Source organism: Amphibalanus amphitrite, unplaced genomic scaffold, assembly GCF_019059575.1.
Source record: "Amphibalanus amphitrite isolate SeventyFive unplaced genomic scaffold, NRLGWU_Aamphi_draft 000036F_arrow, whole genome shotgun sequence".
In the NCBI taxonomy this organism is placed as follows: domain Eukaryota; kingdom Metazoa; phylum Arthropoda; class Thecostraca; order Balanomorpha; family Balanidae; genus Amphibalanus; species Amphibalanus amphitrite.
The window spans coordinates 577,203-720,225 of NW_024881532.1; the positions used below are offsets into that span (position 1 = coordinate 577,203).

At 49.8% G+C, this 143,023-nt stretch overlaps 5 protein-coding genes and 1 long non-coding RNA gene across 8 annotated transcripts; 4 read left to right on the top strand and 2 right to left on the bottom strand.

Moving 5' to 3' along the window:
- The first annotated feature begins 1,164 nt into the window (after positions 1-1,164).
- On the top strand, positions 1,165-29,995 carry LOC122371764. Its single transcript, XM_043348426.1, has 7 exons — positions 1,165-1,358; positions 6,092-6,149; positions 9,722-9,771; positions 21,683-21,707; positions 26,743-26,837; positions 27,430-27,501; positions 28,047-29,995. Exons 2-7 carry the CDS (start codon positions 6,116-6,118, stop codon positions 29,394-29,396), a joined length of 1,626 nt encoding a protein of 541 aa, XP_043204361.1. The 5' UTR covers positions 1,165-1,358; positions 6,092-6,115; the 3' UTR covers positions 29,397-29,995.
- Positions 29,996-30,139: 144 nt separating this feature from the next.
- On the bottom strand, positions 30,140-34,300 carry LOC122371779 (V-type proton ATPase subunit F-like). 2 transcript variants are annotated; one of them, XM_043348462.1, is made up of 6 exons: positions 34,207-34,300; positions 33,088-33,163; positions 31,641-31,722; positions 31,326-31,408; positions 30,913-31,035; positions 30,140-30,559 (listed from the first exon to the last, which is right to left on the bottom strand). In XM_043348462.1, the coding sequence occupies exons 2-6, from the start codon at positions 33,136-33,138 to the stop codon at positions 30,530-30,532; spliced, it is 369 nt and encodes a 122-aa protein (XP_043204397.1). In that variant the 5' UTR covers positions 33,139-33,163; positions 34,207-34,300; the 3' UTR covers positions 30,140-30,529. The 2 variants fall into 2 exon arrangements, with proteins under 2 accessions (XP_043204397.1, XP_043204408.1); XM_043348473.1 differs by having other exon boundaries at positions 34,099-34,260.
- Positions 34,301-34,413: 113 nt separating this feature from the next.
- Positions 34,414-91,036, top strand: LOC122371768 (synapse-associated protein of 47 kDa-like). Of its 2 annotated transcripts, none has more exons than XM_043348449.1 (8): positions 34,414-35,174; positions 39,335-39,405; positions 59,001-59,149; positions 61,937-62,071; positions 74,557-74,696; positions 83,535-83,683; positions 88,800-88,934; positions 90,023-91,036. In XM_043348449.1, the coding sequence occupies exons 1-8, from the start codon at positions 34,972-34,974 to the stop codon at positions 90,037-90,039; spliced, it is 999 nt and encodes a 332-aa protein (XP_043204384.1). In that variant the 5' UTR covers positions 34,414-34,971; the 3' UTR covers positions 90,040-91,036. The 2 variants fall into 2 exon arrangements, with proteins under 2 accessions (XP_043204384.1, XP_043204376.1); XM_043348441.1 differs by having other exon boundaries at positions 34,596-35,174; positions 90,264-91,036.
- Positions 91,037-91,114: 78 nt separating this feature from the next.
- Positions 91,115-95,134, bottom strand: LOC122371787 (mitochondrial pyruvate carrier 2-like). The gene is made up of 6 exons (XM_043348483.1): positions 95,026-95,134; positions 93,462-93,572; positions 93,000-93,040; positions 92,577-92,677; positions 91,670-91,765; positions 91,115-91,535 (listed from the first exon to the last, which is right to left on the bottom strand). Exons 2-6 carry the CDS (start codon positions 93,550-93,552, stop codon positions 91,496-91,498), a joined length of 369 nt encoding a protein of 122 aa, XP_043204418.1. The 5' UTR covers positions 93,553-93,572; positions 95,026-95,134; the 3' UTR covers positions 91,115-91,495.
- A 34,884-nt stretch (positions 95,135-130,018) lies between these two features.
- On the top strand, positions 130,019-133,829 carry LOC122371797. The gene is made up of 2 exons (XR_006254783.1): positions 130,019-130,314; positions 131,848-133,829. It is a non-coding gene; the product is annotated as an uncharacterized LOC122371797 (long non-coding RNA).
- A 2,148-nt stretch (positions 133,830-135,977) lies between these two features.
- LOC122371807 lies at positions 135,978-139,697 on the top strand. The gene is made up of 2 exons (XM_043348515.1): positions 135,978-138,131; positions 138,270-139,697. The coding sequence occupies exons 1-2, from the start codon at positions 136,151-136,153 to the stop codon at positions 138,374-138,376; spliced, it is 2,088 nt and encodes a 695-aa protein (XP_043204450.1). The 5' UTR covers positions 135,978-136,150; the 3' UTR covers positions 138,377-139,697.
- The last annotated feature ends 3,326 nt before the right edge of the window (positions 139,698-143,023 follow it).

Genomic DNA, 143,023 nt, shown 5'->3' on the forward strand with positions numbered 1-143,023 from the left:
TGATTTCCTTCAAACTTTCAGGATGTGCTAAGTTTACCGAGTTGTATAACATATAATTCGGGTTTTTCGAGGTCACTGACCTGAGGTCAGTTAGAGGTCATTACGTCGTAATGTTAAGCCTATGGGAAAATACTAAATTCGGAAAATACTGGAGATATCCGCTTCGTTCTATCACTTTTGTGCTTTGAAACCATAGTTCTTAACAGCAGGTCACATGGTGCTTCTTTGTTTGGTGTACTTATCCATGGGTCAGGTCAAATGAGGTCATCTGAGGTCAAATGACGTTTTTGTCAATAACTTGGCACATAATGACGCTAGAGCTTAAAAAATGGTATCATTGTGTTCCTGGTGATGAGTCGAATCGAATTATATGCGATATAATGCAATTTGGTTAACTTGAACTTAATTTATTAATTTAAGTTTACTTAAAATTTAAGAAAAACTAAGTACTTTAAGCAAGCTAAAAAGTATATCATTCGACGCGCCTTGACGTGCTGAGTTCACTGGTGCTTTTCTTTTTGCTCTATCTTAATTAGATCAAAAGTTATAAGCGAAAAACTTTTGACCTGTTTTTAGCGAAATTTTTACATTTATACCCCCCAAAACCATCCTAAATATTGACCTAGAGCAACCAAATTTGCACAGGGGCGAGAACTCCTGGGGGCCCACCTACCTACCAAATTTGGTGTTTCTAGGTGCCATAGGAGCCAATCGCGAGGGGGGGGTCGCATCGACCCCACCCTGCCAGGCCGTGTTATGAAAAATGCCCTGCCAGGGCGAGGGTTAAGACTTCTGGCCGGCGGACTCATGCAAGCGGTTTCATGAAAGTGTCTGCATGTCCTCACGATTACTTTGAACATTTTGAAGTATGCATCATCTCACCATTATTCACTGATCGGCCATGTAATCACTCTTGCCATGCATTTTTAGATTTCCCGTCATTTCCAGTTACTTTTTTAACCGTATGTCGTTCCCTCGTTATCCCCAGAGAATAATTAGCCCCACCCTTACCTCACGCCCTCCAGATTCTGGGACATCCCCATCCTCCCACCCCGCCGCCCCCGCCACCTCCGCCCCCGCCCCCGCCCGGCCCGTGCCCCGGAGGAGGAGGGGAGCCGGGAAGGTCGTCCAGCGAAATGGCATGTACCGGCGGAGCATCTCTGCCTCCAGCCACACCGTCCCGCCGCGCGCAGCCGGTGACACGCGAGCGGCAGCGCGCTGTGGTAGTGTGACTCCTGCAGGGGTGAGCACCGCTGGCACCGCGATAGGACGTGAGAGGACGGAAGCTGACGGGAGGAGAGAGGAAGAGAGGAGGTCTTCGAGAAGGCGGGGAGGATTCATAAGCTGACACATCAGAGGTAAGTGGCGGTAGTTTTGTGATGGTTGTTGAAATGTTTTTGCGGTTAGCAGTTTTATAAAGGCTTAGATACAATAACGATATATTTTTATAGTTGAAAGTATAAGTAGGGATTTAAGAAGAAACAAGTTTTTTTTTCTAAGTTACCAATATTTACTTATTTAGTGTCTGTTCATGTTTCAAAATGAAAGATTTTTAAAGGAAATAATATATGACTCTGTAGCTGCCCAAGTCTGTATTTTTTCTTGTCTTACAAATTTATTCAGGATTTCTCATCGACCGCCACATAGCAAAAAAAAAAAAAACATATCTTGGAACTTTTCCATCCAATAAGTTCGCTGGAAAGATAACACCGATTTTCATAATTTCAAGGGCAAATGTGTGTGTTAAAAAACTAATGCAATAAATATTCAAATTTTTAACACTTTTGCTCATGACCAGCACAAAATGAACCAGGCTAAGGTAAAGAAGTTGACGTATCGAAGTCAAATGAAGAATAGATTATCCAAAACAGTGAATCGGTGAAATTAATATTTATATATAGCCTATAGGTGCAGATGTAAATTAATAGATACAAATTGATGTGTAAGCTTTTGGAGAGCATAAATAAACATTTTTTTTAAATAAATTTAGTCCAAACCTTTTGATAGGAAGGATTCACAACGACAGTCACCGCTAAGCGAAGCTTGTTGCGGTGACCCTGCCCTCTACCCTCCGATCGCGCAATTCCAGTTCTATGGCAGAATTTAGAGTCCAAAGTTTAACGTGCGCACATAGCCGCGCACGGCCGGTCCCCTCACTGACTTCGCCTGGCTACGGCCTGCCACTATCCGCAACCATACCTGTCAGGAGGCCCATGAATGTCGAGCGCCCATTGCGCTTCGACAATGAAAGAGTGCATTGACGGTAAAGTGATAAGACAAAAATACCTATATTCTTTTCCAACCTAAAAATTAATACCCGAAAAAAACCATTTGATTGTTTAGGACCTACATAGATAACTAGTTGTCCAATCACCGATGTCATGCGAACGCTTTGGATAAAGTTTGGATAACGAAATCCTGTTTGAAATTCGTTAGGAATGATGTGTTATAAGGTAAGAAATAAACTCAATAAAAAATGAAACGTTAGATTTAGAAATAAGAATATTTACCTAATCTTCCACTGCTGAAGCTTCCTTCAACGTGTCGTGATAGTTGCAAACGAAATGACATTTTTTTCTTCATCTTATGATCAAAGATGATAAGATACCTCATCATAACATACCCATAACATACCCCATAATAATCACAATCATACTATCGTATCATAATCATAATCAACCATAGGTAATCATAACATACCCTGGCTGCTAGGCTGTCGGTATTCGATCATTATTGGCTCTTAATTTTTTTGTTCTGTTGGTAATTATGTCTCTTACACTATCCGTTAATGTTGTTTGGAAAGTTATATTTTCTTTGTATCACAAAAAAACACATGCCACACATGCTAACAGCTGTGTACCTATACAACTTTTCAGGATGGGTGTCCACATTCACATTGCCCAAATCTGTAAATTATGTATGTGTGTTGTAAGCTGAAGGAATTCCGAACAAATCGGTTCAGCCACGCATGCCCTTACTTTAGGGTTACAGAGGGTGACACCCTGAGCCGGCCACGAATTTCAACAGCCACTCGGTCAAAACAGGCTTATAACCGCAGACGCCGGAATAAGTCGCCTGTCAATCCGACAAATGTTCAGTGTCTCGCAACAGCCTAACAGATGCATGTTTACGGGCGAATTACAAGCGCATCCAAGTTTGTAAGAATAAGAACTATTCATCAATCTTCTCAGATGCCGGCAGCATTTGGCGAATCGTCCAAAGCATGTCTATCATCTCAGTGAAAAATAGTCACGAGTGCATGTATGCTTAGTGCGCTTAAAAAGCTCATCCAATGGCGAAGGAGGCATCTTTAGGCTACAGCCGCATGCGGCGAAGGCTGCATTTTCAGGACTGGGTATTTTAGTCATCCTTATTTTGTGGTGAGGGGTACGGTGGAATCTAGGTAGCACTTCATGAAATTATACCCAGCTTTTGAAAATTTGGGAATAAATGTTTCCCTGTTCTGTTTCCTTTTCTGTAGGGCAACTATTGCTTATCTACTTTTACATGTGCTCCATGTTTGTAAAAAGTATTTCAGGAAACTTTATGCTGTTTACATGGATGACGGCTGTTCCGGTTACGTATGTTGTGCTTTTACATCTCAAAGCCCTACTTCAGTGGTGACTGGTGCAAAGCATTGTTGTTTTCCGAGAATCCTTGCAGCGGACAGACATGTGTCAGTTGTCCAATGTCCATATCGCATCTCAATCATCATGGCATGAACTGAAAGATCATCGGTCAATGCACTGCAGAATTGGGGCAGGTTGGAGAGGAAGGAAGTAGAGACGGAGATGGGATGGAGGTGCCGATACCCACCTGTCATGAGGTCAAGGCCACGATCACAGAACATCCGCGGTCAGAGGCGTGACGTGACAAGGCATGACATGACGCGACGTTACACCGCGTTTCCGTTAACGACGTGTCACCAGCACTGTGAGAGACGGATCAGAGAGGTCCCAGCACAGGCCGACACCCTTGTAAACAAGGAACAGCACGGTCCGCTGGCCGGACTGGCGCGGTGAGGTGCCGAGGGGCCATGGAGTGGGTCCGGCCGACCGACAACACGAGGTCGACAGAGCCAGACGAGCAGTGAGTCGTCACTCCACCGTGAACGGCAACCGAGGGATAACCTCTGACCGCGTTATGATAGTTAACGGATAGATCGTTAACTGGCAGATTACAAAATTTTGATCATTCGTAGTTTAACAGCACAATTGACTAATTATGTGACGAAGCTGTCATGAATGCAACTTCCATGGTGTAGATGAATGATCGTTTAAAGATGATGTTTTTTTTGCGGGACATTTAGTGTCGTGGCAAAAAGAAATAGAGATGAAGAGCTTCCTTCTTGGTGGGTGAATACGTTCCTTGGCCATCACAAAGTATACGTGTCCACAGCGTTTATGTTAGAAGTTAGGACATATACCTAGATAACATGATTCATGTTATCTATTTAGATAATAATCCTTACAGATAGCACAATGATATTTGTGAACAAAAGAAAACCAGGAAGGTGGACCACATCTTCCGGTGTCATTGAACGTTGGGTCAAGTTTCACTGCTAAATTCTTAAATAAGCATGTATTGCCGGAGAAATACCGGAACCAGATTCAACACGTTACAAACCTGATGTAGAATTTGTCACACCATGCGATTATAACTTCACCTGCGGCCGTAGGACTTGTTAGAAAGCCATTTAAAAACTGTTTATGTGGGGATCGTATTAAGACGTAGTTCAGCCGAAGGAAAAGTGTGAAAAGCCACGCTTTGTCGCACAATCACATTAAAACGGGAAGTCACAGATGAAAGTAGCTTATGTTGTATCAGTTGTCACGTGTCTTTCATGCAACCCAAATTCCAATTTAGGTAAATCTGCGAATAAGTGATGTTTTTCGATACCGATAGGTACCCCGATAATCGCACCAACATGCGAGGACGAGTCAGATCCACCATTCACCCCTCAGCACCTGATAAACGAGCTCACCCTCTCCGTTCCACGAACACGCTCTGATCCAGTCCCAGCTCCGTCTCCGCCCGGGGCAGTGACCGGACGGGCCGGTCGGTTTGACCTCTGACCCGCACTCCCCCTCCCCCTCCCCGCCCGTGCCGGCACGGTGGCAGTTTCTCAACAGCGCGAGTATACAGACGGCGCGGCGGTCGGCCGCCGGCGGCTCCAAGCCGTGGCTTGCATAACCCACACCCGAGAGGAGCCCACGCAAAACGGACGGCCGCTGCGTGCCGACGCACTTAGCCCGCTTTTTATTCGCGTTCATGGCTGGGCCGTGACGAGAAGGTATGCCGGTGTTGGAGGTCTTACACACTCTGGACGGACGGTGCTGTGGGCTGTAGAAGCGCTGTGCTGGCACTGGCGGATGCTAAAGGCGTTCTCGGACGCTGCGGGGAGCATACCCCCAAAAAGTTTCTCCCATCTCCAAATACGCCTCGGATTTCGATTCTTTACGGCACTGCTGAAGCGTTCAAATGAAACGTTTCCTGATAAAAGTTGTTTTGTTTTCTTTTTGTTCCCGAAGAACCGCAAATTTTTGTCGATTTTGGGCGCCAAGGGGGGGGGGAGCACGTGCCCCAAATGCCTTTGCTCTGGATATGCTAACTATTGTGTGCTGGTATTTATAGATACGATGCAGCCTCATTCATATGTAGCCATTGCATTCAAGGTATACTAAAACCTTTTCTATTGACATATTTTGCAAAATATTGAAATACAAATAGCAGAATACATACAGTAAACGCACATGGTATAAGGAACATTCACCGAAATTGTGAATTGACGCAGTTAAACAATTATCTTCAATGTCCTACCAACAGCAATATGCTGCATCCTCTACACAATGACGCGATAAAAGACAGCGACGCACTCCCACGAGCAGTCAGAATGATCTAATCGCATTTTCATGGTCAATCGTCATGCATATTTGAGGGATCAATTATATCATACTTCTTTCAAATTGCCTGAAAAATTGCCGGTTGCGATACCGCGATGATATCACGGTTAATGTCTCTGGGAATGTCGCACAAGTCATCGGCGCCCCAAGAGCCGCTGCTGTAATTAATAGTGGCTCTTCCGTTTCAGGTGCTGGCCAACTTATCGGTGAAGATGAAGCACTATTCAGCTACGGCATGGTCAATCGGTAAGTTATTCTATTCGACCGATTGGAGTTTTCCTTCCTGTTATCAGTTATTTCTGATGCTCGATTGTTTACTGAGTGATGAAGGTTAGGGAGGGCTCCGCCTTTTCCGGTAAGCGTTGCGTGTGTAGTGGCTCATGCTATTACATCGCACCGTTCGCGCCCGTTACGAGGGTGCCTGAGGTCATCAGGAACCGGCTTCCGACACAAAAACAAGCCGTATCAGCTTCGTTAAGCGGAACCCGTCGTACTGACACCTAGACACTAGATTCGCTGAAGCGTGCCGCACTGGCGGTTGTAGTAGGCGTCATGTGGATGTCGACTGTCAATTGACAGAGTTCTGGTTGTTCTATGAGCGGTTCAATTTGGAGAGAGGGGAATGCTGGGCAATGAAGAGTGACCAGTGGTCTCCCTCACCAGACATGACACGGTGATGACCAGTATTGCCTATGGGCCACAGGATACCCTACTCTCACTGAACGTGAGAGGAGGATGAGAAGTGTTACGCGATAGCGCAATTAACCACCCACTCGCTGTCTCCTGGCTCGTAAGCTCGTCGACTATGCCTAAGAGACCCATTAGACGGGTGAGCTCGATAATGACCCATCCAGTAACTGCAGATGGCATTCTCGAATCTTGACCCTCCGCTGGTCTGTCGTGACATGTAATACAGACACCTTTCGTGGGCGGCCTTTCCAGTGACTAGACGAGGCTGTTGATCCACCCCGGGCAATACTTAAAGGGACTATCCCACCTTTAACATGGGGTTTGAGTTGAGATAGCCAAGTTTGCGGCGAGGTTCAGAAACCACTATCTATCTAGGTTGCAACCCCCGCGGCCTCTTGGTGTTGAAGAAATTCGTTCCCTTCATTTGAAAATGGGCCTTGTACAAGGCCCTATCTTCAACATGGAGCGACCGTTAGTGTGACGTCACCTCGTTTAGTCATTCTGATTTAAATGGGTTTGTTCGTTGAAAAATCGCTTAAAACTTGATCTGAACTTTGCTGTGGTGCCTACAGAGTAAAAAGAATCAGCTTTATGACAGTAATGTGGCCTGGGGAAGGAGGTAATTTTGGGCTGTGACGTCACATATTTGAAAGTTTGTGTTTGGAATATGGGAAGCCTAAGATGTTTAATGAAAAATAAATGCCAGAACCGTGTTCCTGGTCATCCAGTCTATAAAGTCGGGCACAATTTGACTGGTTTTAACAACATTTTAGAAGGTGGGATAGTCCCTTTAAGCGGAGGCTACTGATCCGGTGGCGTGTCATCACGTCTCCACTCTCCAGTCTCTGCCCGTAAAGATTGACCCAGTGCTAGGTGCCCTGTGACATGTTGCCTAATCGGGTCTTTAAAAATTGGTCCCCATCATCGATTGGATGGGCTTCTGGAATGTCATTGCTTCACGGAGCAGGGCTGTGAATGATCAGTGAGCTCTATAATCCAATCATCGGAAACCGCTAACCAGCACTATCAGTAAACAATGAGGCCACGGTCCAGAGATAATTGTCATTTGACGCGCTTCCTTTGAGCCTCGAGTCATGAAACGTCACGCACTCTGCAGCTTTGACACGCTTGATCTGGACATTTGGCTCATGATGCGCCACTATTCCAGGCGTGGGCATCTTTCCCACCAACCCACCCCTTATCCTTTTCCAACCAATGAAACACTGGCGTCCGCTATAATTCGACCCAACTGTGCCCAGCCGCCCCCATTTGCACCGCCCAGCCATTGCCCATACATAACCTCCGCCGTGGATCCCGATTCCCGACTATCCGATCGCGTTCGCCGCCCCGCCCCAACACTCGCCATTAGCCCAGTTTAGGCCGCGATCGTGTGGGGTAACGCGCTCTGAGCCAGGTGGAGGTGTTCATTAGAGATACTATTAGTTAGTCGTGATGAACCGATGGGTAATCGGTCGGCTCTGTGTGCTATGCAGCGCAGTCCGTCATGGTTGCGTCAGGGTCCGCGATAGTTCATGCAGTGCGTTTTGGGATTAACCGCCCGGTGCCTCTCCGAACTGCTGGGGGGAGGAAAGTTGGGATTGTCATAAAGTGGTTCCGCCGAATTATTGGTTTAGCACGTTTCATTTAACCCTCGCCGGGCCTATTGGTTTGGCGTTGCGAAGTTGCGACATCTGAGGACCGTGCAGAGGTTTATTTATGACGTCATAGGGTAGTGACCTGACCTGACCTGAAAATACGAATGGTGTCCTAAGATCCAGCTTGAATCAAAGGCTGGTTATGCTACGTTTCAGCTCTCTATCACCGGTGTGTTCCGAGCTATCGCGAAAAAATTCCTATGGGGGCGGCACACGTCCCCTTCTCGGCTGACGAGGGTTCAATATTTAACCCGCGCCCCGTTGGGCTCTGCCGAGCAACGCGCCCGGTTGGGGGGGGGGGGCATTTTGGCCCCCCTAAGATCTCGAGAACCACGCAACATAGCGACAAGCGGTAAACGGCGTTGGATAGCCCCAACGGGGAACTACCTTGTGACCCAATTTTATTGACCTAGGTCAAACCGATGACGTCACAGGTCAGGTCAAAGGTCCAATTTTCACCGTTTACAGGCATTTCAAGAAATGCGTTGTAAAATCGAGTAAAATGCATTTCATTGAAAATCATCGATGGGGAAATGTTCTTCAAACACATATTTTGCTATTTGAGGTCACTGATACCAGGTCAGGTCACAGAGGTCAGGGCACGGGGGGTCACAATATGAAAGTGTCGTGTGATACATGTTTTATGGTCCATTTTACATGACAAATGCGATTATGTGGGTCAGGCAGCCTTTGGGGCCAGCTAAGGTCACGTTTTGGTCAAGGTCAGGTCAAGGTCAGGTCAAGGTCAGGTCAAGTTAGGTCAAATTTCAAAGTTAATATTTTTGCATAACATGGGTATCAAATCGATGCAGCTCGTCACGGGGAGTTCAATGGTGGTCTTTGTTTTGCCGTACGTGGTCTAGAATCGCTAAAAATTGAGTTCAAAAATTTGACGTCATCATTTTTGAACAGTTTTTTCGCTATAACTTGGCCAAAAAACGAGATATCGATCTGAAATTTGATATGTATATAGAAGAGCGCTGGGACTATCACATATATTCCGGTTTTTTCGAAATTCGGAAAAATTTCGGATTTTTCAAAAGTTTTTCTAAAAAAATCAATTTTTTGATTTTTTTTTGTCAAAAACCAAAAATTTTGAAAATCCGAGATAGCAGTTTTGTAGCGCCGCTTTTTGTCTACTAGACCATATAAAGAACTGTGAAATTGCTTGATAACTGTAGATTTGGTGAGCGTTTCAAGATTGCATGTTTTTTGCTCATTTTTGCTCGAACATGACCTCAGTTTGACCTCAATAACTCCTGACCTAAGTTGACCTAAGACTTGAAATTTGGTGTGAAGGTGTCAAATTGATGGCCGGGAAGGTACTGAAAATTTGGCGGCGCTGCGCGCCGCCGTTTTCTTGCTATTCAGGAAAAACCACAGGGGGGGGGGCCAAAATGGCCCCCCCAACGGGGCGAGGGTTAATACACATTTGCGTTATAAATATTAATACGTTTCGTTTTCTGTTCACAGGGATCCTCCTGGCAGCATCAAGTATAATGCTGGTCATCGGTGAAGAAAAGGTGAGATACTGTGCTAGACTTCTCAATTACCTATTGTCTTTCTTATTTGATGTACGAAACATTTTGACTACGTTATTAATTACTCATAAGATATGCAAAATAGTGTTACTGTTTCGCTACTAACCTATACATTTTATAACAAATGTTCTCGCTATGTTACAAATGTGCATTACAGCTAGTACGCAGTCGCAGTTCTTCGTCATAAAACTTATTATTATCATTTTTTGTGGACGGAGGTATGCCTACTTCAACGTTTCTGAGCCTTCCCCGATTTCGTTAACTTTTTTTTGAATGTGTATGTACATATTGTGTACGTTTTTTAGTATTCATATGCCCAGCAATCAGGCTGATTTCGAGAGTTTTCAGCTTAATTATTTTTTTAATTTCAGTTTAGAGAAAAGCAAGCCTAAGCATTTTGGGAAAAGTAAGATATTTGACATGATTAATTTGAAAATATGCATATTGCTCTGGCTTTCATTATCTGTGGTGCCTCTTGGCGAACCTCCAAGCGACTGACATTTCCCTTGAGCTAAGCCTATGATCGCTGTATTGTATCATTGATAAACAATCGCAACGCTCAATGCCGGATTTACATTCAAGGGACCCTCCCACCTTCAAAAAAGTTAATGAATTGGCATGAAAGTGATGTCGCTCGGTTCAGAAAGAGCAAAAACGAATATCTACCAAATTTCATCGAAAAATATTCACCGGTTTTCAAGATATTAGACATTTACTTTTGTTTACTTTTTGGGATCTCCGCTGTTCCTATGCGACTTTATTTGAAAGTGCGGCATTTGTTGCGCGCAAAGCAGCATATACCACCGCGTGCTACAAAACGTTTTAGTCAAACATTTAACGGACGTTCGAAAGCCTGATGACGTCATCAGATTCCCGTAATGGTTAAGAGATAGGGACCACGCTGGTCCCACCCTGCAAGTAAAGGGAAGAAATTTCTTGAACACCATAAAGCTGCGGGGGTTGCGACCAGGATAAATGGTGGTTTCTGAGCCTGGCCGCAAACTTGGCTATCTCAACTCAAAACTAATGTTAAGGTGGGAGGGTCCCTTTCAGTATATTCAATCCCACACCCATTCAACCTTGACAATGACTGTGTACGATGGATTAGGCGGCAACCTGTATTCAAACTGTTGCCCAGCTTCTTGCGGACTACCTACTCAATATTCATGCCATGCAAAGGTTATAAAGGTACGCTATTGATGCATGTGCAAAGCTTAATATTGACACAGCAATATCTTAGAAATTTGATGTAAATTTCACCTTTAAAGCGATTTTGCCAGTTTTGTCAAATTGTGCAACTGATTTCGTACATTTGTGTGCTAACTACCGTCTTCTGAGCTTTATATTTTGAATGATCATTGAGGAAAGCTAATGCTTCTGCACGGCCAAATTATAGTCAGTCTCTGAGCATGGAATATGGATTATGTTTTGTCGGAAACTCCTTGCCTAATTAGCTGGGCTTGTGCAAAATGCGTCTCCGGTGCTATCGGCAAGCGCACTACGCACGGTGAATGTATATTGATAAGACCATGACCGCTACTCTCAGTCGTATAAAACTGCGGGATTCTCACACTTCGTGACTTCAAATCGAACGGTGCCCGGCTTCCAGTGTCATGTTAACTGTAGTTGTGCCGGCCCGGCCCTGTTCGGAATCGCCCTAACGCTCCTTGGTGTATAGGTACTACTCTGGCCGACATGTGCACAGCTGGAGTTTATTGTGTTTGCGAGGTTAAGTCCGTGTCAGAAATGCCGCTAATGGATTATGAGTCATACCGGTCTTATGTCTTAACCCGGCAGGCGGTGGGCCTCCCGGCCACCTTCCGCGCGGTGGGGGGGGGGGGACATTTTTTTGCCCCCCCCGTATCTCCGAAACTACTGGACGGATCCAGAAAATTCAAACGGCGTTCGATAGCCCTGTCAAAATTATCATGAGAAACCAAATTTCATTGACCTCGGGGTCACCGATGGCGTCACAGATCAGGTCAAAGATAAAATGTTTCACCGTTCACGGGGCTTCTAGGGAAAGCACTATAACACCGAGTAAAACGCATTTTGTCGGAAATCAGCGACAGGGCGTCAGTTATCTAGTACATATGTTGCTATTAGAGGTCACTGGTCATACCAGGTCAGGTCACAGGTCAGGTCACCTATAGGTCACCAAGGGTCACCACATGAACCCAACTTTACTAAGGTTGTGCGATGCATGTTTTATGGCCAGTTTTTCATTTCCAACTCAATAATGTTGGTTATAAGACCATCAGGTACGGTTTAGGTCACTTTCTGGTGGAGGTCAGGTCAAGGTCAGGTCAAAAAAGTTAAAATTTCAAAGTTGACATTTTTGCATAAAATGGGTATCGATTCGATGCAGCTCGTCACGGGGAGTCTAATGGTGGTCTTCGTTTTGCGCCACGAGGTCTGGAATTGCTAAAAATTGAGTTTGAAAATTCGACGTCATCAATTTTGAACAGTTTTTTCGCTATGACTTGGCCAAAAAAAAGAGGTATCGATCTCAAATTTGGTATGTAGATAGAAGGCGGTAGGGACTATCACATATATTCCGTTTTTTTCGAAATTCAATAAAGTTTTTGGATTTTTCGGCTATCATATTCAAAAATTCTATTTTTTATTTTTGAGGGTCAAAATCCAAAAAATTCGAAAAACCGAAATAGCAGTTTTGTAGCCCTTTTAATTCCACACCTTTTATGTCTGAAACATTTTTCTGTATCTCTAAAACTGTAGGCCTGACAGCTCTTCCCGCGAAACCTTTTTTTGGGTCGAAAATGGCAAAAATGACGTCACTCTGACGTCATTAGCGGCCAACCTATCATAGCCTTTGGAAAAAATTTTGGTCACCATGTGCGCTAGCTACTCCCGGGAGGGTACTGAAAGTTTGGTGACGATCGGCGCAGCGGTTCTTGAGATATATCGAAAAAAAACTAAAGGGGGGGGGGCAAAAAAATGCCCCCACCGCCTGGAAGGTTAATCGATATTGATACTTACCCAAGCGTTAAGCTCTATTGAAACGTTATAATGGCACTGGCTGAATGCCTGAAATTACAAACGCGCATGTGCCATGTGCAATGGCTTTAATTTTTTTTTTGTATGTGTAATGCCCATTGCCCATTTCATTTGTACATTTTCAGTTAACCCTCGCCCGCATATGCCATTTTCCCATCCTAGAACGCACATGGGGGTATCGATCTCATGAGTCATACTTGCCACCCCCCCCCCCGCGCCATTTCGTTCCTGTTGGAGATAGAGCTTAGCGGTAAAGACCAAAAAGATTCTTTGGGAAGAGACGAATCCAATGATACCCAGTTTTACCTTCTCAGGTCAGTCATTGACCTTCCAGGTCAGGTCAAACTAAAAAATGTTGCTGTTTTGGGTCACCGTTGGATATCAAGTGCGCTGCTTATCAAATACCGATGACGATGCTGTTTTCTGGTGCCAAGCCAGCTAGAGCCTCTTTGTCACACTACCCGACCAGAATTTTGCTGCTGAGGTCATTTCAGGTCAAGTTAGGTCAAGGTCAATTATATGTGTTTGTATGTCTGTGTGTGTCTGTGTGTATGCTGATGTGTGCACCGATTGTTTTTGGATCCATATTACATGAAATCATGATCTGAGAAGCTTTTACCAAAAATGCAGTCAAAAAACTTCACAAAAAGTAAATTCAGCTTGCCTAAAACGCAATTATCTTAGATGACCTAGGTTGACCTTGACCCTGACCTTGACCCCTGGGGCATTCCACGATAGATCGTACCACTTTTTTCCAATTTGACACCCTCATCTCTCGGAATTTGACGAGAATTGGTCTCAGGGGTAATCAGGGGCTCTGAATCCATCTGTAACAATTTCAGGCTTATCAGATAAGTATTTTTTGAGTTATGGTGTATAATATTTTTTGGATCTTGCTTTGCAGCGCTAAGTTTGGCGGGCTGTAACTCTAAGACGGATTATTCAAATGCCAAATGTTATATAACATTGAACTTGCAATGAAACAGAGATTAATATGTATTTTTGTAATTTCCAAAAATACGCTATTTTTGATATATGACATATTGAGTTTTCTTTCATTTGTATTTTTTGGACTTTGGGACCAAATTTTTTTGAATTTTTATTTCTTTAAAAAAATATTTGGCTCATTGTAAAGAAGTATGCAAAAAATTAGGAAGGTGTTCTTTCTATAAATGTATTTATTTTACGTCACGATAACGGTTTCGAATAGTGATTTCGGGAGGGGAGCTTACAAATGGCGTGGTAACGCTGCCTAGTGACATCACGGGTTACTGAAATTTCAATTGAAGCCTGGGTTATCTGAAAAAAGTGAAAAGAGAGTTCATCCAACCCTCTTTCCTATAAGCGTGAGGGTGAAAAAGGATGTTTGGTTCTGACATTGTTTTGGACTCCAATGACCATAGCTGTCCGAGATGCAAGTTACAGGAGGCATACATGGTGTCCTCCAGAGGTCTCACAACTTGTATTTCAGGGAATTTTTTAAGGTTACATGAGGTCAGGTCGGTCACGTGACATCACTGTTATAAGTCAATGGGGAAATATAAAAACTGTTATTTTGGTGCCGAGAATGATCTAAAACTATCTCATGTACATGGTATCGTGATTTCATGCACTCCTTGCAAAGTCCAATGCTTCACTTTTGCATTGTTAACCTTGCGTGACGTCATTTATGACGTCACTAGGGTCGTACGAGTTTTTCGTCAATAACTCCCGATCAAATGGAGCTAGAGAGTCGGGAAAGCCACCAATGGACTCGGGAAGACCTTCCGAATCGAATGATATGCCATATGATACCCTTTGCCCAGCTTCGTGACCTGAGGGGCTCTGACCTGACCTTGACCTGAGGTCAACTACTTAAGTTGACCTCACCCTAGCAAAAAGCGGTGGGTGAGGATACCATTCGATGCACCTGAGCTAGGCGAAAACAATGATGCCAAAATCGCGGCTCTGCAGCCATTTTTTGCGAAGTTATTTACTAAAAACCGAACCCGTAACTTCAGTCACTTGACCTGACTTCAGACGCTACCGGTTAACCTGAGACCTTAAAATCGGGTACCAGTCGCTGCGACTTGTAACGGCACACACGCTCGTTTTTTCCGCGAGACTCTAGCTCTATCATAAGCGAAACGGCGTGCTGGGGTCGTATCAACCCCTCCGAAACCCATTTTGTTTTCGGGAAAATGAGGAATTTATAGAAAGAACACCTTTCTAATTTTTTGCATGTCGATTTGCAATGACATGAAGTTTCTTTTGAAGAAATAAAAATGTAAAAAAATTTGGTCCCGAAAGTCATTAGAGGCAAATGAAAAAAGATTAAGATTTTTGCTCAACAATGAAAAAATTTCTTTGGAATTTTTAGATAGTAATATTAATTTTTGATTCATCGCAAGCTTAGTGTTGTTTACTGTTTGTTGGTTGTTTAACCCGTTTTTGAGTTATAGGCCATCAAACTCACCGTTACAAACCGAAGTTAAAAAAATGTAATGCAATATAACTCAAAAAGTTTTGATCTGAGAAGTTTGATATTTTGCCAGGCGTCTTTGGGGCCTATGATTACCCCTAGGACCGATTTTCATTAAAATCTGAGAGATGAGGGTGACGGGCCTGGTACGATCTATCGTGGAATGCCCCCCCTGTACATCGTCGAACAACATGTTCCATGATAGGTGGGAGGTAAGACTGGCAAAAAAGGCCGAAATCAGGGTGTCAAAAGCTCACAAGGCCCATGGCAAACGCAAGATGTTGAGAATTGGCCATTTGGGTCATGACATGACCTGAAAAACAAGGTCATATCTCCGAAACCAAAAATCACAGAAACTTGAAATTTTCAGTGGACACCAAGAAAGGATAGAGGAGCAGCTATACGAAAAATCAGCCTTCTAGCTCTAAAAATGTTGAGTGCAGAGCAGAAAGACTACCTGGGGGGGGATGGCAACCCCCCCCCCCCATGTGCGGGCGAGGGTTAATTGTTGATCCTCGACGAAGTATAAGCAGTAAGCACCCTTTCATGTTTCATGGTCCACATATTTTCGTATCATGTTATTTGGATGGATGATCCGTGGGCTGGTCAGTCTTGTTTCTTGCATTCTTCAAAATCCTGACACAGCTCGCGCACAAATTTGTGTTTTCATCACCCCTGTCTTGTCCTGTGACCTCGTGGCTGCTTTAAAAAAGAAATATTGTAACTTGCAACAGCCGAAACAAAATTGCAACTCCTGTCGGACGGGTAGCATCTGTAACCTAACCCCGCGAAGACGCTGGTATGGACTAAGCGGGCTCATCCCCAAATGGCTGGCTGGTGCTACTCCCTCATCCGTCAGTAATGGCCAGCGTTAACAGCTGCAGTGAGCCGCCTGTGTATGTCTGTCACCACAACATCTTTCGCTGCAGGGTGGTCAGGTGGTGGCGAGTTGCGACACATACCCATGTAGCGCTTGATCTACAACCAGTAGCTCGACGGGCTTCAACGCCCCTCCGCGGGAGACGCGACCCCTGGTGACCCGTGGCACTACACACGCGCCGTGCGACCGCGTGCACTGGCCGGCCTCACATGACAAGAAGTGTCGTGAAACGTGATGGCACTTCGGCACGCTCAGCAATGTCTGCACCATGACATGTGGCTACCTGCGGTAGACGTACAAAGCCGAACAACCGAGCTCATGCTGTGAGCTAGTGTTGGGCTTATCTATAGTAAGCAACGTCTGATGACCAAATTCAAAATAGCCGAACAAATGAGCTGTAAATTTGATCCCGACATCAGCGGCATGCGCAAGGCAGTGATTTACTAGCAATGCTCAAGCCTTATTAAAATACATGGTTATGCTTCTACAAAATTCACTGGCCTGCCAACGTCAGGATGTCAGCTTCCAGAGACTCTAATTGACAAGGGCAAGAGCAAACCATTATCTATAAATTTATTCCGGAATAAGGTGGAGGTCTCAAGGGGATTTACTGTGAAGTCGGATAATCGTGTCATTTCTTTCATACCTAGGGTATTTCTTTAATGTAGCACTATGCCGCAGCCCTGGCCCTGTCCTTCAATCGTGTATAAGCTCTCTGTCCATCCGGTAAGTCCCCGCTGAGGACCGCGATCGCTCTGAAGTGATGTCACTATAACACCGCCCGATATTCGCAGTTTTCTCAATGCTCCATTATTGGAGCCGCATACGCACGCATTAGATCCCCGCCGGCGTGCCAAGCGCACTGAATTACGACCGGTCATGTCTGAAACGGTCACGCGCACTCTGCAGTTCCGACATCCATCCGTATCGAACGGTGCAGACGACCGCCGAAACGACCCACCTCTGACCGACGCACCGAGTTTTTCCAAATATTTTTGCACGTGCCTCGAACACGAACCGGTTGCGTTAGGCTCATAATCCGAGCGAAGTGCACGCGTGACTTATGACCATTGCTGGTGGGGCAACATTAATCCGTGCCCCCGCGGCGCCGGGCCATGTGTATTTTGTGTAACATGCTCCCGAATCGGGTGGGGAGCGGTTTAGTGCCGTAAGGATAAGGCGGCAGGTGCTTGAGAAACAGCCAGTGATTTAGTCGACTCCATAGGTAGACTCCATGGGTCGTCGTGTCAGCTGGTTTGTGGTTCTTTTTTTAACCATTGTAATTTTCGCGAACAAAGAGTGTTAACATGAAATGACCGTCATCCATCAGCGTCTGATTGATGGCGTGAGAGCTATGGGAATGTCCTATGTTCATATGAACGAAGTGGTATCTTTTAGACAGTTTGGTCTGATAGTTCGACGACTACAATGTCTCATCGTATTAACATCTGCTGTCTTATCTGATAGAGCCTTTTTAGCTGCCCAATTTTCTCGCAGGAAGCACCCGTCTCCGGTCTCCCCCAAGTTTACAAGTAAGCAAAGGTCACAATGTTTTGCATAGTAAACGTTTGCAGAAAAGCATGCATGAGCCAGTGTCTGGCGACCCAAATCCTTGACCGAGGCAGCGAGCGTGGGTCAGGGGGCGGTGCGGGGCCGTCACTCACACTTGCCACACATGGAAAACGGCTTGGCAGCGCGGCTGAACCTGCCCATTTGCTGTCCCATTGTCCCCAGCGCGCTTCTGGCTCCAGGGAGAGATAAGTACCACGACATATAGTCTGGTGACATTGGTTAGGTACGCAGGTAGTGAGTGCAATGCACATTTCCAAACACCTTTCTAAATATTAAAATCTAAATCTTTTGATAGAGTCGGTGTAACAACCCAAACCACAGGTGTTTGGAGTGCCGTCCCTTAATTGACCATCTCCATAGTCATAACACGCCGAATACCTCTGTTTAATCAGTCGATTAAAATGCACCTCCCTCGGCACCAGCCTGTCAATCTACCCACTCGCGTCCTACCGATCTAACGGTCTAATCCAAGTTCAAGACCAGCGACTTATGTCTTCACCGGCATCCTTGCCCATCCCTCGCCAGTCGCTGCCACCGCCTGTTATTCAACATCTGCAACTGTGTGGGATGATCCCCTCGGAGAGCACGGTGAGCCCGTCACGCCTTACCCGACCGGGCAGGGCCAGGTTTGTCCGTCCCGCTACACCGTCAAGTTGCTGTTCTCGGCGTACGGATTACGAGAGCTGACGGACAGACTCAGACTGAGTTATAAACGGACACCGGGGCAGGCTGACAGCTCAGTCTGACAGCGCACGCGAATAACATCATCAGATAGTCACGATTTGGGAGGAATGGGAGATGCAGACGGATTCTGTCTCGCCACCGGCCACCAGAAGTCTGTGTTTGTCTGATTGTCTGTCTGTCTGTCTGTCTGTCTGTCTGTCTGTCTGCCTGTTTGCCCGTCAGCCAGTCAGTCTGTCTCCGTTTTCCTGGGCGCGGCGGCAGTTTGCCTAATGACCGCTGATTATGACCGTCAGTGGTGACCTGTGCCCTGTCGCACGCGCGCCGCTATTGTCACAATGGCGCATTGTGCGCCCCGCCCGACCGTGGAGCTACCCTGACAGCGGTCCTGAGTTAGCTGTTTGCGAAACTGGTGACGGTGGCTGGTCTTGACCTCCAGCGACCGACGCTGGCACTGAGCTGAGACTTCGCGGCCGCCGACGGCAGGCGAGGGCCCCTCAGAATTCGAGGGACGGATTGAGCACAAATAAACGGTGGACATGATCATGGTTCATATGCTAGGAGTGTTACAGAAATAGCGTGCAGAATGTTCAATCGCTCATTTTGAAAAAAGGCGGTTTTATGTATTTTGCAAGCCCTATCTTGATGCAGCTGAGGCGCGTTTTCCATTGTTTTCCCAAAGCATGATCCATTCTGCATTGCTATTGCAGTTCACACGGCTCCTCTAGATCACTCCGAGCGCAATTCTACAGCACTGACTGAACTTACATCATAAATTATATTATATCCACAGTCTAACCGCTTGACTGCCTGAGCTGGCACACACGATGAGAGGTAAAAACTGAGGTCACAACTTTATGGTCATCGGGCTCGCGCCATGCAGTCGGACACACAGAGACGCGAGTCGAGTGCCTTTAGTGACTGAGGCTCTCACGTGACCGATGTTTTGCCGTCTATCTCCACACAGGGCTTGTTTTGTGCTATTTGGTTGAGGCACGTACGAGTGTGACGACAAAACCATCGTATCGCTTATTGCGATCATTCTTCATAACTGAAGCCCGCGCATGTTGATGGAAGTCAAATTTGACAGGTCGCACATTCCATACATAGCTTGATGTTAGCGCTCCGAGTCTTGTAAAATGATGGATGATGTACATATGTGGTGTTGATTCTACTGGGTTATCCAATGCCGTGGTCATGACGTTCAAGTCTTGAAAATTGGAAAAAGGATTATTGACACTTTATGTAGGCTTATGAAGCATAATGCCAATTTCAATAAATCCATTGATGTAATAATCTAATCTAATGCTTTTATCTAACCATTGCTAAGCACCTTTCCACCCCTGCTGCCTGATGCCACCTAACTCCAGGGGCATGGTGACGATGTGCCAAAGGTTTAACGTCATCCTATCGGGTTAATGGCATCGATAAACCCTCCACGTCATTGACACAAGCCCCTTTGTTAAATCCCAATAGGAATGTTAATGTGATGAATGATCATGATGCATCACAATTTGTTTTCGATTCTTCAAATCAATTAGGATATCAATTGATAGTACTCTCGTTAGTTTTTTTTTTCTATAGCTGACCTTCGCTCATAGTCTCGTGTCCCGACTGCCGCCGCTGTAGTCGCCTCCTGCCCACAGTGACCTGTATCCACAGTCCCCTGTCCACAGACCCATCTCCACAGTCCTTATATCCACAGTTCTCATATCCACAATACCCTGTCCACAGTCCACGTGTCCATTGTCCCGCATCCACAGTTCCGTGTCTACAGTGCCCGTATCCACAGTCTCGTATCCACAGTCCCATGTCCACTGTCTCACGCCCACAGTCCACAATCCTGTGTCCATAGTCCACAGTCCTGTGACCAGTCCTGTGTCCATAGTCCACAGTCCTGTGACCAGTCCTGTGTCCATAGTCCACAGTCCTGTGACCAGTCCTGTGTCCAATAGGCTGGTATCCACAGTCCCATGTCCACAGTCCCGTATCCATCTCCATTCCCCCCTGACCACAATGCCTTTCCATATTTTCCTGTCCACAGCCTCCTGTCCACAGTCGTCAGTCTTCCACCCGGTGCATTGGGTCTCGCTGGCGGCCGCGCGGTCCTTGGCTCTGTTGACCGAGCCACCGCGGCCCGCTGACCGGGGGCCACCGCGGCCCGGCCCGCTGACCCACCGACCGTGATGGGCCGGCGACGTTTGATGAGCTCCCGACCTTGGGGCGGGGGAGGGGGTGGGTCGCCTTTCTACCTCATCCTCCGGTGGTATTAGTCATCATTTACCGGAATGATGTTCCCATGCAGATGAGGTGTCGGACTGTCGGTACATTCATACAATCTTGTCGAATGTTATTGGTCGGACCTTAAAGCATTGGAAAAGGGTTATATAGGTGAGAAACTGGTAAACACAACTTCAGGAGATCTACCAAGGTTGGCAGAAGTTTTATCAACTTAGAAAAAGTGTTTCATCAAAGTGCGGTTCATTGATCATTTTTATAGAAAATTGTAGCGTTATATATCAAAAATAATACCTATCGATAATTCATATTACTAATTCTATTTATACATTGCTATTTCACCAATTCCTAACGATTAAATTCTTCTGTCAATTGATATATGGGAACCTATTCAAGGCGTGAAAACACCTATCTGCATTTAATTGATCACGACATCCATTCTGAATTTCAAGAAACCGTTTTATCACGAGCTACCAAAAATCTGATACGATCTTCGAAGCAGATGCTCCTCAAACGTTAGAACAAGATTACGACCACGCTGTCTGGCGGTCAGAAAACAATACCGCACACATTTCCCACAGGTGGTGGAATTTACGGGACTGAGTAACGGCGAAGGATACATTTTTCTTGGTGCTATTGCTGCCGGTTGTAAAGCATGCGTTTGCAGCGCATTTGTCAGCTATTACGACGGACGTCAGATAAACTTAGCACACCAATCGAATGGTTGTAACATCTGTGTAAATATGTGCGTAAGCGAATGCAAGAATGATAAGCCTTTACAAATGTGTAGGTTTCTCCAAAGACGGAAAAATACATTTTTCAAATACCTTTCTATCCCCATTTATCCAACATCTTCACTCAACAATACCTAGTCGTTGATCTAAGTCATAAAATGACAAACAGGATACATGCGAAGCTTATATTTTATAACAATCTGTATTTCGCACTGCCCCGCTAGCTGCCTGTCCCTCCCCAATGCCGCCGGTTTCTGGTCGGTGATCACACGTCATCTCTGACCTCTGACCTGAGCTCCTCTGTTCCAGGTGAAACGTCAGCTGAGCAGTCAAGGTGAGTGTTGACCCGGTCTGCCAGCCCCTCTGAGTGGCCGGGATGGGTGTGTCTCGGCTCCAATTCGTCCATCCTTGACGACAGTCGCGGGAGGAGATGTGAGAGTGACAGAGGACGCGGGATGACACCGCGGGGCTCCTGGCGACCGACACGGCGGGGAGATGGCTGGATGAGTGGGCGGGGATGTCGTCACCGCCCCCGGCGAGAGGCAGATTCCCATGGCTCCGGGTCTCGGCAGCTCGGGCAGTTATTCGGAACGAGCGCCAGACAGACAGAAGAGTTTTCGTAAGGATCCTCCAGACGCAGGCCCAGTTTTCATTTCGCAATCGGTGTACAAGTGGCGAGTTCCTTTTCGCCAGAGTCAGTCGTGGTCTGCTTAGGGAACGTCTTTTCGATGGAAAGCGGCCAGAAAAAATCTATACGCCGAAACATAAATACAGATAAGTTACAAGAAAACAGAAGTCAAGGCCGAACTACTTCTAAAGAGCGTACTTCAGAATCTCCATACGTCGACGATGTGAATGTAACTCGGCTCGACAGTGGACGTGACAAAATATATTAATGAAAAGGGTTGGTATTTTAGAAAACTCTTTGCTTGGGTGTTTTGTCAGGATTTCATTGAAGCCTGACCGCGATTGTGATATTCGGACTATTTGATTAAAATATGTATTCAACCGTCAATCAATATTGCCAAGTAATAGAAGATTGCACAAGGCCCACGAAGGTATGGATTAAACGCATTGCCAACTCTAAACTGGAGTGGCTTGAATTTATAGCCCTATCAAGTATCAGGAGAAAAGGATGCTACGCCTTTTAGCTCCTAACAGCATAATGTAGGCATATCATTAGGGATTATGCATTTCACAATGGCAATGATTAAGTATGTTTGCTCTTAGTTGCCTCTTTAGTTCCTTCTCTTAGGGATGCTGAAGCCTGAATCCAAATCAGTTATACGTAGGGGTTTGCCAGGCCTGCAATTTTACTAGCTGTTGAAAAAAATTAAAGAGAAATCCCATGAGACGACTACCAAGAGCTGTGGCTAAGTGTGAAATGTGGATGTATAGGGAAAATGAGGTGAACCATCAAGACCCAACGATCGGCGACAGTCCAGTCGTGACAGGAACAGCCAACCTTGACCTGTCCCTCCCGATTACGTAGTCGTTTCTGATCAGTTCATCTTGGTCCAGCTGAGGTGTAAGTGTCGGTCGCTAGAAATGCATTAACATAGACGAAACCATGCTCCCCAGACAGCCTAGAGAAGTTTCGACACTACCGTTTTTCATGCGCCGTGGATTACTTTCGATCGCATAAGCTCCGTGGCCGGTCGCCCTGTAATTCATTATATTATTTAAGTGAGGCTTAGAATGGGTGCAAAATTAGAGACAAATCTAGAATATAAAATTGTACTTCATGTTACCATTGCTTTCCTATATGAAACTCCCATTCCATCAGAGCCGACGAGATGCGTGTATAATTGGAGTAACGTTTGCCTTCTTACATGGTCATGATGTTAAACAACGCTTGTCGCTTAATTGCTACCTTAATTGCTAATGGTAGAAGCCTCTGCCTCAGGCCTGGATGAACTCCATGATTCGTTGAATAAATTCGACTCGTTACTTCGGGTGCGCCTGCATGCAAACATATGATGAATAACCCTTGAAGGTCAGCCTATAGAGCCCTTTTGAAGCCCTCTACTGCACTTTTTGAGACAGACGACTAACTTAATGACTTCCAGTGAGTAATCTTCGGCATAAACACGGCATCAGAATTTGTCTCCGGTAATAATTCCGCCGGCAATATTCCATTCTTCTTTTTCATCGCTTCCCGCCGCAAGCTTGGCCGCAAGTGCTGACAAACATGCAATGACGTAAAGGAATGGCATTACCTACATTTCGAGAGGACGGCTCCTCTAACGGCGCTGCACCTCTGAACATTCTCGTCTTTCTTTCACGTCACAAGTGCCACTTCTCGGTCCTGTCAGTTGTCAAGTAAACACTCGGGTAGAGTGGACAATCAGAGTGATTGGGGGTCGATTTATGCTCATCCATGGTCACGATTGTGGCGTAGGTGTTAAATTGTTCACATACAAACAAAGGCATTTAGCCCGTCGTTCGGCTTCAATATAACTGCTATGGCTGGCATGGTCAAGCTTTGTGGTAATAAGAGACCTTTAAACGGTTACGTTCGGAATAGTATTAGTGTTACGGGCGGCTGTGGCCGCCCGTTGTGGCACGCCTGGCGCCGCCCGTGGCGCCTCCCCGGCTGGCCGCGCCCGGCGCCGCCCCTGCCGCGTGGCCCTGGGGCGGGGTCGGCGGCTGGCCCTGGCTGGGCGGGCGGCGGCCCGGGAGACGGGATCGGAGGGACGTGTGGAGCGGTACGCGCTTGTGCTCCCTAAACTGCAAATAGAGTGACGTTCGGATCCGGTGTTAGTCGCTTCCAGCGCTGACCCACCTCGACCGATGTGTCTTCTCGATCCGGTTTTGCGGCAGAACAGGAGCGTGACCGGTCTATTATGTGACTAGGTCAGGATGTGTGTCAAAGGTTTCAGGCGGGAAATCAAATTTGGTCCCTCCTGATCGAAACCGAAAGTAGTGGAAGACCCTGTTACATCAAGTAGGGTGGGTGGGCAGATATTGACTTGTGCTGCTAAGAAGTGCTCGTGAACCAAAAGGTGATTGTATTTTTAAGTTTCAGATGGACCCTACGCGGCTGGAGCTAGACAGCCTCTGGACGGCTGTTGCCGAGGAAAGGGCCGAGCGCGAGCGACTGGAGGAACAGCTTCAGGGTCTCCTCAGAGGGCTCTCGGGAGGTGGTATGCCTTCCGCGGACGCCGGGCTGCCGCTGATCGTGCAGCAGGACGCGGAGCTGACTGAGGTGGTGACGGAGATGCCGTCCTCCGCACTGTGGTCGTCGCCGGCGCCGTCGGACTCGGACCTGGTGGAGGTGGTGGTGGAGGTCCCACCCGCGGATGGTGGTGCCGCGGGTGAAGCCATGTGGGGGACGCAGCCAGATGGAGAATCGTTCCCGTCTCCTGACAGGAGACGCCCGGGAGACGGCGAGGAGGGCGGCGGACGACCACCCGTATCTCCGACCGCCGCCATCCTGGCGGAGGTTTCAGTCGCGGTCGACGGTGCCGACATATTGGGCGAAATTCTGGGCGAGCCGGTATCTCCGGCCGCCGCCATCCTGGCGGGGGCTTCAGTCGGGGTCGACGGTGCCGACATATTGGGCGAGATTCTGGGCGACCCGATCGACACGGACTTTGGCTTGGGGGACATCGCTGAGGGGTCCGGCGGTTCGCCGGAGGCTGGTCCGCCGGGGTCCGCCGTGCTCTTAATAGGAGATTCTATGCTGAGCGGGGCGGACTTCCGGTGTGACCCCCCTCGGCGCCTGTCCGTGTGCGCGGTCCCCGGGCTGACTCTGAGCCGCTGGCTGCGGTCAAGCGCGACCGAAGTAAGGGCGTGGGTCTGTGGGAAAGGGGAGCTGACGGACCTCCAAGTCATCTTATGGCTGGGCGGTAATGACGTTTACCCAAGGGGGGCCGCCTTCGACCCGGTCACGGTGGTGGCGACGCTGGGGCGGCTGAAGGAGACCATCATCGACACCCGTAGCCTTGGTTGCGCCGTGACCATCCTCGGCGTGACGCCGCGGCCGGCCCGCGACGGTGGCAGAGTGTGGGAGTCCACCCCGGCCTTCTGGCTCGAACGGGCGCTGTGCGAACTGTGCCGCGAGACCGACTCCACTTTCGTCGCGCTCGGCCGACGCCTCTGCCGGCGGGAGGGGAGGAAACGGCGCTTTAAGATGGACGGCAGGTTCTTCTCGGCTGACGGGGTCCACCTCAGCGCCGCCGGCTACCGGCGACTGATGGACTACCTGCCGGGGTGGCTCAGGCGCGGCCGACGCTAGGCGGCATGTGTGAGGGCGCTCGGGACGGTGTGTATGAATGTATGATTCGAAGTTGTCGTTTTTGTTGTTGTTGTGTTTTGTTGAGGCTGTTTTTGGTGTGGTTGTCATGCGGGGGGTCACTCGTGCTCGTGGGATGACTCGTGCTCATGTGGGGGAGGGGTGTTACGGGCGGCTGTGGCCGCCCGTTGTGGCACGCCTGGCGCCGCCCGTGGCGCCTCCCCGGCTGGCCGCGCCCGGCGCCGCCCCTGCCGCGTGGCCCTGGGGCGGGGTCGGCGGCTGGCCCTGGCTGGGCGGGCGGCGGCCCGGGAGACGGGATCGGAGGGACGTGTGGAGCGGTACGCGCTTGTGCTCCCTAAACTGCAAATAGAGTGACGTTCGGATCCGGTGTGTTCAGCTCCCGCAACATTAGTCTCTCAGGCAGACCGCAAGCCATAAACAGCAAACGATCAGTGTTCGAACAAAACACTGCATCGGACCAAAACGATGACAAGACCATTCACCAAGGACTTCCTGATTTGTTTACACAGTGGCGATGTATCTTCAAGTGCGAAGAGGCTGCGCATTCCAGGCCTAATTGGCGTGAGCAGCGATTTTATCGCCGTAATAGCCGTTCATCTCTCGTCATCGGAGGGGCCGGCGCCTGATAAAAACACCTCCCCATTTGGCTGTTTTCCGGTGGGTGGCGGACAGGGCTCGAGCGGGAGGGGGGATGCCTGCGGCACCGTTAGCACGCTCTTTGTGGGTCAGAGGTCGAGGGCACAGGTCATGGGTCAGAGCCTCGACAATGGTGTCCCTCTGCTGCTTACCTCTGCGCAGTCACTTAATTATTAGCGGTTGACAAAACATCGACTTTATTGGGATGACCTCTCGTATTTGCCATCCATTCAATACTCCAACGGCAACAGCACACCATAGACTTGTTTATCTTCCTTTCATTGTTTCTACTTTCTGGCAAAACATTAGTTGTAAAAACAATTCAACTGCAACGACACCAACGGCAACTGACCTCACTTCTTGAGGTCAGTTATTCAGCTAGTCAATTTAGACAGCTGACCTGTTCCTGTGATTGCTGACTCTATAACCACCAGTCACCACTCGCCGGCCTGACCGTCTCCCTCTGTGACCTCAGAGCCGCTGGTGACCTACCAGTCGGTGCCGAAGACGTCATTCTCCTGTGACCTGGTCGGCCCGGGATACTACGCCGATATGGAGACGCAATGTCAGGTGAGTGAGGCGAGCTGTTTGTAGACAAGATCGAGATCAAAGCACGGATATTTCCGCGGGGAATATTATTTGTCATCATAAATCAACAGCAACAGGTCTCGCTCGCTCCCTCTCCGCTTCTCCCTCGCTCTGTTTCTTCTTCCATGCCTCGGTTCTCTTTCTTCCTCCGCTGCTCTCCCCCTCTCTCTCTTTCTCTCTCTGACTGTCTCGGCGGCTGCATCCCAATGACTGTATTGGCAGCCTCTCTCAGCAGGAGTTCGCTAAACAGCCCGGCGACCGTGACACCGACCAAGATATTAGCTGTTAGCTCGGTCGCAGACTCTCTGACCGGCCTTCCAACGGACCTGTACTTGTATGCCCACGGCGCGATTTGAGTGTTATTGGACCGTTAATGCGCGTATAAATGTCGTGTTGTGATTACCCCCTTGCAGTTTCTCCGCTGAACGGCATGCTGAGCAGTGAATGGCACGCTTCAGATGCGATGTCATTGTAAGTAGGAGATTGGTTTTACCCTGAGTTCGGAAGTGACCGATGACGATGAGCAGCGGTTGATCGTTGAAACAGAAGTATAACAAGTGTCGGTGTGTTTCAGATTTTCCACGTCTGCCAGGGCAGCCGGAAGGACTCATTCATCTGTCCTGGCGGAACGGCCTTCAACCAAAGGGTGGGTAAACTTATCATTTTGGGTAGGATCGTTTTTGTTTTTGTTTTTTGTTTTGTTGGGTTAGGCCCTTTCGGTCCAATGAGACCATTTCAGAGCCGGGAGGATGATATGATATAGGGGGAGACATTGGTCTGGGCAGGCACCCTAGTGAGTCGCCGGGGCTGAGCCCGTCCAGAGGACAGGCCACCCAGCCCCAAGGCACTCACTGCACCCGGCTACGGGGTGCGCTCCCTCGGGAGCAGCGGTGCCGCTCCAAGGGAGCAGCCCGCATGAGATAAAGTTGCCTGTCCAGCCCGGAGGGGGGTTGCGGCGTGGAGGATAAGGATTTCAGTATCCTGAGGATAGAAGCACGGAACGGTGGGTAGGATCCCACTCAACTATATTTTAAGAGAAGAATGAAACGAACACTTGTATTATAAACGCTATTAGCTCCAGAAGAGTTGAGTGCCGTGTACAAGTTATGAAGGATCGCCGCAAATCGCCATTCGCACCATTTTGACCACGAATTGGACTGATGTTGTCAAATCCCCGTTGTCTGTGTTCAGGTATTTGTCTGCGACTGGAGCACCAACGTCGACTGTCCGTCCTCTCGGGACTTCTACTCGCTCAACAGTCGGATCGGCAGCGACGAGCCGTTCCACACGGACGTCTTCGTCGGCGGCCGGCTAGGTGGCAGCACCAACCGCCGGCCAGGTGGCAGCACCGACCGCCTGGCCCGTATCAGCTCAATACCGGACGGTCAGCTCGGCAGTCAGTCACAGGCCCGACTGAAGGCCGTCAAGCCTGATGGTGCCAAACAGAAGTTTGATACTACTTCGAATATCCGAGTAGGAAACACGCTCCTCCTGAACACTCTCTTCGTGGAGGTGCCAAGATTTGTTGCGAAGGAGACGGAGCCAAGCGAACGACCGGCGACTGAAGACAGACCTTCGGTGGAGCCTGCCGTAAAACCACCTGCCTTCACCAGCAGTCGTCAGGACGTTCTCTCGAAGAGGAGAGAGGGCGATAAGAGAAAGAACCAAGCATACGGATCCCGGCTTAGAGAGGAAGGCTATTTGCCCGAGTCAAAGCAGCAGTCTAACAAGGATGAGGGGAAAGGACGAAGGGTGTCTCTAGAGGGATCCGGAGAGAATCCTTCAGAGAAGGATGCATATCTTCCCACAGATGCGTCCGATGCTGCTCCTCCTGCCGACAGAGGTAGCTATCTGCCGGAGCCAACGCTGGAGGATAGTCCTCCGTCCTCAGCGAGAAAGAGCTACCTCCCAGAGGAGGAACCGGACAGCTCCAACTATCTCTCCGAGGAGCCACCTCAGTCCACCGCCGACACCTCCTTCCTCCAGCCTCCTCTGTCATCACCAGAGCTCCCAAACAGCATCCTGGGCGCGTTCTCCCTGCCGGAAATAGACGAGTACGGTCCGGAGCCGCCCACCACGGCGCCGCCGCGCCTGCCGCCGATGAACCTGCTGCCCCTCTCTGACGAGCCGCCTCCGCCGACCACCGAGAGCCGCCTGCCCTCCACCACAGAGAGCTACGGCGTGCTGGACGAGGGGGAGGACAGGGAGAGCTCTGCGCCTCCGGCCAATCGCAGGGAGCTCGGCCTGACGCGAAGGCTGAACATCGGAGAGAACATAAATGAGATAGAGGTAGAAAGAAAACCGAACCAAAGGCCATCTGAGGAGCCAACAACATCAGAAACCGACAGATTCCAGTATAACTTCGACAGTGTGCGAAACACACTGCAAGATCGGTTGAAAAACGTCGAGCCATTTGACGTTCCTGCTGATACACTAGCGACATCTGATAGAGCGACAGTGGCTACCCAGAGAGGGTCGTCAGGGGGGAGCGTGGCACTGCTGGCGCCGTGGCTATTTTCACTCGCCGAAGTCCCCATGTAGATACCGGGTAGTGGTGTGAATACTCCGTCGCACACGCTGGGTCAATGTTCAGAGGACGCGACAGAAAGGGGCATGCAGTTACGGGACGTGTAAAAGTATGTGATATCTTGCAGTTGCGACACTACCCATGTAAGTCGCAAGCAGCCAACGCCCGGAGTATTGTAGGCGGAGGGTAGGCCAACTTGCGTGTTTTGTACCCATAAGCATCGCCACGGAACCCCACAATCGCGATCAAATCGCGACCGAGAAACTAGCGAGTGAACTCTATAAAATAGTCATGTCCACTCATTCCACAGGGTCATTGAACGCAAACATCGAATCACCGCCTACTGATCAAACACCATTCACGCCTGCATAGGGTACCCCGTGCTCCATCCACCCCTCACATGGTCCCACAGCGTCCCCGCCCACCAGTACCGCGTGTAAGACGACCTGTACTGCCTGTGCCAATGACCAGCTGCGAGTAAAGACAGCGCAGTGCTGCGATGAAGTGCACCCACTGTGCATCGGCCAGAGCGCACCATTGTCGCGCCGCGGTGCACTCTGCCGTGTGCGCACTACACTGTGATTCATTAATAAATACATGCTTTGTAGACGTTTTTGTTATGTTTGCGTTTCTACGATTTTATGTTCAAGTATCGCTAATTTAAGTTAGAGGTGAAGGAACGTCTGGCTGGATAGGTACTGCAAATATAACAGACACAACTTCACGTTTCTAAGAACATCACTCACCTTTGAGCTCATTTACATTCAGTGGTATATATTTACTGAAGTCATATTCACGTACATATATCTGTTCCTAAATCTTCAATACTCGCAGCTAACAAGTCATTCAGTGTATCATTATTAGCGTGTCGTGCCAAAAATCGCCTCCAATTCTTGCATCTACATCATTCCACATAAGACATCAACCGGAGACCACACGCCACAGAATCTATAGCACACACTATTTACATATATCGACATCAGCCAACGGCAGCTCAAATTTACTAAATAAGTGTCCTGGAATGATGCGAACGACACAATCGGCGATCAGCGCACTCTCTCTCCCACACACACACGCGGACACCAGCGAGGGAGGGCTGACGAGAGTGCCATCGGTACGTGTCCAATGCACGCTCCATATCGACCACTTATCTGAAATCCTCGGCGCTGAACATACCCTGCGAACGAAAGTAACGGAACACCTTGTCAGAGCAGGTCCTGAGCGTGAGAACGAACGAGCGACTCGACAACTGCACATGGGGTAGATATTGATATGGCTCTTCGGTGTGAATTGTAATACAAATAAGCCAATGGGTTACCAAGAAACTGCTGTGAAAATAGGACGGAAATATGAAATAGCAGCCTCCCAAGTTTGATATCACACCTCAAAATATTACCGTTAGTGTTAAACATACATAATTATATTGGAGTTAAATATTACAATAAACAAACGTATCTATCCCAGGCGGAGAGTGTCTGGCGCGGCCTTTACCCCACCGCAGCCCAGCGGGCGACTGTCCGGGTCACTGACCTTAGCCCGTCGCAGAATCGAGTCCTTGGTCGGGTCGTACGGCGAGTCCTTCGAGGGAATCTCCAGCACCGCCGGCAGCGCGCTGCTGTGACCGTCGATCACGTGACGGATCTGCTCGGCAATCTGCGGGGTCACGTGACACAGCGAACGAGTCAGGTAAAGCACGGAGCAACAACGGTGGAGAAAGGCGACAGCTCCAGCACCTCATCCTCGGTCATTGGAACTAGTTGTGGGTCATCGCCACTGATGAGAAGGGCCTACTGCACTATCGATGCGCCGCAACGTATGCAGGATAAAAGGACGCAGCGTTGAAATTTTAACGCTTTTCAAGCACACTCCTAATTACAATAAAAACACACACACATCTCCAAGGAACAAGTTCGTGAGCGAGGAGAGCGTCCGTCCGCACTTACAATCTGGTTGATCAGAATAATGTCGATGTCGTCACGGGTGACAAACTTCTTGAATGCATCCTCTATCTCGTTGAGGGGAGTTTCTGAAAAAAACGGCCCACATTGAATTGAAGGGCACTGGGCAACAGACTACATCTAATAACCTAAACTTATATACTTGGTGTTGATAAACGTAATAAGAATTACAAAATAATGTTAACAGATGCATAGGTATATCAACCACCACGCCTAGCATCTGTTCAATAAATGTCTTGGTCTTCGTTCCTTGGCATACTTGTGTAAAGGTGAAAATGTGATCTTTAGACTTTGACTCACCTTTGTTGACTACCATAAAATTTGGTTTTCTTGACTTGTTCATTTCTCCAATGCCACCAAGAAGAAAACCAACGCAGGTATCCTGAGAACACAAACATGTCGTTACATATAAGGTTCTTGCACCATGCAGTATCAGTGTACCATTTTTCAGACTTTTTGGTGGCAACTCACACCTGATGGGGAAAATATTTTCATCCCTAAAATATGAATGACTGACTTTACTTCATCTCTGAAAAAGGTTTCATGTATTCGAACAGCCAGTTTACATGTCACTTGACAGTTGATGGACCCACATCCTTTTGTTTCACACCCTGTCAAGATCCTGACATGAAATCCTGGTTTATCAGTGGACATAAAAATTAGCATTACCTACAACATTTTTTCAAAAATAGTTCAGTTATTTACTTTCTTTTTTCTCATCGTAGGATTTTTTTTCATCAGCACACCCAACCGAAATCCAATTTTAGAACACTGTGCAGTATGCACTACCATATATGGGGTCCTGGTAAACCATCATAACTACCGCGATGCTTCCATAATCGCGATGAAAACGCAGCTGAAAGAAGCCGTTTCCAGGCACCCACTTCCAAAATAAGTAGCCACTTATCAACCAAGCCAACCTTTGACATCCAGTCTCCCGATTCAAGCCAGAATGGTGCGATGGATTCAAGCCAGAATTGCGCGATCGGACAGTAGGGGTCGGGGAAAATTCAATATTCCAGCTGGCAACTTTCGGGAGAAAGTCGCGGTGCACCCGGGAAGACCATGCCCGCATCTACTTGAGCGTTGCAATGTTATCAAAACTGGACTTTGTCCCATGGACTGAAAGAAGGCAAGGTCGGGTGGTAGGTACACGGTGTCATCAGCAATGCATTACCTACCGGTACTATCCGACCCTTCCACACATCAGCTTGGACCATATTTCGATTAGTAAAAAATGAGCCAGCTGGAGACTTTAGTAAACTGTGTGGTTAATGCAAGGTCATGCTCGAGTCAACACAGAAAAAGCGAGAGCATGGTGTGGGCCCACTCCCTGACTGCTGAGCAAGTATACCCCCCCCTCTGTTCTAACTGCTCAATGCTCATGCACTTCCTATAGTTGTCAGGGGTGACTTGGGAGCAAAAGTCCCTTCTGCCTGTTGTAGGAAACCTAGAAGGTAGTTAGGTACACATGGATAAGTGAGTTGCTTCCAAATTTATGTAGGTAATCTACCACAGCCCACCAATCACCATAGTCATTTCCTAATTTGCTTAGGAACATTTTTTGCATTCTTTGGAGTAAGACTGACCATGAAGTTACCATACCAACTAATTAGTATTTCTAGCAGGGACTAATCAGCATATGTACAATATGTAGATCACAACATGAGACAAACATTCAAATTCAAATGGCATGGTGTGGGCTTATACAAACTTTCTCTTGGCTTATAAAAAACTTATCACCCACCTCATCGCCAATAACTGCCATCAGCTTTCCTTTAACAGCTGCAATAGCCATGATTGCTTCTAGTTTGTCTTTTCAGCTGAAAATAAATCATTGAGTTAAGTAATTTCAATACAATAGCACAATCCTGGTCTTAAGGTTCAGAATCAGCAAAAAAGTAAGGCATTGGGATTTGGGAATGTAATTTTTATGTATTCAAAATCAAACACTCATTGTATTGCATGCTTCTCAACTATTGGCAGGTAGGTAGCTAAGTAAAACAAGGTAAAGTAATTTGCTTGAAAATTAATATAGGCAATCCACAAAAATCCACCAATTAGGTACCTACCATAACTGATGGGCAACAAAAATGGCTCAATGGATTTGATAGGTACCTAGGCTATAAAAATTAGGGACAATCAACACATAATAAGCTTAAGGTGAGCACAACCTAACACAGTTTTTCTAAATAAGTTTTGCCTGAATGGAAGATTCGGTGGTTTTTGGAATTTGGGCCCAACTCAAATTCAACTTTCAAATTCAACCATTACACGATAAGGTGCCTCAACAAGTGGAGCTCATTGCGATTGACACTGACACCACGGAACCACGTCCACCGTCCACCACCAGACCTTGTCAGCACCTGGTTCACCATTTCTAATGTTAATTTCAGTTAAACATATCACAGATAAATGATGAAACTGTTCTCCCAGGTCTAGCATAGCCCTTTCTTGTCAGCTGCCAATTGAAGTCTTGAAGTCTTGAATATATGGAAAAAGGCTGAACAAAGATGCGAGTCATAGGTAGGACTGGAGCTCCCTGACCGCAAACTTGTCAAAAGTTTCAATTCAGACTCCTTATCCACTAAGCCAAACTAGGCCACAGAGAACAAATTTTGTACATTTCTATTCAATGGCTCAGTACAAATTAATGCTATTCTTTTTCTTTTTTTTGTAACTAGTCAGGTCATAAAAGGATTTAAGTTAGCGGCATGCTGACGTATGTAAATTTACTAGAGACCAGGTAGGTACCTACGTTTGTCAGTATGATACATCAATGGCTGCAGTTTAATATTCAGAAGCAAAAGTTTTTTTTTTATAATATAAATGAGGAACAAAATTACAAGGGAACGAGCAAACGAACCTAAACAAACAGCACGCAAGGCTCCACAGTGTGGAACTCGCCAGTGTATTTATTTGCGCAGATTATGAAACATTTGCGTGACAAAAGCCGCATAAAACTGTGTAAGAAATTTACCTTTCTCAAATCGTGTGACTTCTACTGGCAGCTAGCAGGCAAAATTTCTGCTCTGATTGGTCGAGGCTTCTTTCTACCGAGCTTCGTTGAAGTAGAGTGAGTTTTAGAGGTTCTCAAACTTTTTTAATTTCGGGGGCTTTCATAAAAGTATTTTCTTGAATTTCCTCTAACTCACCTAATTTATACATATTTTTAGTGAACATAATCATTTCTGCTACTTACTGCCTTTTTGATGTAATTCGATGAAAACATAATTAAGTTTATTGAACCATATAAACACAGTTGAAAACCACTGAATGCTGACAATCAGCTGGGATTTCGCCATATTTGTTTTGATTGCGTATGCGTGTGGTCTTGCGTGTGGTCGTGTTTCGGTGGTCTTGGGCTGTGAGTGTATTCGTCGGTGCAGCGCGAATGAAGAGTGCTGTTTGGCTCTCAGTTCACTTGCTTCTCTTGTCCTGCTTGGTCGGTTGAGCCTGGCATTGCCATTTTGGAAGCCGAAACTCTTCGGTTTGTGACCTGACAAAAGTGATCAGCGACTCGAGATCCGGATTCCAATTCACATTACAGTTGGCCTTTTAGGCCACAAATTCTTAATTAATTGAAAAGCGTATTGATTTGTGCATTTGAAAATAAACTAGCTGCACAGATATGTTCTCCAATGTAACAAATCAGATGAGCAGCTGGTTGGGCGGGCTGTCAAAGAAGGTGCCCGACAATCAAGAAAATGCTGCCAATGAGCAGCATTCAGAGCACTCGGACAAGGAGAAAGAAACACAGGAGTCTAAGACGGATACCCCAACATCCCAAAAGTCTGTAAAGGGATCTCTGGATGAACAGGACGATGGATCAAGGTGAGTTATAGATGGTTTGGTTCGATATATAGACCATTTATATTTCAACTTAGATTTAATTACCTACATTGGTATGCTCAGCATTATCAAGTCATTTCATTAACCATAGCTGATTGATGTAATATGAATAAATGTTAATTTCATTTAAGCTTAAATACAAGAGGATATTTTTCCTAAAATTTTATCTTTGCCATTGCTAATTTTGTCATCTTGTAGTAACATATGCAACTGCATGCTTGCTATGTCTATTGATGCCTAGGTATCTATATTGCCATGTTTCTCAATTGTTCATATTTTTTTTTTAGGGGGATAACTGTTCACACCTATGATGCCACCACACTTGCCTGAACAAGAGCTGTCCAATGATCACACATTTTATAGTGATACTTACCTACCTACCTGTTAAAATGCTAGATTCTAAAATACTTTAAAAGCATCATTTCACAGTTGTTAAGGGGTCACAAACCACTGCTGGATATTTCATATGTGAGGGACAATAGGGCCAACAGCTGGCCCTAAGCCACAGTTTTCTTTTTTGCTTCCATATCAAAGGAGCTGTCTGAAAGTAAAGTGGTCTGAGCTGTGATCTGAGTTATTTCTTTTTGTTACCTCGCATTGATGTTTTGGCCTTCACCACATACTTGCTGATTTAATCCCATAAGGGGAATGATATCAACAATAATGGACTGATTCCCACACTGTGACAAAAAGCTCCCCTGGGTTTCTGTCAAAGGGCCTCTGAGGGCTGTTCACGGGCCCTGTGTGCGGTTGGACCGCACACAGCCTCCAAGCTCCGCCCACTGCGTCCCTACGTCAGCCTTGCGTCACCGCACACAGCGATCGCTGTGGCCGGTCGGGACTAGCCACAGCGGACCGTCCACCGCACGCAGCCGTGACGTCAGAGCCGCCTACCCATCCCCTACCCCCACGCCTGCTGGACGTACCGCACACACCGCACGCAGCAGTGTGCGGTGCCCGTGAACACCCCTCTGAGGTACCAAGGGACCATTGGGCATGCAGCAATGCCTCCTGAGCCACAAATGGCCCCTAAGCTATTGAGGGGTCCCTACAACACTTGAAATATGGCCTATGGATGAGTGGCTGATGCTGAGCCTCATGAGTCTCTGGTAAGGAAAAAAAGAATAATAGGGACCATCTGAGGTAGTGAGCTAAGTGAGTGCTAACTGTACCTGTTGCTCTCCTGAGCTACTGGTGGCCCAGCTGAGCTACTTGAGGTGTTTTCAAGACTTTGAGGTGCCCCCTAAGCTACCATCGGACTATCTTAGATATTGAAAGCCTCCTGAGCTTTCAAGGCCAGTGGCATCTGAACTATTGAGTCAAAAATCCCTTGAGCCCTTGACAGCAGACCCCTCACCCCTGAGCATGTGGCAGAGCCTTCTGAGCACTTAACAGAGACCATCTGAGCGACCGAGACGCCCTCGAGCGCGTACTGGGTCCTCTGAGCAACTGAGGGCTCTCAGCTGTCGATGGCCTTCTGAGCTACGGAGGGCTCTCTGAGGGCTCTCTACCAAGGATCCTCTGAGCTAATGAGGGCTCTGTTAGCTACCGGCGGCATTCTGAGCTCTCAGCGGTCCTTGAGCGCGTGATAGGTGTCCTCCATACGATGTGCCTCGCGATTTATCGAGTTACTCCCTTAATCTTCCGAGGGACATTCCGCTCGTGAGGGCATTAGGGGACCCTGAACTATCAAGGGGATCACTATTCACTGAACACTTAAAGGGACACTCCCACCTTAACATTAGTTTTGAGTTGAGATAGCCAAATTGGTGGCCATGGCCTGCAAATACCGGTTTGGGCACTCACAACATCGACAAATGCTTTAATTCGGAGATATGGAATTTCAAACTTGCAGTTTTCGGATTTTAAGGGGCTAGTGCATTGGTATGCCCCCTTAGAATTTGTGACGTCAGCGGAGATCTAACGATTTTTAAATCTTTTACTAAAACGTTTGGTAGCACGCGGTGGTATATGCTGCTTTGCGCGCAACAAATGCCGCACTTTCAAATAAAGTCGCTAGGAACAGCGGAGATCCCAAAAAGTAAACAAAAGTAAAAGTCTAATATCTTGAAAACCGGTGAATATTTTTCGATGAAATTTGGTAGATATTCGTTTTAGCTCTTTCTGAACCGAGCGACATCACTTTCGTGCCAATTCATCAACTTTTTTGAAGGTGGGAGGGTCCCTTTAATAGAGACCGTCTGAGTACGTGTTCGAGCCTTTTAAGAACGGAGCAGAGGCGTAGTGACGTGGCAGAGGCTCTTGAGTGCCGCACTGATGGGCCTTCTGAGTGCTCGACGGAGGCCTTCGGAATTCGCCTCCCAATGTCTAGCTCTGGGGTCTCGTCAATTGTAGGAAAGGCTCACTGTTCAGTGCGCATCAATGTGATTTTGATAGTAAACCTAGCCCTAATTGATGCTTTTTTAATTGAATGGCGGTATTTTTTTGGCCTCTCATTTGCCATCTGCCATCCTCCCTCATGCACCCTAATAAACATTGGACAAGTCCAGCGTGAGGAATGTCGTTCAGAAATCACGAACGAAATCCAAAACTGTCTACTTTCCGTCCCCATTCACTGGTAACTGGCGTTACCAGAAATATAGGCTGCGCCGCAATGTCTGTAGGTGTTGCGGGCTAGTCTACCTAACGTTAGCTGTTGGCGACTCGGTAGGTATCACCGTTCATCCTCTCCCACCGTCCACTGCGTAGTGCGAGTTGGATCCAGACCCCCGAATGAAGGGAACGATGGACATTATCTCTCACATTTTTCTGTCTTTTATATTGAGTTTCAGCGTCTAACCCGTCTAACCCAGCTGATGTCTGATAGTCGTACAGTGATGGAACTGCTAGTCAAGTGGTCTGGAACAGAACTGTTCCATGCCAAAGGTCGAGGCAGATATTCCTGCAGAGTCGAAAGCCATTTTACAAGGCTACCGAAGAGTACTGAAGAGCTTACCGTGCGCATGGCAGGATCCTCTAAGCTACTGAACGATCAATCAGTGCACAATGGAGGCCCTCTTAAAGGTAGACTGCCACCTTTTTTCACAAAACGGTTTTCACTAGAGCTGAGCCACCTATGTCCCAGACTGAAGTCGGTTTTCCGAAATTCGAACCCGTTTGCGAGAAATCGGAGACCAAAGTTCAGTTTGATGCCATTTTTTTAGTCCAAGAAAACCGACATCTCTACTGTTTATCGATAACTTTGAAACATGAATTTTCTTATCTTTTGGCAAATATATGTCAAAACTTTGATTGTTTCGAGATCAGAGAAGAATTTTGGAGTGTCAAAATAAAAGTTAAACTTATATATTCAGTAGTTCATTTTTTTCCAAAAAAGTGTGGGAAATGGGGTTTAACATGGGCCAGCAGACCCATTCCAAATGAGCCATGATTTTTAAATGTTTTACGAAGTTAAATGCAAAATAAATTAAACATGTCCAATTTCTTATGAAATCATATATTAGTAAATAATAAAATACCTTACTTTTTCAAATAAAATGTAATAATCTTATGACCTTGAAGTCTAGTGATGTGTAAACATTGTCGCTAGACATTAACCGATTGATAATTGTATGATAATCGATAATTTTTTCGCGATTCACGTGATGATACTTTGTCAGGTGAATTCTAAAATTTTGTTTTATCCAGGGAATAAATCATAGGCCGATCTGAGAAAACTTTTTGAAGGTGGCAGTCTTCCTTTAACGGGTGTGGATCATTTGACCAGCGTGTAGCGGGGTCTTCTATGAGGGTGTCTGCCGTCGTCGGGGCGCTCTTGAGCTATCGAGGCACACTGTGGTTATATTCTGCTCTTATATGACGGATGTCTGTTTCTGTCCTGTGTCTCCTTGTTGTTACCTGTGTGTCCTGGGTCTATTCGCGTTTTTGGGTTTGCGTGGCCCCCAGCTCTCGAGAACTCTTCTCTGCGACGATTCCCCTTTGCTTGATTCCTCTCGCCGTTTTTCGTTCATCACGGTCTCTGGGCTTCAGGTGATTTGTAACCCCCGACTTTGAGGAGGAATGGTTGGTTATGGGCGCCATATAGCCTCGTTGCTGGTGCGCCCTAAAACACCAAATCATTATCATCATCGCTGTTACCTGTGTTACTTTTGTGTGACCCTGTGTGCTGTGTGTGCCGCCAGCACCACCGAGGGGGCAGACAGCAACGTCAGCTCGCCGGGGGCCTCGCCGACACACGACGGAAACGCCATCGGTAAGCACTAGGGACCATATGGGTAAACATCGTCGGCACATGACGGGCTGTCGGTATGGACTAACCCGCGCCCTGGTGGGGTCTGTTTATAACGCGACCTGGTGGGGGGGGGGGGGGGCTATTTTTTGCCCCCCTCGTATCTCCGAAACTACTTGACGGATCCGCAAAATTCAAACGGCGTTCGAAAGGCCTGTCAAATTTGTCGAAGGAAACCAAATTTCATTGACCTCGGGGTCACCGATGACGTCACAGGTCAGGTCAAAGATGACATGTTTCACCGTTCACGGGTCATAGATGACCATGTTAGGGAATGAATAACACCGAAGAAAACGCATTTTGTCGAGAATCAGCGATATGGCGTCAGTTGCCTAGTACATATGTTGCTATAAGACGACGTCACTGACAATACCAGGTCATGTCACAGGTCAGGTCACCAAGGGTCACAGGTCAGGTCACATGAACCTAACTTTAGGTAGGTACTAAGGTTGTGCAATGTGCAATGTGCGATGCATGTTTTATGGCCAATTTTTCATTTCCAACTCAATGGTGTTGGTTATAAGACTATCAGGTACGGCTCAGGTCACTTTCTGGTGAAGGCCAGGTCAAGGTCAGGTCAAGAAAGGTCAAATTTTAAAGTTGACAGTTTTGCATAAAATGGGTATTGATTCGATGCAGCTCGTCACGGGGAGTCTAATGGTGGTCTTTGTTTTGCGCTACGGGGTCTAGAATTGCTAAAAATTGAGTTTGAAAATTTGACGTCATCAATTTTGAACAGTTTTTTTCGCTATAACTTCGCCAAAAAAGTGGTATCAATCTCAAATTTAATATGTGGATAGAACGCGGTAAGGACTATCACATATGTTCCGGTTTTTGCGAAATTCCAAAAACTTTCTGGATTTTTCGGCTATGATATTCAAAAAATCTATTTTTTTTATCATTGGGGGTCAAAATCCAAAAAATTCAAAAATCCGAGATAGCAGTTTTGTAGCCCTGTCAATTCTACAGCTTTTATGTCTTTATTGTTTTTCTGTATTTGCAAAGCTATAGGCCTGACAGCTCTTCCCGCGAAACCCTTTTTTTGGGTCGAAAACGGCAGAACATGACGTCACTCTGACGTCATTTCCGGCCAACCTATCATAGCCTTTGGAAAATTTTTGGTCACAATGTGTAAAATTGATGTCCGAGAGGGTACTGAAAGTTTGATGACGATCGGCGCAGCGGTTCTGGAGATATATCGAAAAGTCTGGAGGGGGCAAAAAATAGCCCCTCCCCCCCCCCCACCAGGGCGCGGGCTAAGCGGACGTTGCCGGTGACTTGGTGACCCTGAGCAATGGTGAAATTGGTGATAGTGGTGACACGAATGGTATGTCTGACACACTGGTGATCCTGGTTAATGGGAACATAGTGGACAGTGACACGGTCGATATTCTGCGCGAAATTTTGACCGCACTCAACTACACTCAGTTATAGTGTAGTTGTAGTGTAGTCGAAACTCAACTACAATATAGTTTAGTTTCTGCTTCCCTTCTTGGACTTGAAGCAGTGCACACAATGCAAAATTGCAGACATGTATGGCATTGAATTTATTTAAACCTCGAAGCATACCGACACGTCTATCGGAATCTCGATTAATAGTGATAACCGCTCTAGGGTAATTGCTAGAGGATAGCATGCATTTAGGCTCGGCAGTTTCCGTAATATATGAAATTGAATGCGATTGACAGGCAATTACGCGAGCTCTTCTCGACTTTATGTGGCAAATGACCGTAATTCGGGCAGTTCCGTGATAAATTGCCGTTTACAATTACATCTGAAGCGAAAACTTGCGTATTAATCAGCGAATATCAGTTTCACCATTTGGTCGCTTATTTGAAGGGCTGAAGCCGCGGTTTGAAGGGTGATGTGTGTAGCTCCCGTATTTGATGTCAAAATTTGAAACTTCTTTTCCACTATCCATTCCATTTTCAATTAATACTTTCAGAGTATTAAAGGGTAACCTTCACATCAAAATTAAATCTTCGAACACCGCCACGTTTGAGGGTTTGATTCGCTGACCTTTATGTATGCATGATAACTATGAGAAGGCATGGTATGGTTGTGATTCAAGCGTACAGCCCTCTGCTCACTGCGTGGTAGGTTATACTTGCTTCAGCGAAACCGGCCAATATCTAAAAGGCTCTGCTACCGAGTGCGCGGAAGTCCTAACGGAGGGACGCGCAATATCACACGACTTTGTTTAAACCCCTTGTTGACTAGACCCACCTCTCCGTGTGGCTACAATACACAGAAGTCTGTATTTTCCGTCCTGAGACTAAGTTTTTTTTGCCCCCCTCCTAGAACCGTCCCTGCCATGCCTTCAATGAGCTCAGCTGACAGCCGCTTACTACGGAATGGTAGTGCGAGTTGGGTGCGTAAACAGGCATGAGTCGGTGACCAGCGCAGAGGCTAAACCGGTCGGCGGGCCAGTCGGCCGGTTCCGTGGGGCAGGGAGGTGGACGCGGGCCGGGGTCACTCGGGTCAATAGCCCGAAGCTATGTCTCGGCCAGAAGCCGATCCAGACAGTCTGGCGCGACCCGACCAGGCCGTTCTAAAGCACAGGGACTAGGAATGAATTAGCCATTTTCAGGATTGTTAAAGGTTGGTGTCAAGGTCACGTGAAAATCAGGTTAGGTCATTGAACTTCGGTGACCTTGATTCACTTTTCGAGTTTTACACGTGTCTAGGACAGTTTTTGGAGCTCATTTAGAATTTAGCATCCATTTGAACATTTAAAGGTAGTGTGCCACCTTTGAAAGATTTCCCATTTTATTTTTCCTAGGATAAGAAGCTTCTGTTTTTACCTAATATCGCAAAAAAAATCAAAAATGGGCCTGGAATAGTGCCTTTTTCGCCTAAAAGTTTATCGGTTTTTAGATATGTATAACAACTGTAGTGGGCTCACCTGCAAACAGGCGTCGGGCAACAATCGCGAATGCGGCGCACTTGTGACAATAAGCAAAGGTCATTATAGTGTTACGACCATACGACGTACGGGAATGAGTTATCAGCTGTCTAATCGTAGGCAACACAATGTCGAACCTTAAACTGTAAGCCCGTATTGGTATTGTTTCTTTTATTTGGCTGTCGAACATTATTTATGGTTTGAAATATGATTTTATGTAAAATAATTGATATGAAAAAGCCGTCTTATAAGTTATGACCCCATTTCACCACACGCAAGTGGCAGAAATGACAATGATCAGCTGACGCATTTTTCTTGGCCGAAGTCAGAGCGCGCGGCCCGACGCACCACGCGTATTTGGAAATTCCGACCTCGACGAGCATCAGAAGCCACCTAACAGGCGTGTTCGAAACCGCAGGAGATGATGATGAACGGGTTTATCGAAACTTGATTGGATGAGCATATCGGTAGTAGCGATTTCAGTGTGTGCATTTATTGTTCATAGTGGTGTGAAATGTGGTTGGGGTACGACCGACAACCCGTCGGGGCGAATTTCGCACTGGGGTACTCAAAATTTGAAGAATTTAAGACGTTTCCATGAGTTTTGAAGGTATGGATAAGTTCTAAAAATCCGGTTCTCCTTATCTGGGCCATTAACTCCATACGGTCCAAGAAAGCTGGCACACTACCTTTAAGAAGCAGTTTTGGTGCCTTTGTAACATGTTGCGGAGCTGTGAGTGGCAGTTGACACCAACTATAGATACCCGGCAAAAACCTACTGGTTGACCTGACCTGACCTGACCCTACCTGGCCTAAATGCGTGAAGACATCATGTTTGATCAAACCTTAAATGATATTTGTGATTAGCACCCCGAAAAAAACCTAGCAGCCACGCTTAACGACGTTCTAACAGTTTCCATTGTTCCGATTTTTGGGTCATTGACCTGACCTGGAAGGTCAACTTATGATCTAGGACCTTAAAAATAGACATTTTTTGTTTCCTCTCGTCACCAACAACACGCTCGTTTTGTCCGCGAAGCTCTAAGTCCATTAGAGGCCAAACGGCAAGGGGTATCCAACGAACCCCCCCCCCCCCCCTATACGTTCGTGGCTGGCTAAACAACAATACGGGCGAGGGTTAACTAAGTCTATGGGCCACGTAGCAACACACGGTAAGCGACATTTGAAACAACGTTCAAAATCAAGACGAAAATAATTCGATCAGTTTATAGGTCAGGTTAACGGTTAGGTCACCAGATGTCAACAAAGGTGAAGTGGTGCTTCTGAAACACCGGCGCATAACTCAAATGAACCAATATTGATGCAGTGCCGTAGAAAAGCGCGTTCGATAGACCTTTAAACACTTTTGACTCAAGCAAGGAACGAACAAGTTCAAGGTCATGCCCTGTCCGGAAGAGGTCATGTTGCGCATCAGTCAATGCGCATCGTCGACCTAAGCACATCGAAGATGTTTTCATCGCTCTAATCAAAGGCAAAAACCGCCGGGGACCTTTCATGACCTGCGATGACCTCGGGGACATAAGTAAGGTTCCCATGTGCTATTGTCTTATTCAGTGTGTCAAGTTTACTGGTGTCATTATATTTGAGAGTGTTTAGAACACCGTTTGTCTTGTAATACGTATTTCAATTTTCTCCAACTGACCAAAAATAGCGAGGTCGCAGATTGTCCTGAACTTAGCTCAGCGATATCAAAATTACGAAATTAACATTTAATGCACATCGCTCTTATCAATCGCTCAAAGTTTCAAGGCGATCGTTCAGTCAATGTGGCTATGACCAGGGTTGTGCTTGACTCATGAGTCGAGTCAGAAATTTGACTCAACTCTGACTCAAATGAGTCAGGTTTGAGTCGAGTCGGATAAAATGTTGAGCTGTTGAGTTGAGTCAGAGTTGAGTCGGACAAAAATATTAAGAGGTGTGCCGAAAACGGTTTTGCTCTGCGCTGCCGTTTTTTTTTTTACTTAATATCTGCGAAAAACGCAGGATACGTCCAACCCCCCAACCCCCTCTCCCCAGCGCTGGTAAGATATCTTATAATATATATCCTTTTGAAAGGCCTTTACTATAGGTCTTTCGAAGGCGCTATACTTAAAGGGACCCTCCCACCTTAACATTAGATTTGAGTTGAGATAGCCAAAATGGGGTCCCTGGCTCACAATTACCGGTTTCGGCACTCACAACATCGAGAAATGCCTTAACCCTCGCCCGTAAACGGTGTTTTGCCACCTTCGCCCATGCAGGGGGGGGGGGGTTGGTGCGACCCCCCCCCCCTGGCGTTTGAAAACGGAGCGTCGTAGAGCTTAGCGGAAAAAACCAACGGATTGCTCTCAACGAGATCTCGCGATTGGTGGTATATTTTTTGGTCCTAGGTCAACATTTGACCTACTTATGACCGGTCAAAGGTCAAATTTTCGGAAAAATCTAACTTTTTCAGATTTCCGCGCCGATTGCGGCAAAACGGTAAGAGATATCGACTTGAAACCTTCACTATCGTGATCCTTGATCAATTGTCTATCGTTTGGTGTGTATTTCGATGTCATAACTCTACAAATGATGCGTTGGGAGCATCGGAAGTCTGCAAGGTCATTTGTGCATTGGGTCACGTCAGGCGTGTGACGTCACTGACCTGACCCTGACCCAAAATGAACTACAAGAAACAACTGACGATGCCTGAAATGGATAGCAAATTCGAATTCAGGGCATCAAAATACCCCGAAAATGCATACAAGTGCAAGAAGTCATTACAGGTCAACCGAGGTCACTGACCTGACCTTGACCTTTAGTAACCTTGAAAAGGTCAACGGACATTGTGCCAATGTCAAATCAGCCAGTTATGATTCTAAAACAATCCATCAGTGTGTCAGGTCAGTCGGCATTTATGTATACCATTGTGAAGCAATCTCCAATTTAGCGTAAATCTGGCCGGAGGTTGTTCCCTTTATGACGTCATAACTCCGTGACCTGACATGACCTTGACATTTTTTTTTACCAAAAGTTGCGCAAAGGATGCCCCAAAGGGTACTGAAAATTTGAGCAGGCTATCTGAAAAGGTTCGGCGTGTAGCTAATAAAAACCTCAGGGGGGGGGGGGGGGGGGTTGCACCAACCCTACATGGGCGAGGGTTAAATCGGAAACATTGAATTTCAAAATTGCAGCATTTTGATTCAGAGGGGCTAATGCATAAGAATACCCCTCTGAATGTGTGACGTCAGCGCAGATATCTAACGATTTTTAAATGTTTGACTAAAACGTTTTGTAGCACGTGGTGGTATATGCTGCTTTGCGCGCAACAAATGCCGCATTTTCAAATAAAGTCGCTAAGAACAGCGGAGATCCCAAAAAGTAAACAGAAGTAAAAGTCTAATATCTTGAAAACCAGTGAATATTTTTCGATGAAATTTGGTAGATATTCGTTTTTGCTCTTTCTGAACCGAGCGACATCACTTTCATGCCAATTCATTAACTTTTTTAAGGTGGGAGGGTCCCTTTAAGGAAAAGAATTTGAGCACCCTTAACTTTTCACATGGCACGTGCCACGACAGACGCCTTTAGATTTATAAATATACAGGGCTGCGGAGTCGGAGTGGGAGTCGAAGCCGAAGTCGGAATCGGTTGGAGTCGACAGCTGTGACCGGAGTCGCAGTCGGAGTCGGAGTCGATTTTGGAAACCGAGACCGGAGTCGGAGTCACCGAAAATCTGCCGCCTCCTCGGCCCTGCCAGGTCTGCGGAGCCAGAGTCGGAGTCAGTCCTAAAAAAATCATCGACTCCGCAGCCCTGTCAATAGAAGTTAATTGCGGCCTAGAAGGGATATTAGGCTGCCCAGCAAAAAAAAAAAAAAAGAAAAAAACAGACCGCAGGTCAATCAGCCCAGTGGTTGCTTTTATATAAACCTCTCAAAATCGTTACAGGTCGGGCCGCTCATACTAAGATTTTTTTTCCGTTTTAGTGAAAATACTTTGCTTCGCCCGTTAGCTCATAATCCGCAGACACCACCTCAAAAACACCAACCGCTGGCCATACCGCCGGCGCCCCACACACCCTGTCGACCCCGAGGGCACGCCGTGACCCGTCTCGGGTCGACTGGGGTAGGGGATGGGGAGAGGTCCGAAGTCCAGCTGTGGTCCGCAGCCCAGGTGACCATCATTGTGCCCCGGCGGCCAGTTTCTGTGAACTTTGACCTACCGCTGGATACCCGAGGGCTCCCCTCCCCTATCAGCCGTAGTGAATAGCCTCTACCCAGGCAGTGCGAGCTATCACAACAAACGTGCGTATCTCGGCAGCGTGCGTAAAACTCCGACCTCCCCTCGCCAGGCTCAATTTGGACTTTCCCATTGGAAGTGGCGCAGTCAGGCTCAATCTGATTCGGGGCAGAGCAAATAGCTGAAAATTAACATTTTCCCTGATATCTGGAAATATACGGAGCTTTCAAACGTGCCACTTTTAGGACGGGTGGGGCATTCCACGTCAAATCGAACAAAAATCGGCTGTTTTGCACCTTACCATCAGCGATTTCATTATAAATTTGTGAGCGAGTTCCTGTGTGGCCCCGGACATTACATTGATGTTTTTTGCACATTCTGACCACAGGTCTTCTAAATATAGGGCATCAAATTTTTACAAAATGTTGCATCTTTACATTTTTGAGCGACCATAACTTTGGTTGTACTTGTTTGATTTGAATGAAATAAACCTTACTGTTCAGGTAATTTCTTAAGCATTTGTTTAGGATTGCACCTACTTAAATATATGACCTTGAAATTTGCTTAACTCTGTTCTTAAGCACAAATATTGAAATAGCAAAAAACACGTCACCTTCGATTTGGCTCATTTTCATATATTTTATTGCCTACCATATTCTTAACAACTTGTGAAAAAATTAGAGTGGGCCATCCATAAGTTTTGAAGAAAATTGCACATATGCAAACGTATGTTAGCACGCGCAGTGGAGGGAAAAGAACGAATTTCGCCCACCCCCTCCTGTTTTTCGCCAATATCTCATAAGAGTAATGCGAAATTAATTATGGCTACCTGTCAAGAATTGAACTGGACATCTCATCGTGCAAGCAATAAGAAAATCGGTTCACAGCTGTTCTAGTAATAGCGGTGTAAAGTGAACATCCTGCCGCCGCAGCAGCGCGGCGACTCGGCAGCTGGCGCCGACCGCTGCGCGCCGCCTGAATTGTAGACTGTGCCGGGACGGAACGGAACGGTTCCGTCTTTACATCGTGCTCCCTACCGCTGATTACGTTTGATTCGCGTCAAATTTTGTGAGAAGACTAAGAAATGTACAGGCAATCTTATGGTGAAAGAATTTTGAAAATCGGTTGGTAAACAATTGAAATATGAACGTGTAAACACAAAATTGTGATTGCTGCGTTTCCCGCATCGGCCGAGCCCGCCTCAGCCGGCGACATGTTACTCTTAGCAGGACTCTAACTGCCATATTTATTATTGGATTAACTAGAAATTCCCCATACATACTAAAAAATGTATGTTCTTTCGTATAGTGAAGATCAAAAGACGTGAAGATATAGTTGCGTGATAATGTTTTCGTTGAATTTACTTCATGATGCATTTCCACACGGCTCAAAATTCACCGCAAAATACCGTTTGCCTGAGACACTTTTACTATGGAACGTGAATGCTTGACTACGATGACTATGCATTTCCATTCTCGCAGAGTTTGGGATATCACTAATCAACAATCATTCATTTCAGAAAGTGTACACAAGCAAGAATGTCTTGACTCTGTCTTTCAAGGTCACGCGCGGTTGCGTGATGTTGATGCATGAAAACGGCGTTTGCCGCGAAAGTTATGAATGGCCCACTCCAATTTTTTCACAGATGGTTAGGAACATTATGACGGACATAATATGTAAAAATTACCCAAATCGAAGGTGACGTGTTTTTTGCTATTTAAATTTTTCTGTTTTAATTCAAGGTTAAATGCATTTCAAGGTCACTTCAATTTAATTCTATAATTAAAAATCAAAGCCTTATCAATTGCCTATAAGACCCTGTTAATATCATTTTGATACCAGAAAAGGAACCAGAGATATAGCCATTTAAAAAATTGATGTGTGGCATTTTTCGCTATATTCGATGACCTATATCTCAGCGATACGTTATCAAATTTCGAAAATATTATACGTAACTCAGTTTTGAACCATGCCCAGTCTGCCTACAAATTTTCAGAAAAATCGAAGGGGATGACGGATTTCGGTGTTTGATTTGACGTGGAATGCCCCGGGTGCAAAAAGTTGTTATGGACATTTCCAGAGTATCATTATGCATCTCCGTCGCTTTAAGTAAGAACGTAGGTCGATATTGCTGTGTGTAACGTATACCTACCACGCAGTGAGCAGAGGGCTGTACCTACGTACTTCAACCCATTCGCTGCAGCAGTTGTATCCATTTATGTATTAGTACACCGCGAGGTTTCTGCTGTGCTATCCCTCAGCAAACCTCTAGCATAGCATGCATACGGGTCTGATCCATCACACGATGCCAGACGCCAGCCGAAACTGTAGGATCGATTTTCATGGTCCGCGGCTGACTTTTCGAGGTCGTGCCCCGTCCATTTACCCCGCCCAGCGCGGCACACGTGACTGCTTCCGCCCGAGGGCCTGGTCGGGCGGCGGCCGTGCCGACATTCCCGGGGTCAATAGAGGCCGGCCGTGCCGCGGTAGGCTGCCGAGTAGGGACGCTCAGCGCGAGTGGCCGTCGGACTGAAGTGGGTGCCTGGCTCGGTGAGGGGCGCGTGGGGCACGGAGAAGGACTAATAACGGCGCTGACGGATGTCCGTGTGGGCCGGTGTCCGCCAGAGGACGGGTCGGGTGGTCGGATGTCTGAGCTCGGGCCAGGCTATATGGAGGGATCGGACGGGCAATACGAGTAGAGATAGAAGACAAGAGATTGCTCTTGTGTTTGTTGTGTAGCATTATTTTGTTAATCTTATTGTCTCACTGCGAACGCTGTGTTGTTCCCATTTGCCCAGTTATATCCCTACAAAGCACAAAGCCAGTTTTGCGGAGGCCCACACGCCAGCCAAAGCTGGTCACACGCGATGCATCCATTTGGACGATGGCGCCGTTGTCCGTTGAGTATTATGTTGGCTGGCGGTGTCGAGATTTAGTCGCTGAACCCGGCTCAGCCAGGCTTATTTATTAAACTGGACAGTAAACACAGTGCCACGGATTGATTGCAGGCAATATCATTAGCCACAGCGGCGCTGCCATGGCCTGCGGAAGTGGACAGCTTGCCATGGATCACCGTCCATGTGTATTAAGGGATCTTTACTATGTTTACTTGTTCCTTAGTGGTCCATAAACCCCAACTGGTAGCATCGTGAAGCCGGAAGGGCCATATTAAACTGCATGCTTTGAGAATCATATGTCAATGTCCACGGATGATCGCTTATCTGAACATAAAATGTAGCGTGCTCTGTCACGAGTGCGATTCCGAGTAAAAAAGTTGTTGCCTTGTCGACTTCTGACGCCTGCAGCTCCACCCGCTGAGCTGTGTTTCCGAGGTGACGTTCGGCCAAGTTTTACCGTCAATATCAGAGTCTGACGGCGTCTCGGACCATTATAGTCGGTCGTCCGCGGCTCCATCAGCGGTTAACGACGTCCGTCTGGTAATTGACGCCCTCCGGGCGCCGTGTATTTGTGGCACGTCTGCGGCTGTATTGACACCGTCAGGGGGGACTGACGGCCACACGAGCCGCGCGCTCCCTCGGGGCGTAATCACGGTCGGCCCGTGCCGCTCGCCGGCCCGTTTCGGGCGCAGAGTTCCAACTTGGCGACGCCCACGGACGGCGAGAAGGCTTTGACGGCGCCGTCCGGTAGCTGTATTGATGTCGGCGTGGTGTAGCGCTTATTGCGCGTCCCGGGGCTCGGTAGGGAGCTGTGTCGGCTCGTACCCACTGGCGATAGAGCGGGAGAGGTACCGATAGACTGCATCTTCACTGTGAGGGCCCCCGAATTGGCATCGAGCTGGACTGATGACATTTGGGGAAACTGCGGACGTCGACGGCTTTACGGGATAATCGTCATTGAAATTGTTCGGCCTTTTGGCTTCTTGTGCCACCTCCTTTATGAATTGCGTTCGTGATACAGTCGAAATTAAACATGCCATAACTCATGTTTTTTTTAACTTTAAACTAAACTCTTCCTTTACTGGTAAATTGATTGATTGATTGATTGATTGACTGATTGATTCATTGATTCATTCATAATTCATTGAATACCGAATTACGAATGATGATTTTAAAGCAATCGTCTACCTATGGCATCAGTATCTACCTGTTTCCCGGCGTTTGTCACCCATTTGCAATTTGGGTCTCGCGTTTTGCAATTTGGGTCTCGCGTTCGTTAGTGTCCCGACTGGCAGTTATACTCCATGATGATGAATTTGCAGTTCCAGCCCGGTAGTCATTCTGTGCCGGCGTAGAACTGTTCAGGGGAGGATGCGGTGCCCCGGTATCCGTTACGCCCTCTGCTTACGCCATGCCCGCTGTCGGATTAACTGTTATTGCACTGAATGTTAGGCATGCAGCGCTGCCCGGGATTGTATATGTAATGTGTATCGCGGTGTCCAATACTGCTGACTCATGTCACTGCACTGACGCTCGAGTTGTCCCTCCCCCGCTGCCTAACCCACCCGACTGGGGACGGTATCACTATCGGCTCTGGTGGCAACAGCACCCCAGCCCTCCTCCCGCCTCGGTTGGAACTTGTAGACTCGTACTGAATTGTCGACTACAGTCAAACTGACCGCTACTCAGTGGCAGCTTGAGAACATTGGTGCTTGTTTCGGGGTGGTGGCCGGTAATATTGCGGTCGAATTGCTGCCGCCGGGGACGGCGACGATCCATCGACAGAGTAAGCGGTTGCAAGGCTGTAATCTAATATCTCTGTCTGATTGAAACAATAGCCGATCAACGCGTCATCAGCTCTTTATTTGGTCTCCCTTGACTGAGCAATGAGCCTCATTTAGAGTTCCATCGTAGTTATGTTGGCCTCTGTAGACGGTGTGACTGAACGTGACACCAAGTTTCCGCACACCTGCGCCGTTCGCTGTGTTTTGCAGCGGCGATCTGCCGGTCTTTGTGTGACGGTGAAGGTCATATGGCAGCCTCTGAGCGATATATGGCTGCAGAAATGGAGGGGAGATGGGCTACTGACAGCGGCGTAACGGCCTTTGATGTAGTACTGCAACTGTGTCCCAATGGGAATATACATGTTTGCCACCTATGGAATAGAGCAATATGATCGCCAATTCTTGTAATCTATACATTTATCGAATGTTTCTGAAGTGTTTCGTGTGTTCATTTATGAAAATATCATTGGTAATGATAAATGCTGGGCTCCATATTGCTGTATTTTATGGCTAGTCTTTCCACGATGTGATATTGGCTTACAAAATGTCCAATTGCCGCCGACTCCTAATTACAAACTGACGACCCTTTGTCCCAAATTGTGGTACTCATCTATCGGCGATGATTTGATGACCTTTCCTTATGAACACTCCTGCGCTTCATTATGCTGGCTTGTTGCACTTGGCCTTCATTCCAGTATCTGTCTCTAACGAGCCCGTCTGCCGCTACGGTCCGCCGCGCCGGACTCGAACCCGGAGCATTGTCGACCGCCGCTAATGGGAACTCCTACAGTGATCCCGCCTGTGCTGACACACGCCCCGATGCCGCTCTCCGCCGGACAAACGAACCGAGGCGTAGCCCGGTTTTTCTGCTGTCGTCTGCTGCAGAATAGTGGGACTCGTTTCCTGGTAATTTATGACGGTGAACCGCTCGGTTATATATTTGGGTCCGGACTTGTGGAACCCTGTGGCCCTAACTATATTTCAGGCCGCGAGGCCGGCACACGGCTGGCTTGCATAAAATTGCTAATAAAATAGCTCAACTCGTTGATGCGACTCTAAACATGGAAAACTTTGGAGCAAAACTTTTAGAGGGGAATTTAAAGCAAAACATTGTCAAACTCTGAAGAAGCGAGATTTGGTTTGGTTGTCATCTGTCGGCAACTATGGATTTTCTTGAAATGTGCCTAATTGTAAGCTAAGTCGGTAACACCCTTGGTCACTGGGCTCGGTCAGTGAGTTGAGTTTGTGTTCTGGGAGATGAATTAGTCAGTGGAAAGGTGATACCGGGGGAGTTCAGTTCATAAAAGCGCGATGCAAAATCCTCAGCCCTCTGATTGCTAGTCAGTCGCGTCGCAAAGTGCAACTTTGCTAGATGCTCGCCTTGCTGAAATGCAGCCCCACAAATAAAATTCAATTTTCGCCGCTCTGCTGCCAGCTCAATTGTATTGTTACTGAGGCCGACGTCTCAACCCCCAACGGACACCATTGAAGCTGACAGCGCTCTTGGGAAGCCAGAAACAACTCACGATTTCGCTAGTCTTCCAGGAAAATGCAGTAGAACATAAGCTTTTATTGTGTCTTTGTTTATAGCTACTCACTTTCGCCATAGATTTCATTTTTTATAGTAATCATCAACTCAATTATCGCTGTGTATTGGGTCATTTTCTTCAAAAATGAATTTTTGGTCATTGCATATTTGACCAAATACAAAATGTATTTGATCGGGGACTGCTTCCATTCTGAGCACTTGTTTGCCGATCAATTAGACTTTTGTATCAGCGTCTGTCTCCTCGAGCGGGCCAGGTGCCTGTTGATGGCCTTCAAATAAATGCGAACGTGTAATGTTTCTCTGAATGATTTTAAGTTACAATGATATGACGGTATTTCTTCCTTCTGTTTTCCACAATGAGCCAACATGCGTCGAAGTTGCTTAGTTTTGTTGGTACATTTTAGCGTGGGCATTAGAGTTCAATGTTATTGGACCGCACATGCCAATCTACAGGACAGCACCATTTCTTCCTCCATCTTTATACTAAGACTCGGCCGGTGGTTGACTTTCATGTTTCTTGTTCTTTTTCATGCTCGATCGGTGCACATTTGTGCCCTATGGATATGTCCTGTCATGTCATAACGGCTCGCTTTTATAAGACAAGTGCTTTGTTGTTAACGGTTGTCACTGACAGTACCTGACCACATCAATAAGAAATGAGGAATGCTAGGCTCACCAAGCATATTGAGCATTATATGTCATTACTCAGTGCACTTAATCGACCGTGCATCAGTGATTAAGCGTTATTAGGTCTTGCTTCAGTGGCCTTAAATTACTATCGAAAATGAATATACCGGAGTAAGAAATATTAGAAGAGAGAATTTTACTGAAGGTAATGCATTTTACCTAGAAGTGAACCGATTTAGTTGATACCTCCGGGATCCTGTTCACTCGCACCCCTGCCCACTAAGTCCGGTATCTGCCGGCGCTGAGAATCATTGGATCAATAACCGACGGACGCGAGCATATTATTTCGGCGAAGCCTTTATGAGCCCCCGAGCCTGCTCAAGTGTGAGTTCCACAAATCCACATCATTGGAGCATCCGTTTTCCACAGATATTCAATTCCATGGTCGAGCGGCATTTCCAGTTCGGATTGCGTCCTGTCGCCTGTGAGACAGACAGCTGCGACTGGCTGATGGCATTGCAGGAATTCGGACGATAAAGGCCGCCCCAGTCACTGCCGTGGATCCAAAGGAGCCATGTGGAACGGAAATCTGCAGGGCGAGGCTCTGAAGATCGGGGCTATGTGAGAGCTGAGTTGAGAACCCTGCATCAGAGCGCAGCGGGACATAGGTGGCTCAAGTTGAGGGATAAATACCGAATGGGGGCGACCAAAAGACGATACAGGCAACTGACGTAAACAGGATGCAGTGAAATTCGCAGCTTCTTGGCCTTTAATATGGTTTTAAATTAAGATGTTCCATTACCCTAACGAGCACAGCCTAAACGTTTATCAATACTCGGCAAGCTAGTAGACCACATTTTCTTCAAACCCGGCCGGTGTATGGGCGCAGTCGTAGTGAGCGCTGTGGGTACGATTGTGCCGTAGATTGTCATTAGGAGGCCGTTGGATAGGTGAACCGGACTGTGTAATCGATGGGCGATCAGTGAACCGCGGCCGCGGCGCGGTGCAGCGGGGGGTGTGGAGGAGTGGGGGCGGGGTGCGAGTGGGCGTGTCGTGGGGGTTGGGTGGGCGTGTCGAGGGGTGGTGGGCGTGCCCAGAACTTTGGTGGGTATGTCAAAGGGTGGATGGGACGATGGGCGTGTGGTGAGATGTGTTGTCGGTGGGATATGTGGATGTAGCCGATGGGGTCAGTGGGCGTGCGAAGGGCTCGTGTGGGTGATGAACTTGTCGAGAGGCCGGGCGGGGTTGTCGGGGGTCGACTGGTAGGTGGGCCAGTTACCGTCATCGGCACTGTTTTATTGTCTCGGTCGGGCACGGCTCCGTCGTAAAGAAGCCATCTCGCCACGTAAACAGCCACTTGTGAAGGGCAGTGGCCGGTGCGGGGGAAACGCAGGAACGGGAGTGTTTGTGCGCCGCGTCCGGGAGGTCAGAGAAATATGGCGGCAGACGGGCGGTGCGAAACGATTTGTTGACCGCAGTACTTTGCTGATGCTGATTGATGGGCTGTTCGTTTGTTGATGGGCAAATGAGGATAAAGACATGTGGAAGCAGGAGCATGTGGCTAAAATTTAAGTTTAACAGTAATTACATTGGGTGCATTTTATCTACATTCAGTTTCGCCTTTGCCAAATCAAAACCAATGACTTTCCATTGGAAATCATACTCTGAGCAGCAATTATCAATTATTTATTTTGTCCGCCCGACCTACGCCTATCTGAGTCGTCCACCTACTCCATCCGTCACGCTCGGGTGATGAGCGATGGGTGGAGCAGCTTCCACTGCTCTTTCACTAATCACTCGGGACGGCTGACGGTCGGTCCAGTAGAGAGATTGGCAGTTGGCGAAGTCGGTAGATCAGCTGGCCTAGGCGGATGGATAAGATAAAGCACAGTGTATATAAATAAAGTAAAGGGATAAAGTACCTCCCGTAGCGGCTACATTTGCCCCGCAGATTGGCGGCTTTTCCAATGCCGTGCCAGTGGTGTGGGTGGAAGAGCGATGGGCTGACTCGATTCCTGATTGGTTGCGGGATCACGGTGCATTGCTTTCTGTGAATGTCGGCACGCTCCTAGGGATTGGTTCACCCACGCATCATTTATCTTTAAGACGCTGCTTTATGTTTTTATCTATTTTTTGTTCAAGATCTGTTTTGTGCTTTTGTTTTGCTTATATTTTTTATTTGATGAATGATTGATAAAGAAGACGATTGCTTCCTTAGATCTCAAGAGTATTTGTTATAAGATGTCTCATGTCTGTGCCACCCTAATTGTCCGATTTCCTCAGCTCCTGTACCCGTCTGTGGCTTAGCGGCATTGCCTTGGCTATCAGCCTGCCGTTGGCTTTCAGACTCGGGTGGACCCGTCCACTTGCCCGGAGTCCCTTGTCTGCCGTGCGCCCCGGCCTGCCGTTTTCCTTCCATTCTTAGTCCTGCGTGTCTGTCAGTTGCCCCTCTCCACTCTCTTCCCATCCATTCCGACCCCCAATGCTCTCCGTCCGCCCACACCCCGTCACTGCTCTGGTGTCCAGGTATTTGTGGTCCGGAAATGAGGGACTAGTCGACACGCGCCGAACCAATCTGGGACGCGGCCAGGGGTCCTTCTGTTACTCTGTGACTGCCAATTACCTCAGTCAGTATGCCAGACAGTGTAACAATTTAAGTCTTATACGTGTTTGCTATTGCTGGCTTTTTACAAACTTCATTCTCATTGGGGCTGGGTATGTGATTATTGTCCAAGAAATTAGTTTTGCTTAGTTTTAATTTCGTTTTCGCTGCTAAGAAGATTCAATCATGTTACTAAAAGTCACAGTTTTCAGGCTCACGCTGATGCTGTTAGTCCTGGTGGGGTCACGTTTCAAAGACCTCCATAGCTAAAATATAATACTTTTACACAGGCTCTCTTTGACATAAATTTTGTTATTGTCATCGCTAGTCTTCTGAGAGCCAAATATCACAAGAATAACCTTGGAAGAACCTCAAACCGATTTAACAGCTTCCTCTTCCCGCATGAGATAACCCACCAGTCTGGGAGAGACAATGCGGTCTCTGATGGCCCTTTGCTAGCCATAAGAGGACCTCCCGCAGGATTGCCAGGTTTTCCAGCCTGACAGTATCGTCAGCTACTTGCCTTTCTATCTTTTTCCTCATCTGTCTTGGCGCGGTAAACTGATCGGCAAATTTTCGAACCGTGTTTTATCGCTTGCATTTTCTGCGGCAACCAACTGTTCTGCATCATGCTCGCATATCATCATGGAATGTAACGTCTCTTGGCTCTTTTTCTACCTTTAAATTGGTGATGTCAGTTTCCACGACGTTTATGGCTGCTTATATCAACCAGACCACTCCCTGGGCAATAGGGTGTCTCGAAAAATAAAGTTGACACGCCTATAGTCCAAAACATTTGCAATCGAGTCTGGTGGTTTCGAAAATCGCAATTAAAAAATTATGAGCCATTGTCTTCAACAAGCGCAGTCGCGATTTCCAAAAGCTTGCACCCACTTTTCGGGCGTTGCAGTCTCCATTGGTTTTACTTGGTGTTAGTGGCAGTAATAATACGGTGGTTTTCACGAAAGTCTCAGGCAGAGTTCGTGGGTGAAGAGTTTAAGCGTAGTTTCAGGTCGGTAGTTAATTGACTTTATTTAGTGTAGACGTTGTCGATACACTTTTTAAAGTCACGCCTGTAATGCGATCTTCGCTTCAGCGCAGCTAAACTCTGGACAAACCACGTCCGGCACCAGCCCATAATCTCAGTCGGAACTCGGACCAGACACGCTAGCGCCACAGACGCCTATGTAGTCGACACTCGAGCCCCTCGAGCCCAACCGCGGCAGCAGCACAGTGATAACTTTCGTCTGCTCTAACCATAATAATAGTACCCAAGCCACAATTGTGAGCCGTCTCGTGTCCAGATCCTGCCGAGGACGAGAACGACGGCCGCTGCCGCCCATGGAGGAGCGCTGAGTTTCACCTCGAGGGGCTGCGGCCGCCAGTGTTGATTGCACTCTCGTGATGGTGTCGACTGTCGATGTATGCATTGGTGGTGAAGTTCCTCATTCATTCTCAGGCCATGGCAAAGCCCGGTCCAAGTACCCGTAACCAGACCGTGGTCCCGGTCCTGAATGTCCACCCAGCAGACTTTCCTCCAGCTCCAATGGTCTCTTACACTGGCGGATCCAGGAAGGGGCATTTAGGGCTATGCCCCCCCCCCCCAAAGGCCTAAAGTGGCCTGGTTGCCCCCCCAAACGATAATGAAACATGGTTCAATCAGTGCGTGACCCAGCAGCCAAGTTAAACAGGGGGTGTTTTACCACCTCCCGGCCCTCAAAGGTTGCGCCAAGCACCGACCCGGAGCGGGTTAACTGGTCGATAAAAGCAATGTGAAGTGTTTACAAAGTGATATAAAGGCATGGGTCGGGTGGGTTACCATTTCTATATTTTTTTTTAGTTAAAAAATGTTCATCGTGTCAGGGCTGTGACGAAAAATAAGTGGCCTAAATCCGATGAGAAAATAGGATTTGGGGGCACGCTAGGTTTGGCTCCTGCATGAGTTGCCCCCCCCCCCCCAAAAAAAAAAAAAACGCAAATCTGGATCCGCTAGTCTTCCTCGCACGCAGCTTCCGTGGAGAAGCGATGTTCTCCGATGATTCCTGAAGCAGAGGAATGCTGCTAGCGCAGAAGAGAGTCGCAGAAGCGTGTCGGCCATGACGGCCGATATCAATGTCAGCCGTGCGAAGTCAAGGCTCGACCTCCCACTTATCCGGTCAAAAAATTGGAATGGAGTGCGCTCAAGAGCAAGACAGAAACGTAGAAAACGCGGCATATCATGTGTGTTGGCATTCTTACTGCATTTTACCTAGTCAGCAACATGGATATTAGCTTTTAGCATAACCTACTGTCAGCAGGATGAGTATCACTCAGGTAGCAATTTTTGGATATGTTGCGCTAGGAAAGTGTCTTTAGTAAATGTTTATGCAACAAATGTATTGGTTCGTTGAAAGATCGCAAGCTGAAGCGAAAATGCATTTATACGGTTTACGTGAAAATAACACCGAAGAAAGCCTACGGAGACTGCAACGCCAGAAATTGTCAGGAAAGGGTTACGATAGACGAGGTGCGCTGGTTCTTAACATTAAATGAATTTTTTTTTAATCATCATTTCATGTCATAATAAGGCTAGATGCAAGTGGTTTTTGCTATAGGAAGTGAATTAATTTTTTTGACCCCACTTTCGAGACACCCTACTGGGCAACTTGGAAAGCGTTGGTCGCAGTCCCTCAGCTGAGTATTTTACAACCTTGCCGCTAGATGGCAGTGGTAGTAGTGGCCTGGAAGGTATGCTGCACCGCACGGTCTTATTCGAGCGCAGTCAGCGAAATATCTCTGGGAATCATGAACGAACCACAGCTTTACCGGAGCGGTAGTCGATAACCATACTTGCCCAACCGAAAACTGTTTGCCATTGAAAGTTGTATCAGCCGCAGTGATTTTTGTTCAATGCTGGGAACCGTGCGCTGCGTCCATTGAGTCAGTGTTTGCTGCTGCATGAGTGTCTCTGACATGTTTCTCCTTCTATGCACAGGTGCGGGAATGCCCGACATGTCGGGAGTTTCTGAGAAGTTGAATCAGAGCGCCAAAACATTCGGAAGTTTCCTCTCCTCGGCTTTCAATAAGGCCGGCAAAACCGTCTCAGAAGCAGGCAGCAAGATCAAGAAGTCGGTGGCCGAAAATGTGAGTATATTTCGTTTTTCTGTTCTATTGATCGCTGACTACGGGGCAGGTAATTGCGGTTGATAAGGGTTCATATTCGCCGTGCTCCCGATTACAGTGATATGACGCAGCTAGCAGGCGGCATCGTTCATCGTCACGGATCCGGGCGACGTTGCCAAATTCCTACGCATCGCAACATGTGCCAAATTTCTGCAGACGATAAAATGATAGCTTTGCGTTCTCTCCTGTGTGCTCAATAAATCGCGTGTCCATGCAAGGATGTGCCATCTTATTTCCATTTCAACCCCATCTCCATCTCATCACTTTTTCCGTGTCATTTTCATCCCTCCCACCCGCCTCTCTCCTGTCCATTTATGCGCCCGTCGCCATCTTCTGCTGCGTTTCCACTCGATGGTGTCTGCGCTCCGTGCCAGCGCCCGCCCCGCTATAGTGATGTTCCGCGCAGACCGTGTGCGGAATATCGCCCCGCCCGGGGCTGATGTCGTTCGATTCCGGCCGTACGTGGTCTGATTGGGGCAGTAGGGCAGTGACTCCAGACGGGGGGAGGGGAGATGGTTCTGGCAGTTTGAAAGACCGGTCGGGGAATACGCGGGGAAAACGAGAAGATGGCGAGGAGTGGCGGCGAAGTGCGCCCCGGCGTGATAGAAGGGCGTGCGAGAGGTAAGAGTTAGATGAGAGTAGCGTTTGGTTGTAGTGGGATGGGGCTGCTGTTTTGTTGAGAGGGCTCTTATTTAAGCGAGATTAATTAAACTGTTATTATGTTAAGCAGGATGAAGAGCGTCGCGCTCAACGGTGGAGTATTACTAGGGGTAGTTAATAGTCAGACTGGGATTTCTTTTGAATTTGATCCTGTTGACTGGCAAATGATCGTCAGAGTGAGGCTATTCTCCGTTTACGAGTATGTCCGTTTACGTTTACGAGTATCTGTCTTTTGTGCATTATATAAAGTATGACCATTCTGTAGGCTTATCGCAATGCACTCCTGCCTAATGCTTATCCATGTTTTATTTGGACAGTCATCAGTATTTACGGCGTTTCTCGGACGGACTTCTTGCTTCGTCTCTCAGTGGGCCGACCACTGTTCCCGTAACTTCCCGCAGCTTACCCAGTGGGTCTGTGGTTGGGGCAGGCCGCCTCGCGTCCCATGGGGCCGTCCTGTGCGTGATCGCGGTTCAAACCAGATTATCCCGGCCTCGGTTTATCACGTCTGGGGCCAGCCGGAACTGCTTGGCTAGCGGCTACCAGCAATTGGCGTCTGTTGCTCTCCATCTGCACCAGACTCGATTCCGATTCTGTTCTACCTCTCCATCTCATCCCATTGTATCCTATCATATCATATCCTGTCTCATCTCATCTCATCTCATCCCATTCAAATCCAAATGAGCCGACTGCTCGATGGGATTGGTTGGCCATGTTGCTATTTACCGTTCTATGTGTCTTTCCCGCGCGAGAGAACATTGAACCCGATCGTCCCTTCCCAAGCCTACCGTAGGCTGCTTAAAGGTTCCACCAGAGTATGTACTGCGCTGTAAGTGTAAGAAGAATTACCAGCTGCCAGTGCTGATGAGCGAGATAAATCTTCCCGACCACTAACGTTTCAAGCCGTTTGACATGACGGCCAGACGTGGTCTCACAAGGGTCAGAGACTCATTACTCAGAGCTCCCGACCAGGGGCGTGTCATGAGGTACGGAGCAGTTTGGTCACAGTTGGCCCGACTGGCCGTCGGAGGTAATTACCGAACAGTTTGGCACGTGACCGCACGTTGGACGGTTCTTTTGACGGCCGCTGTAACTCTCCGTAATTACGGGTAGTGGTGACGGCTGACTCTCGGAGAGTGGATATAACTGGCTGAGACGGAGATGGGTACGCCCGACGCGGGGTAGTGGAATGGACAGTGCGGTGGGTGGGAGGGGCTGCGGCTCTGGACTGGCGTAGCTGAGAGCAGCCGCGATGGATGGAAGGGATCTCCGTGACTGGGAGAAGTCGTTCGAAGTGCTAGTTTTGGGTGTTGGGACTGTGTCTTGATCTTTGTCTTTGACGCGCAAGCTGTTTACCCGGCTGGTAGACATACGCTGTTTAAACAGCACATGACTTTCGTAATATTTGTTTTTAGTTAAGCAATAGATTCGCCAAAGCTTTAACAATAATAATGACAGCCAGTCCATCAAAAGAGCAGATTCGCTCCATTTTTCACAGGCTCAGCCGCCGGAGATCCCCCCACACATTTCATTCAATGTGCCACATGAGCCGACAAGGTGGATCTCTAATGAAATTAGACTGTTGCGGGCTTCATTCCTTGTCGGAACAGATTTGCTTTTGCGCTTTTAAGAAAATTGTTTCCTGACTTCGCCAGTCACATTGCTTTCCAGGTGAAAATTGTTGTACCAACGCATGCATGTAAACGTTTCAGACCTGCAACGTTGCTAGACTTCAAGCTGTAAGTGGACGGGTGGAGCGGACTCGTGCACAGGGGAGCTTAAACAAACGCGTGATGAATTGTAAGGAAAATACAATAATGTATCAGTTCATGGTGTCAGAAGGCTGACTGTGAAGAAAGGATCCTTTGAGCTAGTGTTAAGAACTGTTCAATAATATGACTGATGACTACGTTGCATACCTTTAAACCCGAATGCGTACATATTTGCCTGTCATAGGTCGCAAGACGACGGAACAATTACCTGAACTTGGGCTGATCAAACACCCGACAGGTCAGTTGTGTAAGAGTTTACACAGCCGCACACACCCGCTGCTGTACAACCTATGACCGGTGACACCTCCATTCACAGAGCATGTTGACTGAGTTCAACAAGGAGAACGAGGCTTTCATCAACAGCAAGAAGTCGCCGTCGGAGGCGGTGGCCCCCTGGGTCGGATACGCGGACGAGGAGACCCTGAAGGAGCAGATCCTCGCCCTCTCCACGGTAAGTGACGGCCAGATCATCGCCTACAGGCGCCTGCCGGATTAACCCTGGACAGGTGATTAGGAGCCTATGGGAGCGGTGCGCCATGTCGCGCGGCTAAGTGGAATTTCCGGGAGTCAGAAATGTCACGTTCGTGCAGCGGACGGCACGAGACTGGAAGTCCGCCGGACGCTGCACTGGTAATATGAGGCCGCTGCCGAGCAACGAAAGACGAGATGTCATCCTGATTTCAATTTCAATTGCTTGAGCCATGCTTGTTTTATATTGATATTTAATGTTATGTATGTTACTATACATTTGATTTTTTTTTTTCATTAGATGTCTATGTATCGTTAGCATTTTGGTTACATGCGCAATAACATGGCATCTGGCTAGCCCACGGGCAGGGTCCTCTCCTTCAAGAATGGAATGACGTAGAATTACCATATGTTTGTCTCTTGTGTTGACTGCTTACTCTCTCTGAAAAACTCGGATCCTTACATTAAATACATTTGATGCGTCGTTCTAGGAATTGTTATTGCTTCCTTCTGGTAATGTAGAAGAGCATCAACATTTCATTGTTTTCCTAATCGCTGTTCCGTTAAAGTTTTGAGATGCAGTAGCAAGAGAACTGATGCAGTTCCAACTTTTGAGATGCACACACTCTCCTAGGGCCTTAAAGCCGTTAACTTGTTTTTCTTTGCCCGCTCTCCCCTAACTTCTAGCCTGTTATGCTAACCGGATAACAAGTAGATGCCATATTTCGCTGGAAAACATTGTTGCCTTATCCGTGACTGCACATTCCCACCTCACCATTTGTTACCTGTTGCCGGGTCGCGGTGTGACCGGCCGTCCCCATGGACCTTCCTCTGCCGACCGCCCCCCCCCGCCCCCCCTCCCCCGGCCCAGTGACCGGCATTCATCTGTGACGTCACCAGTCAATAGCCATTGTCGTCTGGGGTCTCAGGGCGGCGGCCGGCTAGGCCGGGTGAGTCAGACGGGACCATGAGCGAATGTGGCGCGATGTTCCACTGGGCCAGACAGCAGTCATGGCCCAGTGTTATGCTGAGATGGCAGCGGACATAGCGAGGTGTCCGTCCGGGCAAACAGATATCTGACCCAGTGACTTTTTGTTCCATTTATTTTGCGTCTTTTCTTATTTTTTAGTTTTTCTACGGCCTTCCTCGCACATCCTACTTCGACTGTCTTCCTTTGTGTTACGCTACTTTGCATAAAATGTGGCGATCGTTTTGTCAGCATGACATTTCTGTTATTTCCCTTGTGTTTTCCGCGTTCGGACGGCAATACATCGGCGGTGTAGTGGATATCCCGTGGGACGTCTGAACGGCGATGTCTGCCCCTATGTAATAGGCCGCTGGCAACTGTGGCCGCCTCTGTTCCCGGCCGGCAGTGTGCTGCGGACACTCGGTGGCCAGTGGCCGTGTCATTACCGACCACGGCGGCGGACGCGGTCACTGCTCGCCGGGGCCGCGGGCCGCCCCGCTGGCCGCCGCCGGGCCGGGTCGGCTTCGAGTGGGAGAATGCGCCGCCGCTCCTCGTGGGGTGCCGTATTGATCCCGACTCGGCCCGGCGGCTGCTTCTGCCAGCACCCTCCGGCGCCGCCCGACGCGGCCCACGCGGTCGGCCTGCCTTCTGGGCGCTGGGCCCGGAGCGGGGCAGCCCTGAGTGGTCAGATGGCCCACAGACCGCCATATGACCAGCGAGTGCTGAGCGCGGCTGGAGCCGCCGGCCTGGCTGCATCAGCTGCTGAGTGTCGACCCGGCTATATCGGCCGCCGGGACGCTGACTGGCCGCGGCTGGTGTCCGGCTCCGCGGCGAGACGACCGCTGTCGTGAGCCGTGCTGTGCCGTCGTATTGTGCCTGCTCAGCAGTGTTCCGGCGCGCTCAGCACACGACCGGCTGGCACCGCGCTGACTGCGACCGCTGCGGTCGGCCGCTGGGGCGGTGCCGCCCAGCCGTATCGATCAGGGACGATGGCCCGCCACCCGGGTGCCCCTGTGACGATTGTGACTTCCGGTCGACCCGTCCCCTCCCCACGGGCGTCTCGGGCCCCGGATGGTGTTTTCGGCTCTCTATCGGCAAATTATCCGGGCCAGATATCGTGCCCTTTCTTCAGGCGGCTCTTTGTGTTCGGCAGACGGAAGTCGGTCAGTGGCTGCGAGCAGGGTGTGGTGGCGAGCGGGCCACTGGGCAGCGCGGCGCTGTGCCAACAATGGTGCTGTTATCGCCGCCCTCTCCCTCTCCCTCCTCTCTCCCACTCTCTCCACTCCCCGGGGGCTGTGTTTGCGCCTCTGATGGACGCCGGGCTGTTACTGCAGTCGTCTGACCGAGTCGCGAGCCCCAGTGCCGTTCTGTTTGCTCTGGACAGCTCTGACCGCGAAGAATGTGTATTGCGTGTGCCTGCTCTGCCCGCGGTCAATGCGTGGGAATCGCCGGCATGGCTTTGATGATCAAAGTTGTACTGGTAGATGTTTGCTTGCCGGAGGCTTTTATACTTTGCAGATCGAGCTCCTGGTTCTATTGGAAGCGATCAGTGGGGCGTCGCAGTTGTAAAATGAAACGGAATTTATCTTTTACACCTTAACATATTCCGATAGCGTGTTCGGAACTTATTTACCGGTGGCTATCGCCTTCCCGTCTGGCTGGTGTTTGTCCCGCCGCGCCGATGGGATGCAGCCTCCACCCCGGACGGTATTCATCAGGCCGGACACGGGCTGGTGGGCACCTCGGTCCCACCGCGAACCCGAGCCCGAAACCAGCGGCGGCGAACTGACGCCGGAATAGGGCGCTCCATCATAGACGAGGCCGGCCGCCGGGCGGCCATTTGCGTCCAATGGCCCCCAGATTTGGGCAATATATTCTCTCGCCGTGTCGCTAAGGGGAGTCGCTGCTAGTGCTGAGCGCCCAGACATTCTTTTTTATGTGTGGATGATGACGTCGGGGACATATGTCAGTGGTAAATTTCGCATGGGTCATTGCTTGTGACTCATCTTTGCTTGAGTATGATAAAGATTCAGTGACCACGTTTCCGTGGACATCACTGATCCGGATTAATAAAAATGGATTAGCTAATCCAGTATAGTTAGCCAATGTAGGTATGAAAATGAGGGATTAACTAACTATATAAGACTAATCCACTTTGAATTTTATCCTGTAACGAAGAGTTCGAGAAATATACCTAATGCGATTTAGATTTGCTGATCCGGATCAGTGATACCCATGGAAACGGGGTCACTGTAACGTATTTTCACATTTATGGTTCGAATGTGAACGGTCTGTATCCGATTCTGATTTGGCTGAGTGTCGTGCCGTCTCGTGCGCTCAGATTTGACTGTGCTATGCGGTACAGCATCATTTCAGGCGCCATACACTAACGCCATCTATGAACAAGTCCGACACATAGACGCGGGCGGTAAGCCTTCGCGTGACTGGCGCAGAGCAAGAAGGCGTGAGGGGTGAATAGCAAAACAGCAAATTGATATTTAGCGACAAGGACATTGTTATGATATTGAAACGGCGAATTTAACTGTTGCACCATGTTTTTTTTATCGCGCAGACCTAGTCTCAGCCGCACTCCATCCTCTTCCTTAATCGTTTTCAATTCGCTTACTTTCTGTTACCACTTGAACATGGTATTTACCTCTGTTTGGTCCAGTTGAAGACGCAGAGGCGTGCTGGAGTCATCCGGATGGATGGTTTGCTTCTCTGCCGGCGGTGGCGGATGATCATGATGCGTCTTCCGAACCGTGTCGCTCATCGTCTCCATCTGTGTCTAACCCCTTCTCCCACCCCTTTTCCCACTCGTCTCCATCCCTGCCCTGCCTGCCAACCTATCTCCCAACCGTCTCCGAACTATCCTAGCTCTTCGACCGCCATTCTTACATCATTGCTGAATGTGATACTCGCCACTCTGTCCATCCACCGCACAGTGGGCGATCCGGCCGGTGTAGCCTCGCGAAACCTATCGGCATTCATAACATCCATGTTTTTGAAGCTAGAACCACAGTATTTAGGAGCAACCTTCTTGAATATCCAATGAGCATATGTTTTAAATAAGGACGACTATCTCCTTTAGGATTTGTGCTCTGTGGCGAGCTTGCACTTTGCCTAATTGCTGCTCGAATAACGCATGAATACTTTTGAGGGTATGTCGAAATTTATGACGATATGATATGAGCTGGGTAGGACATTTAAATGGTGTGTACCTCCGTAGAAAATTGCTTCCAAACCAACTTTTTATTCAAACGATTATGCCCTACCAATTTATACATATCATGAAACAGCGTAAATCTCGCCCGGCAACGCCCCATTTCATAACGTGACCCAAGCAGCGGATTTGGTTTTTGGTAAATAACTTCGCAAAAAATGGCCGCAGAGCCACGATTCTGACATCGCCGTGTTCGCCTTGCTCAGGCGCGTCGAATGGTATACTTTTTGTTCAGGTGAGGCCACCGTAAGGTGTTGACCGTAAGGTGTCGAGTCAAGGTCAGGTCAGAGGTCTTAAAATCACGAAGTTGGTCGAAGGAGGTCATATCGCATATCATTCGATTCGGCAGGTCTTTCGGAGTCCATTGGTGACGTTGTCGACTCTCAAGCTCAATTTGATCGGGAGTTATTGACGAAAAACTCGTATGACCCTAGTGACGTCATAAATGACGTCATGCAAGGTCAACAATGCAAAAATGCAGCATCAGATCTTGCAAGGAGTGTATGAAGTAACGATTCCATGTACTTGAGACTATTGAATATCATTCCTGGCGCCAAAATAACAGTTTTCATTTTTCCCCATTGACGTATAGGTGAGGTCACGTGACCAACTTGACTTTATGTGACATTTAGGAAAAATTTGAGATATAAAAGTTGTAAAACCTCTAAAGGACAATAAGTCCAGCAAGTCTCACCTCCCTGTGAAAGTTACTCTGGCACTGAGAGCGTTGCAAGGTTGCGACATCTGAGGATCGTGCAGAGGTTCATTTATGACGTCATAGGTCAGTGACCTGACCTGACTTGAAAGTGCGGTTGGTGTCACAAGATCCAGCGTGCATCAAAGGTCATGTATGCCAAGTTGCAGCTCTCTATTGCCTGGGTGTTTTGAGCTATCGCGAAAACACCCTTTGGGGCATTTACCACTTGTGCTCAAGTGCACCAAGCCACGGCCAACCCTTAGAAGAAAAAAGTGTCTGGATGCCAGGGCTGCAAGTGGCTGCAAATTTTATCTGGCTCCCCTAATAGATAGTGTCTTAGTGCATGCGATACAGCATTATTTTCAGTTCATCCTCGTAAATTTTTTGCTGGGCTTTGTTAATTCAGTGAACGTAATGTTCAGTGGTAGAAAAGAATATAAAAAGTTAACCTAATTATAAGACATTTTGAACTGATTTTGTCTACTTGCTTTCTATGGCGGAATCGTCTAAACATCTAAATTTCACTTTCCATGCAAAATGGATGCTCAACACCTAGCAATTTCATCGTTCCGTAAAATATTCAAAGAGCGTAAAAATCGGCTGTGATTATCCCCCTTATGAAGTATTACAGAACGCTGTCTTTAACGATACTTTTGTCTACGAAAAAATGTCTCCTGAGCCATGCCAATGCACTTATCGTAATCTTTGATGAATTTTCTGTCGACTAGTATGCGTTGTTTTCCAGTTTTCGGAAAAAAGTGTCTTTGAGGTTTCGCGAGGCTAGACCGGGCCGGCCCGATCGCCTACCGTGCACCGGCCGGAGTCTGTGTTTTTTTTTTCCACCCTGAGACCTTACAGTTCATCCATCCACCGACATGGGGTCTGCGCTCATCCACCGCCTGCCTGCGTATCGCTGTGTGGCGCCGCCCGAGATGGCGCCGCTGATGACGTCCGTGATGACGTCATGATGTCGTCATTAGCCGGAATGGCCAGTGATGCATCGCCTCTCGTAGGATGTGATATTATGATAACAATAAGTGCAGTTTTGTGGTGAGCAGCAGTGTTATATAAGATCGCCAGATTAGAGACTCGATGCAGAGAGGCTAAAATCTGAGGCTGGCTCTTTGATCTGAGTATTTATTAACCACAGATGCGGAGCTTTGCTCGGTAAGCCGTCACCTGATTTGCCCGTTTCCGCACGAACGCAGGTCAGTACAGGTCACCCCCGGGCGGCAAATGCGTGCGGCGTGAAGCCGGACAATCAGTGCGCGGCGGTGATCGATCTGAGAGGCGGTGCGGAGCCGGGTGACAGCGCACTTCGCCACGGGGAGGGCTGTGGTGTGCCTCTGCGGCGCATTGGACGGGACTCTCCGGTCAGGGTGGAGGTGCGTGGTCGAATAAATATAGCGGAACGATGTTGTTAATTTATGATTATTTGGTGATGCGAGAACTATTGCTTCGAACTGTTGTTTTGCATCACGGGGTCGTAAGATCAGCTGCCTCTCGCTGCCAGTTGGCTGAGGATTTACCTGTTTACCTGGTATTTTGCGCGGAGGGGTCTCATGTCACTAGCTGATGTGACAGTGTTATGTTACATGGAGTATGTCAACTGACCGACATTGTTAGCTGATTAACCGGTGTAATGAGTTATTGACAGGGGTCCATTGACCGTGATAAAGAAAGTCTGGTATGTACATGATGGGTCGATCGTGCGCCTTCTCCGAACCAGCTAGTCCCTAGGTCGTCTCGCGGGAAATTGATAATTTCATATGGCTTCGAAGAATTGATTAGGATGCGTCGAGACGCCATCGAATATCACATTTATGGCCGTGGCAGGGCGCAATGGTATCTTGATTTGACGGGCAGCATGGTCCATGTATCTCCACTGAGCACCATTAGCGCAGAGCGCTGTCTGTTTAGCTCCATTGGCGCATGCCGTACGTCCGTTTGCTGTTGCGTGTTTCGTTTTGTGTGCGTATTGATCGTCTTTGTGTGAACCTTGCCTGCCGGTCTTCCGACGCCGCCTGTCCCCTCCCTCACTCGGTCAGGGGCGCATTAAATCGGTCAACGGCCACCGTGCCCCTGTGGGGGTTCATGCGTCAGGCCACATATTGAGAGCGGCAGTGTCTTCCGCCCAGTCACCAGCCCTTCTCTGGAGTCTGGACGGACACAGCACGGCGACGATTCCTTGATATCGTGTAGTCTTGGGTGTTGGAGCTCATATTGAAACAGACAAAATCATTTTTTATTGAAAGAGGAATGCTAATCGCATCAATCATTCATATCATGTAACATTTGCACTCTTCTTTATTGGCGTTGTATGCAGTGCAGGCAGAGCATACTAGGCTGGTCCAACTACCGTTTCCCTGCCAAGATGCATCATTTAAATCCACATGAGTTTTCGTTTTCTGTCCTCTTTTTGTCGTCCTGAAGTGATGCATGTGCACGTGTCAGACAGTCCGAGGCGACATCCACTGCAACCCAAAGCTGTGGAAGCTGTGTAGTGGCTCTGCCGGTACACGTGTGCTACGATCCCAGACTCGCTGTCATTCGCGTGACCCAATGTCGCGTGATGGCCACCTTTGTTTGCTTGTTCGAATCGCCGTTTTCCCATGCTATTCGTGTATCGAAGTCTCCCGCTGGAATTGTATCAATATTAGCTAGCATGCCACTGCATTTATTTCGATTTTATAAACGCTGCTATAATTATACCGTTATTTACTCTGGTGTCATCCCATGTTCAATCAAAGCGTCAGTTTCTTCCGCGAAACTGGCAGCGAACTCTACCTCTTCTGCTGCCATTGCGTATATTGTGAGCTGCACACACCATTCGGGTTGGCATTTATCCGCCAAGTTGTCTCTGTCAGGTGGGTGGAGTTCTGTTTAAGTTAAAACACTGGTCGGGATACCTGGGCAAGTTTGCGGCGTCCTATTCACCTTGAGTCGGCCCCGCCCGACCTGAGAGCCCGTGGAGACCGGCGCGCTCCGGCGAAATCAATGCGCGCACAAGTTAGCGCGGCGCTTGCGACTGCAGTATTCAGCCGAGTTGTTTGCGCTGTCTGAGTGGCCCTAGTTGTGTGGGAGTTTAGGAGAGCAGTTCGGACCCTAGGGACGACAATTACGCCGCCTGAACGGATGTTGTAAACTCGAGAGGTATTGGCAGTGTGTTTCTGTCATTTCTTTTGCAAGGAACGATTGTTAAACTTGGCGCGTCAATTTTGGTTCGAGACGCGTGTTACAACTGTTCATTAAAACTGTACTCCAACTTCCAGACGTTTCTTAAACTTGGAAACAAAGTCTGGCTAAATACTGCTTTTCATATTGGACATCCTGTACGTATGTCTAGAATACCCGATGAAGAAATTGAAACACATATCTGGCATGACAGCAAATGCCTAAAACGTATACATGAAAACAAACTTGTTTATGGAGTTTCATGAGCAAGAAGCGTCTGTCGAAAAAAAATCACCGTGCACACGCTGTTCAAGTGTCGTCACGATTCCACCGTATTGCCTGTCGCCGTCTTGAGGTACAGCAACTCCAAATCTGTTGTCCTTTCCTGCAGGCTGTCGGCTGATCTATGTATGTAGCGCGTGTTGCGGACAGCGTTACAACGTCCCACCCCACTGACATTGCCTTATTTTGCCGGGCCCGGGTGGCGTGTCAGTCCGTTGGATGTTTATCACACGCGGCCCAATATCTCACCCTGCCGGATGAGAATGATCGCCGGCGGTTTTTGTGGGTGGTTTATTGCATCGTTATCACGCCAGAGCTGCGTCTGATGGGGGCTCTGGTGTGCGCCGCCGACCGGAACGGTACCATCTCAGTCGCTGAGCTCTGAGGCTGCTTGACGAGCAAGTTGAGCGCTGATTTAAGTGATGTTGTGAATTTTGGTCAAGCTACCGAAGGTGGTTGATGACCTGTGACGTCTTTCTGATCTGCAGTTAGGTGCAGTTAAGTCCAGGGGTTACGTTACAAAACACGATATGATATTCTTTACTTCTCAGCTAGTTCAAGCGTTACAGCGATGACTTCATGGTAGTGCTCGAATACGACCCATGTTGACAGTTAATCAGTCAGGACAGACGTTAATTAGAATCTGCCACGTCCCGGTGTCTCTCCAGTGACGTCCGACTGCGGTCGGTACCGACGCGTCGCTCCCCTGTCGGTACCGACGCGTCGCTCCCCTGTCGGCGACGACTCTGGTCGTCGACGGGGCCGTATTGGACGAGACCGGGACGTGACCCGAGTGCTGAGCCGAGTAGCACACCCCAGAGCGTCAGCGCTGTCCGCCGTGTACAGGATGGACGGAGACTTCACTCCAGGACACTCAATGACTCTTGTCTCACCTCCCATGCCCCGTTTTCTGTCCCTGTCTGCCGTCCCGGGCCGTGTCCCCGGGTCGGCCGCTCAGAGCGATCTGACGCCGAACTCCCCGGGGATGGGACGGCACCGATCTTGCTGGATTACCAGCTGAGCCTCCGCTGATAACATGGTGCCCGGTCCGGCGGACCTGCAGCAGACGCGGCGCTCTGTGAGCGGTTCAATGCTTGCGAAGAAAGTTTATAACTTGAAATTCGTAAGCTTCTATAAATTCATTGCTTTTTGCTTAGTTGCTAGTAAGTAGAAGTGTTTGAATAATTTAGAAGCCGTCGAATAACATGGCACCAGCAGCTAACTTATTATATTTTTCAGTCAAGTTATCAATATTTGCCACAGGGAATACTTCTCGTGGAGCATAATGTTCAACACATTTCCGAATTCGCACTGCATCGGCAACGTTACCGTCGTTCCCTTGTGATCAAAGACGTGAAAATTTGAACACCAATCAATCGAAGTTTGCATAAGTAACTGCCCTCCTTTCTGGTGATTGAAGTGTAAATCTACTCGTGGGAATTCAAACTTCTGAAAATGCTCGGGGCGTATTCCAAAGAACCCAATGAACTGCGAGAAGCGCCAATCGTAACTTCAGCCCGGCTGTCTGCCACTAATTCCCGTAGGCCATCAATTTCGCTGCTGAGCGCTCAGCCGTACCGGGGACTGGCCAAGTTCGGGGTCTGGCCGTGTGTCAGCCGCGTCGGAAGCTGCTCCATCAACGACGGGCTCGATACGTAGCTCATCGTGAGTTGCGCCATCAATCTCCATGGGTGTCGCAGGAGAGCGTGGCGGTGCCCACCTTACGACCCACCCGGGCGGAGCTGTCCCCGCGCATCATATTAGCATGAGTTTATGCGCCGCCGCATCGGAGGTCAGAATCCATCTTACTGGGCTGAGCCTTGGTGATGGTGACAGTGGCAGTGGTGGTGATGATGGCGCTGGTGACGGTAACGGTGGCGATGGTGATTGCGATAACGACAATCCTATTACCCTTTGGTAGCTGACTCGGCAGCACTGGGAGCTGGCGTGAAGCATTCGTCCATCGATCCCGATAATGATATCCCGTCCACCACACCGGGTCGTAGTGACGACCAGCTTCAGTGGAATATTTGAAAGGTATCACCATGGAGCTACTACACTGCTAGCCTGCCTTCAGCTTCTTTTCCTCCCCTGTTGGCGTAACTAACGCTCTCGTCGATTGCTCTCTTATTTATTTTATGTGTCTGATAGGAAAGTCATCCTTGTCGTATTGATGCGTCAGCGCCTGGTCCCATCGGTTATTGACAGTCAGCGCGAGACCATTGAGCCTCGCGACCTTCCCTGCACACATCCACCCCTCCTCTGACCAACTGCATTAAACACTATCGTTAGGCTGCATTATGAATCGATGTTTGCGCAACGACAGTGAGTAACGCGCTCGCCCGTTACACATTCATGCCGTTTTGGTCAGTGCGTATGACCGCCAGGCATGTCATTCTGGTGGTCCGTGGGCTCGCTGCAGCCGTGTCGGCCATGGAGGGTGTTTGGCCTGGCGCCGGCTCGTTCCATGCCAATTAGCGCGCTTGTCGCCGGTGCTGTGTGGGCGGCTGTACGCGGGGCGGGGCGTGGACAGTGGACACGGTCCCACTGACTGATTGAGGTAGTACACAGGCACCGTGTGAAGTTACCTACTCACGTGAGGCTGCACACAGCTGGGCAGGGAAGTCCCGAAATGGCGCTGAGTCTTTACCCGAGCTACCGAGGCAATTGTGATGCTGCGCTGGCTGTTTACACTACCGCGGGCTCATTTGATTTGCATTTTATTCTACAACGTACAACTATGCCTGCAAGCATATATCAGTCGAGCAATAACACAGCTGTTGTTTTCCCACCAAGCCCCAATCTGATTTCAATAAATTTGTTTCGAATGCGCTTGGGGTATTTTGCTTGGGGTATTTTGGGGTATTTTGCGTATAAAACAGAGTTTTACCATGAAGAGGTTATCATACATTCACAATCTTGTAGACAATTCGTAACCGCCCGGTCTTTGTTTTTTTTTTTCGAATCATCAACGGGTGATTAGCCCAGTTATATTATTGGGTTCATCGCATTTGGATCACTGTACTTATGTCCATTATGTTATAAGGAAAGCCTGTTTTGGTTTTAGTTCTACATTTCACAACACTGAGCTACTTGCATTATGGCGGTTCACTCTATTGAAGCCGAATGCAATGCAATAAAAATGAACACTAAGTGCCGGTCTGACATCGATCGGCTCCGTCTGCTGGCCCCAAGTTGTCCCGTGTCACATGCCTAGGGACCATGTCCGAGCCTAGTGCCGGGGAACTACCAGCTGCTAGGGCTCCACTGTGACACTGGGTAGTGGCAGGGGTTGCGCTATCTGCACGGAACCGGTGCTGAAGCTACTGTGTGGCCTCCGTGAGATGAGAGGCAGGAGACAACCGATACGGCGGAAACATCCGCTTCTGGAGCGGTGGTAAAAAGTTAATGTTTTAGAGGCTGTAAATCGTTGGGTTTAGGGCAGACGTCGTTACCGTTAAACATTGTGAAGTTCGCGGAACCAATTTTCTTGGATGACTGTTCGGTAGCTTTGTGAAATTGATCACCTGGAAATGTCGTTATGCTAGGAGCCATCGTGACTTACAGGTGTTCTGTTCAGACCGTTAGTTGTACAATTAACGTGGCTGTACAAAGAGCAATGTTTTTATCGAAAGCTACCAAATAAATGTTCGTCACTCGCGGTCTTTGTCTTCGCTTTTACGATCCACATTCGAGTGGGCTGCCTTACCATTGTCATGTTTCCGCGTCCATCACCTCTGATTGATTACCCCTATTGTGTTGCAGTGTCGCAGTTGTCATAACATTGAATATCAGATAACCTTAGTGCAACATGGCGAAATTAACACATGGCTGTCATATGACTTGTGCAGTGTGCAGTGTGCACTGTACAGTGACGTCGCAATATGGGCATGCGTTCGTCATTTGACCCCTAAAGTCAGTCACGACCTTTGCCGTAAATTTACACCACGTAAAGCCTTCGTCTGCAGAGTTACCATCCAGTCCAACATCATCAGCTGTCTTGCCTGACCTTCACCTTGACCCGAGTGAACCGAGTGCCCTGGACTACCAATACTGACCCCTTGAGTGCCCTAAGTTACCACCGTATCGCCCTGAGTGACCCCTTTGTCTACTGTGTGCCGGCAGGACAACCGTAACTTTGTGCGGAGCCCGCCGTCGGGCGTACAGTTCCAGTTCGACATGGACACCTACATGCCGATGGCGGCGGCCGTGCTCAGAGAGGACCCCGAGCTGGAAAAACGCCGCTACGAGCTGGTGCCAAAGGCGTGAGTGAGACACAGACGTCTAACGTCTTATACAGACACTTCTACTGGATACTTTTCCTTTGTCGTCGTTCAGTCAGGCTAGTTCAAATCATTGCCATCGGAACGACAGGTGGTACCAATAATATGACAAGTTAGAATGCGATGCACCTCAATGCATAATGCATATCATGTTTAAGCCCATAGTCACTTCAATAAAGTGTGTTTCTTCGCGTTCTTACAGCTGTTTTTTAGGGCGCGCCGGCTAGCGGGAACCATTGCTTCATACCCTTGTTCATAGATGGCGCTAGTTGTACTGACGCCTGAATGCAGGCTGTGCCGCAATGACCTACCACGGTAAATCCGCCCGATGTTCGCCCAAACCTGTACAGCATTGCGCAAAGTCGTAGTAACAAATTAGCTTTTTTAGATGACGTTTCATGTTAGGGGGGGGGGGGGCATACCAACACCTGTGACTCTGTGGGTTAGCATTCAGCTCCCCTCCTCTCTGAGAACTTCAACTGTGGCGTCATCCTCTCGGTCCGTCAGACTCGGCCGCCGTTAGCCGACTTACTGGTGCTCAGAAAACACATCACCGTGGTTGCACTTGGCTCTCAGCTACCTTCAGAGCTATCAGCTTCCACCCATCTGCCTGCAGTATATAAATGTTGGCTGTTGTCGACTTCTTTGTTCCAAGCGCCTGGCAACGTGTATGCCAAGTTCGCTTCCTGGGATGAAAAATAGCCACAAAAATAACTCAGTCTAATATGAAATTATTGGTATCCTCTGCAGCCGTCTTATTAGGTTGTTATTTGCGGTGTGGCTGGATTTGATGTCACAAATCAAAATGAGTCTCGCTTATTTCGTCATGTCGTGCCCAGTGATCTATGTTATAAAGCGGCACAAGGTGGCGCCATCGCTCTAAACTACGGTCGTCCCACTGAATCTGAGTCCATCTCTGAGCTGTCTCGCCCGTCTCCATGAGCTCAGAAATCTCGTCTGATGGAGGTCTATGCCATCATTTCCGGGCCGGTTGGCCGCGCTATATGCCGTACCTGGTCACACGGGGTCGCCGAGTGCCGCCGTGACCCGCCCCTGGAAGAGCGACCAGTCCGTGCTCGGCGGTCGCACTCGTCAGGCCCGGATATTGAAGGAGGTGGCCGGTGCCGCGGCGCTGATTGCTCCCTTCTATCTCGGCGTGCCGCGCCCGCCAGTCGCGCCAGATCGGCCGGAGCGCACACCAATCGCCCAGCTCCCCGCACCCGGAAATTGATTCGTCAAACGGAATCACTTCACAAAATGTCGGATTTCCGAGGAAGCGGCTCGGTGGAATAGAGAGTTCAGAGTTAATTTGACGATGTGAGGGCAGAGAGCGCTGAACTAGGAGCGTTCTCCGAATCCGGCCACGTGTTGATGAAGTGGAGTTGGGTGCTGGGTGTCTGGCTCCCGGAATCGTCACGTTCCCTCGGGTGTGTGATGGATACCTCGGCCAGACAGCAAGGTCTCGGAGCCGGGAGACTGCGCTCTTATCGCCTGAAGGTCGGGGGGTGACGGCGGTGGCTGGAAAGCAGACGGTATTGATCAGCACAAATACCTGCCTGAATGGTTGCATAATGTCTTCATGGACCGAAGAAAAAAATCAGAGAACCTACTCAGATAGTTCATGTCACGCTCACCGTTCCGTGCTTCTATCCTCAGGATACTGAAATCCTTCTCCTCCACGCCGCAACCCCCCTCCGGGCTGGACAGGCAACTTTATCTCATGCGGGCTGCTCCCTTGGAGCGGCACCGCTGCTCCCGAGGGAGCGCACCCCGTAACATCACCCCGTAGCCGGGTGCAGTGAGTGCCTTGGGGCTGGGTGGCCTGTCCTCTGGACGTGCTCAGCCCCGGCGACTTACTAGCCCGCGCCCTGGTGGGGTCTGTTTATAACGCGACCTGGTGGGGGGGGGGGGGGGCTATTTTTTGCCCCCCCCCTCGTATCTCCGAAACTACTGGACGGATCCGCAAAATTCAAACGGCGTTCGAAAGGCCTGTCAAATTTGTCGAAGGAAACCAAATTTCATTGACCTCGTGGTCACCGATGACGTCACAGGTCAGGTCAAAGATGAAATGTTTCACCGTTCACGGGTCTTCTAGGGAATGCGCTATAACACCGAGGAAAACGCATTTTGTCGAGAATAAGCGATAGAGCGTCAGTTGCCTAGTAGATATGTTGCTATTAGAGGTCACTGACAATACCAGGTCACGTCACAGGTCAGGTCACCAAGGGTCACAGGTCAGGTCACATGAGCCCAACTTTACTAAGGTTGTGTGATGCATGTTTTATGGCCAATTTTTCATTTCCAGCTCAATGGTGTTGGTTGTAAGACTATCAGGTACGGCTTAGGTCACTTTCTGGTGAAGTTCAGGTCAAGGTCAGGTCAAGGTCAGGCCAAAAAAGGTCAAATTTTAAAGTTGATAGTTTTGCATAAAATGGGTATTGATTCGATGCAGCTCGTCACGGGGAGTCTAATGGTGGTCTTTGTTTTGCGCTACGGGGTCTAGAATTGCTAAAAATTGAGTTTGAAAATTTGACGTAATCAATTTTGAACAGTTTTTTTCGCTATAACTTCGCCAAAAAAAAGAGGTATCAATCTCAAATTTGGTATGTGGATGGAAGGTGGTAAGGACTATCACATATATTCCGGTTTTTGCGAAAATCAAAAAACTTTTTGGATTTTTCGATCATTATATCAAAAAAAAAATATTTTTTGATTTTTGGGGGTCAAATTCCAAAAATTTCAAAAATCCGAGATAGAAGTTTTGTAGCCCTGTCAATTCTACAGCTTTTATGTTCTATCATTTTTCTGTATTTGCAAAGCTATAGGCCTGACAGCTCTTCCCGCGAAACCCTTTTTTGGGTCGAAAACGGCAGAACATGACGTCACTCTGACGTCATTTCCGGCCAACCTATCATAGCCTTTGGAAAAAGTTTTGGTCACCATATGTAAAATTGATGTCCGGGAGGGTACTGAAAGTTTGGTGACGATCGGCGCAGCGGTTCTGGAGATATATCGAAAAGTCTGGAGGGAGGGGGGGGGGCAAAAAATAGCCCCCCCCCCCACCAGGTCGCGGGCTAGGGTGCCTGCCCAGACCAATGTCTCCCCCTATATCCTAACATCCTCCCGGCTCTGAAATGGTCTAATTGGACCGAAAGGGCCTAACCCAACACAAAAAAAAAAATCATGTCACGCTCACCAACAGCTTCAATCGTTGTACGGCAAGAAAAAAAATATTGTCCGTCCTAGATGATGAAACATCAAGCTAGTTAGTTTTCTGATGAATCATGCTTGTTCGAGACCTCAGTATCTGGGTTATGGTCACTCTTTGTGCAACTGCAGGGCCGAATCCGCTACCCAAGCTTGAAACTCGAAGCACCAACTTTTCGTAACGCACTGCTGAAGTTCCCGAGAAGTCATCTGTGACATGTGTCGTGGTGGAAATGTCACCGTTCCACTAAATCCCGAGCACTGATGGCTAGGCGGTCGTTGGGTTGTCTGCGGCCATGCTCTCTCATGAGAAGTCGGTCACCTGTTGTGAGCTAGATGGAGGACGGCGTGGGACCTCATGGTAGCGATGTCAAAAATATCCTGCAACCAATTCCACATTACGGCTCAGAGTCCCGTTTATGCATACCAAAGACACACAAACCGACCGACACGCTTGTGATAACTGGAACGGGCTGACAGAGGTTGGCAGTCGCCCAGAGTGACGCCCACATACACGAGGCGAACAGGCTGACGTCACCACCCAAACACACATACAAATAGCCTGGTGAGTCAGACTGGGCGGTGGCCCCGCCCTCCGCCCTGGATTGATACAGTCATCCCACGACTCTGCCAGGCGGTTTTGGCAGCGGGCTGCGACGATCCCCTGGCGCTCGTCTCGATGCGGTCTCCCCCGTTCGAAAAAGTGGTCTAACTTTGTTGAACATTTATCGACCGTCCTTTTCTCAAAGCCAGCTCATCCTCATCCTCAACCACATTCCCCTGTTCTGAGCTGACGGTCACCCCACTAGACCACCGGTGGAGGGCTGTTCCAAGTGTTGTTTACCTCCGGGGGGACAGTTTGAGCGGCTGCATAACCTATCCCCCGGAGCATTTGTCCTAGATAGTCCCAGCCGCCGCGGTCCACCAATCTGGGGTCGAATGAGGCCGTTGTCTCCCCCGTATCCTCTCATCCCAAGGCCTTGAAACGATCCCTATGGACCCAAAGCGCCCAACCGAACAAACGAACTAAAAACTGCTCGGCGGCGGGACCTCGCGCGGCCCAGCCCCGGCCGAGTTAGGCGGGGTCACTGCCGGCGGCGGCCGCGACACTGATTGATTTTCAGAGGGAGCCGGCCGGCCGGCGGGACACGGGGTGCCGGGTCGGGTCGGGTCGATGGGACGGCGCCGGCCCCCGGTGTCACTGCAACTGACGGAGACACGACACGGCGGAGCGGCTGACGGACGGAGACGCTGCACGAACGATCAGGGACGCTGACTGGGACATGACACACAGAGCAGCAGGACAGGAAAGTGGGGTGGGAGAGACGGGCTCACCAAGGGGGTCAGATCGGGGTGACACGGGACGCCGCCGAAGGATGGGACTACATGTATGTCGGCATGCCTACTGACAGACCACGACACTGGTTGGGGCGGCGACAAAGCACAGGGGTGCCAGAGTGTTGCGGTTGTGATGAGGCCGAGCGGGTGCCGAATCGGCGAGAGACGGACTGTGATCCAAGACCGACACATGTCTGTGAATTCTAACGAACCGGGAGACGCTGCATTGGGATTCACCGTTAAAATTCACCGGCATGTGTCAGTTTCAGCTCGCATGGGGCAGAATCAGACCGGCAAATATAAGCTGGTAACTGGGCGGCCGCCGCCCACAGGCCGGCTCAGTCGGTGTCAATATCCCAGCTCTGTGCTGTCGCCCCGGGAGCTGCTTTGATGTTGGCGTATTTGATCGGGATTAATTAGAGTGTCCGGCGCCAACGCGGCTACCATTTCACACAATGGCTCTGTGATGGTGGAGGGCTACAATTACATGAGCAGTTTGCGGGGGTCCTTGCGGTGTCGAAAAGAAGGGGCTGGAATAGAGCATGAAGGATGAAGTCGTCGGTGTATAAATGTCGACCAAAAGTTAAATTTCTGGAGTATTGGCTCGTTCAAACTTAAATAGCGCTGACAAGTAATGCAAGTTAAGACCACCAGGCTAACCGAAACATCATTGTTGAAGCTGGCTGGGAAGTGCAGTTGCACGTTTACATATTGGTATTATTACGAGCGAGCGAGCGCAGCGAGCGAAGCGAGTCTTTTCAATATAACGGAAAAATCTCAGTATGAGCGGCCCGGCCCGGCCCGGCCCGGCCTGTAACGCTTTTGAGAGGCTTATATCTCAGCAACCGCTGGACCGATTGGCCTGCGGTCTTTTTTTGTTGGGTAGCCCCATCCCTTCTACCCCGTAATTGACTACTTTTGATACATCTCAGTGACCGTCGTGGCACGTGCCACGTGAAATGCCAAGGGTGTTCAAGCAGTTTTGCAAAAGTAGTGATTTTGAGAGGCCCATATCTCAGCAGCCGCTTGGGCGATTGTCTTGCGGTAATTTTTGTACGGTAGCTGCATCCCTTCTACCAATGGTCGGACACTCTTGATCTACAGGGTGTCCCATAAGTTCCTTCTCACCTAAATTTTTCTTTAAGAGGCTCTCTTATTTAAAGCCACGCTTAATTTATTTTGTAACTGAGCTTTTGGGGTTGCCATGGCAACTGTGAATGTGCTCCACGGTAACTAATTCGTCTAGACAAAATATTTTTTGCCAGAGAGTTCACTTCCTTTGGAGACGGCTTCCGCCGCAACATAGAGGTCTCTGATACGGGAACGTCTCGGTATTTAGACCGCACTGGGCCATTCACGACGGTTGAGGGTGATTGAGGCCATCCAGTATGTAGCCAATGTCTGTCGCTAACTGGACGCACAGTCAACAAGTGACGCCGATGATTTGTCGGGAGTCAATCGCTGCAAGTTTATGCTCTTTTTTGTCAGCTTTCACGAGTGAGCCATGTGGCCAAAACTGTGTGGCGCCAAAATGGCCGTCAAAAAGGTCTTAGCGTTAGAAAGTTGGTAAACAGGCTTTTCAGGATGTATTACCAGCTGTCTAAGAGTATCATTTCGGGGTACCTAACTCAAGGTGACTTAAGCTCTACTTACCGGAGGGCTCAAAACAGTCAAAAACGTCTTAAAATGGCCAAACATGTGTTTCGTTATGCCTGAGGCTAAAAAAACTGGAGGGTCGATAACATCAATGTGGTCATCTGGACTACCTAGTCCGTGCTCGAGATAAAACACCCGTCCAAACCCCAAAACGGTCCCATATGGGCGACGGAAAAGGCCTTTGTGTCATCCAGCTTTATTCCTATGCAAAAGGCCAGAGTCACGGTAATGTGGGGTAATATGCGTCCAGACACTGATTACGTTGCGAATGATGCTCCAGAAACAGTCTTGGGACGCAGAATGCTTCTCCAAGAAGATCTAGGAGGAGTTTCAGCTTTCTAGCTTAACCCTATTCCTGGCGGGGGGGCCTCAGGAGCCCCCCCCCCCTGAGGTTTTTTGGTTATTTCTCCCAAACGCGTTGAGCTAGGAAGCTCAAATTTTCTGACTTTTCCTAAAAGGCTTCTACGCAACATGTCTGAAAATTTTGAGTTGATCTGACCTCAGGTCAGGTCACCAGAGGCGGTTTGGTGACCCTACCTCAGAAAAGTTTGCAATCACGCCAGAGCTAGAGTTTTTGACCGATCAATTTCTTCTCTTCAGGGTTTAGTTAGGGTACCAGTATGTGCAATTTGTATATCTCGGAATTTTGATATCGGTGACCTAAGGTCAGGTCAATTTCGCGACCTCCCCATTATAAGTCAATGGGGGAAAAATCAACTCCCTGTTTTTACCACTAAAACGGGTCGGAATGGCCCCATATACCATACATGACTTCATATACGATCAACCTTCACTACCTTGAGGTCTGTTTTGCTGTTGGGCAACTGTGAGGTCATGTGACGTCATCAAAGGTCACCAAAGGTTTTTGGCCAATAACTCCGTACAGGAACAAGATACAGACGCGTGGATGGTCTCATTGTGTTCAGCTCGTCAAGACGCATCGAATGATATACATGATGACCTCGAGGTCACGTGACCTGAGGTCAACCTTTGACCTTGACCTTTCGAGGTCAACATATATATCATTCGATGCGGATTGACGAGAGGATCACGATGATGCCCTTAGTTTGTTCCTATCTTGACTAATTCGAAAGTTATTCGAGAAAAACTCTCTCCATATCTAGCGCCGCCATTTTGACTTTTTCGACCCCTGTGACGTCATCTTTGACCTGACCTGAAAATGACCTTTGTAAAAATTGTAGATCTTGTCCGTGCGTATCCGATGCCGTTTACCGCTTGTCGCTATCTTGCTTCGTTCTCGAGATCTCAGGGGGGGGGCCGAATCGGCCCCCCCCCGCCAGTTTCTTGTCCCGGCGGAGCCCGCCAGGAATAGGGTTAACTTGAACCGCAAGTATGACCACATTTTTTAAGTAGAAAATGGCATCCGGGAGGTCGTAGGCCCATCTTCAAGCAAGACAGTGCATCAGTGCAGAGGTCAAGCAAAGCATAAAAGCAGTGCCAGGAGACTGTGATAGGCGTGTGTGGCAAGATCACATCCCAGGCAACTCATCGGATCCAAATTTCATAAAAATGTGTTGGGAATATTGAAATCGAGGCTCGTCGAAGCGAAGCGGTGTTCCAGCATTGAGGAGCTCACGGCGCATGCCAAGTCAGTCTGGGCTAACTTCAAGCCTGCTATGCTGCCAAACATGCCGGTTGGCATGTCGCAGCATGTATTCATGTGTTTGCCTATGAAATGGGGAGCACATTGAGGGGTTATAAACAAATCAAAACGCAATGTACTATGTTTTACATGCAAATAAAAGGTGAGAACGAACTTTTGGGACACCCTGTATGTGAGTGACCCCCACTGCACGTGCAAAATACAACAATAAGAGGTGTCAAATTTGTTCCCATTTTAATAACTCGGTAATTACTGGGGCGATTTCGCTGAAACTTGGCATGCAGGTAGGCACCCACCAGGCAATGCATTCCCATGTGTTGCGGTTAAGGTGCTACTGCACGTGCGCACGTGCAGGGGGTGTTTCCAGATCTCGAGAACGGCTGGGCCGATTGCGCTCAAATTTGGTACACGGTTGGGGACCAGTTAGTAGGGTGCCGTGCGAAAGTCAGTTTGTACCCCGTTTGCACGTACGCACGTGCAGAATGCCGCTTCCAGATCTCAGGAACGGCTGGGCCGATTGCGTTCAAATTTGGTACACCGTTAGCGACCGGTTAGAAGGGTGCTTTGCGCAAGCCTGTTAGAAGTACCCTCTCGCCCTTCCGCACGTGCAGGGCTCACCATCTCGCTCGCTCGTTCTTCGCCCAAAAGGCGTTTTACTGGTTCTAATTGTTCTACTTTGCTTGTTTATGCAGATGGGCCCAATTAGCTTAATTGCTGTTACAACTTGTTTTATGTTCTGGAAACGTCACGATAAAGGTTACAACAAAAGTCAGAGTTGTTTTCGACTTGTCGCGGATTTTCTTTCCGATCTGCTTCCCATAGTTTCCTGAACGGCTGCCTCTTTCGGTCATTGTTCTGTCGCTGTCTGATCCGTTTTCAGCTGAACGATTTTGTCCCTCTCACCGATTGTGTGCTGTCCTCGTCTGAACGGCTTCCAGTCGATGGCGTTTAGAGTCGCCCTAAATCCCCGACCACCGTTCTGCTGCCTCTCACAGGATCAACGAGGAGACGTTCTGGCGCAACTACTTCTACCGCGTCTCACTGATCCGGCAGTCGTCTGAGCTCAGCTCGCTGGCGCAGGAGGGACACGACTCCAAGGACTCATCACGCACCTCGTCTGTCGAGGCCGCAGAGCCCGCCAAAGGTCAGACTCTCGGCTGGGCGTCCCGTGGGAGTCGGGCCAGTCAGTCAAATTAGCGTTGGCTGCTGCCGCAGACCTGACTCTCCTGTGGGCGACCTGCACCGGTGCGGTAGGCGCGGCCGGAATGGAAGGGCTGTGTTATTAATGGCCGCCGGGTTTCCGTTCAGAGCCCCAATGAACCGGTCGAAGTACGCTGTATGTCATCCACAATGGCCCAATAACGGTGGGTGGGAGCGTGCTCGTCATTTGGCGGAGTAGCGCCGGCCTGCTGATTGTGTTGTGACTTCGTGGTCGAACTGTGCAGAGGATACCAAGTCGGACTTTGGTTTGGCTGTGAACGCGTGTCTTATGGCGACAATTCGTTTTGTTGACCTTTGCGATCAAGGCTAGCAATCATGACTCTTTGATTTTGGGAAGCCAGCGACAAAACCATTTGTTTTAAGTGATACGGAGCCCGTGGACGCTATAAACAGAAACGACTGGTCATTTTACTGCCATTACTCCAAAGCGGTATGTGGCGCTAACTGTTAAAACAGCCGAGGTTCACGGCCCAGCCGCCCGGTCCTTGATACCGACTCGGAGGAGCTCTAGCGGAGCTCGTTAGCTCAGTTTAATCAACGGAAATGAGCGCCGGCGCCGGCGGGAGATGAGCTCCGTCAGGCGCTGTTGCCGCCATTGTCTCACGGGAAGAGACCATCAGAACAGGATGGCGGACGGACCAAGTGGAGGGCGCCCTCAAAGATAAGGAACGGACCTGTACCGTCGGGCTGTCGGCTTAGCTAGGACGGTTAGATGGCGGTGCCTCGAATTTACTGCTTCAGTTTAATGAAATTCCAGTGCTAATTCTATAATTGTGGACCTTCATTATTAATGCATGAGTGGGGCATAGTTCCCACATGTGGCGTGCTTCACAAATGACGCCTTGTTTTGGTTTACCTATTCTAATTTTAATTACCTGATTGTTGAGTGTTTCGGGACAGGGCGCACTGCACGGCGAGCTTTAACATCATATGTGAAAATTCTTCATGTTGATTATTAGGCTTGTCCACTATTGTCTATTGATTGGGCAGGAGGGACGTTGTCTGGTATGTCTTACTTTCCGCACGCGCCTATTGCGGGCAGCACCCTGGGTGGCCCATCAGCCATGGTTTCCCTGACAACGGCTCCTGGCGGGGGTCGGCGAATGTGTCCAGGATACTGAACGGCACACCACAGTCTATAGCAGCTGGCCTAAGCTCCATCCCCCATAGACTATATGCGGCGCCTCACGGAGCTGTTCCTGAACACGTGCCGGTGTCTGTTCTATTATATCTGGCGCTCACTCCACGACAGCTCGTCAACGCGACGGCACGATCCGAACAAAGCCCTGCCGAGGCGCACAGAGTCGCTGGGGGCCTTCATCAGTAGCGGCCGGGCACGACGGTGCTTTAATGGCGGCCCGCCTATTGATTGGTCGAGCTAGTGGCGGCTTCTCGGCGCCCCCTGAGATAAGAGCCGGCCGATGGGAGGTCGTCAAAAGGCCGCGCCAGATGGAGTGCCGATGGCGCCTTATCGCGGTGTCACTGCCAGCGGTAAAAACAGCGGCGGCCACTAGGCGGCGCGCGGTGAATGTAAAAGGTTAGATGTCTACGTTTTTGTATCGTGTTGTCTAAAATGTATTCTATGAAAGGGAGTAGTTATACAGGATGGCCTAAAAGAAATAAGCTTTCAGCCTATAGTTTGAAATTTGTATTTCACAATTTAGGTAGAAAATTGATAGTAATGTTATTCTTCGTCTAATGATTTTTTTTTCAAGAGACGTTTCCTTCATCTTCTGGCATAAGAGCCTCTCTGTTCGACTTTCGCTCAAATCCGTTGATCAATTCCCTTTGGCCCATTTGAAACCCGGCAGCGGAATCTTAACGAAGTGCGCGCCCCACGGTTCTGGTGGGCCGGTCGGTGCCATCGACGGTCGATCTGTGCGGCCCAGTCCGTCTGTCACTCCCTGATAGGGTAACGGGACGGCTCAGCCGCCGGCCTTCGGTCATACGCGGATTGATGGCCCGCTGGCGGTGGCGTCTGGAGCTCCTGGGCCCTCCCAGCTGACTCCTGCACTCTGTCCTACTCGCAGCTGCCTTCTGAACTCTGCACCACCCGTAGTCGATATCTGTCCCTGATCGGACCCTTCACGGCCATCGCCTCATCTCCGTCTACTCCTGAATTAAGTGGTGTCAATCGGAACTTGAATCTTTGGAATTCCGATTCTGTCCAATGTCCATATCGGAATTTGGTTAGACAATGACAGCAGGCTTCGGACAACATTGGACAATCACTTGCTACACACATCAGCACTTAAATAAAGTAATCGTGTGTAGCATTAATTGGGGAATAAAAACGTCAGCTTTTGATACGATAAACTCTTATGAGCTGGTGATAGTACATTAAAAGGAAATTAAATAACAGTGTTGACTGTTGAGTGTTAACTATTGCGTAGGCTTCGGACATCTTTGGACAAATGACTGGCTTGGGCATTTTTGGACGGACAGTCGACGTATGTATTGGACTCTGGACGGACATTGGACATACATTTTCTGAAACTGACACCACCACCACTACCCTCTCCGGCCGGTTACTCTCTCCTACCCTGACCCGTCACAGCCGATTTCTGCCCCCTGCCCTTACCTTCCACAGCCGACTTATGTATGCACTATACCCTGACCCCCTTCAGCCAGTCACTCTCCTCTGCTCGGCCCGACCACTTGCCGCCGGTAGCAACAGTCGCCCTCCTCCCCCTCATCCTCGGCTCCTCCCGCAGAAGGTCGTTACCCAGCCCTCCCCATCCGTCTGTATGGGACGGGTTCTGCTCTTGGGATGGGACTGGTGTTAGACGGACGGCATTGAGTCCGATCACCGCTCCTTTGTGCTTTAGTGATCAGCTGGCAACAGTGGGGTCATTGGCCACTTCCACGACCACGACCCTGAGTTCATTGTGCTGTATTACACCTTTTTGCACTCAAAATAGGCATCTTTTCATTCAATTTCGGCGAATTGCATTCAATTTTAGCGATCTCTCATTTGCTTCGAATAGAGAGATCGCTAAAATTGAATGCAATTCGCCGAAATTGAATGAAAAGATGCCTATTTTGAGTGCAAAAAGGTGTATTCAACAGGTGCCATTAGTTGTCTTGCAGATCTGCTGGTCGTATGGCAAGCTAGTTTAGCGGGTAGGCGTCTTTTTCATCGTGCTGCTGGGAAGCGGAGACGTGCTTTCATTATTCGGACGATTGAGGCAGTTACAGAGGACTGGCGGGCTCACAGAGTTGAGCAGTCTGTCACAAGCGTCACCAGTTTCTGACGGACCAACCGTCACTGACGCCGCCCTCCAACATAGATGCCCGTCACTGGCGCCGCTCTCAAACATAGCTGCCCGTCACTGGCGCCGCTCTCAAACATAGCTGCCCGTCACTGGCGCCGCTCTCAAACATAGCTGCCCGTTACAGACATCGCCTTAGTTCTGACATAGCTGCCCGTCACTGCACTGGCGCCGCCATCGGACATAGCTGCCCTTCACAGACGCCGCCTTTTGACGGAGCGGCCGTTTCTGGCGCCGCCTAACGACACCGCCCACCGGAGGCTATTTTGGCGCGCCGCGGCCAGCCGTTTGTCGATTCAGTTTCGCGGTTGGCTGCAACTTCTGCGCTGAATATGCTAATTTCAGCTCAGACCATTGGTTTCTCGAGTCATATATTTGCATGTAATAACTCGTCTTGGCGTCACAGTTTCGGCTTATGCTCGGCGGTGGTGCATCGCTGACGGCTATTGGCTGAATGTTGTTTTTTTCCACCCTGACAACTTTGAGTTTGGGTATAACAATATTCACGTTCAGGGAAGTTTTCTGGACCGGCTTAAACGTTGAATTGCCTGGTTTGCGTGCTTATTTTTCATGCAATATCAAACCATTCGCTGTTTTCGATGTATCGGCATCATACCTCGATCGCTATAGAAACGCGATGTAAAAATACATTCCATAGCTTGGCAGCTCAGAGGGCCAGGATTCGGATATCGCTAGTTTGACTCATGGTAGTTTCAGTCTTGTCGAGAGCATCAGATTCACCGCTTTTCACGTGGTTACGAAGACCTGGGAATCAGAAAGAACACACGTAACCACCGTTCGAGAATGGTAGATCTTAGCAAAAGTGACAGCAAGGGGCGAGTGGGGCGGTGGGCGACGGGTCGGTCAATGGAAGACGAGTGGGTCGGCTAGTGTGGGCGGATGGGTTGGCCAGTGTGGGTGTGCCGAAGCTAGCATGGGTAAAAACACGCCGGGCGGCGACTGGCCGCCCTTGTTCCCAACAGATTGGGTTAGTAAGGGAAAGGTCAGCCCGGGTGGACGACGCGCCGGGCGAGGCCGGTTCGCCCGATAGCATCGGTAGAAGACTGGGCAAGTGTTTGTTTTGGTGCCCAGTCCTTCCGTCCGGTCGGTGTACGGGCGACGTGAGCTGGTGACAATCAATTACAATAGCATGGAAAACTAATGACGCTGCACTGCGAGCTAGGGAAGTGATCGAGAGTATGTTATTTTTGGAAACAAACCGTTTGGAGACGATATGTAGAGTGGACGTGAGACATGTGATTGTTCTTTTGCTGATGTCCCAGTAATCATTCGCCCCTTCGTTAGTGCCCTCCGACAATATTAGCTCTTTCATCTGCGTCCTCGGAACGAGTCCTCCCATCCTCTCTTCCCGCGAAGTAACATCCTCCCCAGTGCCCTTAGAACGATTCCCCCGTCCTCCACCCACACACGTTCCCCGTGTCATCAGAAGAGACCCCTATTCTCTGCTCACGGAGTAACAGCCGACCTCTATGTCCTCAGAATGAGTTCTCCTGTCCTGTGCCCACGGAGTAACACCCACCCCATGTGTCCTCAGACTGAATCCTCCCTTCCCTACCCACCACTAACGACTACCCCTGTGTCCTCAGACTGAATCCTCCCTTCCCTACCCACCGACTAACGACTACCCCTGTGTCCTCAGACGGAATCCTCCCTTCCCTACCCACCGACTAACGCCCACCCCTGTGTCTTCAGAGTGAATCCTCCCCTTCCTTGCCCACCGACTAACGCCTACCCCTGTGTCCTCAGAGACTCGTGAGGAGGAGGAGGCGGCCGAGCGGCCCGACAGTCCTCACGAGTTCGTCTCGGACAGCATACAGCCGAGCTCGCAGGACCTGGAGGAGGTCCGCGCCGGCATCCGACAGCTGGGCATGAATAAAAAAGGTGCGCCGCCGCCGCCGCCGCCCGCTGCGCCCTGAACAGGGACGCGTCGTATGACCGGGCAGGGTGGTGGAGCAGGAGGGGTGTGGGCGTAACGTATAGGGTGGGGTACGTGGTAGGATCGTTGGTAGGAGGAAGGGGCTCGTATCATTTTGTGATCAGTTTTTAACACTTATTTTCTTTGCTTTCAGTCTCAAATAGTTTGTCACAGACCTTCTGTTTTAGGTTGCAGTCGGGCTAGATACGCGAATTATGTGATAGATGCAATACCTATAACCAAAGAGCAGGGTTCCACTCACGTTTATTGTTAGCGTGATGCTTGTGGTCCAATGACTGTGTATAGTCCTTAGGTGACTTGGTCAAGGTCAAGTTTTGTAAAAGTAACATACAGTTACCTGTACTCGTTAAAATTTTATTAATTTAACGTTAAATTAGACTTTAGAGTATATGAGGCTGCTGGAAAATGGACAAGCAAAAACTGTAACCGTAATTATAGCTCGGTGAGTATACCTAGGCACAAGGGTCATGTAGTTATTCTATAACATTCCGTCTTAAGGATTCCTTTTCCTTCGTTTTTCGTTTTATTTCTTTGTTTTCAATCTCTGGGTTTCACTAAACGTATTTCTTCACCGTTTTTATCCCTGTAGATGTTTCGTAGAGTGTAGTGTTTTGTTGATTTGCTGGCTACTGGCAGTAAAAGTCGCAGGCACCACAACGGCACTCACACATGCCCATATCCTTCTTTCAGTTTCATTTTCCTTGACGCACTCCTAGCTGAACCCTGCGAGAGCGGTTTTGATTCGTCTGTGTGCATTGTGAATAAACATTTTGCTAAAAATACCTTGTTTGCCATGAAAGCAGCTTACAATAATCTTCATTTGCTTCCTGCATTAACAACAGAGCTTCTCCAATCATCATGTTGGCAGAAATTCAGCTGGTTCATCCATTTTGAGGAGCATATGCTTTGGAGCGGCCTGCCGCCGGGTGCTGCAGTTGCGCGTCTGTCCGTTGGGCGGCGCTGCCGTCGCCGTGTTTCGGCGGCAGCCCGCCGGGCGGCGCTGCTGTGCTGAGACTGCGCTGGTCTGTTTCAGCGTCGGCCGCCCGCTAGAGCGCCAGCCGGCCGCCGGCACACGCCCCTCTCCCGCCCGCCGCCTCCGCCTCTCTGTCTGTCTTCACCCCTATCTATCTATCTGCCTGTCTGTCTCTCTGTTTCCGTGTGCGTGCGTTGTGGTGCATGCGCCTGCTAGCTAGCCAGTCGGTCGGTGGGTAGCGCGTGCAGCGAGGCGTGCGGCCGGTGGTCAGAGCGCGCCATGTGCCCTCTCTGTCGGCCAGATGAGGACTGGGAGCGAGAGCTGAACGCCGAGCTGGGCGAGTACGAGCTCGTCCAGGAAGACAGCAACGGTGACTGGGAGAAGGACATTGAGCAGATGCTGGAGGACGAGGAGCCGGAGGCGGACCTCAAGTGATCCCGCCGCCGGCCACTGTCGTCCTCGCTCGCTGCCGCGCGCTCCGGCGGCCGGCCCGCCGCCACTGCCGTCGCTTGTGCCGCCGCCGCCGCCGCCCGCACGCCGCCTGTCACCCTGCCTCCCTCCCCCTCCCCCGTCGCTCCGTCTCGCTGTAGCAGGTAGCTAGCAGCATGCCCGTCCCGCTTGGCTCCTGTCTCACCGCACCTGTTGGAGAGCCGCACTCTGCGGCAGAGGCGGCGCGCCACAGCCAGAAGCGGCGCACCTGCAGGCTTTCGGGCGCCAGCTAATGAAGCATTCCTCCAGGGCGGCCGCCGCCGGGAGGCCGCGAGTCGGTAACGTGGGCACTCCGCGGCCAGCGCGGCCGCGCGGACAATGTGTTTACCAGGATTTATCGATATATCACTGTGTACTTGTGTATGGCCGGGGCACCTGTGTGCAGACTGTTGATGTTTTGTAGTGAGTTGCTGCGCGCCGCTGTATTTATCGAGGGCGCTCGGTGCGTCGTTTCAGTGTTTTTCTCGCCGTGCGTGTGTGAATGTTTGATGTTCTATCCCCGGGTAGGGCGACCCCGGGAGACGACCGCGGAGCCGTCCGCGGCCGGATCGCTGAGACGCATTACACGCCAGAAGGGGAACTATAGACACTGTTTGGTGGCCGGAGGGGTGGAGAACGAGTGAGTCGAGAGCTAAGACACGTGATAATTATTTGAGAAGAGCGGATGTTGTACACCATCTATTCATCCCGTATCGCTCACGATCACAGACAAGTCTTTACATGATCTTCGATGCCTGAGATACGACAAAAATCGTAAAATTTCCTAATCAAATCATAAAATGTTCAGGACAAGTCTGCTGGCCGACTGGCTCTGAGGTACAGGTCAGTAGCTTCCTTCGAGTCGAGCTCAGTGGCAAGTTTCAAACAAAACGCACCCCATATATAAGAACTCTGGCACTCTGAGACGGCGCGGGCGCCGCACGGCCCGGTCCGTCAGCGGCGGCCGTCCCCAGTCACACATCACAGTATAGTTCGGGCACGCGGCGGCCGGTCGGCGCCGATACCCGTGACGCCGTCTGGTCCCTAAATGCGACTAGTTTGCCATTAGGAGGCGGCTTTCAGCGCCCGCTGCTCACGGTGGTACCTGAAACAGGCCGGGAGGTGGGTCAACGTTCTAACGCGCAGTGGCCGCAATCTGGCTTTCAAAAGCATAATTTGGACTGCTGAAGAAACTGGGAATTACATGCAGATAACGATTGCAAAGTGAAGTTAACTTACTTGAAAATTTTCCCTAGCTGGAAAAGGCCCGTGGCTGCCACAAAGATGTTCACGCTGAACAGACTGTAGTTCTTCGGTTTAATGACCATGGAATATCTGAAAAAGAAGAAACAAATGTGCTACAGAATTATGAAAATATGTGTAACTTAGCAGTGCGCATTTAATATCGAAAGTCCCGTCTCATTACAAACACGAGTATCCACTAGGCAGTCGCACAGCTGAGAGCTACAAGTCGGCGCCTCAAAACCGAGTGCACGTATCCGACGGAGCGACGACACAGCCGCAGCAGCCGTCATTCAAATGGAAATTCACGGGCCTAATTGGGACATACAGCTGTGGCTACATTCAAGGGAAACGGAAAATAACACAAAGTGTAGTACACAATACGTCTATAGACAATGAAACACAAATAACATGTGTCCTTGCGTGATGCGGCAGATAGTGTGGCACATGCCAAGGGTTCTCTTATGACTTATCACCGCTCGTGCTGTTTTGGACAAGTCGTGAAAGCCACACGCCGTGAAGTTCACGTTTCGCAACAGTGTGGTACACCGTGACCTGCGTGACCTCTGCTCTGCACAGGTCCAGTATCAGTAGGCAGTTATACCGGGGTAGCCAGTCAGGTGACCTGTGCACGCTTACGAAACTTCACCGATTTCTGTCTGCCAACGACCACACAAATACCACAGACCGAATTTCCAGGTCACATCCTTATCGACTCCAACAGTTCACCAATGCAACTGAGCATGACTACAGCCGTCACTCATCTTTCCATCTTTAAGGTCAATGACCAGACGCCAGACGGGCCCGCACCAGACATTCGTCAATGAGCCGTGGTTAGCAACGACCCCCCTCCCCCCATACAAATACGGCAGTTGTTCTGTGTGGCTGTATGCTGGCGTCTCACCTGGACCAGATGAGGCCTGTGGCGGCCAGCGCGCCGGCCTGACCCACGCTCAGCTTCTCCGCCGGTCGGTTCACATCGCCCAGGCCGGCAATCACCAGACACTGCGCCGAGAGCGGCGGCACGGTCACACCGGGCAGGGGAAGCGCGGGAGGTGAACGGGCACCGGTCACATCGGCTCGAACGGACTAGGGGTGACTGAAACTGGCTACATTCTCAGAACGGCAAGGTTCATATAGAATTGTCTCAGTATTGACGCGATAGCAGATATAAACGTTAAATTATTGTTATACGAGTTTCGAAAAGTTGATCGACGGGCTCAAAAGCCCACAAAGAGTAAATATTGCAATGGATGATGCCTCTTGGAAGATGTGTGAAGACCGAATACGTTTGCAGTAAATCAAAACGCCTTCTACGAGCACTTACCCATTTGAAAGCAGGAGCCCAGAAGAACACAGTTTTGGGACCTGAAAAGTGGATTGGGAAAGTGAGATACCGAAAAAATGAAAACGCCAACTATTCCCTCTGTTTACCTATTATCGTTGTAAGACATCCCCACAAGATTAGTGTAATTCATAAGACTTTAATTCGGATACCAACAAAAAAGTGGTTGACACAATATAACATGCCAAGTGAACAAGTGAGCACCGAAACACTTTACCGACAACACTTTCGGCCGGCGTACTATAACGGTAATGACTGGCATGTGTACGTCCGTAACACCTGTACCACCGACAGGTGCCGCCTGTATCGGTGTCACAGGTGGTCGTACCCGGGTACGGCCTCCAGGCGCGGTCTAAGCCCCGGTGACATCCGCACCGTGACATGCTGAACCGTCTACGCTGATCGGCGATATTAGCAAAGTAATCTTGGCTCGGCAATACTCACCGGCCGGGTGTTCCCACAGCGGCCGTAGCTTGTTCGGAACGTATACGTCGGCCGCCCGAACCACACTGCGGTAGGCGGCGGAGAGCACCATGGTTGGGCTGTCTCACACAGCTGTCAGAAGACACAAAACAGGTTAATGTATGGTGCATAATGACTGAGTCATTGCTGATTGACACTGTTGCAGAACAGGAGACAGAGCAGGTCATATCTTCCCTCAATAGTCAATATACAGTACACTGGGTCAGACCAGGGGTGCATTGTGATTCTACGCTGGCTGAAAAACACCAAACATCTGCTAGAAAGGAGGCAAGTGGGTTTGGGGTGCATGATGCTGCTGTGGCATGCAGTTTTGTGCAGGGACAGTCAGAAGGATTGCCAGAATGGGTACTGGCTGAAAAAGCAAATGTCACTTGCCAGCACATTTTGTTTTTGTGCTAGAGATCACGATACATCAAAGAAAAGATCAACAATGTAACAATCAAACCTTGCTTTTCATGGAGTATTGTATTCAAAAAAGTTTTTTTTGTATAAAACAAAACTCAACTGAAAGTAAAGTGGAACAAAATGAGGCAACTCTTCTCACCCAAACAAATCATAGGATGTTGAGATTTGAGAATGAAAGGTGGGTGAGGAGCAAGAAAAAAACGCATTTTTCTGTCTTAGCCAAGATTCTTACGAAGTCTTAGCAAGTAGCAACACAGGCAATGCATTCATTACGGTGTCCATGAGGAATTACCATGAATTATTTAGAAGCATCCATATGTGTCAATGATGTGAGTGGTTGGTGTTAGGCAGCCTTGTACACCCAAATCTGTCAGCTGCCAAATAGTTCTTTATTGTACAAAATACTTGCTTTTTTCTATGCACAACACTTTTACTTTGATTTGAACTTGAAGCTCAAAATGTGGAATTAATGGGAAAATAATGTATTCTGATTGATTGTGGCATTTGATATTTTGGACTCATGACAGGGTTGATCTACAGTTGGTGGGAACAGCTGCAGCCAGTTGAAGTCAATTAAGTGGGACAGGCTGCATCTCAATCTGGCTTTGAATGGCTGGAATCTAAATTATCCCTTTACCCAGAAACCAGAATCATATGATCAGACGGTAGGCATCGGGGCTCAGGGTCTACGCAACAAGCTCTGCGTAGCATGGGCTCTGGCTCTGTCAATCCATCTATTCAAACATTCGAGCTAAGTTTAATTGAAAAACTGCAGTGACACCATATGACATTGGGATTAATCAAACACCAACATGTAACTAGATAAACCAAACCTTAAATTACAGGCTGGAAAATAGAACTTGGAAGTCTTTGGAAACTACAGCTAAATAGAGCTTATGATTTGGAACCACCTGTAAACAAAAAAAGGCCGAATGAAACACTCAACAGTATGGTGAAGTATATAGGGCCTTGCACTCAACTCAACACTGGTCAGCAATAGGTTCTTCAGAGGGTTCTACGATATTCACAATGAAATTAATTGCTTTTCTGTTTCATCATCATACAAGTACATTTGGAAGATGACGAATTCATAAAAATAAAACAAAGCGAGGAAACTCACCTCGACCTTTATTTAAATAAAAATATAATTTTCCCCGCTAAGCTCTGTTGTTGTTGTTGAAGAGTTAGGGCCTGCTAAGCTCTAGATCGTCGAAACGTCGAAAGACCGCACCGCTTTTGCAACATCAGCGCCATTAAAGTTTCTATCAGCTGATGATGTGAGCATTCATTTTCACTGCTATTTCACTGCCTATTTCACTGCTAATCCTGCAATTATCGTATCATTCAAGAACTACCAAGTCGATAGGTTCGAAAATGGCACCACTTAATTTGCTTTTTTCTAATTGCACAAAATATGACTAACTTGAGTGACCTTGAAAAGGTCATCTTCAAATTGCACTTGACGTCAACGTAACAACGTAACAAAGCGACCACCCGACTGACAAGGGACGAAACAACAGCACCAAACGATTCGCCATAGGTATATATGTAATGCCGCCGGCCCGCCACCCGTCTCAATTCTTTTTCGCTAGCCGCATCGAGCGGTTAAATTCGGGTCGGTGACCTCGGCATTGGACTGGTGGATCTGGAAAGGGCTTTGAGACGCTGCGGGCGGCTTTCGTAGGTACCTACTTTCCGTGCTCCAATGGGAGACGTCCCGGCCAGGGCCTACTACCACTGCTCCTGCTCCTGGAGTATAGTAGTAATCCGGAGGGGCGGTCGTTAACGAAGGGCCTACACGACCGGCCGAAGCCCCCTCACACTCCCTCCTGGTTTGCTGTGTAACATAATGCATTTTTTTCAGCCAAATTTGTTCAGTTTTCTTTCTATGCGAGGAAATCTTCGAGACTTTGTCAATAGGTATCGGACAGGCTAATTCAGCGTACCTATCTATTCTCTTATTGCGGCCATTGCCCATTGGCCATTACCTACCCATCTTCAGCAACTATGAGAATGAATACCTACTGATCGAGACGGAAAAAGCACAGCCCGATTCGCCATATGCGATTTTGCGTAGGTAACATAACGACTTTAACGAGGATGGTGACATAAGTGACCTTAATGGCCTTGAAAAGTCAGCTTGATGTTTTTGCCCATCGCAATATTCTTCAACTACGGCCTGGTATGTACCGGGCCGATCGAAGTACATAAAAACGTCGCTATTCGATCCACCGTACCTATACCTACGATTTCATCAGCCGTTTCAAATTTGATGACTTGGGTGACCTTGGTGACCTCATAGGCGTTCATCGAAAACATGATGCCGCTTCTGTTGTAATATATCAAGGTAGGGGAAGCCAGGGGAAGCCCGGGCGCGGGGGAAGCTCGGCCACCCCGTTTCCGGCTAAATTATTCACAATCAAATGCTCAACTGTTTGTCCTTTCAGCGTGGCAGCTAAGGTAACGCCAGCAAAAAAGTTAAGGCTGACAAAAATTGCATATTGTTAAAGTTATAGCGCAAAAATGATATTTTAAGGGTTTTTAGCAAAAAAGTGAGATATGTTGCACTGTTAATGTTATACCATACAGTACTAATATTTATACGAATGTTATGTAAGGACCGTTTAAGTGTTTGTAATGAGGGGTGACGAGGCAGGCTGGCTTAAGTATGACATTTTTTCGAATATCGCTGTTCTAAAATAAAAATTAGCACTTTGGGGTAACCCCGGGCGAGTGGCCAAGCTTACCCCCAACCGAGAGCAATGCCACTAAACCACTGTTTTCCATGAGATAATAGGTACTGAGCAGGTTTGGTTTACACCTAGATCAAAGATAAATTTCGAAAATAAACATGTTATCAAAGACAAAGCCAGTCATGTCACTTAAGGTCAACTAGGGTCAAACTACGTTTTTGCAGATAACGCGACAGACAATGAAGCTAGAGCTTCAAAAATGGTGTCGTTGTGTTCTTCTTCATCAGCCGAGTCGAATGATATGCAATATGATGCATTAAGGTAAAAAGAAAAATAAATTTTAAGGAATTTTGAAATACACATTTTTTGTCAATTTTGCATGACGATTTTCATCGACCTGTACTGTATATGTAGTAGACGCTAGCTAAAATACCAGTAGTGACATAAACTCTAAGATGTCCAGAGCTAATCAGTACCTTAATATTTCACTTTCCGTTAATATTTGGAAAGCACATAATGGTTTCATCAACTCGCTGTAAAGCGCTGGGGAGGTGGCCGGCGTTACCCCTATGCCGGGCTTACCCCAGAAAAATCAACACTTTTTTAAAACTCGATTTTCTCAACCTTATACTTATTCCACGAAACCGAATTTTTGGGAAAACACGGCCACTGAACTTAGCTAGCTAGCAGGATATCAACATTTTATACAGCACGTATGGTATGTAATAAAAATGAAAAAGAGCTTACTATGCCGGGCTTCCCCCGGCTTCCCCTATAGATTAAATTTACAAAAATGTAATTGTCGAAAAGTTCAAAGAGGTCAAAAAAGTTTAAAAAGACTTAGTTCATCAAGGTATGCCTAGCCTACTGCCTACTGGCAACTTAGCCATGGCAACACGTTCAACACTTTTGGATTTATCGTAAAGATCATGACCATTTAGCAATGGAGTGGACAGTGGGGTCGGGGTGGAATCTTTCCTCATCCCAGTCGGGCGCATGCCGAGGCCAGCTAGTTTCTTAGGTAAGGTGCTGCATATTGCATGCATCCCTATGAATATTGACAGAGATCTACACTCTGCATACGGGTGTGCGCGGATTTTAAGCTCGAATCCAGGCTCTGTCATATCATACCGTATTATACCAAATGTAATGCCGTTAAGACATGACCCATACTCCGACACGAACTGGCCGTGGTCCCGCACGAGCTGTCGTCGCTCATGACAGTCGGCCCCAGCCCCGCTCAAGGCCAGGTCGGCCCGGGACATGCGCCGCGCGCGGCCTCGGCGACCGGTTGCCACACGGCACTGTTGTCCGTGCTGGGTCATTGTACCGTGCGCCGACCACGGCCGGCCCGCGTGACCCGCTCAAGGACACCCAGACCCGCGGCGCGGCTGAGTGCAGAGTGCACACTCACGCCACGGCACAACAGTGGCCGTTACATCTGAAAGAACAGGCGCGGGGAACGGTCATTCAGAGGATAGATATCATTATTGCCGACGTTTCGTATGGTAAAGATTGTGAAAAATAATTAAATAAATGCATAAATGTGCATTTTTACTGAACCGGCGCCCGAGTGCGCGTATGGGCAACTCTGTAAGCGAGTGCATGCAAACGAGTGTTTACTTTCAGAGATCTTGGCCATTTTTTGCCCAGGACTGGACAACAGAGGCAATAAAAGTTTACATTTTCCGGATTTCAACATTGTCCGAGGCATAGGTAGTAGGTACTCGGTACCTAAGCTGTCGCAGAAAAGTGCAACCGATGGCTCAACAAAGCCATTTCTCTAAGTTGTCCTCGAATCGCGACCATATGGCTCAGAGGACGAAATCCGTTGAATTACCTTATTGCTGTTCTGAGAGTGAAAGTCGAAGGAGACCAATAAGATAGCCGCAATTTATGCCACTGGCGTAAATCTGCACTTGTTAGTTGTTATACAAAATTAATTTTATCTTACCATATATGGGAGAATTGTATAGTGTGCTTTTATCAAAAGTTGGATAAAAATAGGCATTTTTATATTTAGCTTTTTAGGACGTGTACCTAACATGTTTAGGTATTTGTCGGTACTCCGTGCAAATAAACGAATGAAATGTGCAAAAACTAGCATCCAATTCGAAAGCCGGACCTTTTAGTCGTCGACAAACTTGTTCTCCCAACACTGGAAGCACAAGACAGATGGCTTAAAGGGACCCTCCCACCTTCAAAAAAGTTAATGAATTGGCATGAAAGTGATGTCGCTCGGTTCAGAAAGAGCAAAAAACGAATATCTACCAAATTTCATCGAAAAATATTCACCGGTTTTCAAGATATTAGAGTCTTAGACTTTTACTTTTGTTTACTTTTTGGGATCTCCGCTGTTCCTAGCGACTTTATTTGAAAGTGCGGCATTTGTTGCGCGCAAAGCAGCATATTCCACCGCGTGCTACAAAACGTTTTAGTCAAACATTTAACGGACGTTCGAAAGCCTGATGACGTCATCAGATTCCCGTAATGGTTAAGAGATATGGACCACGCTGGTCCCACCCTGCAAGTAAAGGGAAGAAATTTCTTGAACACCATAAAGCTGCGGGGGTTGCGACCAGGATAACTGGTGGTTTCTGAGCCTGGCCGCAAACTTGGCTATCTCAACTCAAAACTAATGCTAAGGTGGGAGGGTCCCTTTAAGCTGAGTTGCGCCCTTTAGCTTGGGAGAGCCTGATAGGACGCACCGCGACGTATCGCAAGAGTGGGGGCTCCGCCAGAACGCTTCGGTGTAGTAGAACCGAATAATATCGGCTAACTTCTGCAATGTATTTCGTCTTTCACGTTGATTGTGTCGTATTTTGTGTCTTTAGTGTCTGATGTAGTGCATTGTGTCACATTAGCCGTTTTCACGACAGGGTATGCGGCGAATGCACCTAATTTGACCAAACCTGCACCTGATCTCTTTTACAGCAAATAGGTATCTTCATTTTATGAATTCATTTCAGTGTTTTAATCGATGATACTCTGATAATATGGCAAAGGAGGCATATAAGCAATAAGTGCAGCCCTAGCTGATAGCTTCTAAGAGATACACTCAAAACTAATTTGACCAAATCTGCACCTAATCTGCACCAAATGTGCACCAAATGTGCACCAAATGTGTACCAGATTGCCGTCGTGAAAACGGCTATTGCGTGTGTACGTGGAGACGTGTGATCTTTGAGAAAGGGGGACGTGTAGTTTATGTTACGGGCGGCTGTGACCGCCCGTTGTGGCATGCCTGGCGCCGCCCGTGGCGCCTCCCCGGCTGGCCGCGCTCGGCGCCGCCCCTGCCGCGTGGCCCTCGGGCGGGGTCGAGGGCTGGCGCTGGCTGGGCGGTCGGCGGCCCGGGAGAGGCAGGGAGACCGTGGTTACGAGCGGTTGGCTCTGTGGTTCTTGTTTGGGCCTCTGCCGATAATACAGTAAAGCATCGAGTCTGAGTGTGTTCAGCTCCCGCAACATTTGGCGCGGTCGGTAGGACTGCAGAAGACGACAAAGGGTGAGTTCATTAATTTCATTTGATGATATTTATTGAAATTTAGCTCATGAATGTTGATTGTCGTAACTAGTCTGTGCTCGACAAAAAGCGGGCGGTTTGCTCGAAAATAGAACGCCGATATTTTCTGTTCTGAGGGGAACGTTAGGAATAAGGCGGTCCGCCTGGGTGCAGTTTTGAATAATTTGGTGAATTGTTTCCGCTGGCCATGGATTTCAACGACACTATTTTGGTATCGCGAACCCCTCGTTTTGCGGGTATAGAGACAGATGATTGGGAGCGGTGGATATCTCGTTTCGAGTCGTTAACGGTGGGACTCGGAGACGTTGAGCGAGTTAAGCGGCTGTTGCCTCTGCTGGATGGCGTCGCACTCGATTATGCGCATTCGCTGTATCAGGGTGACAGTTCGTACTCTGAGATAAAGTCAGGACTGGGGGTCCGGTTTGGTCGGTTAATCGAGCCCTTACAGGCGCAGGCCGAGCTGGGGCGCGCCTCCCAGTCGCCGGGGGAATCAGCTGAGAGCTTCGCTGACCGTATTAAGAGACTGGGGCGGGCTGCGTTCCCTCATTCTACCGGTCCGTCAGGGGAGGGAAAAGGTCCTGAGGAAACGTATGCAGAGAGGGCGTTCGTGATGAAAACCCTGACGAGTCGGTTCATATGTGGACTTCGGGATGAGTGGCTCCAGACGAAACTGTGCCACCGTAATCCTGAGTCACTGTCTGCGGCTGTAGCGGTGATCCGAGAGCTGCATAAACGCCAGGAGGTCGTCCAGGCGGTACGCGCTGCTAACCCATCGACGCATACAGGTACTGGGCCCCTTCCCCTGGGTGCTGTAGCGTCAGCTGTTCATGCAGAGGTAGGAGGTGGGTCGCAGCAGGATGCAAGGATAGCTCAGCTGCAGCAGGAGATCGGCCAGCTGCGGTCTTCGTTGGAGGCGTTCGCCGTTGCCAAGACGGACCACCTGCCTGAGGCTGTCAAATGTTACGGGTGTGGTGCCCCCGGCCATTTTCGGCGTGACTGCCCGGTGGTACGCCGTGGTCAGCCGAGATCTGGACCGAGAGCCACCAGGGTGAAATGTTTTTCGTGCGGGCAGGAGGGTCACATTCGGAGTAACTGTCAGTCGGCTGTACAAGCTGCCACCCCGCTCCAACCGTTTTGTTTATTCTGTGGCGAGGCTGGGCACTGGATGGCGGCATGCCATTCTCGCCTGCAGCAGGGGCCTCCAGCAATGGGTGGACGTCGGGGGCTGATGTCGAGGGAAGCCCTTCCATCTGATAAGCCGGCGGAAAACTAGGGGCAGCTGGCCCTGTGGGACAAGAGCCGGCTGCGTGTATCCAGTCCCGATTAACTGCAACAGCCATTCGAGTCCACTTGGGCAGCCTCGAAGTATGGGCGCTGGTCGATTCGGGTGCCGACTTTTCCATGGTCAGGGATGGGCTCCAGCAGCGGTTGAAAACGGAACTGGCTTGTCAGGCCACCACCCCGACGCGGTCCGCGAAGGGAGCTGGTGGTAGCCCCCTGAACATCGTTGAGGTGCTCCGTGATGTCCCTATCCAGGTGGAGGAGGAGTCGATTGTGTGTCCACGACTGGCTGTGGTGTCGGGGCTGGTCTATGACGTGATCCTTGGACGTGACTTCTGTTGCCAAAACAGAACTATCATTGACGATGAGAAGGGGGTGATCCGTATGAAAGGGATGACGATTCCACTTCCAACATACCCTGAGATCCGTCCCCCGCGGGCTAGAGTCATTCTTGGCGATGCAGTAACACTACCAGGTCGTTCGGTAACAACGGTAGCAGCAGTGGTGCAGCGACTTGATGGCCAGGGACCTTTTGTGACGTCAGCAGGCTCGGTAAGTGGGATGATGGAGCCAAGCCGCACGGCGGAGCGTGAGGATCTATTGATTCCACGGGCTGTGGTGGTGATCGCCTCCAATGGCACCATACCTATCCGGTTGACGAATGTCGGAGCGGAGGGCGTCCGTCTCTTGAAGGGCTCTGATGTCGGGACGTTCCTTGCGTTTGGGGGCGGTGAAGACGCCCTGTGTGTTTTGTGTCCCGGGGCAGACTGTGCCGATTGCAATGTGGCGAGCTGTGGAGATGGAGGTAATCCATCTCATGATCCTGGAGAGGTGGAACCGGAGGTGCAGCAAGCCCTGTCACCAGAACTGACAGACTTGAGTGAGAGAGGTCGTAACAAACTACGGGGTTTATTTGAGACCTACAGTGACGTCTTCAGTAAAAGACCGGGAGACATTGGTCGTACAGGTGTGACAAAACACAGGATTGACACGGGGGATGCAGTCCCAGTCAAACAACGTCCACGACGGATACCCATGAAAGTCCGAGACCAGGTAGAGAAACAAAAAGAAAAGATGTTACAGGATGGTGTCATTGAGGAAAGCGAAAGTCCGTGGTGTTCGCCGGTCGTGCTGGTGCGCAAGAAAGATGGATCCTTCCGCTTCTGCGTCGACCTGAGGGCTGTGAACGCAGTGACGAAGGGCTTCGCCATGCCGCTCCCACGAATCGACGACTCGCTCGATACCCTGTCAAGGGCGAGGTGGTTTACCACGCTGGACATGGCCACAGGGTATTGGCAGGTTGAACTGGCGGCTGAAGATCGAGAGAAGACGGCATTTTCGACTGGAAAAGGCCTCCATCAGTTCAGAGTCATGGCAATGGGTCTCAAGAACGCCAGCGGCACTTTCCAGAAGATGATGGAACTGATTCTCGCAGGCCTTGACACCAAAAGCTGTTTGGTGTACTTGGATGACGTCATCTTGTTCAACAGGACCGAGGAAGAACATCTGGCTACCCTGCAGGAGGTACTCCTGAGGATTCAGCAAGCCGGGCTGAAGCTAAAGGCACAGAAATGTCGATTCGCACGCAAGGAGGTGACTTTCCTTGGACATCTCGTCTCCGAGGAAGGGATACGTCCAGATCCGCATAACGTGGACAAGGTCCTGGCCTGGCCGCAGCCGTCATCTGAGGAGGAGATGAAAAGCTTCTTAGGCCTGTGCGGGTACTACGCGCGGTTTATTCAGGGGTATGCCGCGATTACAAAGCCACTTAGGGACGCCGCAGTAGAGGAGGGACGAATCAGGTGGTCCGAACCGATGCGCATTGCATTCGAGCTGTTGAAGTCCACTCTGTCCTCGCCTCCCGTACTGGCTTTGCCAACAGGTGAAGGGACGTTCGTCCTGTATACAGACGCATGCAACTCTGCTGTGGGTGTGGTGCTGGCTGAACGCATTGGAGATGAGGAAAAGGTGATCGCCTATGAGAGTAAGGCACTCACAAAGCAGCAGACGAGATGGCCGACTTACGATAAGGAACTCTGGGCGATCGTTCATGGCATCAGACATTTCCGTCAGTACACTGTTGGTGCCAGATTTGAAGTGGTGACCGACCACAAGCCGCTGGCAAACATACCGACATCGATCGCAGCAGAGCGAGACGGCACAGGACGTCGTGGTCGATGGGCGATCGAGCTGAGTTCTTTCGACTTCAATGTTCGGATCCGCAGCGGTCTGGCCCACGGGAACGCTGATGCGCTGTCTCGCAGACCACCAGATATGGCGTCTGCGGTCCGATCTGGTCAAGCCCAAGGCCAGGGGTGGTGTCCCGGTCGCTCTGTCTCAGAGAGAGGAGATAGAACGGAGACGGTGGGGTCAGTAGCGGGCGGCTCGCCCGCGCCGACGGAAGGCGGTTCGCCTGAGTCGGTTGTGACTCTTGTAGCTCCAACTGCTGTATTCTCAAGGCTTACGCAGGAACCGGCTGCTGTATCAGTCGCTGTGTCACAATCAGTCCAAGAACGGACCCTCCCTCCAATCGCCCAGGCGCAAGCCAGTGACGCGACGCTGTCGGCTCTCCGAAGAGCACACGAGAGGAAGGAGAAGCCAAGGCCTGCAGCGTTCGCTGGGTGGGGAGTGCTGCGAAAACACTGGAGCAAGGTGCGCGTCATGAATGGAGTAATCGGCATTGCCTCGGGTCGACAGTTCCAGGCGGCGGTGCCTCAAACTGAACGGGCCGAGATCATCCGACTGGCGCATGATGATCCATCGAGCGGGCACATGGGTCGCAGACGGACCATCGCCCGGGTGAAGGCTCGATTCGTCTGGCCGGGGATGAATGAGGACATCCGGAGCTTCTGTGCCTCGTGCACGCCGTGTCAGCGGCGGTACAGACCGGCACCCAAAAGACGAGCACCGATGGTTACCGAGGTTACCTCACGACCCTTCCAGAGAATAGCCATGGACATCACGGAGATGCCTGTGTCGAGAAGAGGCAACCGATATGTGCTCGTGATCATGGATTACTTCTCAAAGTTCGTACGAATCTTCCCGATGCCGAATCAGAAGACAGAAACGGTGATGGAGGCACTCCTTCACTGGGTTCAGGAGCTTGGTGTTCCCGAGAGGCTTCACACAGATCAGGGCGCTCAATTCGAATCTCTGATGATGCGTGAGCTGTATCAGAGGCTCGGCATCCACAAGACTAGAACAACGCCTTATCATCCTGAGAGCGACGGGATGGTGGAGCGCTTCATGAGGACCCTGAAAGACATGGTGTCGAAATACATCGACAGCCAGGGCCTTGACTGGGACGAAAGTACCAGATCATACGCCATGGCCTACAATTCTTCCCTCCACGAAACCACCGGTCACACACCTTTCTACATGATCCATGGCTTTGAGCCTCGGTTGCCTCTGGATGTAATGTACGGAACCGATGAAGTCGCAATACCAGCTGAAACCTTCCTGAACAAACGGCTGAAGAACATGAAGCGGGTCTTCGCACAGGTGAGGAGAGCCTCTCCCAATCAGCTGCTCGAATGGCGGTTCGCCATGACAGCAAACTCAATTTTACCGCGTACCCAACGGGCTTGAAGGTGTGGGTACGAGACCACACTGCCGCTGTGGGAGGAAAACCGAAGCTGGGTCTGCCGTTTAAAGGACCGGTGACCATCGTCGAGAGAAGAGGCACACCGGGGGAGGAAGTTACCTACCGGATACAGGACGTCCGCGGCAAGACACGCGTCGTGCACCACAACGACCTCAAGGAGTTCATCCCTCGTCGGACCGACTTGCAGCCAGTTCAGGATCCGAGTGGTCCAAATGGACGTGGTGAGGCCGTGGGGGTGGATCCCGTGAGCGACTGTGGTAACGAGCATGGCGTTCTGCTCGAGGTGCCGCTAATGCACTTACTCGGGAGAGCTGGCCCATCTGGTGATGTGGGCGTCGCTCAGAGGGGAATGTTGCCGCCAATGTCATACGTGACCAGATCAGGCCGAGTATCGCGACCACCTGAAAGGTTCCAGGCGGGACTATGAGTGTGGTGGAGGTGGTGAAGGCTGTGATTGTGTATATAGTTGTAATGTAAATAGCGTGTCGTAAGTGTCGCATTATTCAATGTATGATTGTTTCCGTGAGGGGGGAGGGGTGTTACGGGCGGCTGTGACCGCCCGTTGTGGCATGCCTGGCGCCGCCCGTGGCGCCTCCCCGGCTGGCCGCGCTCGGCGCCGCCCCTGCCGCGTGGCCTCGGGCGGGGTCGAGGGCTGGCGCTGGCTGGGCGGTCGGCGGCCGGAGAGGCAGGAGACCGTGGTTACGAGCGGTTGGCTCTGTGGTTCTTGTTGGGCCTCTGCCGATAATACAGTAAAGCATCGAGTCTGAGTGTGTTCAGCTCCCGCAACATTTATAGTCATGTTAGCTCTGTGTGACCGGCTGAGACGCCGCGTGGCCTGCAGACGCGCCTGGGGGACGCCGTCTAGCCGACACTGACAATGTTCTAGAGGGGGTGTCACATTACATATGTGGTGGCGGCGGCGCCGAGTCGCGCGAGAGGTGGCGTGTGGTTGGAACGGTCGCAGGAGAAGCACCGAATACACTTATCTACACGATATTTACACATGCCACAGCTCAATCGCAGCCAGCAGTCCAGAATGAATAAACGTCAAAACTCTCGAAGCGTCCCATATAATAATAGGCGGTAATTCGCTCCCATTGACATGCCACAGTCGGGAAGTAAAGCAAGTATGTACTTACCTATTTATATATGTTATATTATAAGTATACCTAAGTATATTATAGTATATTATATATATTATAGTATAATATAAGTGTATTATATTATGTTATAATATGTACCTATATATAGGTATCTATACACATAGGTTCACGTAGATATCGATAACTTAAATGTCATTTTCACGACAGAATCAAAAAGCCTGGCTATCCCCATGGCCCTATATTTATGTTATGTTATCCTGGAGTACGGCTCGGCCAAACCGAGTTAGCTGAGGTCACAGTAGATATTTTTGTACATACGGCATGTCCGGCGTTTTATTGCAATTCGTAATTATCTTGCATCTCAGCGCCAAATAATTAGCTTCTAGGTACAATATTATTACAGCCGACAACCGCTCCGGCGAGGGACGGTGATGACGCAGCACAAATCGCGTCCACATCAGTGCATCGGTCGGGATGTGTAGGGGTTAGTCAGTTTTCACCTGCTATGACAGGTGTAAAATGTCATTGTAGCGGGGTTTCGCGGCGTTGCGGGGCTAACCGGGCAGTGGCATTCGTGAGTGGGATGGCTCGAGTGGGGTGTTAAAATCGGCCTAGTCGGTGCGCTTCTACTCGTAAAAGCCCTTCTCGGTTCAGCCCCTCGCGAACTCGTCCCGACTCTGTCTTTACATTCTCCGGGGCGATCAATCATCGGAACACATAGGCCAGGGTTAGGGAATGGGAGATAATGATAAATGATAATCAATTACCCTCGATCATATTGGTATAGAAAATCAACTCTATTTAACAAAAAGTCCCACTCTCAAACAACAGCGCCCTTCCTAGCTGAGGGCTATCTCCACCGGATATACACAACAATCATACTTCCACTCGTGCATCCCTTCTCACTTCTGTCATACGTCCAGTTATACCTCATAATTATCAGAGTTAGCCGTCTCCGATCCCTCCCTCTTTGCCTAATCCCCCGGTGGTGCTAAGGCGTGCGCAAGTCGTTATTGAGTCATTGGCCTTAAATTTCATTAACCGTTATCCCTTCATAACCACAATGCTCCGTACATCAGACAAACGCTTCATAATGCTCACGCTACACGAATAGAATATACGAACCACCACAGATTTCGGCACTCCGCCCTTGAATTACGCGACTTATAGCGGGTCCAAGGACCATGCCGAACTACCTACTCACAAATAAACACACACGCACGCAGGTTTGAGCGAACAATGGACTTACACATGGGCCGGTAACCTTTGCAACAACGTACGCAGCCCTTGTCTTACTGCCACTCCGTGTGGACCTACCTTCTGCTGCCAGTGGTCAGTCAGCATCTCTAACACACTCCAGCCCACGGTTCCGGAGCTAGAGCTCGCAGGGCACTCAGTAGCCCGGGCTTTCCGCGGCGGACGTATCTAAAATTTGAAAGCCGGGTTGGGTAACTAAAGTCCGTCCGTGATACTAATGACCGCATCTCGCACCAGCCATAGTTCAGGGTTTCCGGGCCAACCCGCGACCTAAAAGGGGTTAGCTCTCGTCGGCTAACTACAAAGACGACACGCGTCTTCCACGCACGCAGGTCCACTCGGGACATCCTGCACTCAACACACATCGTCGACTACCAGCACATAGGTGTCCAAAGCCCTATCTATCCGTGGCTGGTAGTTAAAGGGACTGTCCCACCTTAACATTAGATTTGAGTTGAGATAGCCATCTTGATGGACGTTCTTTGAAAATCAGTGCCGTGAAAACCGTTTCTCCAGCAATTACTTCATCGCAAAGAAATTTGAGTTTGATTTTGACATCTGTGCAAATAAGTGCCACAATGTATTGGTATAGGCACTTAAATCTGATGACGTCATCAGGCTTTCGAACGTCCGTTAAATGTTTGACTAAAACGTTTTGTAGCACGCGGTGGTATATGCTGCGTTGCGCGCAATAAATGCCGCACTTTTAAATAAAGTCGCTAGGAACAGCGGAGATCCCAAAAAGTAAACAAAAGTAAAATCGTAATATCTTGAAAACCGGTGAATATTTTTCGGTGAAATTTGGTAGATATTCGTTTTCGCTCTTTCTGAACCGAGCGACATCACTTTCATGCCAATTCATAAACTTTTTAAAGGTGGGAGGGTCCCTTTAAGCTGTCGTCACAGACCTATTCGAAAGGACCAGAGCATGGCCGGAGCTACTCGACTGACTGCGGGTGGCCAGCACCGTCTGACTGCGATCACCCGACTCGAATGCTCGGTATCTAATGTTCACCCCCGTCTTGCGGCATTATACGTTCCTTCGCGGGGCATTACTCTTCCGGCGGCATACGATTCCCTCGCTAAGACGCCCGGGGTCCTAACCACCTCCGAAACTATCTATGTCGCTCTTCAAATGACGTCCCGCGCCGACCACTTGAGGGACCGATAGCGGGCCTACCTATCTTTTTGAAACCGGGCTGGGTAACTAAGGTCCATCCGTGATACTGATGACCGCATCTCGCTCCAGCCATAGTTCAGGGTTTCCGGGCCAACCCGGCGACCTAAAATCTGCCCAGCCTCCGAGGCTGTTAATCCGAGACGGAACACCGTCATCTCGCGGCGGCCCACCCGCCGATACACATCCCAGGCGACGGCCCACGTGACCTTAATTATCACCCAGGCCTACCCTGGGCCGGAACAATCGGGCCACTGGTCCCGTGTCCCGCTAGCCAGAGGTTAGACAGACTACAGCCCGTCGTCCCCTCCGAGCCAGGACACGAGGCTGACCGGGTAACATTTCTTGAAACCCTCCTCGGCGGTCTGTGCCCGACTCGCCTTCATCCTCACGTTTAATTTCGCGACTTATTGCACGCATCCAGGGCTTACTCAATCGAGGCCTATATCTAGTGGGGTCTGTCCGAGTTTAGCGTCATTCGGGAAACCCGATTTTTCTATTTGTACAGTCCGCGTCTCTACTCGCGTCTCATCTCCCTCCTAACCCATGGCCGCGTCGGTGGATTCTCCACGCACAGGGGCGTGACGTGCATCATCTATCTCCCCCCCCCCCCCGAGTTCCTTATTCATCTTAGGTGTGGGCTGACTTTAGTGGGAATGATTTACTGAGACTCTAGCTGGAGCTAACAACTCATCATTCTCGTTCTCGTCCTCCACCGTCACCCCTTTTTTCAAAGTTGAGCCACCGACCAGTGCGGACCAGGCTGAGCGGAAATCCCTTAGTTGAGGCCGTTCTGGGTTGGAAAAAGGGAACGTATGACCCGGCCAGTGCTGACCAGACGAGGATAAGCAGCGCCTGTGCGGGCGCTGTTAGGCAGGAGGATGAACAGCTCCTGTGCGGGCGCTGCGTTGGTCTTAGGACAGGAGGATAAGCAGCGCCTGTGCGGGCGCTGTTAGGCAGGAGAATGAACAGCTCCTGTGCGGGCGCTGTTAGAGGAGAATGAACAGCTCCTGTGCGGGCGCTGTTAGGCTGGAGAATGAACAGCTCCTGTGCGGGCGCTGTCAGGCAGGAGAATGAACAGCTCCTGTGCGGGCGCTGTTAGGCAGGAGAATGGACAGCTCCTGTGCGGGCGCTGTTAGGCAGGAGGATGAACAGCTCCTGTGCGGGCGCTGTTAGGCAGGAGGATGAACAGCTCCTGTGCGGGCGCTGTTAGGCAGGAGGATGAACAGCTCCTGTGCGGGCGCTGTTAGGCAGGAGAATGAACAGCTCCTGTGCGGGCGCTGTTAGGCAGGAGAATGAACAGCTCCTGTGCGGGCGCTGTTAGGCAAGAGGATGAACAGCTCCTGTGCGGGCGCTGTTAGGCAGGAGAATGAACAGCTCCTGTGCGGGCGCTGTTAGGCAGGAGGATGAACAGCTCCTGTGCGGGCGCTGCGTTGGTCTTAGGACAGGAGGATAAGCAGCACCTGTGCGGGCGCTGTTAGGCAGGAGAATGAACAGCTCCTGTGCGGGCGCTGTTAGGCAGGAGAATAACCGGCCAGCACTGAACAGACGACAATAAGGGGTGGAATCGGTTCAGATGTTTGAGGCCAGCCTGGCCACTCCCGTGGTCTCCGAAACATGTATAGTTCTGGTCGTCCCGTACGCTGTACTACCAAACCACTGAGCCAATCACTGACGGCCGCGCCGGCCGGCTCCACCCACCTTGAGATGGATCGGGCCCAACGGGCTCGATAAACTACCTGGGCCCTATCGGATTTGGATGTCCCTTGAGAACCAGGCAGACGAGAAGAAGAACTGTTCTGTTACCAAATACTATGGCGAATTGGATACCTCGAAACCACTTCCTCTCCCAACGACTTCCTCTCCGGCTGGGTAGATGGCATATGGTCTGTGACATTTTACTCTCCGGTCCTTTTCTTTCACCACTCCTTACACTCGTATTACAATATGTACAAGTCCCATTTATTGACATCTTCCTGACACAATGCTTTAAAATCCTGTACATGTCAAACTTGGAAAAGAACGTTCCGTGACCAATGACCAGGCCGTCCGGCAAGTGAGCCTCACACGCTGCGCGGTGCGGTACAAAGTCGCCTAGCCCCTTTCCGACTCACCATGGTACATAATCCCCTCCGTCTTGATCACCACGGAGCACCAGACGAGGGTTCACTCCACGTCGGCACGCGTCTCGCACCACGCCCATAGTTAAATAATTGGCCGAAATCGGATTGTTAAATCAGGCTACCTAGACTGAAAGTTCTCAAAATAAATTGAATTACCTAAACTGAATGGCGCCTTAATCACCCCGGGGCGCCGGACGAGGGTCCACTCCACGTCGGCACGCGTCTCGCACCACGCCCATAGTTAACTAGTTGTCCGAAATCGGATTGTTAAATTAAGCTACCTAGACTGAAGGTTCTCAAATAAACTGAACTACCTAAACTGAATGGCCTAAATTATTGCGCAACGACACCAAAAAAAAAGGAAACATAATGTGGCTCACATAGCAGTAACAAAAGGGGGGGGGTGATTATTTGGAGGATTTAGGGACTAGGTGCGTGCCCGTGATCACCATGACCTTACTTGAGATGGAGTCGCTGACATGATGGCCGTGTCCGTCCAGCGCCCGGCCAGGCGGCCGGAGCCGCCGCCCGCCGTGATGCCAGCCGCTGGTGTCTCGTGGGCTGTCCACGATGTCAGATGTCAGCCGAGAGCGAAGAGCGGCGTCGAATGCGTCGTCCGAGGGAGTGCCAGAGACCGGAACGCGTCGTCCGAGAGAGCTTTTCAGTTCCGTTTCATCAACTTATACTTCTGATGACGTCAAACTTCAGAGGGCCGGGCAGCATCACCTTGTCCAATCTCCGTCCTCCGTTCTCTGAAGCTACACTCGGCTCCGCCCTCGAAAGTTCGTGATTTGCTGACAAAGTTCGGTTCCCCTCCGGCCATGGCAGTCGCACCCTTTCACGCAGCGATCGGGTGGAATTCGCCGCCGGCGCTCACGGCGCCTGAGGCGCAGGTGGCGGGCCTGGCCCTCTGCTCCCCTCGTTTTGAAGTCAGGTCCGGCCAGATGTCCTATATTTGTCGTTGGCGAACGAGTTCCATTTCACCCTGTTTTCGTACAAACCGGGTCGGTCTCCGCTCCCCTTTCTTGTTTTGGTTCAAATCAGGGCCGGTCTGCCCTCCCCTCTCCTTGTTCTCTGGCCGGGTGCCGAGCGTGGGACAGAGTCTTGTTTTCCAAAGGCTAAACTGATAAATGGCTCGAGGCTGGCAGAGTGGCGCGTTTCGGTATGCTATTTGTTGGCTTCAGATCCGGGTTCTCATGAAGTGGGGTGGTCATCTATAGAGGACCCCTGTTTGTCAGAGCCGACTGCGCCGTCTGTGTGGACGCCAGCTGGGACGGAGAGAGGGTATCACAGCCGATTTAGCCGGCTGACCGTGTCTGTGCGGCGCTCGCAGATGGCCGTGTTTCAGCTTGTGGCACAGCTTGCAGTTCAGCATGGAAGATGAAAAAATGTAACGCATCTGCGTTACATTTTCAGACCTCTTTTTATAGTCGCGCCCCGCGACTAAACGTTTGAGAGCCCGCTTCTGCCGTGCTATTTGGTGCCGTTTCGTCGTGTTTCAATTGGTGACTTCTGTGACGAGAGCGGGTGGCCGTCTTCTAATGGATTGGTAGCTATTTCAACAGGAGTGTTCGGTTGCGGAGGATGGTAGGACGAGCTTGGATGATTGGGACATAAGGAGTGCGGGTTTTTGTGTCATTGCACAGTATTTCAGGCCATCCTTACATTTCCAGAATTTAAAAACATTGACGTACTATCCCGTAAAACACCAACTACACATCAAATAATTTGCGCGCAAAACAATGGAAATTGAATGAAACCATTGAAACCAGATTATCACATGACAATACAAAAATAACATTGGTACATTTGGTTACTGTAATTTAGATCAATCTAGCGATAACATACCGGTGCAGACTGTGATATGCCAAAGAAGTGAGCCCGGCACCTGATGGTGGCTCCATGAGCCACGACAGCTCCGGTCCGGGATGGCCGCGATGACGGACTGGCGGTCGTCCGCGATTCGGTCTCGAACCGGCCGGCTGCTGCTGTAGTCGTATCCCAGTTCCGGATTTATCCAGTCTCGTAGTTGTAGTCGTAGTCCTCGCCGACCATCGATGTCGAACGCAGCTGCCCTGGTGAGCTGTCAGGGCTGGCTATGATCGGCCCAGAACTCGTCGTCCGTGGCTGAGCCTGGGTTGAACGTGGCTCTAGCGCACCTCCGAGCTGTTTCTGTTGGTCTGGTGGACGCAGAGGCTGCGCTCTGGTGTAGACTACCGATGATGGTTTGGTTGTCACATCCAGCGGCAGACGCGGCTACTGGCTACACTGCAGCCTTTCCGATGATTTGCGGCTGTTGTTGTAGATGGGCCACAGCTCTGGTCGCCACCGGCATCCCAGTTGGTCTGGTAGTCACGGGAGAGGTAGCCCACCTTGACTGCCGATGCTGGAACGGATGTAGTCGGTGTTGTTGTCCAGGCCTGTTGTCCTTGCTGTCTGCTCTACGGTTATTTGGCTGTGATGATGAGCCCTTCGTTCCGACTTGCAGCACTGAGCACATCTCATGAGTCGGTCTCCCAGCCTGGGAAGTGGGAGTCGCCTGCATTTGATGGAAGGGCAGATTACCACCTTCCAGTGCAGCGGACGGCCAGAAATCGGCTCTCAGGCTGGTCCGGTCCATTACGGCTGTTCATTGTGGTCCGTGGTCGAATCTGGCGACATTCAGATCTGTCCGAACGGTTGTGCTAATGATGTTCCATGGTTGTAGTTGTCACCATTACTCCGGTTGCCGTCTGATTTTGTCGTCATAGACGTGCGATGGTAGCTGCTAACAACATTGTAGTTTTGGTCCTATTCGTGTCTCCTTCTCCTTCTTCCGGTCTTCTGTTGTCATTTATTTCAGGCGTTGTCTTCATTTTGAGTCTCCTTTGGTACTGGTTGTCAGCATCAGCCAGTCTGCTGTTGATGACTAGCATTTTGTGCCGGCGTCTCTCGTCACTCCTTGTTGCGCACTTGCTCTCCCCACTTTCGCATTTTGAGGAGAGGATGCGCGAGATGTCATTATTTTCAAAGCATTTCAACTTTTTTTCTCAGTTGTTGTTTCCCTTCTGTGGTTTCAGGTCTGCATTGTAATTCAGTATTAGTGGCATCGTGTTCATCGGTCTCCTTCATTTTGTTTTCTTCCGCCGTCAATCTCCGCTGTGTGCCTTCCTTCTTTTCACTTTACTGTTCTTCATATTACTTCAATAACAACCTCGATCATCTTCAATCTCTGCCGTCACCTTTTTTTCAATATGACGCGTCTTATTTATCATTCTTGCCTTCTTCAGCAATGATTTCATTCGACAACATTTGATACCTTCATAGCGTCGCGCTCAGTCGTATCTTCATTATATACATCGGATTCGGCAACACACATGACTGCCTGCTTTGTAACGAGGTTTTCCGTCGCGGAGAGCGGCTCGTGGACGGTTGCCGGTCTCCTGTCAGTTCTCTCTAGAGTCCACGGGTCACACATAGGTCACTGCACCTTTTTGGTATAGGATGGGTACAATCTCTTAAAAATTGGGTTAAAATGGCATCCTCGGTGTGATTACTCTAACTTTGGATCACGGGATTTCACTCAAGGTTAGGGTTCGCTAGATGTGAGCCACATAAATTTATTTAACGAAAGCTGAAGCAAAAAAAAATACTTAGCCCGCTCGCCCGTCACTGAAAATTGATTCTCAAGTTACCATTATCATTTCATTCAGCCATTTACACCCCTCAGCAATCAACGCTTTCTAATTTCAGTCAAAAATCAATTTCAACCTGAGCAACACTGCACCTGAGTGACCTAATGCACGTGCACCTCGCTAAGACATATGTACACAAAAAATTATTTACTCCGCTCCCATTTCCTCTGAAATTTCAGCTTTGGGTTCGGCAATGCACGTTCGTCCACCGACTTCATGTTTCCTTTGATTGATCCTGCCCCACGTTGGGTGCGCCAAATCTGTAGCGGGGTTTCGCGGCGTTGCGGGGCTAACCGGGCAGTGGCATTCGTGAGTGGGATGGCTCGAGTGGGGGTGTTAAAATCGGCCTAGTCGGTGCGCTTCTACTCGTAAAAGCCCTTCTCGGTTCAGCCCCTCGCGAACTCGTCCCGACTCTGTCTTTACATTCTCCGGGGCGATCAATCATCGGAAACACATAGGCCAGGGTTAGGGAATGGGAGATAATGATAAATGATAATCAATTACCCTCGATCATATTGGTATAGAAAATCAACTCTATTTAACAAAAAGTCCCACTCTCAAACAACAGCGCCCTTCCTAGCTGAGGGCTATCTCCCACCGGATATACACAACAATCATACTTCCACTCGTGCATCCCTTCTCACTTCTGTCATACGTCCAGTTATACCTCATAATTATCAGAGTTAGCCGTCTCCGATCCCTCCCTCTTTGCCTAACTTCCCCCGGTGGTGCTAAGGCGTGCGCAAGTCGTTATTGAGTCATTGGCCTTAAATTTCATTAACCGTTATCCCTTCATAACCACAATGCTCCGTACATCAGACAAACGCTTCATAATGCTCACGCTACACGAATAGAATATACGAACCACCACAGATTTCGGCACTCCGCCCTTGAATTACGCGACTTATAGCGGGTCCAAGACCATGCCGAACTACCTACTCACAAATAATAAACACACACGCACGCAGGTTGTTGAGCGAACAATGGACTTACAGCATGGGCCGGTAAACCTTTGCAACAACGTACGCAGCCCTTGTCTTACTGCCACTCACGTGTGGACCTACCTTCTGCTGCCAGTGGTCAGTCAGCATCTCTAACACACTCCAGCCCACGGTTCCGGAGCTAGAGCTCGCAGGGCACTCAGTAGCCCGGGCTTTCCGCGGCGGACGTATCTAAAATTTGAAAGCCGGGTTGGGTAACTAAAGTCCGTCCGTGATACTAATGACCGCATCTCGCACCAGCCATAGTTCAGGGTTTCCGGGCCAACCCGGCGACCTAAAAGGGGTTAGCTCTCGTCGGCTAACTACAAAGACGACACGCGTCTTCCACGCACGCAGGTCCACTCGGGGACATCCTGCACTCAACACACATCGTCGACTACCAGCACATAGGTGTCCAAAGCCCTATCTATCCGTGGCTGGTAGTTAAGCTGTCGTCACAGACCTATTCGAAAGGACCAGAGCATGGCCGGAGCTACTCGACTGACTGCGGGTGGCCAGCACCGTCTGACTGCGATCACCCGACTCGAATGCTCGGTATCTAATGTTCACCCCCGTCTTGCGGCATTATACGTTCCTTCGCGGGGCATTACTCTTCCGGCGGCATACGATTCCCTTGCTAAGACGCCCGGGGTCCTAACCACCTCCGAAACTATCTATGTCGCTCTTCAAATGACGTCCCGCGCCGACCACTTGAGGGACCGATAGCGGGCCTACCTATCTTTTTGAAACCGGGCTGGGTAACTAAGGTCCATCCGTGATACTGATGACCGCATCTCGCTCCAGCCATAGTTCAGGGTTTCCGGGCCAACCCGGCGACCTAAAATCTGCCCAGCCTCCGAGGCTGTTAATCCGAGACGGAACACCGTCATCTCGCGGCGGCCCACCCGCCGATACACATCCCAGGCGACGGCCCACGTGACCTTAATTATCACCCAGGCCTACCCTGGGCCGGAACAATCGGGCCACTGGTCCCGTGTCCCGCTAGCCAGAGGTTAGACAGACTACAGCCCGTCGTCCCCTCCGAGCCAGGACACGAGGCTGACCGGGTAACATTTCTTGAAACCCTCCTCGGCGGTCTGTGCCCGACTCGCCTTCATCCTCACGTTTAATTTCGCGACTTATTGCACGCATCCAGGGCTTACTCAATCGAGGCCTAATATCTAGTGGGGTCTGTCCGAGTTTAGCGTCATTCGGGAAACCCGATTTTTCTATTTGTACAGTCCGCGTCTCTACTCGCGTCTCATCTCCCTCCTAACCCATGGCCGCGTCGGTGGATTCTCCACGCACAGGGGCGTGACGTGCATCATCTATCTCCCCCCCCCCCCCCCTGAGTTCCTTATTCATCTTAGGTGTGGGCTGACTTTAGTGGGAATGATTTACTGAGACTCTAGCTGGAGCTAACAACTCATTCTCGTTCTCGTCCTCCACCGTCACCCCTTTTTTCAAAGTTGAGCCACCGACCAGTGCGGACCAGGCTGAGCGGAAATCCCTTAGTTGAGGCCGTTCTGGGTTGGAAAAAGGGAACGTATGACCCGGCCAGTGCTGACCAGACGAGGATAAGCAGCGCCTGTGCGGGCGCTGTTAGGCAGGAGGATGAACAGCTCCTGTGCGGGCGCTGCGTTGGTCTTAGGACAGGAGGATAAGCAGCGCCTGTGCGGGCGCTGTTAGGCAGGAGAATGAACAGCTCCTGTGCGGGCGCTGTTAGGCAGGAGAATGAACAGCTCCTGTGCGGGCGCTGTTAGGCTGGAGAATGAACAGCTCCTGTGCGGGCGCTGTCAGGCAGGAGAATGAACAGCTCCTGTGCGGGCGCTGTTAGGCAGGAGAATGGACAGCTCCTGTGCGGGCGCTGTTAGGCAGGAGGATGAACAGCTCCTGTGCGGGCGCTGTTAGGCAGGAGGATGAACAGCTCCTGTGCGGGCGCTGTTAGGCAGGAGGATGAACAGCTCCTGTGCGGGCGCTGTTAGGCAGGAGAATGAACAGCTCCTGTGCGGGCGCTGTTAGGCAGGAGAATGAACAGCTCCTGTGCGGGCGCTGTTAGGCAAGAGGATGAACAGCTCCTGTGCGGGCGCTGTTAGGCAGGAGAATGAACAGCTCCTGTGCGGGCGCTGTTAGGCAGGAGGATGAACAGCTCCTGTGCGGGCGCTGCGTTGGTCTTAGGACAGGAGGATAAGCAGCACCTGTGCGGGCGCTGTTAGGCAGGAGAATGAACAGCTCCTGTGCGGGCGCTGTTAGGCAGGAGAATAACCGGCCAGCACTGAACAGACGACAATAAGGGGTGGAATCGGTTCAGATGTTTGAGGCCAGCCTGGCCACTCCCGTGGTCTCCGAAACATGTATAGTTCTGGTCGTCCCGTACGCTGTACTACCAAACCACTGAGATAATCACTGACGGCCGCGCCGGCCGGCTCCACCCACCTTGAGATGGATCGGGCCCAACGGGCTCGATAAACTACCTGGGCCCTATCGGATTTGGATGTCCCTTGAGAACCAGGCAGACGAGAAGAAGAACTGTTCTGTTACCAAATACTATGGCGAATTGGATACCTCGAAACCACTTCCTCTCCCGCAACGACTTCCTCTCCGGCTGGGTAGATGGCATATGGTCTGTGACATTTTACTCTCCGGTCCTTTTCTTTCACCACTCCTTACACTCGTATTACAATATGTACAAGTCCCATTTATTGACATCTTCCTGACACAATGCTTTAAAATCCTGTACATGTCAAACTTGGAAAAGAACGTTCCGTGACCAATGACCAGGCCGTCCGGCAAGTGAGCCTCACACGCTGCGCGGTGCGGTACAAAGTCGCCTAGCCCCTTTCCGACTCACCATGGTACATAATCCCCTCCGTCCGTCTTGATCACCACGGAGCACCAGACGAGGGTTCACTCCACGTCGGCACGCGTCTCGCACCACGCCCATAGTTAAATAATTGGCCGAAATCGGATTGTTAAATCAGGCTACCTAGACTGAAAGTTCTCAAAATAAATTGAATTACCTAAACTGAATGGCGCCTTAATCACCCCGGGGCGCCGGACGAGGGTCCACTCCACGTCGGCACGCGTCTCGCACCACGCCCATAGTTAACTAGTTGTCCGAAATCGGATTGTTAAATTAAGCTACCTAGACTGAAGGTTCTCAAATAAACTGAACTACCTAAACTGAATGGCCTAAATTATTGCGCAACGACACCAAAAAAAAAGGAAACATAATGTGGCTCACATAGCAGTAACAAAAGGGGGGGGGTGATTATTTGGAGGATTTAGGGACTAGGTGCGTGCCCGTGATCACCATGACCTTACTTGAGATGGAGTCGCTGACATGATGGCCGTGTCCGTCCAGCGCCCGGCCAGGCGGCCGGAGCCGCCGCCGGCGCCGTGATGCCAGCCGCTGGTGTCTCGTGGGCTGTCCACGATGTCAGATGTCAGCCGAGAGCGAAGAGCGGCGTCGAATGCGTCGTCCGAGGGAGTGCCAGAGACCGGAACGCGTCGTCCGAGAGAGCTTTTCAGTTCCGTTTCATCAACTTATACTTCTGATGACGTCAAACTTCAGAGGGCCAGCATCACCTTGTCCAATCTCCGTCCTCCGTTCTCTGAAGCTACACTCGGCTCCGCCCTCGAAAGTTCGTGATTTGCTGACAAAGTTCGGTTCCCCTCCGGCCATGGCAGTCGCACCCTTTCACGCAGCGATCGGGTGGAATTCGCCGCCGGCGCTCACGGCGCCTGAGGCGCCAGGTGGCGGGCCTGGCCCTCTGCTCCCCTCGTTTTGAAGTCAGGTCCGGCCAGATGTCCTATATTTTGTCGTTGGCGAACGAGTTCCATTTCACCCTGTTTTCGTACAAACCGGGTCGGTCTCCGCTCCCCTTTCTTGTTTTGGTTCAAATCAGGGCCGGTCTGCCCTCCCCTCTCCTTGTTCTCTGGCCGGGTGCCGAGCGTGGGACAGAGTCTTGTTTTCCAAAGGCTAAACTGATAAATGGCTCGAGGCTGGCAGAATGGCGCGTTTCGGTATGCTATTTGTTGGCTTCAGATCCGGGTTCTCATGAAGTGGGGTGGTCATCTATAGAGGACCCCTGTTTGTCAGAGCCGACTGCGCCGTCTGTGTGGACGCCAGCTGGGACGGAGAGAGGGTATCACAGCCGATTTAGCCGGCTGACCGTGTCTGTGCGGCGCTCGCAGATGGCCGTGTTTCAGCTTGTGGCACAGCTTGCAGTTCAGCATGGAAGATGAAAAAATGTAACGCATCTGCGTTACATCATACTCACGGTTAGACAGGAGATAAGAGATTACAGTTTCTCGTCTGGCTTTTCCATTACCCAATGTACGAGTGCTTTGTCGTGCAGCCTAGACATGAGAAGAAGTTCGCAACAGGAAAACAATCATGTTCCTATATTTATGTTAAGGTTCTGCTAATGCATAGCTAACTAATGCATAACTAATGCATAACTCATGCATAATGCAGGGGTGAGGGACAAAATTATAAGGCACATATAACTTTGACGATTAGGCAAGTAATTTCCGTCACGTTTATGCTGATTGAAAAATTTAGCATACAGGTTTTATCTAATGTTTACGCATATTTTTTTTTACCGTCAGTGAAATCCATTGACCAATAAAATCACCATGGTGTACATCAGTTTAACTCGACAGCTTTTATTCTATCAGATTATAACTATGCCGAATGACGCCGCACAAATTTGAATGCGCACACACCCCGTTCCCATGCAAGATTTCGTGAACGATAAGCCACTGAATGGAAAGCCCACTGCATCGGAAAGTCTGCATCTTGGACTGCATTGTGTTGTGGGGTCCATAGGTACCGTGGTATGGCGGTATATGATAACATATGGACTGGTCAATGACCAGTCCATATGACCAGTGGTCATGTTTGTCGGATTGGGAATGTCCAGAACCTTTCTTTGGAAAAAGAACAGTAACAATGAGTTGCGTTTACATAGCATTTTTGACGAGGCTCTATCTCACTTAATTTGCGACAATTTCGATGCATTATTCTTTGCATATTTAGAGGGGATACCTAATTTTGCAAATTTTAAGCACCACTGGCATCTCTTGGACCATAACGGGCGGAAATATAAGCTTGCAACAGTCCCTATGCAAACGGGGATGAGGTCTATGTTATAGCTTTTATGTTTTCAGCCTGAAGCTTTCGATTAGCTGGCGGAAAAGCGTCTTTATTGAGATAAAAAATATTTCTTACTGAAACCTTATTAGTTTTATCGAAAGTTCAGGAGGCTGATTGTCGAAAGGGCCTGGTTACCTTCGGCCCAAGGAACGCTACAGGTAAAAGGTATAACTGGTCTGCGAATGTCGGACGCTCTGTCCGACGTTCCGTCCGCGGCCGGTACCACTAAAAATTCGAAACTCGCTTTCTCCTGATGGTGCAGTCTGTCCAAGGACTAACTTTTCACTACGTGACACAGCGAAACCCATATAACTTTTCACAACCATGGGCAATCCATTTATTAGGACCGTCATTTCCAAAAGTGGGTATAGTATTGCCGATCACCGCTATGCTCGACTGGCTAATAGACCTAATAAAAAGTAACTGTTGATTACATGGTTTGTCCGGCCTTCCAACCGAGTGTTTCAAGATTCCATCCGGTCCATATAAAACAGGCTGCCGACCATAAGTGATTGATGACCTAAAGATTTTGGAAAAAACGTTATTTTTATTTACTAAGCAGCCATGTTGCTTATCATCAACGTGATAGTAACATACCCCATATAATCAGCAGTAGTGGCGGAACACCTTCAATTAAAGGGACCCTCCCACCTTCAAAAAAGTTAAAGGAAATAGTTCACTTTTAACATGGGGTTTTGAGCTGGAATAGCAGTTTCGTAGCTTGAGCTGAGACTAGCACAAATCAGGAGCTTTTACGGCTCAACGATCACCCTAGACGAAGATATTCCATTTCTCGTTCCGAAAAGAGTGCCTTGTAGAGGAATGCGTGCCTTGCACAGGAATGCAGCCACGTCATCGTCAGCCAATCAGCGTGCTGCTTACAGCCAATGCAGTATGCGTAGGTTTGAGCTACGCAATATGATTGGTCAATGCGTAATAAGCTTCCGCGTCAAACATTATTTTACATAGAATATAGTTCGTCCTATATTGAAATATAGAAAATAATTGTTTTTACAAAAAGGTTTTATTTTATTTCATGATTATTTTGAGCATAAAAAATCATAAATCAATAGCAAAATACCGATTTCAGGAAAGTGGACTGTTTCCTTTAATGAATCGGCACGAAAGTGATGTCGCTCGGTTCAGAAAGAGCGAAAACGAATATCTACCAAATTTCATCGAAAAATGTTCACCGGTTTTCAAGATATTAGACTTTTACTTTTGTTTACTTTTTGGGATCTCCGCTTTTCCTAGCGACTTCATTTGAAAGTGCGGCATTTGTTGCGCGCAAAGCAGCATATACCACCGCGTGCTACCAAACGTTTTAGTAAAAGATTTAAAAATCGTTAGATCTCCGCTGACGTCACAAATTCTAAGGGGGCATACCAATGCACTAGCCCCTTAGAATCCGAAAACTGCAAGTTTGAAATTCCATATCTCCGAATTAAAGCATTTGTCGATGTTGTGAGTGCCCAAACCGGTATTTGCAGGCCATGGCCACCAATTTGGCTATCTCAACTCAAAACTAATGTTAAGGTGGGAGTGTCCCTTTAAGGGGGGGGGGGGGCACTGTCGACTTTTGATCCCATTCTTTCCATGCAACGCCCATAGGGCTAATGTTAAAATGCCAAAAGCAAAGGGGGGCACGGTGCGCTGGTGCCCTCCCGTTCCGCCGCATACATATGATAATCGGCAAGTAAATGAGCATTGCAAAGGCACTGACCGTCGAACAACGGTCCGTTGATTATTCGTCGACTTTATTCATGCATCTTCGGGGTTACATGTGGACGTGTAGTTCGCAAGTAGGTATGCCCACTAAAGGTAGCTATACCAAATGTCCGAGTGATCCCGATAGCACTGAGCGATAGCTTGTTCCAGCTACAACACGGATATTTGTTTATTTTTTTGTGCATTTGCCAAATAACCCGTCGTGAAAGCGGCTATTAGCCGCGTTTACATAGGGCTAGTTGCCAGATAGTGGAATTTCCACTAACAGAGGGTTCCCGAGAAATACGCCATGGCCAATATCCTGGACGCAATTCGGTGTGCAGACGAAAATATGCATGTGAGTGCTAGAAATTCGTAAATTACATGATTTCATTGACTTTTTTTGTTAAAAACACGTGATGACAAGCTCAGCAAATCTATTCATGGTGGCTTACGTGGCAAATTGGCTTTCCTTCGTGGGATAATGCCATTTTCATTAGCTCTACTTTGATTAGCGTATGACTGGTGTTCGTGTAAAATAAGCAATTTTCCCTATTTCCTTCATCAATTTGGTAGCTGAAACAGCTACCAATTTACTTCCACTATGACAGTTTCCAGTAACATATGCTACTGATTGGCTAATATTAGCCAATCAGATCTCTGGAGATCCCCGTAGTGCGTTACAACTATGACGCGGCAAAGACATATTTGGACATATCATTTCTGTATTGATATGCCTATCTACATACATTGCATTGGCCTTGCGTGGATGTCATGAAGAGAAATATTTTGGTGTAAGGTCAGTGAGACGCTAGTTGCTACTCTTCTATACGCTATGCCCTTTTTCAATATGATTACGGTGTCGTGTTCTGACTGCAGACTCCTGGTAAGTTTGTGCAGGTCTCACGGAAGGGGCGAGGGCGCTCTTTCGCTTTTCGATCCAGCAGGCAACAACAATGATTTTTTGTAAGGGAGTATCAATGGAAGTCACAAATTTATTTAAAAGTTGGTAAAGTTGTTTTGGTTTAAAAGCTGGTGCATTTGCCTTGTCAAGGGTATGGAACCTCAATATATTGCTAAGTCTCATATTTCCAGGATGTTGATAGGTATGTTTGGAAAAAGATGTTTTGATAATGTCGAGAAATGTAGCAAGGACTTTTCTATCTTCAAATCAGTTGCTCGCTACAGTTTCATGATTTTAAGGTGTGCATGAAATTATGAGAAAAGGTAAAAAAAAATATGAACAAAAATTTCGTTAATTCATGATGCATGATAGAGCAAATAATTTTCTTTCGTTGATTAAAGCAAGGCTTGCGACTGAACCATAATGTGCATTGACTGCTGCGCAGTGTCCCAAAATTTGTAGATGTGGGTGGGAAACGACATCCAAATGCAAATCATTTTCCACTCTCACCTCCAGTTTTCAAGCCCAATTTTCCACTCCCAATTCCACCGAGAAGGAGCAATTGCGGGAATGGTTGTTTTACATGTGCTTTGACACAGTTGCAAAATAGGTACCTTCATACGTATATCATAGAAGTAATTACTGGTTATTATTATTGGAGATTTTTTTTTGCAGCATTCTCGTCAAGTAAAATACATTATCTTCTTTAAAAGGACCATAGTGTGAGGTGTAAATACAGTCTGCAAGGTTGTCCAGACTAATTGTGCCCCTATTTGTACAGCCTCGGCTGGAGCCGCAGCAGGCGCGCTACGGGGTTCCGGCGCCGACGAGCAGCCGAGCGCAGCAGGCCCGCCACCGGACTCCAGCGCCGACGAGCCACCGGCCGCAGCGGGCGGGCTCCAGGGTTCCAGCATCGATGAGCCGCCGGCCGCAGCAGGCGCGCCACCGGGGTCCGGCGCCGACGAGTAGTCGAGCGTAGCAGGTGCGCCACCGGACTCCAGCGCCGACGAGCCGCCGGCCGCAGCGGGCGCGCCACGGGGGGCCGGTGCCGACGAGCGGCCGAGCGCAGCAGGCGGGCCCCGAGGTTCCAGCGCCGAGCCGCCGGCCGCGGCAGGCGCGCCCCGAGGCTCCAGCGCCGATGAGCCGCCGGCCGCAGCAGGCGCGCTACGGGGGTCCGGCGCCGACGAGCAGTCGAGCGTAGCAGGCGCGCCACTGGACTCAAGCGCCGACGAGCCGCCGGCCGCAGCGGGCGCGCCACGGGGATCCGGTGCCGACGAGTAGTCGAGCGTAGCATGTGCGCCACTGGACTCCAACGCCGACGAGCCGCCGGCCGCAGCGGGCGGACTCCAGGGTTCCAGCATCGATGAGCCGCCGGCCGCAGCAGGCGCGCCACGGGGGTACGGCGCCGACGAGCAGCCGAGCGCAGCAGGCGCGCTTCTGGACTCCAGCGCCGACGAGCCGCCGGCCGCAGCGGGCGGACTCCAGGGTTCCAACATCGATGAGCCGCCAGCCGCAGCAGGCGCGGCACCGGGGTCCGGCGCCGACGAGCGGCCGAGCGCAGCAGGCGCGCCACCGGACTCCAGCGCCGACGAGCCGCCGGCCGCAGCGGGCGCGCCACGGGGGGCCGGTGCCGACGAGCGGCCGAGCGCAGCAGGCGGGCCCCGAGGTTCCAGCGCCGAGCCGCCGGCCGCGGCAGGCGCGCCCCGAGGCTCCAGCGCCGATGAGCCGCCGGCCGCAGCAGGCGCGCTACGGGGGTCCGGCGCCGACGAGCAGTCGAGCGTAGCAGGCGCGCCACTGGACTCAAGCGCCGACGAGCCGCCGGCCGCAGCGGGCGCGCCACGGGGATCCGGTGCCGACGAGTAGTCGAGCGTAGCAGGTGCGCCACTGGACTCCAACGCCGACGAGCCGCCGGCCGCAGCGGGCGGACTCCAGGGTTCCAGCATCGATGAGCCGCCGGCCGCAGCAGGCGCGCCACGGGGGTACGGCGCTGACGAGCAGCCGAGCGCAGCAGGCGCGCTTCTGGACTCCAGCGCCGACGAGCCGCCGGCCGCAGCGGGCGGACTCCAGGGTTCCAGCATCGATGAGCCGCCAGCCGCAGCAGGCGCGCCACCGGGGTCCGGCGCCGACGAGCGGCCGAGCGCAGCAGGCGCGCTACTGGACTCCAGCGCCGATGAGCCGCCGGCCGCAGCAGGCGCGCCACGGGGGTCGGTGCCGACGAGCAGCCGAGCGCAGCAGGCGGGCCCCGAGGTTCCAGCGCCGAGCCGCCGGCCGCGGCAGGCGCGCCCCGAGGCTCCAGCGCCGTTGAGCCGCCGGCCGCAGCAGGCGCGCTACGGGGGTCCGGCGCCGACGAGCAGTCGAGCGTAGCAGGCGCGCCACTGGACTCAAGCGCCGACGAGCCGCCGGCCGCAGCGGGCGGACTCCAGGGTTCCAGCATCGATGAGCCGCCAGCCGCAGCGGGCGGGCTCCAGGGTTCCAGCATCGATGAGCCGCCAGCCGCAGCAGGCGCGCCACCGGGGTCCGGCGCCGACGAGCAGCCGAGCGCAGCAGGCGCGCTTCTGGACTCCAGCACGGACGAGCCGCCGGCCGCAGCGGGCGCGCCACGGGGATCCGGTGCCGACGAGTAGTCGAGAGTAGCAGGTGCGCCACTGGACTCCAACGCCGACGAGCCGCCGGCCGCAGCGGGCGGACTCCAGGGTTCCAGCGCCGACGAGCTGACGGCCGTAGCGAGCGCGCTCCAGGATTCACGCACCGACGAGCCGCCGGCCGCAGCAGGCGCGCTACTGGACTCCAGCGCCGACGAGCCGCCGGCCGGAGCGGGCCGGCTCCAAGATCCACGCACCGACGGGCCGCGGGCCGCCGCGGCCGGCCTCCATACGGAGGACGACACAACATCACCGTTCAGGTAATCCGCGCTCCAGCTGCAAGGCGCGGCCGACTCGGGGTAAAGCGGACGTACAGAGGTACGAATCACTCTCCGCCCACCCCCGCCAGCCGCGCCTACTGAAAATGGGCCGCGCAGCCCTTAGCAAAATGTCTAGGCGTATTGCATTTGAAGCAAATAACCTCTGCAGCACTTGTCTGCTGTCGATCCTTACTGGGCTTGGTACATTCCCTACGCCAGTGTCCCTCCAGGCCACAGTTCGGACACGGCCCCGGCGGTGAACGTCTGTGAGTCCTTTCCTGTCGTCCTGCCTGGAGTGCATCCACCTTCTTCTCCAGATTCGCCACAACCAGGGACAGCTTGGATACCTCATCCTCCAGGCGGTGCTCTTGAGACTGTTCCTCAATATGACGTACACGAGGTCCCATTACCTGCTCCAGCTGTCGAGCTCTTTGCAGTAGGTCCCTGTAACTTTCTGTTTCCTTCAGGGTCAGTAGCAACTGCACTCTCATAGCTTCATCAACATTGTTCAGAAATGTGGAGCGACAAACAGTTCCCAACTGTTCTTCACTGAAGGCAGCATATGCTTTCCTGCCAAGGCTCTTCAAAGCCTCGCCATACTGCATGACAGTTTCTCCAGGCATGCGTGAACGCTTGGACAGCATGATGGCATAATCTGTAGGGAGAGCTGGTGTATGATACTCAGCTTTGAGCGCCTTTTTCAGTGTGTGAATGTCAGTACACTCCATGGCAGGCAACTGGCGATAAAAATCAAAAGCTGGTCCAGTCAGGCAGGCAGGGAGCTGCAGGAACTGCTTTTGTTCTGACCACTCATTGGCTTTTGACACCACTTCAAAATGGGCCAAGAATCTTTCCACATCACCAGATCCATTAAATCTGTCTGGCTTAACAGGGGCACACGCCATGTCCTGTGTCCGTGGCTCCTTGGCCGCTACTTTAAAGAGAGTGCTTGAACTTTTTCCTCCACGCTATCACAAAAACTCATTGACTTGCTGGAATTCTGCCACCTCAAGCGTCTTCGGAAGCAAGAAAGGGTTCTAGACTGGGTTGAATGGCTGCCTCCAAATGTGAGAAACTGTTCACTCAGAAATACAAGTGTATTCAACCCAGTCGACGCTGTGGGCAAAGCGGGACAAACAGATAGTTAGAACACTTCCCAACAATGCCAACCACCGCATGCAAGCAATGCAAGGCGCTGCCATCGCATTCGCTTAGCATGCCAGATTAATCCAAAGTGGACGTGCAAACATGCCAACAGTACATGCTCCAGCCCAGGCCGTACAAATAGGGGCACAATTAGTCTGGACAACCTTACAGACTGTATTTACACCTCACACTATGGTCCTTATAAAGAAGATAATGTATTTTACTTGACGAGAATGCTGCGAAAAAATCCTCCAATAATAATAACCAGGAATTACTTCTATGATATACGTATGAAGGTACCTATTTTGCAACTGTGTCAAAGCACAAAAGAACAGCATTCTGACAGCTCACTGTGTTATGTTGAAATGGCAAGTTTGGTTAAACTTCGTCAGTGCTGAACTTTGATTTTAATGGCTAATTATTTTGTCATTTCAGAGTGTTAATGGAAACAGACGATACTGAACTGGGGCCGGACGCGGCAGGCGACGTACGCTGTGTTGCGCTGGGCAAAACAGTCCAAGATGCTGGTAGCGGGTGAAATACGCAGCTGCTCGTCGTCTCCTAGAGCGCCGCGGACGCCGTGGACTGCGCCATCAAAGTCGACGAAAAGTCGGCTCCAGCAGCCGACCGTCTCAAACTACTCGGAGCCACCCCCTCAACCTGCTCCTTCACTTCGGGGCCCATTGCCGCAGTCTCCGCTCCCGAGTGCGCCCAGGATCCAGCAGCTTCGCAAGCTGACAGCGCGGGGCTGGGGACTAGAGGAACGACAGCTCTGCGCTGTAGCGTCTGGATACGTCCGTGGAGTGCTGGTGCACGCGGCCGCCACATGGCTCCTGGTGACGCCACAATCCCACGTGGAACTCCTCCAGAGGGAGATGCGGGCGGTGACCCGTATATCACCGGCTGCCCCTTGTTTACCCCCAGCCCACGCAGTGATGGCGGAGGCCGGACTGATGCCGGTGCCCGCTGGCCGCCCGGCGAGACGTGCTGGTAGCGAAGCTCTTCGCCAAGGCGCACGCGCTCCCCGAGGGCAAGCCCTCAGGACTATCGCGGAAGATGGGCCGCCCAGCCGACTGAAGTCGATGACGGGCTGGCGTAGGGTGGGGCACGAAACCTGGCGAGCGGCTGGGATCGCCCTGCCGCTCGACCCCGCTGGTTGCATGCCAGTGCGCCGCCGTGGGAGGTGGCCGCCTTCCCAGACTTCACCTTCAGGCTGGACATCGGGGCACTGCAGCGCGACGCCTCGGCTGATGAACTACACCTGGCGGCACAGCGACACTTGGCCACCCTCCCCAGCAAGCCATCAGGGTATGAACTGACGCATCGGCGGAAGCGGGAGTCCGCAGCGGAGAAGCCTTCGTGGAGTGTACACGGGTGTGGGAAATGAATGCTAAGTGTATCCAAATTGAAGGCACTGCTCTCGAATGATATAAATACTAGAGATGTCAATCGCATGCCAATTTTTTGGTATACCGATACCAAACCGATACCAACTTAGTATTTGGTATTTCAATCCTAATGTACTTGGTATTTTGTTGGTATTATGAACCCTCACTTATGTATAAGAGGCTGAGAAATTGGTTAAAAGTCGGTATTTCCCTCATGTTATGAAGTTGGTTCGGTATCGGTATTTCTTCACGGTTTATGTTGGTATTTGGTTTGGAATTGGTATTCATATTTTCTATAATTGACATCACTAATAAATACTGAACAGCTTTGGATTGTTTGTATTCCAAATGTTTACTTTCAGGACGAGTACTCCTTGTCATTCGGTCGTCAACTCCTCTCTCCGACTCCGGCTTAGCGCAGGCACGTACAACCTAGAATTTGGCCGAGGGGGGAGGGGAGCGGAGGAATCCCGTAGAGAGAGCCTCCTACCTACAGAGGGCCCTCTACCCGAGGAGTCAGAGGGGCCCTAGTGGTCAGACACATACACTAGCGGTTATTCACAGGAGGCCCCATGTAGTAAATTGAAGGACCCTAGGTGGCAGGCGAGTCGGAGAGCCTTGATTGTCCTGACGTAATTTTTTGGGGGATTCCCATGAATTTCGTTCGTCTCCGACGTGATTTTGGCCAACGTGGGCCTTCTGCCAGCATGGGCCCTGAAAACCCCTAGGGGGAGGCGCACCCCGTCCGTCCCCCCTTGGGTACGTCCCCGGTCGGTCCAGCGGCTCCACACGCGCCTACCGACACACAAGAAACTCTTGCCATTATGTTTGCTTCTGACGCAATCATGACAGAATTACGTTCTATTGATATGCATGCTGCCATTGCTTTGGAGTAGGTCTTTTGAATTTCTGCGTTTTTTTTTTCTTTTGATCGGCTCCTCTCTCCAGACAGCTGGCTCAGCCTGATCGACCAGAGCAATGCGACACCTATACCAACTTGACACCAACCTACTTGGCGGGGTGGTCAATTCATGAAGTGCGAATGCGAAACATGGCAATAGATGGCGGCAGGCGGAACGAACAGCATGGGGAAGGCTGGGACACGCATTGAGAAATGAAATCCGTCACTTCCCAGATTTCGAACGCATCCATAGAGTGCATTACTTTTATGTGCTTGCGTTCGGTCTTGGGATTTCTCAGCAGATGTCGCCAACAGTAGAGAGATTGATTTAGAATGTCTCGTTATCGGAAAAGTATGGTAGCCATACACCAAATGGTTTTTGCGTATAGCTACCATATTACTTCCGATATGACTGTTGACATTACTGCGGATATGACGGAGCAGTGCATTGGCAATATGCCAAGGGCAGTAACATGCCGTCAGTCACGTCAGTCATCGGCCTTGGCTATCTGTAAGAATCTTGGCAGGAATCTTGGCCTTTTCTTGGACCCATAGCCTCGGCCTTCCACCAATCATATCGCCGAATTCGCAGGCGGTGAGAGACAAATACGGCGTGCCAAAGACATATTGGGTGTCTCAAAATCACTGAGAACTCTATAGCTCAAAACTGAAGCACTGCACTCTTTTAGATCTACCCCGTAACCCGTTGAGTGGCATTCTTGTGAAAATTATGTAAAGATATTTATCAGAATAAGGTAGAAGTGTAGGGGGTGGCAGGTGAGGTGCAGAAGGAGGAGAAGAAGAAGTTGTACCTATCCAGTAATTTTATCTTGATTTGTGGACTAGACGAAGACTAGATTTTGATGAATCGACAAACTTGAACTGCAGGTAAGGTGTTGGTTTGTCATGCCGATTGTCTTGAAACCCTTTCCTTTTAATCTTTCAATTAAAATCATCAACTCCTATCCAAACCACCAAAGAAACGACAGATCTCACTCAGTCCAAATTTTCGTTCAGAGGCCAGTATTACTTTACCCGATTTACCAACAAAAATAGCTGCCTGGAATTTTTCTCCTCATATATCCATTCCACGTAGGTACAACATACAGAGGGTAAACGCGAGAGGCATGTAGGTAAGCAGGGAGGGCTTCACCATTTACACTCCATATGTGAATTAGCCTTTAGGCAAAATAATCCGGCAGGTGGCTATTTTCTGTTTGTAAAACTGGCCTCAGATGGAGTGCTATTAGGTATTTGATTTACCATCACACGATCAGGCATCAACTAAGTTTGTGGTTTTAGAATCTTGAGAAACTTTCTTGGGAGTGGCACTTGGTAGACATCCGTTTGAGATTCTGCTAGAGCAATAGCATCGCGCTCAAGCCAGCCAAATTTTAGACTGCCAACACAAGAAAAAAAAATGTTTGGTTAATCAGATTTCAGGCTTCAAAATATTAGGTAAAGCATCAATAGGCATTTAATTCAATTCTGGTGGTAAAAATCATGACCATATGTTGGCATGACATCAATTTTAATTTGTTGTGGTACAACTTGTATATTGAGGCTTGAAGATGCTCAAATAGATGATATTTTTGATGCGTGTGTTGATGAAGACTGAAATCCAATGAAAATAAAAAGCAGAAATTATCCTGACCTTACCTTCCCTACTAACCTTCAACCTCCAACCTATCAGCCTACAAACCACCGTTCAGACTTCATCTACACGCAGGTTTAACATTTTATGATAAAGTAAAAAATGCTCAGTTTGTAATCCAATGTCTTTCAAAACCAATTGGCCTTTTTGGCCTTGCAAATGGTAAACGGAGAGAAAGAGAGAGAGAGAGAGAGAGAGAGAGAGAGAGAGAGAGAGAGAGAGAGAGAGAGAGAGAGAGAGAGAGAGAGAGAGAGAGAGAGAGAGAGAGAGAGAGAGAGAGAGTTACCTAACTCTATCATGTACAAACTGTTTTGAGAAAATAGCACTGTGTTTTATCCTGGCTTCATGACTCTCTAACGCCCCTTGAAACACCTGCTTGTTTTCTGACAATTGGTGATACAGAGAGGGGGTCTGCATTAATGTCCAATTATGGTCATTTAGGATCAATTTTTGGTGCCCTCGTTTGATATTATTCCATCAGCCTTAGTTTGCCCAACTGACATGCGCTGAATTTGTCGCATGTGACGTTACACCTGACGTGCGCCTAAATTTTAGGTGGAACCCTGCCACTACGCCAAATATAAGTTATGGCATGATCACTGCTCAGTTGCGCAGGTTCACCAGAACAGCTTCATGGGTGCAAAATGACCACCGCAGCGCCCGTAAACCCTAATAAACAAACAAGCAAACATCAGTTGCGCAGTTAATGCCAATTTTTACAATTTTGATTGTCTACATTATGTATTGATATTGTTTGGTCTTTTCAGGACTCGTGGCGCTGCTCGCCTCCTCGCCAATGCGAATGCGTTCTCTGAGGACAACCCGCCCAAGGCTACCATGGCGAAGCCACGCCACCGCGCCGGCTATAGACTCACGGCCTGAAGCGAGTTTGGGCGCGACGGCTGGCGAGCCAAGGCGGCGGAAAGTCGTCTGGCGGAGCTCCCGTCTGAGGCGAGCTTGATCTGGTCAGACAGCTCCGCCACCGATGGTGTGCTAGATGGAGGAGGAGGGGCCACCCCCCCCCCCCGAACCGCGACATCCGAGAGGTGCGTGTCGCGGCAGGCGCCCTCTGCTCTAGCACGCGCGGCGAGCTATTCGCCCTAAGAGCGGTGTTGGAGGAGCTGGCCGGACGGATGGTACCGGTCGATATGGGTCGACCGCCGTCTATCCCAACGGTAGCGCCAATCGACGCGGGCACTATCTACAAGGCAGGCGCGCGCGCGCGACAGGCGCGCCACGGCAGGCGCGCGCGCGACGCTGCGCGCGCCTGGCAGCGGAACTGGCCGGACGGATGGTACCGGTCGATATGGGTCGACCGCTGTCCTGGCTCCGTCCTGGAGGCCGACCGTGCAGTCGCTATCGACATCCGCCAGTACCTGCTCTGCATCGGCCGCCTCCCGAGGCCGGATGCCCACAATGCAACGACGTGGAGTGCCCTGCTGCCCGATGCCGCGTCTGCCGCGAAGAGGCTGGCACTCCACGGTATGTGCTGCTGCGATGCGCGGCGCTGGCGGTGTTGCGACAAAGAGCCTCGGCAGCTGAACTGCTTCAAGCGACGTAACGATATCTGCCCTCCCCTCCCCTATCGAGCCGCGTGGGTGTGGACGGACGGGTCGGCAGACGCGAGAACCTGCAGCGAAGGAGCTGGGGTCTACGGGGAGTAGCAGCACGAATGGACTGATGAGCCGCGTGTCCCGGCCGGTCCATTCTGCTGTTCCAGCTCCAGGACCGGCCGCGCCGTCGCCACCCGTCCGGCGTCAGTGGAGGACCGCTCATCAGCTGTCGATTTTCATCAGTTTCGTTTGGATCACTGATCGGGCTCCTGCCAGTGCCGACATTGGGTTGGGCGGAGTCCTACCGATGAATGCCGCGAGTGCTGCAACATTGGCTCGGTACATCTCGGTACATTTTCCCGAGTCTGGTGTGGCTACGGGGAGACGGATTTGGTGACCCTGGCTGCCGCCGTGAGAACCATCCAGAACCGTACGGCTATGCTGCGGCAGCGGCTGAAAGGAACGCAACAACAATAACTACAACAGCAGCTGCTAATGAAAGGGGAAATCATGGAGCCGGATGACCCGGCACATGGCGCTCAGCCAGCTGAGAATGAGAGCCGCTATCAAATCGCCAGCAGGGTGCTGCGGCTGGTAACTGACGACCTTGGTAGAGAGAGCGCCTCCGCTGATGCGGATGAAACTACCCCCTCTCGGGTTTGTTTGACGCCGTCTCCGTCGACTCTTTCGCCTGGGCCGGCTGGCGACCGCGACATTTCTTGTGCAGTGACTCGTAACTATGTTCACCAAACTTTTAAAACTCCTCACGTTAGCATCTTTAAAGAATGTTTCCCTTGTACACTGCTGCAATGTCTTATGTAGGCATATTGTAGGTACAGTCTAAACGAGTGTGGAATGCTTTGTTGTGCTTGTTCTGTATTTCGTTTGCTATTTATCACGGTGACTATAATTTATTTTGACCAACCCTTGCCTTGTTACAATTTTAGTGGATGGTTTCTGAACTGCTGTTTGCATTATAGATGTTGCTAGTGCGTAGACGCCAAAGATTACTTTATACCTATTGACGCGCCAGATAAAGGAGGTGAAGTATTCCTCTGATCTATACCTACGAAATTCCTTTATGTGTGTTTTGTAATCGATATTGGCGGTTTTCTTATGTGATGCGGTGTAGAGCGTGGCTGAGGAAGGCGATGTTTAAAGTTGCTAGTTATTTTTCAATACATCTATGATCGGACTGTCGTGCTTGCTGTAGGTCGGACTTCCGTTCTTGATGGTGATTGGACGCACGTGCCGGTAGTTCACAACAATGCGGCTTTCGATTATAGTATAGATTTAGATACTTTTAAAGTGTTTGTATGCGTAGTCCTGAGTTTCGAGATATTATCCTTGCGGGCTCCTTGCCAACAGATTGTCCACTTCTGTGTCCAGTACTCATCCCACTCACGAGGCTCAGTTGTGTTTGCCAACCCCTATACGGAAACATTGGCCAGATAACTGACTACTACGAAATTTTAAGAAGCGTGGGCAGTAGGGCATAACGAACGGTCCTCAGGTTCAGTAGCCGCGGAGCACCTTCAATTAAGGGGGGGGGGGCACCGCCGACTTTTGGTCCCATTCTCTCCATGCAGCGCCCATAGGGCTAATGTTAAAATGCCAAAATCAAAGGGGGGCACGGTGCCCCGGTGCCCTCCCCGTTCCGCCGCCTATGCTCAGGTTATTTCTGACCTGACAGGCTCAGGGAGGATTGCTCTTTGTTGTTTTTCTCCGATGAACCCTCTTGCTGCACACTAGCTGATCCAAAGGATGGAAGGGACGGGGGGGGGGGGGGTGCAGACGTAAGGAAAAAGAAGACAATGTTCTTTCCCTAGCGCACGAAATCAATTCTTAAATGAAAATAAAACGAATAAGCTTCCGTTAAGAAGCCCCCGTTCCGTATCTTCCGTTCCATTCCACGACTCGCACGTTCCAGTGACTTGTTTGTTTGTTTTGTTGGGTTAGGCCCTTTCGGTCCAATGAGACCATTTCAGAGCCGGGAGGATGATAGGATATAGGGGGAGACATTGGTCTGGGCAGGCACCCTAGTGAGTCGCCGGGGCTGAGCCCGTCCCGAGGACAGGCCACCCAGCCCCAAGGCACTCACTGCACCCGGCTACGGGGTGCGCTCCCTCGGGAGCAGCGGTGCCGCTCCAAGGGAGCAGCCCGCATGAGATAGTTGCCTGTCCAGCCCGGAGGGGAGTTGCGGCGTGGAGGAGAAGGATTTCAGTATCCTGAGGATAGAAGCATGGAACGGTGAGTGACTTGCTGCAGTAGCGTCATCTATACCTCGCCCTTACTGCCGGGAAGGCCGCGAGTTGCGACATCTATACTATGTCTCGGCCTGAAGTATTCATCCGCCACGATGTATTTATTTTTGTCAATCGGTTTGGTCCTTCTGGCCGGATAGGTCGTCAGAATTATCTGAAGGTGCCTGAAATGTCTCGTTAGTGGAAAAAATGTCTCGTTAGTGGAATTCCACTATCTGGCAACTAGCCCTATGTAAACGCGGCTATTGTTAGCGCTGCTGACCGCTAACTCTGGCTCCGCCACGACCGGTAACTTAGAGCATTTAGTGATCAGATAACTTCTTATAATCAGCTTTAGTGCACTGTCTCACGGATAACACCAGTTAGTTATTTCCGGCACAGCGACTATGTGCGGCGATTAAGCCCTGCACATCTTATGAGTGCCGGATTTCTCGGATTTCAAAGACGCGGAGTCGTCATTTCGAGGCGGGGGACACGTGGCCTGTTAGGGCGGCTGGCGACAGGCGCCGCGCTCCGCTAACAGGCGCACTGCCGCGCCCGTCTGGTCGACCGACCTAGCGTGCCGTCAGCGCGCTAGTCCGCACGGTCATTCAGAACCCGCATTTTCTTTGGCTGAACATAGTCAAGGAGGATTTGTGTTCAGCAATAAATCATTGTTCAAGTGCTTTTAAGAAACTCAATACTTATGGCGCACTACAGGGGAGCTCCCAGATTCTAAGAAGAGGCAAGGTGAGCATTGATGACGCTGTTCACCGCGTCAAGAATGGTTTTCCCTTAGACAATACCAACCCCCGGCTAACCACAATCATCTCCGGCGCTGGAAATACCTACCGGCGCTGGAGCGGGCGGCGGCGTCGACTGGCTGCGCCCTGCTCCCACTGCGCGCGGGGAGGCGGGTGGCTGGCGCACCCCAGGTAGCGCACGGGTATAGGTCCAGGGCGGGCCGGCCGGCCGGTCGCCAGCTCCGTGTCTGTTCCTTGGCACGCCACCCGGCACTCACCAAGGTCAGGCCGCTCGCGGGGCGGCCACGCCGGGGCGTGTTAGTGCCGGGCCGCGCCGCCGCGCGCCGTCCCCGCCAGTTGGTCGGCCGCCGGCGAGCCCGAGGGTTGTGCGCGCGCGGCTGTCGCCGGGTGGATCTGACAGGTGACAGACATCGTGGTGCCGTGGGACGGAGCCGCAGCTGGGGGCTCGGCGCGTGTGGAGGGTGTCGAGCGCCGCACTGCCGGCGCGCAGGTGACGTCACGGCCACCGCCATGGCGGACTCGGTGCTCATCACCAAGATCGTGGTGCTGGTGCTGTTTTTTACAGTCACCATGCTGTGCGGCCTGCTGCCAGTGATGCTGTTGCGGCTCGCACGTTTTGGCACCAAGCGGTTCCAGACGGGCCGGATGGGTGCGCTGCTGTCCGCGCTGCGCCGGCGCGGTGACCTACTAGTGTCGTGTGTCATGTGTCTGGGCGCCGGCGTGCTGCTGGCAACCATCTTCACACACATGATCGCCGAGTCGCGCGAGGTATTCGCCGAGATCGAGAAGGCGGGCCTGCTCCCCGAGCTGGACCTTCCTCTGAGCGAGCTGTTCCTCTGCGCCGGATTCTTCCTGGTGTTCTTCATCGAAGAAATGGCGCACACCTTCATGAAGCACGGCCGTCGCAGGAAGCACCGCCGCGCCGCCGCCGCCGCCGAGGCCGCCGAGGCTGGTGAGAAGACCAACGACGACCCGTCGACGGGCTCCGAGGAGGAGGAGCACGCTCATGGCGCTGCGGGCCACAGTCACGTGGTGGACATCGGCGGACAGCACGCGTTCCGCGCCTACCTGATCGTGATCGCGCTGTCGGTGCACTCAGTGTTCGAGGGCTTCGCCGCCGCCTTCGAGGACTCGGCGCGCGAGGTGTGGCTCTTCTTCGCGGCCATCATGGCGCACAAGGCGATTGTGTCGTTCTGCATTGGCGAGCAGCTGCTAACCGCAAAGCGCTCGAAGTGTTTCGTGATAACCAACCTGTGCATCTTCTCTATGGCGACGCCGCTGGGCGTCCTGCTCGGTCTGCTGGTGGCCAGCCCCGAGCTGCAGGGCGGCGCTAGTCTGCTGGCCACCGGTATCCTGCAAGGACTCGCCGCCGGCACCATCCTGTACGTCACCTTCTTCGAGCTGCTCGGCCCCGAGCAGCACAAGCCGGGCTCGGGCCTGATCAAGTTCTTCGCTATGCTGCTGGGCTTTGCGCTGATGCTGGTGATCCACCACAGTGCTGGCCACTCGCACTCCCACGGAGGACACGCGCACGCAGTGGGGGCTCACGGTCACGGCCATCACGGTCACGGCGCGATGGCCCACGGTCACGGCCACGGAGCGAGCGGAGACCAGCACAGTGACGTCACCAAGCGCGTGCAGGACGCCATTCACGCCTACGATCACGACTATCAAGGCGACCAGCCTGATCAATCCGAGCACCATGATCATGACCATGATCATAACCATGATCACCACGATCATTCTAAGGAATCTCAGCACAGCGAACATAAGCATAAATCAGGTCACGATCATGATCATGACCATGACCATTCCCAAAAAGCAACTCCCTCTGGCGCTAGTGAGGCTTCTGTCGTTCCGTCTACGGATCGCAAGCATACGGGCAATTCTGGCCATGATCACAGCGATCATTCTAATCATGATCATTCCAGCCATGATTCAAACCACCATAGCCATAACCAAGACAATCCCAGCTCCAATAACAATCACTCAAACGATGGGCATGATCATTCCCATCACGATCATGACCACTCTAGCCCAGTAAATGATCACTCAATTAGCGAAAATTCCGGTCATTCCGACCATCATGACCATTCCGCTGATCATGCTCATTCCGATCAACCCAGCCAGTCAGGCGAAGGTGAAGAGGAACAGTATGACACCACTTACGAGTTGTTCGACTCAGATGGAGCCACGGAGAATCCCGTAGACGTCCGGACGGTTCCCGACGGGACAGCTAAAGATCACCCTAAAGACGAGCTGCATCATTTTCATGCAGACGGTCACGATCATCTGGGTCCGCTGTCAAATGACACTGTTGGCCAAATGCCCGATCATGATCACAGTGATCACACTGGTCACGATCATTTCGACCACGCCCCTAAAAATGTTGATCAAAATCACCCCAAACATGACGGTCACGATCATACAGAGCTCGGCGGTAAAAATGGCACCAGTCACAGCGACACTGACCACCCCGGGCACGCCGCACATGATCACAGTGACCACAGCAGTCACGAGCACCCCAGTCCGACTGATCAGCACCCCGGGCACGCCGCACATGATCACAGTGATCACAGCGGTCACGAGCACCCCGGTCCCGCTGATCAGCACACCGGGCACGCCGCACATGATCACAGTGACCACAGCAGTCACGAGCACTCCGGTCCGGCTGATCAGCACCCCGGGCCGCCTTCAGAGACCACCGACCGGCCTACGTCCGCTGACCTCGCCTGAAGATCCGCCGCGGAATCCGCGAGTCCAAAAAATCCACTGCGGTGGTAACTGTGACGTCGTCCGTCCAAACTGGACAGGGTGAAAAACTGACGAAGGTGGAGGTGCAACTGACAGTCGTGGGCATAAAGTCACGACTGGACATGGACTGACGTGACGGTGTATCAGCGCGTGTCGCGATGCTGAGGGGAGGTTCGAGGTGGTGATCACGGAGTGATGTGCCGCCAGGCAGTGCTTCCTTTTTCGACGCTGAGCTGCAGGGACGTCGAAGGCAAACAGCGCAAGGCGCAGAGTGGTGACTATGGGCCTTACTCGGTGAATATTTTTGGTAAAGTCAGCGGTTCACCCGAAAAAAAGGCCGGAGTAGACGCTGCCAAAGATTAGATCTTTGCCGGAGTTGTTGAGGGCATGCAAGTTTGGTTCGGGTTCTACATGTTCCTAATTAATATGACCATTAAGTTGTGGAATAATGTCACTTGAAGTCATAACTGGGAAGAAAAAAAATGCCCTTTCTACAGCTGAAGAACAACCAAAAACGACTAAACAATCGGCCTGTCTAGCTTAGGAAAAAAGTAAACGTTTCATACGTCCCATGTTTACCAAACTCGACCACAATAAGCACATGCGGATAGCTTAGTTCCAAGCATGTGTGGTAATCTCTGTCACAGATCACGGTTTAGTGTTTCGGCTCGGTGCGCCGTTGGAGCTCAGGAAAAGTGCTGTTAGCACATCAACAAAACAAGGCTCGTTCCGAGAAACGATCGAGCGTCGTTGTGCGATCAAACCTGTTTTTTGGTGCCCTTGATAGTTTGTAAGTCACACATGAATGTGATCTACCTGAACTGGGTGATGAACACGTTGTTGGTGAGCGATGCATTGAGATCTTGTCTTGTGGATGAGAATATGTGTATAATAATCATTGGCACATACATACTACGAAATGTGGGTACGTTGGAACTGAGCTCTGAAAATATTTGATCTGGGATAATTATATATTAACCACTTTTAGGGAATGCTGTTTCGTGTGTATGCTGCAATGATGTACCTAATGCATATGTAGTTAGGTTAGTGCAAAGCGCATAAGCAGTATACATTGTGTCATATCAAAGAGTATTAGGCCACGCATAACCATGTATGCATAACGCAGCAGACGGAGCTTGCAAGTTGCGACTCACTGGCAGCGCTTGATTTTGCAGCTTATGGTTCCATCACATTGCTGTGTGCTCATAAACCATACGCTCATGTGATTTTTATATATCCATTGACGATAACCATTGATGGTAAGCGTTGACATATCTGAAAATAAAAATGTTTTATAACATAACCATTGTATCACATGACTATAGCCCATTATCCTCGAATTATTGCCCATCCCACGTATGCATTATATACCAAGTTAAATGGTTGATACTAACGTTGTTAGATATGTTCAACCAAAACAGTTCTTGAGCTGCAACACTTTTCCCTGCACCACATGACTGCAGCGATATGACACGGCGCGCTCGTGAAACCACTGACGGGAAAGTCTCGATTGATAAAGATAATGTATGCATTAGTTTTACGTATACAATTCATGGCTTGCGTGAACGCAATCTGCAGCGTGATTCAATTCTAGCATTAAAGGGACCCTCCCACCTTAACATTAGATTTGAGTTGAGATAGCCAAAATGGGGTCCCTGGCTCACAATTACCGGTTTCGGCACTTACAACATCGAGAAATGCCTTAAATCGGAAATATTGAATTTCAAAATGGCAGCATTTTGATTCAGAGGGGCTAATGCTTAGGAATACCCCTCTGAATGTGTGACGTCAGCGCAAATATCTAACGATTTTTAAATGTTTGACTAAAACGTTTTGTAGCACGCGGTGGTATATGCTATTTGCGCGCAACATCTGCCGCAAACGCCGCACTTCTAAAATAAAGTCGCTAGAAACAGCGGAGATCCCAAAAAAGTAAACAAAAGTAAAAGTCTAATATCTTGAAAACCGGTGAATATTTTTCGGTGAAATTTGGTAGATATTCGTTTTCGCTCTTTATGAACCAAGCGACATCACTTTCATGCCAATTCATAAACTTTTTTGAAGGTGGGAGGGTCCCTTTAAGTTACACATATAGGGAAGTGGTGCCAACAAATTTGCATTCGGCGCAGGGATGCTCATCGACATCTTTTGATGGCACGCTATTCTAGCAGACTATAAAACATAATTTGCTTTGAAGAGCTGTCGGAAGTCGCTCACAGTCTGTCAATGTGTCATATGGTCCATGAGACCGGGTCATCGGGTCATTTACGCCTATTTTCCCGGCACCATCGCTGGGAAGGACTGGGACGGCACCGGTATCCATCCAGGTCACGGAAAGCCGTAATTATAGGCAGTGCGTCTGTCGTGTCTATGAGCCTAATGATATACAGCCGTGTCAATGTCTATCTCTATCTTTCTCTCCCTCCCTCCCTCCCTCCCTCCCTCCCTCTCTCTCCTCTTAACTCTCTCTCTCTCCTCTCACCCTCTCTCCCTCTCTTTCTCAGTCTCTCTCCCCTTAACTCTCTATCTCTTCTCTCTCTCTCTCTCTCTCTCTCTCTCTCTCTCTCTCTCTCTCTCTCTCTCTCTCTCTCTCTCTCTCTCTCTCTCTCTCTCTCTCTCTCTCTCTCTCTCTCTCTCTCTCTCTCTCTTTTCCCTCTCTCACTCTCTTTTTCTCTTTCAGGGTTGTGCTTGACTCATGAGTCGAGTCAGAAATTTGACTAAACTCTGACTCAAATGAGTCAGATTTGAGTCGAGTTGGATAAAATGTTAAGCTGTTGAGTTGAGTCAGAGTTGAGTCGGACAAAAATATTAAGACGTTGAGTTGAGTCAGAGTTGAGTCAGTAAAATAGCTTTTGACATTGAGTTGAGTCAAACATCCCCCGGCCCCCCGCTTAACAACTTAGCCCTGGCCCTGCTGCTGGATATTTTTTCACCCCCCCCCGCTCAACAACTTTTTTATCTGAGTCAATTTTGAGTCAACTCAGTTGACTCAACAAAAATTGAGTCAAGTTTGAGTCAACTCATATTTTCATTCAGACGCTTGAGTCATGAGTCGAGTCAAGGGAAAAAATCAGCTCCTTGTTTGAGTCAGAGTTGAGTCAGGGCTTTCTGAAGTTGAATGATGAGTTGAGTCGGCAAATTTTTTTGAGTCGAGCACAACCCTGCGTTTCTTTCTCTCCCCTGTTCCTCATTCTGTCCGACTCTCTTTGATCCCATTCGTTTCTATTTTCCACTCCACTCCTCCCACTTGATAAGTTGTTCGTAGAGCGTAACCGTGTCACGTCACGCATTGCACCATCACGGCATTGTCCCGTACCCCCTCGGGGGCGGAATAACGTCACTTACAGCGTCACAAGCCGTCCTTCGTCCCGGTGACTCGAGTCGTAACTCAGAACTCATGACTCACAGCAGAGAGAGCCAGTTACGAGTACCTACCTCCGGGAGTTTCCAAACGAAGCACGCAGGCCATGCCCGGCCACGCGAGTCAATGAATAATAAAATTGCGCCATAGTAATGGGTTGTGATTTAGCAAAAAATAAGAGGATGACTGAATTTTGAACATCAGAGATAAATACACGTCGATTAAAAAATAAAACATATTGCTATCTAGTATCTTGACATAAATAATAAAATGCCGGCCTATAAACATTGTCCATCATGCAGTCATTCATCATCCAATCCCATTACACAACTATATTCGACCGTTCCATGCTTCTATCCTCAGGATACTGAAATCCTTCTCCTCCACACCGCCACCCCCTCCGGGCTGGGCAGGCAACTTTATCTCATGCGGGCTGCTCCCTTGGAGCGGCACCGCTGCTCCCGAGGGAGCGCACCCCGTAGCCGGGTGCATGGAGTGCCTTGGGGCTGGGTGGCCTGTCTTCGGACGGGCTCAGCCCCGGCGACTCACTAGGGTGCCTGCTCAGACCAATGTCTCCCCCTATATCCTATCATCCTCCCGGCTCTGAAATGGTCTTACTGGACCGAAAGGGCCTAACCCAACAAAACAAACACAACTATACGTCCGACCTTGAGTAGGTATGACTTTTTCACATGCGTTCTTTTAGCTCTAGCATGGTAGGTATATTACGTTGGCATACGGTTGCGCGAGACGGATTCGTCGTGTGACTCCAATACAACAATCATAGACGCCTTTTTAAATTTAGGACAACTCATCTAGCCTGTGTCACATCGTAACTTAATTCATGTAAAATGGAAATAATTAGGTATAACAGTGCCAACCAGATAAGCGAATTTACATACGATGAACACAATAGCAGTTTATAAGTCTGATGTCCTAACACCAACCTTCTGCATCAAGGAGGCAGACAGGCTTAGTGACGGAGCTTGCCTGCCCGATCTCCCCTATTTACCGGGCGTTCCGTCCCTCCACAATGCTCCACCCCAGCGGTGACCTCACGGCGGCCCAAGCGTGACAGCCGGAGCGGAAAACAACCCCGTCAGTCGCGCGGGACGCCCACATCCGGCTCAGCCGCTGACGCGCTTCAATAGGTGTGAACCGGTCCAGATTGTGACGATTGTAGATACGGAATTGAAGCAGCAGCGTGAGCTCGGAATTATGTAGTAATGTTGCGATTTTCAATTTGACAGTTCCCGCCGGACCTATAA

Excerpts from the sequence above, each read along its gene's own strand:
- LOC122371764 (XM_043348426.1), top strand. The coding sequence starts at position 6,116 with ATGAAGCACTATTCAGCTACGGCATGGTCAATCG. Across the intron at positions 9,772-21,682 it reads TGGTCATCGGTGAAGAAAAG|GTGAAACGTCAGCTGAGCAG; the intron begins GTGAGATACTGT and ends CCTCTGTTCCAG. Across the intron at positions 21,708-26,742 it reads ACGTCAGCTGAGCAGTCAAG|AGCCGCTGGTGACCTACCAG; the intron begins GTGAGTGTTGAC and ends CTGTGACCTCAG.
- LOC122371779 (XM_043348462.1), bottom strand. The coding sequence starts at position 33,138 with ATGGCTATTGCAGCTGTTAAAGGAAAGCTGATGGCAGTTATTGGCGAT. Across the intron at positions 31,723-33,087 it reads TGGCAGTTATTGGCGATGAG|GATACCTGCGTTGGTTTTCT; the intron begins GTGGGTGATAAG and ends TTGTGTTCTCAG. Across the intron at positions 31,036-31,325 it reads TTATTCTGATCAACCAGATT|ATTGCCGAGCAGATCCGTCA; the intron begins GTAAGTGCGGAC and ends GTGACCCCGCAG.
- LOC122371768 (XM_043348441.1), top strand. The coding sequence starts at position 34,972 with ATGTTCTCCAATGTAACAAATCAGATGAGCAGCTGGTTGGGCGGGCTG. Across the intron at positions 35,175-39,334 it reads GAACAGGACGATGGATCAAG|CACCACCGAGGGGGCAGACA; the intron begins GTGAGTTATAGA and ends GTGTGCCGCCAG. Across the intron at positions 62,072-74,556 it reads AGATCCTCGCCCTCTCCACG|GACAACCGTAACTTTGTGCG; the intron begins GTAAGTGACGGC and ends GTGTGCCGGCAG.
- LOC122371787 (XM_043348483.1), bottom strand. The coding sequence starts at position 93,552 with ATGGTGCTCTCCGCCGCCTACCGCAGTGTGGTTCGGGCGGCCGACGTA. Across the intron at positions 91,766-92,576 it reads ACAGGCCTCATCTGGTCCAG|ATATTCCATGGTCATTAAAC; the intron begins GTGAGACGCCAG and ends CTTCTTTTTCAG. Across the intron at positions 91,536-91,669 it reads CAGCTAGGGAAAATTTTCAA|GTACCACCGTGAGCAGCGGG; the intron begins GTAAGTTAACTT and ends GGCCTGTTTCAG.
- LOC122371807 (XM_043348515.1), top strand. The coding sequence starts at position 136,151 with ATGGCGGACTCGGTGCTCATCACCAAGATCGTGGTGCTGGTGCTGTTT. Across the intron at positions 138,132-138,269 it reads CCACCCCGGGCACGCCGCAC|ATGATCACAGTGACCACAGC; the intron begins ATGATCACAGTG and ends GGCACGCCGCAC.